This window comes from Pleurodeles waltl, chromosome 6 (genome assembly GCF_031143425.1).
Source record: "Pleurodeles waltl isolate 20211129_DDA chromosome 6, aPleWal1.hap1.20221129, whole genome shotgun sequence".
NCBI lineage: Eukaryota > Metazoa > Chordata > Amphibia > Caudata > Salamandridae > Pleurodeles > Pleurodeles waltl.
In genome coordinates this window covers 23,798,481-23,916,516 of record NC_090445.1, presented here as the reverse complement: position 1 = coordinate 23,916,516, position 118,036 = coordinate 23,798,481, and the positions used below count along the sequence as shown (strand labels likewise).

Genomic DNA, 118,036 nt, shown 5'->3' with positions numbered 1-118,036 from the left:
GCTCAGAGTGGTGTGTGCTATCTGGCTCAGAGGTGTGTGATATCCTCATCAGAGGTGTGGGGAGGTATGTGGTATCCTGCTCCTGCTCAGAAGTGTGTGCTATCCTGCTCAGAGATGTATGGTAGTGAGATACATGGGTACTCTTAACATATAACTCTGCTCAGAGGTGTGGGGTATCCTGCTCAGAGTTGTGTGCTCTCCTGCTCAGAGTAGTGTGTGGTAGCCTGCTCAGAAGTGTGTGGTATCCTGCTCAGAATGGTGTGTGGTATCCTACTCAGAGGAGTGTGGTGTCCTGCTCAGAGGTGTGTGCTATCCTGCTCAGAGTGCAATGTGGTATCCTGCTCAGAGGTGTGTGGTATCCTGCTCTGGGTGGTGCGTGCTATCCTGCTCAGAGGGGTGTGTGCTATCTGGCTCAGAGGTGTGTGATATCCTCATCAGAGGTGTGGGGAGGTATGTGGTATCCTGCTCCTGCTCAGAAGTGTGTGCTATCCTGCTCAGAGATGTATGGTAGTGAGATACATGGGTACTCTTAACATATAACCCTGCTCAGAGGTGTGGGGTATCCTGCTCAGAGGTGTGTGCTCTCCTGCTCAGAGTAGTGTGTGGTAGCCTGCTCAGAAGTGTGTGGTATCCTGCTCAGAATGGTGTGTGGTATCCTACTCAGAGGAGTGTGTTGTCCTGCTCAGAGGTGTGTGCTATCCTGCTCAGAGTGGAATGTGGTATCCTACTCAGAGGTGTGTGGTATCCTGCTCTGGGTGGTGCGTGCTATCCTGCTCAGAGTGGTGTGTGGTATCCTGCTGAGAGGTGTGTGGTAGTGAGATACAGGGTTACTCTTCACTAGAACCCTGCTTAGAGGTGTGTGGTATCCTGCTCAGAGGTATGAGGTATCCTGTTCAAAGGTGTGTGGTATCTTGATCTGAGGTGTGGGGTGGTGAGGTATAAGGGTACTCTTCACATAAAACCCTGTTCGGAAGTGTGTGGTAGTGAGGTATAGAGGTTCTGTTCTCATATGCCACTGCTCAGAGGTGTAGGGCAGTGACATATAGGAGTGGGGTGGTGTAGTATACAGTAAACTTCACGTCTAACCTTGCTGTGAGGTGTGGGGTAGTGAGGTATATGGGTACATTTCACATATAACCCTTCTCTGATGTCAGGTACTGAGGTATAAGGGTTCTGTTTACATATAATACTGCTCAGAGGTGTGTGGTACTGAGGTATAGGGGTTCTGTTCACATATATTACTGCTCAGTGGTGTGGGGTAGTGAGGTTTAGGGGTTCTTTTCACATATATTACTGCTCAGTGGTGTGGGGTAGTGAGGTTTAGGGGTTCTTTTCACATATATTACTGCTCAGAGGTGTGGGGTAGTGAGGTATAGAGGTTCTATTTACATTTAGCCCCGCTGAGAGGTGTGGGGTGGTGACGTATAGGTGTACACTTCACATATATCGCTTCTCTGATGAGTGATATTGGGGTACACAGGTTTGGTTCACATACAACCCTGCTCAGAGGTGTGTCGTTGTAGGAGGCTGGCCCTCTCTGTAGTGTGCAAAACTAGGCACACTGTGCAGGGGGTCCAGGCAACGCACGTTGGTTTCCAGAGGTAAAAACTAGATCATGTAATGCTCTAATCTTTTGAGGTAGGTTGGTCGAGCAGTTAGGCTAATCTTGAAGTGCAAAGCATTTGTTGTACTCACAGTATCGATCATGCAACTCACACATTCGAAGGAAAAAGACCAATTTATAAAAGTACTTCAGATTTTTATATACATTTTAAGACCAAGATTATCAGAATTGGTTCAGTACTTTTTAAGATAGAGAGTTTTGAAGTTTTAATAAATGCAGTCTTTCTGTGCGTAATTACGCACCATAGGAATCAATAGGCAGTCACTTTTGAAAATGCATATAAAATCACATAGTTGCTTTACCAAGTTCCGCTTTTGCAAGTTGGTTGAGGTGGTCGGTGGCCACGCTGTGCCAGTTGGAGAAGTTCGGGTGGCTCCCAGTCGCGACTCGCTTCGCTCAGATGGAGCGGGGCGGGTGAGGTGCACAGGGGTGAGGGTAGGAGGGGGTCTAAAATGTAATTAAAAAAATATAAGAAATAAAATAAAAACTTACCTCGCTCCTCGCCACGCCACTCCCAGCTCATTGCAGCATCAGGATTGGCTGGGAGTGCCTAGCCAGGGTGCTCCCAGGCACACTGGTAGCCTCTGCAGGCTCTCTCCAGCCTGGCAACACAGTGCCGAGCTGGAGAGGCTACTGCGCATGTGTGTTTAGCCGGCCCGAGATGGGCGTTTTAGGGGGAACCTGGTAGTGTCCAATGGGTTACTTACCTTTGGGTGGCTACACCCATTATAGTGACCACTTCCTGTGGGAAGAGTCACTACCCTAAACCTAATTGGCTATTTTCCTTCCATCTAAGATGGAGGAAAATGAAATGGAGGGTTCACCTCGCAGGCAATACGTTAATGGTGGTGCATGCCAGGTGAGGCCACTCCTCCTACCTTTTGTGTGATTTCCCGCCTTTGCTCCCGCCAAAAGTGGGGGTTTGCCAAGGGGGAGGCCATCTGCTGCTAGCATCAGACCTGGGGGTCAAGTTTCAAGGGCGGTAAGCCCTTTGAAGCCCACCGTCAGGACAGTGCACATTCCTGAGGGAGGGGGTGTTAGCTCCTCCACCCAGGAAGGGCATTGTTTTGCAAACCAGAGAGACAGGGCTCTACCCAAGGTTTGTATATTGGCTGTCTGGAGGTGGAAGCCTGGATAGAACTAGTCGGCAACCATGCCCGGTTAGTTAGCTTTTGCAGGGACCACCTCTAAAGTGACCTTGGGTGCTTTTAGGGATAAATCCAATTCTGGCACCAATTTGGATTTATCATTCTGAGTTGATCGATACCAAACAGCCCAGGGTTCAGAGTGGCCATCGTGTAGCTGGGAAACTCGTGTTTGACCAGTGCCCAGCACATGTATTAAAGTGGCTGCTCTGTTCACTCACTATGTCCCAAGTTTGGCAAGGACTCAGTGGGGGCATTTTGCTCATGCAGCTATGCCCTCACATGTAATATGGAGCACCCTGCCTTAAGGCTATAAGGCCTGCCAGAGGGGTGTCTTACCCATAGTATATGCAGAGTATGGTGGACAGGGCACACAGGCAGTGTGCCATGTTGAGTTTGTGTTTTAGGTTTGCACCAGGACACTCAGCCTGCAATGGCAGTGCTGGGTGCATCTGGATGCATGGGCCTAGAGGGTTTCACAATCAGTGCTGCTGCCTTCAGAAGCCTACCCGTAGTACCCCATGCCATGGGCACATAGGTACCCATTCACTAGGGACTTATAGTGGTAGTAAATGGTGTATCCAATTGTGCCAATGTGCCAAAACAAGAGTTTTAGGGAGAGAGCTCTGGCCCATGGAACCTGTTTAGCGGTAGCCCTGGGCACAACAACTTCCAGGCTACTGAATAGTGAGCACGTGGAGGTGGGCTGGGTCCCTTAAATAGACCTAAGCCCCGCCCACGTGCCACGCCCAGTCTGACTGCAGGAAGGGATTCTAGAAGGGCTCAGAATAAGGACCACACCCTGTGGACCTGCAGCAAAGCCTTGAAAATGAGCAATACGTTGCAAACAGTATTAATGACGTTTCAGGATCAATCCCTGAAATGCAAAAGGTCAACATACTGCATCAACGCACAATGCATGAATTATTGCATTACATAAGGATTGGCTTTTTGCATTACGTCGCCCGTAGAGAGCGCGCACTGTCCTGATGTTGACAGTATTGCTCCCAGACAGTGAGACAGAGGGGGAATAGTTATTGGCAGGATGTGCCATCTCTGACTTGATGAGGAGGAGCTGTCACCTACACCACTTGCACAGCACAAAGCTTCTGCCTGAGCACACTCTCAAAGGGCTTGACACTAGTTTTTTGTGTCCCTGGACAAGCTGGGACCAGGCCATGGAGCCAGGAAATTCCCAGCTCCTCTGGGGGTGGAAACCTCTAGAAGCTTCCTCTACTTCAAAGCTGGCACCAAGTATAAATATTGGACCTTCAGACCCAACTCTTCAATATACCTACGGAACTGTGGAAGATTCAGAAGGACTGCTGTGCTGTTCTGCAAGAAAGATGGCTACTCCGCTGCCCTGCGGCCCTGCTGTCATATTGCCCTGCTGCCTAAGTGAAAAGGACTGGACCCGCATCTTCCACCCAGGACCACAAGAGTGACTTCAAGGGCTAGTTGTTTGGCCTCCTAAACAGAGTCCCAGAGTTAGAAAAAATTCCAACCACCTTGAACCCTGCACTCTGTCTCCTGAGAGTCTTACCCCCCAAGTGGTTCTACCCCAGTCCTGGACCATCTGAAGCGGGCAGCGGAATGCATTCCCAACACCGGGCATCACAGCGTTGCCCGAAGTCTCCTCGGAACCGCCACTGCACAACGCATCCTTGACACAGGCCTTTGCATCGTAAGCCAGACTTTGACTGTCTCCTCTGCGTCAACACAGGACAAGGCTTCGCAGCCCCGCAGCTCCTCGGGGCCATCACTGTTTGATGCATCCTCGACGTCGGATCTTACAAAGCTCTGCAAACTAGGATTTTAGGTACTTTGTCGACTGGGCCTAACTTGGTCCTTGCCTCTGACTCGCACTCCACTGCGTCCGAACTTGTGACTTTGTCTCAGTCTGGTATTACCAGATAACCCCAGTTGGCGTTTTGTGCTTCTAGTCACTGTGTTCACTCATAAAATGGCATATCATCTGTTCTACTAATTGGATTTATGTTGTTTTGGTCTCAAATAATTTATTAACTTTTACTCAGTTTTTTTAAATTTAATTTTATTACTATTTGAAGTGCTGCATAAATACTTTGCACATTGCCTCTAAGTTAAGCCTGACTGTTTTGTGGCAAGCTACCGGAGTGTTAAGCACATGTTAATTTGGGGTTTGTTTATGTTTCACCCTAAGAAGAACTGTGATTGCTGTTTGAGCTGCGTTTCACCCCCTCATCCAGTAATCCAATTTCTAACAGTTAGGCAGACTCTCAGTCTGTGGGCATGAGACAGCGCTTTGCAGACTCTCAAGATGTGGACACGAGACAGCATCTTGCAGACTCTTGGCCTGTGGAAATGAGTCAGCACTTTACAGATACTCAGTCTGTGGACACAAGACAGCAGCTTGCAGACTCTCAGGGCCATATTTATACTTTTTGATGCAAACCAGCACCAGCGCTGGCTTGAGTCAAAATATTTACCGCCGGCTAACGCCATTCCAACGCGCCAGGCGGGCGCCTTATTTATGGATTGATGTTAGCCGGCGCTGCGGACTGGTTAGAGTAAAAGAAAATGACTCTTACCAGGCAGCGCAGGCGTAGGGAAGAATGGGGGTTGTGCATAAAAAAATGGTGCAAGTCAGGTTAGAGTCAAAATCATGGCTTGAACCGGACTTGCGCCATTTTTTGACGCACAACCCCCATTGAAATGATTCCTGTCTTAGCAAAGACAGGAGTCATGTCCAATGGCCATCCCAGGGGACTTCTGTCCCCTGGGCATGGCCATTGGGCACAGTGTCATGTAGGGGGCCCAAGTTAGGCCCCCCTATGCCACTTTAAATAAAATAAAAATATATACTTACCTCTACTTACCTGTACTCACCTGGGATGGGTCCCCCCATCCATGGGTGTCCTCCAGGGGTGGGCGAGGGTGGCAGGGGGTGTCCCCGGGGGCAGGGAAGGGCACCTGTGGACTGCTTCCATGGTCAGAGACAATGGAAAAGAGCCCACAGGTCCCTTAATGCCTGCCCTGACCCAGGCGTTAAAAAACAGTGCTAATCAGGCTGGGTGCCATTTTTTAAGGCCCGCCCCCTCCTGTGCATCAAAATGACGTAGGAATATAAATAAGGCGCACCGGCCTTAAAGTCATCTCGTTAACGCAAGGCGGTTTCACACATCCAGAAAATGACGCACACTGCTGAATTTTGACGTTCGCTGGGTTGGGCGTCAAAGTAGAAATATGGTGTTAGGTGACGCCGGATTTGCGTAAAAAAATTGGACGCAAATTCAGCGCAAACAGAGTATAAATATGCCCTTCAGTCTGTAGATGCGAGACAGTGCCTTTCTGGCTCTCAGTCTGTGGCCACAAGATGGGGCCTCACAGACTCAGTATGTGGCATGCAAAATGCAGCACACATAGAAAGAGGAATAAACGGTGAGAAATAAAGATATTTCTCCCCGTTGCGCCACTTCTATGCCACCCCTGGGGTGGTGTAGGGTTTTGATGCATTCCCAGGTTTACAAAACACAAGACAGCACCTTTCAGACTCAGTCTGTGGGCACGAGACAGCACCCTGCAGACTCACAGTCTGTGGACACAGCGCCTGGGGGAGTCTCAGGTGACTGACTATAGACTGTTGCTAAGAATGGACATGCTCATGAGTCGAAAGTGCTCCTCCTTTCATCATAGGAGGTACCTTAATAGGTGATTATTGCTTGGTTGGTGGCAGTATAAAAACTGGGGTGTGCAGCCTTTTAACTACAGCCCTGGGAGTGCACCCCCTTTACAATGGATGGACTCCACCCCCAGAAGACTCTCTTTCCCCTCAGGCTGTGTGCTGAGGCTGGTTAGGTGTGCGTCGGACCTCTCCATGAGCAATGGATACTTGGGATGGCACTTGTCTTGGGAGCTGCAATACACATTGGGAGTGGAGTGCCCACAGAGGTGTAAAAGGTCGCATGGAGGGCAAGCTGAGCTCACACATGACACACACCTTCAGCTATGTCCCATACCCTAATATCCCTTAAACAGTATCTAACAGTAAATATATCCCCTCCCCAACCCTCAACATTCCCCACCCCTTCTCTTTACTAACTGCGAACTCTAATGAAACTTCTTGTCTTTCATCCCAAGTACTCTTCCACCTGGCTCTTAACTCTTTTCTTCAAGTCCTTGGGAATATCATTTGTAAATATATTAAAGAGAAACGGTCCAAGGATTGATCCCCGAGGCACTCAAGCCAGAATAGAGCACACAGTGGGGCATTCCTCATGCATTGTCACATGGAAGGTGCGTTCTTCCAGGTAGCTAGTCAGCAGTTTTACCAGATACCTGGAAAACGTCAGCTTAAGAAGCTCGTAGATTAGCCCTCTGTGCCATACTCGATCAGAAGCTTTGGCTACATCCAGGAAGACAATTCCAGTTAATTTGTTGGTGTTAAATCCATGGCTAATAATTCCCAGAACTCTGAGAAGAGTTTTCTTTCCAGAACGCAAACTGCTCTTTGGCGAGAAGGATTTCTCTTGATGCAAAGTCACTGGGACGTGCAAGTATTACCTTTTCGAAAAGCTTTGATAGGACGGATAGCAGACCTATAGGGCGGTAGTTTGCAGGATCTCTTAGTGGCTTCCCAGCCTTAGGGAATACAATGAATCTTGCTTCTTTCCAAGCTTTAGGGAAACGCTGGTGCTGGAGACGTGTTGAAGATTTCAGCAAGGTGATCCACTGCTGCTTTTGGGAACATCTTGATGGCTTGGTTGGTTATTCAGTCTTTTCCCGTGGCCTTGCCATTTTTCAGCTTCTTTATCAGGCTTCATATTTCGTCACTTGAGCATTCCTCAGTGGTTGCAGCTTCTGTTTACGGAGGATGCTCCAGGTAATGCTTGGTGATTTCTTGCTCTGTTTCTACTGTCAATTTGCTGGCCTGGTTGGGCTTGAAGGATGTCTCCAGGCTGTCAGCCAGGACCTCTGCCTTGTCTCTGTTGCTGCATGCCAGGTGAGTCTTTCCCTGTATCGGTCGGTTCGGTTCCTTTCTTCCAGTCAAGCACCGTGTCATTCTCCAGAGAGAAATGTCCGAATCCTTCAGATGAGCTGTTGCTGCTTCCCATTTTTCACCTCTGTGCTGGCTTATTTGTGTCTTCAGCCATTTTGTCAACATGTTATACTTCTTCAGCAGGCCTGGGGTGTGATACTTCTGCCACTGTCTTCATGCTCTGTTCTTCTTGGCTATTGAATGCTTGATGCCGCTGGAGAGATCGTAGAGGGAGCAGCGTTGAGGTTTCTGTTGAGGAATGCTGCCGTTGATGGCAGTGTGGACTGCATCTGGGAAGCAGTCAACAGCTTGGTCAATAACTTTGATACAGTGCATTGGATCAAGAGTCAAGGTTTCATCAGGCATCTCTTGTAAAGGTACCAGTCTGCCTTTTTGTAATTGTACCTGGCCCCATGCTGTTGGCATTCAATTTCGTCTCCAACGAAGATCAAAATTGGATTGTGGTCAGACGTCAGTGCGGTTAAAGTCTCTAGTTCCATAGACTGAGAAAGGGTCTTCATGACGACAATATCCAGGATGTCCGGTTTCTGATGTGTGGCGCCTGGATAATGAGTTGGATGAGTTGTGCCAGCAACCATGAAGTCCTTCTTTCTTCAGTGGGCAAGAACAGCATGTCCTTTGCTGTTTGCGGTCTGAGAGTACCAGCATTGGTGCTTGGCAGCTTGGCATTAAGGTCTCCTCCAATTAATGTTGGGATGCTGGAGTCTAGTAGAGCATCTATGTTGCTTGGGCATAGCTGGCCTGGTGGTGAGTACATGGCAATCAGTCGGAGGGGGCCTGCAGACGTTTGAATCTGTATACCTGTTGCTTCAATGCTCCCCACTGGTGGTAGCGCAATTTCATGATGCTTCACTTTTGTGCTGACGATCACAGATGTTCCTCTGCCCTTGGCTCCAGTCGAGTGGTCTGTATACTCTAGAATTTGCTAGGTTAAGCTTCTGGTTTACCTGTAGATGGGTCTCAGAGATAAGCGCTACACTCACGTCCTTAGATTTCATCAGGTGCAGGAGTTAATCAGTGTTCTTTTGAATGCTGTTGGCATTCCACATCAAGAACGTAGAGTTTTTCTTAGTCTTGGCTGCAATGACGGTTGATTTCTCCACCATGGAAAAGTCCGGTCTATGAGGTTCGCCATCGTTGTCACCACAGGGTGGATATTCATATCTGCTAGTACTTTTGCAATCTTTACGATGAGTGCTTACCAGTTGATAGCAGTGCTTAATTTGCAGGACGAAACTGGGGTGGTTGTTGCTGGTGGGTTGCCTTCCTTCGGCCTTGTAACATCTGCATATGTCCTTCCATCCACATGTGTGTCACCATGGCTGTTTCTTGAGGTGTGGGCTGGTATCCTGTGTGGTGTTCCGGGTTTCTGGGCATATGTTTTCCGGTGGTCGTCATCTGGTGTCAGTATTGGTGAGGGGCGAGATACCTTTTGTGGTTGAGGAATTCGCTTTTGTGGTTCGTCCTTTTTTGCTTTCCGCAGGGAGGGGCAGCCGCAGTAGCTTGCTGGGAGGTTTCCTTTGCAGTTTGCACATATTGCAGGTTCTGTTTCTCTATTCCTGGTGCATTGGTTGGAGGTATGTTCCCCTCCGCAGCGTACACACCCTGGTTTCTGATGGCAGAAAGCAGAGGTGTGCCCCAAGTGTTGGCAGTTGTAGCACATGACTGGGCCCCATTTCCCCCTAGGTGCTTCTGTAGTAACACTGCCGCTGCAGAGTCTTGTGACTACTGAGAGATCAACAGGATTTCCATCTTTGCTTGCAGGCATGGTTACAATGAACAGGGGAAACTTTTTGTTCTTGTCCGTAGGCGAAGCAGTCTGCCTTATGATTTTTACTGGAAGTCCAAGTTCAGATAAATCGCGGGTGATGTGTCCAAGGGATGCATTTGCCGGTAGTCCCCGTATAATAAAGCTTTGTGCTTTTACTGTGGTCAAGGAGAAAGTATGGTATTCCAGCTTTTTCTCCGTAAGTACGCTGGTCAAACTCCTATAATCTTCTGGGGTTGTTAGCATTATTTTGGCGTGGTCCTGCCGGGGCTTTATCGTGAAAGTGGAGGTGCAGTGTTCCTCCAAGAGTTCCACAAGATCGTTGTGAGTGGGCAAGTTCTTCAAGATGATGGGTGGGATCTGCAGTTGCTTTGTAGGGCAAGGAGTTGTTTCAGTTCTGTTGTTGCGTTGCCTAGTTGGTCAGTGTTGCAATCTGTGATATGTTGCAGAGCTTGAAAGCGATTAGCAGTCTCAAAGCTTTTGGGTGGTGCAAGGGCAAGCTTGGGTGCTTTTTCTGGTGAGGTTGGGCACGAGTCGCGTCCTCTCTTTATTTTGGTGCGCCATTCCATGTCATCTGTAGCGTTGCTAGACTGTGCATTGTTTTCTGCAATTGCCGCCATTGTGTAGCAGCGGTGAGGTAATTTTTGCTGGAGAGCTTCGCAGGATAGCAAGTTGTAAGAATATATATGCGAGCAGCGAGCGCAGACCGGTCAGCAATGTGTGCCTCTAGTCTCTGTTCTCCAAGAATCGCGGGAGGGTGGTCCCCATGAGGGGGTACTCCCCTGAATGGAATGGTGACCCCCACTGGTCGCTTCTCTGCTCTCCGCAGCCAGCCGAGCCACGGACATCACTGATACAGAGTACACTGTAGGCCTATTTCACCGGGCCGGGGGGGGGGGGGGGGGGGGGGGCTTTTCGAGGGCCCTGGGGCTGGGCGGGCGAATCTAGGAGCTTTTGTCCCACCTCCTGATCACACCACCATACTGGCTCCTTACGCCGCCTGCGCGCTTTACTGAATCCAGAATAGAATCCATGAATAAGCCCTCTAACCTGGTTGGCCAAATGTTTAACACAATCTTCTGCATTGATTCGAGCTGGACCACTGTCCACCTACCTGACTGGCTGACAGCCAAATGATTGACACACCCTTCTGCACTGATTGGAGCTGGACCGCTGTCCACCTCCCTGGTTGGCTGACAGCCAAATGTTTTAACGCAAGCCCATGCACTGACTGGAGCTGGACCCCTGTCCACCTTCCTGGTTGGCTGACAGCCAAATGTTTAACACAAGCCCATGCACTGACTGGAGCTGGACCCCTGTCCACCTTCCTGGTTGGCTGACAGCCAAATGTTTAACACAAGCCCATGCACTGACTGGAGCTGGACCCCTGTCCACCTTCCTGGTTGGCTGACGGCCAAATGTTTTAACGCAAGCCCATGCACTGATTGGAGCTGGACCGCTGTCCACCTCCTCATGGAGCTGAATAAAGTAGTGGCCCTTTGGACAGTTTCTTGAGGACCTCAGCCTCGGTGGATTACCTGTACCCAGCTGGTGTGTTCTGGGTGTTGTGGCTGCACACTGCCCTACCCCATGCAGGTAGGACCAGGGTGGAAAGGTTCTGTCTGGAGCATGACTTGAGCAGAAGGGACTGTGTGCACACCCTCACCATGCAGAGGGCTTCATTCAGAACTTAAGCCCTAGGACCTCCCGCCTGCTCCAGGCCAGAGGTCATGACGTCACCTCGAGGGGAGCAGAAGTTCAGCAAAGGTCGGTGGAACTGATTCCACTTTTTTTTCCCTCTGACCACCCACAGGCCCCATTTCTCTTTGTGTTTTGGGCTGGTCACCAGGGGTGTTCCCTGTGTGGGTGGTGGTTCCCCCATCCCGTGTCACATGAGCACCAGTGGCACCAGACACCTACAACGCTGCAGGGGGATATGGGTGTTCTGGCCAGAACAGGCCAGGGACTGGCTCAGGGCAAACTCTGACCAACTCCAGATAGTGGTCACTGGGGCAGTGCCTATGACTTGAGTCCTGTCCTGGTTAGGATGTCTTAATCTCCCAAGTCAAAAAGGAAGATCATCCTGGAATCATTCTGAAGTCATCTGATGACTTGACCTGGGCTGAATGTGTATTAAGTGGACACTCCTCCATTTTCGATTCTTTGGACAAGTCTTAGCAGGAGTTGGTCACGTCTCTGCTGTTGCCGCTATAGTAAGCTCTGACCCACATCACGACCGGGTGTCCCCCGGGAGATGGTGGAAGGGGGGCCATTAGCCACGGGCAGGAGCCAGGGTGAGGAGTCCGTCATTCATGTTTTCGCTGCGAAGGTTGTGACATCATCAGGAGGCCCCCGGGATGGGGGCATGGGTGGTGAGGAATCTGTGCTCCAGCATACCGGACCAAACAAAATCCTGGAGAAAAGCAGAATTTTAACAGCAGAAAAAGGGGGCTACCCTAAAGTATGGACTTGTTGACTGTTGATTTGTGTGGGCACTGCGCTGGCAGGAAGGGGCTCTGACCTGCTGTTGGCCCTGTGCCGTTCTGCCCCACCCCATGAGGCCTGGAGTTGAACATTTTAAGGGGCTTCACCTGGTGACAGGTACCCTGGCACAGTGGCGTAACAAAACGTGAGGGGGCCCCTCTGCAAGATATGCTGAAGGGCCCCCCACAATCACATCAGTGGGGGCTGAGGTGGCCACCTCCATTATGGGTAAGGCTGGAGGCCCTGCACCGCAGAGGCTGCGGGGGCCTCTGTTAGGTCTGTGCCCCAGCAGGTGCCCTGGTATATGTGGTGGCATGGACCTACGGGTATTGCCCATCCCTCTGTGAGATGGAATGGTGGGGAAGTGGTCACTAATGTAGGCTTGCCAATAATCTCTTTAATGGCTTTGGTGGAGGGCATCAGTGATATATATGGAAAGGGACCTACTGGAATAATGCGTTCTGGAGATCTTGCTTGTGCAATCTGTGAGCTATTGTGAGAAAGTAGCCTCTTTCTAAGCATGGTTACCCCCATTTTCGGCCTGTTTGTCAGTGTGTCTTTACTGTCTCACTGGGATCCTGCTAGCCAGGACCTCAGTGCTCATAGTTTGTGGCCTAGGTGTGTTGTCAGCATGCTTGACTGTGTCACTGGAGTTCTGCTAACCAGAACTCCAGTGCTTAAGCTCTCTCTGTTTACCAAATTTGTCACTATAGTCTAGTGACTCCATATTCCAATTCTGATTGGCACACTGGACCCTCCTTATAAGTCCCTAGTATATGGTACCTAGGTACCCAGGGCATTGGGGTTCCAGGAGATTCTTATGGGCTGCAGCATTTCTTTTGCCACCCATAAGGAGCTCATACAAACACTCCTTCAGGACTGCCATTGCAGCCTGAGTGAAATAGTGCACACACTATTTCACAGCCATTTTTACTGCACCAGGTAACTTATAAGTCACCTATTTGTCCAACCGTCAGTTACTGAAGGCTAGGTGCAAAGTTGCTGTGTGTGAGGGCACCCTTGCACTAGCAAAGGTGCTCCCATGTTGTCCAGGACCAAATTCCTGGACTTCGTGAGTGCAGAGACACCATTATAAGCATGCACTACATATATGTCAATACATATATGTAGCTTCACAATAGTAACTCCAAATATAGCCATGTGAGGTGTCTAAGATTGTGAAATTGAACCCCCAATCCAAATCTGGTATTGGGTGGCCCATTCCATGCACCCTGGGGGCTCCACCATGGACCCCAGTACAGCCAAACCAGCTCTCCGAGGTTTCCACTGCAGCCCCAGCTGCTGCAACCTCACAGACAGGTTTCTGCCCTCCTGGGGATTGAGCAGCTCAATCCCAGGAAGACAGAACAATGCATTTCCTTTAGGAGAGGGGTGTTACACCCTCTCCCATTGGAAATAGGTGTTACAGGCATGGGTGGGGTATGCTCCCAGAGCCCCTGGAAATGCTTTAAAGGGCACAAACGGTGCCCTCCTTGCATAACCCAGTCTACACCGGTTCAGGGACCCCCAGTCCCTGCTCTGGTGCACAACTGGACAAAGGAAAGGGGAGAGACCACTCCCTTGTCCATCACCACCTCAGGGGTGGTGCCCAGAGCTCCTCCAGAGTGTCCCTGGCGTTAGCCATCTTGGGTTCCAAGGTGTGGGGACCCTCTTGGAGCATCTGAATGACCAGTGCCAGCAGGTGAGGTCAGAGACCCTTCCTGATAGGTGCATACTTGGGGAGGTAGCCAATCCCCCTCTCAGGGTTATTTGGGGTCTCTCCTCTGTGCGTTTTCTCAGATTCCGTTTGCAAGACTCCACCAGGACTCCTCTGCATCCTCTGCTTCAGCTTCTGACTGTCGGATCAACCGCAGACTGCTCCAGGAACTCTGTAACTACAACAAAGTATCCAGGAAGGCTCCTGTGACCTGCAACTTCAGCTCCAGCCAGCAACTGCAGCAGTTTCCAAGGTGTGCACGCTCTGAGGACTCCCTGTCTTCAACCTGCATCAGAGGAACTGAAGGAATCTCCCGTATAGGGATGGAGTCCCTTCCCTAATTCAGCAAGCACCTCTCTGTGACGACTGGTACTCTGGGACTCCTCTCCTGTCGACAAGCGTGATCCCTGGAACACAGGTGGTAGATCAAAGTGATCCTGACTGTCCAAAGGTCCAGCTGTCCAAATTTGGTGGAGGTAAGGCTTGCCTCCCCATGCTGCGACAGTACCACTGTGCATTGTGTCCTCTGCAGCTCCTTGGGCTTCTGTGCACTTCTTCGAAAAGTTCTTTGTGCACAGCGTAGCCCAGGTCCACAGCACTCTATCCTGCGACGCACAGCTCCCTGAGTTGTTCTCCAGCAGTGTGGGATCCTTCTGTGTGATGCTGCGATGACCCCACTTTACAACTCCTTTGTCCCCGTGTCCTGGGACTCCCGTGGATGCTGTCTGGTCTTCTGAGGGCTTTCTGAAGTGCTGAGAGGCCCCTCTGACTCCTCAATCTGAGTTGAGACCCCCAGGTCACTCCTGGGTCTGGGCAGGCCCTCTTTGAAGCAAAACGCATTCTTGCGTGAACCAAGGCTTGTTGGCGGAATCTAATGACACAAACAGCCTGCATCCAAAGACTCGACGTGGAACATCTCTTGCACCAAGCAGGAACCCACAGCTATCTTCTTTGGTGCATTTCTGTACTTTTCTTCCAACCGGAGAATCCACTTTTGCACCTTCATCCAGGTGGGCAGGGGCTCCTGTTCTTCCTGGACTCTTCATCGACTTCTGGACTTGGTCTCCTCTCTCCACAGGTCTTCAGGTCCAGGAATCCATTGTTGTTTGCTTGCAGTCTTGCTTGGTTCTTGCATAATCCTTCATCATGACTTGTAGTGTGTTCTGAGGGAACTTGCTGTACTTTACTCCTGCTTTCCTGGGCTCTGGGGTGGGGTACTTTACTTACCTTTGGTGTTTTCCTACACTCCCAGCGCACCTCTACACACTACACTTGCCTAGGAGGGAATTCCGACTTTTGCATTCTACTATGTTAATATATGGTTTGTGTTGCCCCTAGGCCCATTGCAATCTATTGTGTTTTTCACTATTCTATGACTGTTTACTGACCTGATTTTGGTTACTCATGTATATTTTGTGTATAATATTTACCTCCAGAAGGAGAATTGCCTGTAAGATATTTTTGGCCTTGCATCACTAAAATAAAGTACCTTTATTTTTGGTAACACTGAGTATTGTTTTTTATTGTGTGTAAGTACTGTGTGACTATAGTGGTATTGTAAGAGCTTTGCATGTCTCCTAGTTCAGCCTTGGTTGCTCTGCTACAGCTACCTCTAGACAGCCTAAGCTGCTAGACACTGCCTACATTTTACTAATAAGGAATACCTTGACCTGGTATAAGGTGTAAGTACCTTAGGTACCCACTACAAACAAGGCCAGCCTCCTACAGCTGATCTGTGGTCCTGTATTCCCATAACCAATGTCTACTTAAGGATGTCTTTCATTTCTCACTGATCAATCAAGTAATCAGTCATATGTAAGGCATGTCGAACTCACTCCTGGAGGTATCTGGGTTCTGGGGTGCAATGTCTCTGACGAAGAGCCTGGTCTTGAGTCTCTTTCTGAAGTCTGCCTGTGAGGGTGCAGGTCGGATGGGGAGTGGTAGGTCGTTCCAGGCCTTGCGGTGATGTAGGAGTTACAGTTTCATAAAAGATTACAGGCTTGATTTAGAGCTTAATGGAGAGGAATACTCCCTCTCAACACAACCGTGACAGATATCCCGTCCGCCGAAATATAAATCCCATTCTATCCTATAGACATCTAGTGTCTCTTTCCTTGGGAAGCTTGTCAGTGGGGAGGGCAGCAACGTGCACATTGTGAGCGCACTACAGAATCTCTCTGTTCCTAGGAGTCCCTCAGTATTTGAAGCTCAGACTCCAACTTATCTGAAAGTCCTGGCAGGCCTGGTCTGCAGTTCATGGCCCACGCTCCAGGCTTCTCTCCACTGACACCAGCAGTGAAGGGCCTATCATGGCGCCCTGCCCCTGTTCTACTTATGGTAAAGCTTCCCACTTTTCGACCACTGACCTCTTGTTGTACACACCCCGGAGAGTCAAGGGATCTCAGGGCGTCTAGGGCTAACCCTCGCCGGACCCTCAAACACCAAACAAAGTCCAGGCACTGGCACTGCCCACTGTCGCCCACCTGCCAAGGGCGCTGTAACATATTCCAAGAGGGACTCAAGTTCCCCTTCCCCTGGAGCCTCTACACCTCGCCTGAAAGACAACCCTGCTCTGTAGGGATCCACCCATGCAAGAATTGTCCAACCAATAACATTTGGTCCAGAGATGTTTCCATTTTGAATTCCACTGGTGAGAGTATTCTGAGACCCTCAGACAATAGAGGGAACTGAAAAATGTCTGTGACACCAGCCAGATCCTACATGCGGTGCCACTAGGCCTGCCCAGTACTGAGTGTCTGGCACCAGTACCTTGAGAAGCATCAGAAGTACTTCACTTGGACTGCCCAGTCCTGACTATCCGGCACCAGTACCTCGAGAAGCATCAGCATTACTTCGCTGGGACTGCCTAGTCCTGACTCTCCGACACCAGTACCTCGGAAGCATCAGCAGTACTTGGCTGGGACTGCCATGTCCTGACTATCCGGTGCCAGTACAACAAGAAGTATCAGCAGTACTTGGCTGGGACTGCCCAGTCCTGACTATCTGGCACCAGTACCTCGAGAAGCATCAGCAGTACTTGGCTGGGACTGCCCATCAGCAGTACTTGGCTGGGACTGCCCAGTCCTGACTATCTGGTGCCAGTACTGTGAGACACATCAGCATTACTTGGCTGAGACTGCCCAGTACCGTGAGAAGCATCAGCAGTACTTGGCTGAGACTGCCATGTCCTGACTATCTGGGACCAGTACCCCGAGAAACATCAGCAGTACTTCGCTGGGACTGCCTAGTCCTGACTCTCCAGTGCCAGTACCGTGAGAAGCATCAGCAGTACTTGGCTGAGACTGCCCTGTCCTGACTCTCCGACACCAGTACCTCGGAAGCATCAGCAGTACTTGGCTGGGACTGCCATGTCCTGACTATCCGGTGCCAGTACAACAAGAAGCACCAGCAGTACTTGGCTGGGACTGCCCAGTCCTGACTATCCGGCACCAGTACCTCGAGAAGCATCAGAAGTACTTGGCTGGGACTGCCCATCAGCAGTACTTGGCTGGGACTGCCCAGTCCTGACTATCTGGTGCCAGTATTGTGAGACACATCAGCATTATTTGGCTGAGACTGCCCAGTACCGTGAGAAGCATCAGCAGAACTTGGCTGAGACTGCCATGTCCTGACTATCTGGGACCAGTACCCCGAGAAACATCAGCAGTACTTCGCTGGGACTGCCTAGTCCTGACTCTCCGGTGCCAGTACCGTGAGAAGCATCAGCAGTACTTGGCTGAGACTGCCCTGTCCTGACTCTCCGACACCAGTACCTCGGAAGCATCAGCAGTACTTGGCTGGAAACTGCCATGTCCTGACTATCCGGTGCCAGTACAACAAGAAGCATCAGCGGTACTTGGCTGGGACTGCCCAGTCCTGACTATCCGGCACCAGTACCTCGAGAAGCATCAGCAGTACTTGGCTGGGACTGCCCATCAGCAGTACTTGGCTGGGACTGCCCAGTCCTGACTATCTGGTGCCAGTACTGTGAGACACATCAGCATTACTTGGCTGAGACTGCCCAGTACCGTGAGAAGCATCAGCAGTACTTGGCTGAGACTGCCATGTCCTGACTATCTGGGACCAGTACCCGAGAAACATCAGCAGTACTTTGCTGGGACTGCCTAGTCCTGACTCTCCAGTGCCAGTACCGTGAGAAGCATCAGCAGTACTTGGCTGAGACTGCCCTGTCCTGACTCTCCGGTGCCAGTACCGTGAGAAGCATCGGCAGTACTTATCCGAAATTGTCCTGTCCTGACTCTATGGTGCCAGTACCGTGAGAAGCATCAGCAGTACTTGGCTGAGACTGCCCTGTCCTGACTCTCTGGTGCCAGTACCGTGAGAAGCATCAGCAGTACTTGGCTGGGACTGCCATGTCCTGACTATCTGGTGCCAGTACAACAAGAAGCATCAGCAGTACTTGGCTGGGACTGCCCAGTCCTGACTATCCGGCACCAGTACCTCGAGAAGCATCAGCAGTACTTGGCTGGGACTGCCCATCAGCAGTACTTGGCTGGGACTGCCCAGTCCTAACTATCTGGTTCCATTACTGTCAGACACATCAGCATTACTTGGCTGAGACTGCCCAGTACAGTGAGAAGCATCAGCAGTACTTGGCTGAGACTGCCATTTCCTGACTATCCGGGACCAGTACCCCAAGAAGCATCAGCAGTACTTCGCTGGGACTGCCTAGTCCTGACTCTCCGGTGCCAGTACCGTGAGAAGCATCAGCAGTACTTGGCTGAGACTGCCCTGTCCTGACTCTCCGGTGCCAGTACCGTGAGAAGCATCGGCAGTACTTGGCTGAAACTGCCCTGTCCTGACTCTATGGTGCCAGTACCGTGAGAAGCATCAGCAGTACTTGGCCGGGACTGCCCTGTCCTGACTCTCCAGTGCCAGTACTGTGAGAAGCATCAGCAGTACTTGGCGGGGACTGCCCAGTGCTAAATGTTCGGTGCCAGTACCGTGAGAAGCATCAGCAGTACTTGGCTGAGACTGCCCAGTCCAGGCTATCCAGTACCAGTACCCGAGATGCATCAGCAGTACTTCACTTGGACTGCCCAGTCCTGACTCTCTAGGGCCAGTACCACGAGAAGCATCAGCAGTACTTGGCTGGGACTACCCAGTCCTGATTATGTGGTGCCAGTACCCGAGAAGCATCAGCAGTACTGCACTGGGACTTCCCAGTGCTGAGGGTCTGCTGCCAGTACCCTGAAAAGCATCAGCAATACTTGGCCAGGACTGCCCTGAATCTCCAGTGCCAGTACCGTGAGAAGCATCAGCAGTACTTGGCGGGGACTGCCCAGTGCTAAATGTTCGGTGCCAGTACCGTGAGAAGCATCAGCAGTACTTGGCTGGGACTGCTCAGTGCTAAATGTCCGGTGCCAGTACAGTGAGAAGCATCAGCAGTACTTGGCTGAGACTGCCCAGTCCTGGTTATCCGGTACCAGTACCCGAGATGCATCAGCAGTACTTCACTTGGACTGCCCAGTCCTGACTATCTGGTGCCAGTACAACAAGAAGCATCAGCAGTACTTGGCTGGGACTGCCCAGTCCTGACTATCTGATGCCAGTACCGTGAGACACATCAGCATTACTTGGCTGAGACTGCCCAGTACTGTGAGAAGCATCAGTATTACTTGGCTGGGACTGCCCAGCCTTGAGTATCCCATTCCAGTACTGTAAGAAGCATCAGCAGTACTTCACTTGGACTGCCCAGTCCTGACTCTCCAGGGCCAGTACCATGAGAAGCATCAGCTGTCGTGCCGCACCGCGTGGCGTGAGGCGAGCGTTCGGCACAAGCCGGGCATTCGGCTCGGGCCGCGCATCGCGTTCTAAAGACGCGGCGCACCCCGAGCCTTTCCTGCACCCTGCGAGGCCCCAGAACTTACATGGGGCCTCGCTCTGCTCTCTCCCTCCGTTTTGTTGGGGTCGCCTGACCCCTCTTACCTGTTGTGGCTCCTTTCTTCTTTCTTCTGTCTTCTTTCTTTTTTCTTGGGTTGTTTCTTGCACTTTCCTTTATGTCTTTTCCCCCTTCCCAGCATTCCTCCTTCCCTATTCTCTATGGTTTCTACTCCATTCTATTCTATCTACTTTTCCCTATCTAAGATGGTGTCCTTTTTCTTCCTGTGGGTCACTTCCTGTTCTATGGTATTTAAGGGAGGTGTTTTCTTCTTTTCTTTGCGCTGCAACACTCTCTGTTCAGATGGTGTCTTCGCTCCTGATTTCCTAGCCTTTTGGTTCTGGAATTCGCCAATTCTGTGTTATTTGACTACAGTTCTTTTTGATTCCTGTTCTTCTGTTCTTGCTTTCAGGAATCTTCAGTGAATCTTCTGTTGGAGGTTTTTTCCCCTTCTTTGGAAGGGTTTTTTTCCCTCTGGCGCTATTTTCTGAAGGTCACGGTCTGTTCTTGGCGTTTCCATTGCCTACAGCACCGTGGCTACCAGAAAGAGTCGCCCCTTTTTGGGCCAAAGCCGAACCCTCAAGATCCACGCCAATAGATCTGCAGATTCCAGGCGCAAGCAGCACGTGAGTCGTGACATCAGCAGTACTTGGCTGGGACTGCCCAGTCCTGATTATGTGGTGCCAGTACCCGAGAAGCATCAGCAGTACTTCACTGGGACTTCCCAGTGCTAAATGTCCGGTGCCAGTACCCTGAAAAGCATCCGCAATACTTGGCCGGGACTGCCCTGTCCTGACTCTCCGGTGCCAGTACCGTGAGAAGCATCAGCAGTACTTGGCTGGGACTGCCCTGTCCTGACTCTCCGGTGCAGTACTTGGCTGGGACTGACCAGTGCTAAATGTCTGGTGCCAGTACCGTGAGAAGCATCAGCAGTACTTGGTTGGGACTGCCCTGTCCTGACTCTCCAGGGCCAGTACCATGAGAAGCATCAGCAGTACTTCACTGGTACTTCCCAGTGCTGAGGGTCTGCTGCCAGTACCCTGAAAAGCATCAGCAATACTTGTCCGAGACTGCCGTGTCCTGACTCTCTGGTGCCAGTACCGTGAGAAGCATCAGCAGTACTTGGCAGGGACTGTCCTGACTCTATGGTGCCAGAACCGTGAGAAGCATCAGCAGTACTTGGCTGGGACTGCCCTGTTCTGACTCTCCAGGGCCAGTACCATGAGAAGCATCAGCAGTACTTGGCTGGGACTGCCCAGTCCTGATTATGTGGTGCCAGTACCCGAGAAGCATCAGCAGTACTTCACTGGGACGTCCCAGTGCTAAATGTCCGTAGCCAGTACCCTGAAAAGCATCAGCAATACTTGGCCGGAACTGCCCTGTCCTGACTCTCCGGTGCCAGTACCGTGAGAAGCATCAGCAGTACTTGGCTGGGACTGCCCTGTCCTGACTCTCCGGTGCAGTACTTGGCTGGGACTGCCCAGTGCTAAATGTCTGGTGCCAGTACCGTGAGAAGCATCAGCAGTACTTGGCCGGGAATGCCCTGTCCTGACTCTCCGGTGCCAGCAACATGAGAAGTATCAGTAGTACTTGGCTGACACTGCCCAGTGCTAAATGTCCGGTGCCAGTACCGTGAGAAGCATCAGCAGTACTTGTCTGAGACTGCCTTGTCCTGACTCTCCGGTGCCAGTACCGTGAGAAGCATCAGCAGTACTTGGCAGGGACTGTCCTGACTCTATGGTGCCAGTACCCTGAAAAGGATCAGCAGTACTTGGCTGGGACTGCCCTGTCCTGACTCTCCAGTGCCAGTACTGTGAGAAGCATCAGCAGTACTTGGCGGGGACTGCCCATTGCTAAATGTCCACTGCCAGTACCGTGAGAAGCATCAGCAGTACTCGGCTGGGACTGCCCAGTCCTGGCTATCCAGTACCAGTACCCGAGATGCATCAGCAGTACTTCACTTGGACTGCCCTGTCCTGACTCTCCAGGGCCAGTACCACGAGAAGCATCAGCAGTACTTGGCTGGGACTACCCAGTCCTGATTATGTGGTGCCAGTACCCGAGAAGCATCAGCAGTACTTCACTGGGACTTCCCAGTCCTGACTCTCCGCTGCCAGTAGCATGAAAAGCATCAGCAATACTTGGCCGGGACTGCCCTGTCTTGACTCTCCGGTGCCAGTACCTGAGAAGCATCAGCAGTACTTGGCCGGGACTGTCCTGACTCTATAGTGCCACTACTGTGAGAAGCATCATCAGTACTTGGCTGGGACTGCCCAGTGCTAAATGTCTGGTGCCAGTACCTCGAGAAGCATCAGCAGTACTTTGCTGGCAGTCTCCAGTCCTGACTATCTGGTGCCAGTACTGTGAGAAACATCAGCATTACTTGGCTGAGACTGCCCAGTACTGTGAGAAGCATCAGCATTACTTGGCTGGGACTGCCCAGTCTTGAGTTTCCAGTTCCAGTACCGCGAGAAGCATCAGCAGCACTTCACTTGGACTGCCCAGTCCTGACTCTCTGGTACCAGTACCACGAGAAGTATCAGCAGTACTTGGCTGGGACTGCCCAGTTCTGACTATCCTGTGCCAGTATTGTGAAAAGCATCAGCATTACTTGGCTGGGACTGCCAAGTCTTGAGTATCCTGTGCCAGTACCACGAGAAGCATCAGCAGTACTTCACTGGGACTTCCCAGTGCTAAATGTCCGGTGCCAGTACCCTGAAAAGCATCAGCAATACTTGGCCGGGACTGGCTTGTCCTGGCTCTCCTGTGCCAGTACCGTGAGAAGCATCAGCAGTACTTCACTTGGACTGCCCAGTCCTGACTATCCGGCACCAGTACCTCGAGAAGCATCAGCAGTAATTGGCTGGGACTGCCCTGGCCTGACTCTCCGGTGCCAGTACCGTGAGAAGCATCAGCAGTACTTGGCCAGGACTGCCCTGTCCTGACTCTCCAGTGCCAGTAGCGTGAGAAGCATCAGGAGTACTTGGCTGGGACTGCCCAGTGCTAAATGTCCGGTGCCAGTACTGTGAGAAGCATCAGCAGTACTTGGCTGAGACTGCCCAATCCTGGCTATCTGGTACCAGTACCCTAGAAGCATCAGCAGTACTTTGCTGGGACTGCCCAGTCCTTACTGTCTGGTGCCAGTACCATGAGAAGCATCAGCAGTACTTCACTGGGCCTGCCCAGCCCTGACTCTCCAGTGCCAGTACTGAGAAAAGCATCAGCAGTACTTGGCTGGAACTGTTCAAAACTGACTATCCGGTGCCAGTACCTGAGCAGCATCAGCAGTACTTGACTGGGACTGCCCAGTCCTGACTGTCCGGTGCCAGTACCACAAGAAGCATCAGCAGTACTTCACTTGAACTGCCCAGTCCTGACTACTGGCACCAGTACCTCGAGAAGCATCAGCAGTACTTGGCTGGAACTGTTCAGAACTGACTATCCAGTGCCAGTACCTCGAGAAGCATCAGCAGTACTTGGCTAGGACTGCCCAGTCCTGACTGTCCGGTGCCAGTACCACAAGAAGCATCAGCAGTACTTGGCTAGGACTGGTCAGTCCTTATTGTCTGCTGTCTGTACCACAGGAAGCATTAGTACTACTTGGCTCAGGCTGCCCAGTTCTGACTATCCAGTGCCAGTACCGTGATAAGAATCAGCAGTACTTCACTGGATTGCCCGGTCCTGACTATCTGATGCCAGTACCTGAGAAGCATCAGCAGTACTAGGATGGGACTGCACAGTACTGAGTGTCTGGTACCAGTACCCTAGAAGTATCAGCAGTACCTGGGAGTCTGAGAAAGTAGCCTTTTCATAGCATGGTTACCCCCATTTTTGGCCTGTTTGACTGTGTCACTGGGATCATGCTAGTCAGGACCCCAGTGCTTATGGTTTGTGCCCTACTCGTCAGTATGTTTCACTGTTTTTGTCAGCATGCTTGAATGTGTCACTGGGATCCTGCTAACCAGGACCCCAGTGCGTATGCTCTCTCTGTTCCCAAATTTGTCACTATATACTGGTAACCCAGTATTTCATCCCAAATTGGCATACTGGTGCCCCCTTATAAGTCCCTAGTATATGCTACCTAGGTACCCAGGGCATTGGGGGGTTCCAGGGGATCCCTAGGGGCTGCAGCATTACTTTTGCCACCCACAGGGAGCCCCTGCAAAGGCTTCTTCAGGACTACCATTGCAGCTTGTGTGAAATGGTGCATGCACTATTTCACAGCCATTTATACTGCACCAAGTCACTTATAAGTCACCCATATAGCAGACCTTCTAGCCCTGAAGGCTGGGTGCAGAGTATCTGTGTGTGAGGGCACCCCTGCACTAGCAGAAGTGCCCCCACGTTGTCCAGGACCATTTTCCTGGACTTCGTGAGGGCCGGGATGCTATTTTACTTGTGCACTGGACATAGGTCAATACCTATGTCCAGCTTCACAATGGTAACTTGGAATATGCCCATGTAAGGTGTCTAACAATTAGGAATTGTACCCCAATACTGATTCTGATATTGGCTGCACGATTCCATGCACTCTGGGGGCTCCACAGTGGACCTCCAGTACTGCCATACCAGCCTTCTGAGGTTTTCTAGGCAGCCCCATCTGCTGCCACCTCACAGACAGGTTTCTGCCCTCTGTTGCTTGAGCAGCTCAAGCTCAGGAAGGGAGAACACAGTATTTCCTTTGGGAGAGGGGTGTTACACCCTCTCCCTCTGGAAATAGGTGTTACAGGCATGGGAGGGGTAGCCTCCCAGTGCCTCTGAAAATGCTTTGAAGGGCACAGGTAGTGCCCTCTTTGAATAATCCATTCTACACCGGTTCAGGGACCCCCAAAGGAATAGGAAGTGACCACTCCCCTGTCCATCACCACCCCAGTGGTGGTGCCCAGAGCTCCTCCAGAGGGACCCTGGGTTCGGACATCTTAGTTTCAGGATGGGCAGGGAACTCTGGGAGCATCTGAGTGGCCAGTGCCAGCAAGTGACGTCAGAGCCCTCCCGTGATAGGTGCTTACCTGGTCAGGTGACCAATCCAGCTTTCAGGGCTAGTTAGGGTCTCTCATCTGGGTGTTTCCTCAGATTCGGATTGCAAAACTCCAGCAGGAATTCTCTGCATCCTTTACTTCATCTTCTACCGACAGATCAACCGCTGCCTGCTCCAGGAACTCTACAAAACCGCAACAAAGAAGCTAAGACGACTTCTGCAACCTTGTAACTTCAGCTCCTGGCAGAAACTGCAACAGTTTCCAGGTCATGCATCCTCCGAGGGCTGCCTGTCTTCAGCCTGCACCAGAAGAACCAAAGGAATCTCCTATGGAGTGACGGAGTCACTTCCCTGCTTAAGCACGCACCTCTCTGCAGCGACGACCAGTGGCGTGGAACCCCTCTCCTGATGACGAGCGAGGATCCAGCAACACGAGTGGTGGAGTAAAGTGACCCTGACAGTCCCAAGGTCCAGCTGTCCAACTTTGGTGGAGGTAAGAGCTTGCCTCCCACGCAAGACAGTACCCCCGTGACGGTGTGGCTTGCAGCTACCAAGGATTGTGTGCGTCCTTCCACAAAGTTCTTTGTGCACAGCACAGCTTAGGCCCCCAGCACTCCATCCTGCGACGCACAGCTTCCTGAGTGGTTCTCCAGCAGAGTGGGACCCCTTTGTGTCGTGCTGCATGGGCCTCCATTTGCACCTTCTTTGTCCCCGTGCTGTGGGACTCCTGTGCACGCTGCCTGGTCTTCTGAGGGCTCTCTGAGTTGCTGAGAGCCCCCTCTGTCTCCTCCTCCTGGGTAGAGGCCACCAGGTCCCTCCTGATCCCAGGCAGCACCATTTTCTGCTAACCGCGAGTTTTGCATGTGTCAAGGCTTCTTGGCAGAATCCAGCGACACAAACCAGACTGCAACCATCCATCCGACGTGGGACATCTTCTGCACCAACCAGGAATCCGCATCTGTCTTCTTGGGTGCATAACTGACTTTCACCGGTGGTTCCATTTTTGCACCTTCATCCGGGTTAGCAGGGGCTCCTGTTCTCCCAGGACTCCTCAGTGCTTCTTGGACTTGGTCCCCTTCCTCCACAGGTCTTCAGGTCCAGGGATCCATTGTTGGTGTCTTGTAGTCTCTTCTGGTTCTTGCAATATCTTCTTTCTTCTTTCTCATGTTCTTCTGTGTTCTAGGAAAGTTACTGTACTTTACTCCTGCTTTCCTGGGCTCTGGGGTGGGTTCTATTACTTACATCTGGTGTTTTCTTACACTCCCAGCGCCCCTCTACACACTACACTTGCCTAGGTGGGAAACTGACATTTGCATTCCACTATTTTAGTATATGCTTTGTGTTCCCACTAGGCCCATTGCAACCTATTGTGATTTTCACTATTTGCACTGTTTTCTAACTGTTTACTTACCTGTTTTTGGTTACTAGTGTAAATATTGTGTATATTACTTACCTCCTGAGGGAGTACAGGGCCAGATGTAGGAAACGTTTTGCATGGCGCAAACTGCGAAATTCACAGTTTGCACCATGCAAAACGCGCATCGCGATGCACATTCCCATTTTGCGAGTCGGTACCGACTCGCAAACTGGGAATGCGACTCGCAAATAGGAAGGGGTGTTCCCCTTCCTATTTACGATTCGCATTGCTATGCAGAATTGCTATTGTGGGACTGACCAGTCTCGGCTCTCCGGTGCCAGTCCCCTAGAAGCATCAGCAGTACTTGGCTGACACTGCTCAGCTGTCAGGTTTTGTCCGCTTTTGAGCCCTGCCCTGGGGCCTTGGCTCGGAGTTGCCTCTGTGCTAGTGGCAGCCATTGACAACCTGTAACCTCACAGTCTAAAAGTCACTGTTGGCAAACACACCTCATGTTCTGGTTCTGTTTAACTTTGACCTTTGTCCAAAAGCCCCCAAAACAGCTGCAAAATCCAGAGTTCACGCAGAAGCCGGGCCCTGGGATAGCAGGAGGGTCTTTACAGAAGCCATTTTTGGACATATATCAAAAAAATACAAAAGAGACCCCCACAGTTTCTTTTATGACCACACTTAGAAATGATTTAAATCAGGGCACAAGTCCCAAAAAAGAGAAGAGGGGGGACTAACCAAGCTAGGCAGTATGCATGTGACATCATGACGTGTGACATCACAAGTGGCATCACAGGACGTGACATCACAGATGAGGCATTACAACCCATAACTGCACAAGAAGTGACATCTGATCTAAAGACCTCACACATATGTTTTGCAGGTCTGTAAGGAGTACGTTTGAGCAAATTACCAGATTAAACAGATGAGATTGTGCTTCAGGGCTGTGCCCAAAAAGTGACACAACACGGATGCAAAATCTGGGCCTCAATTTCAACATTTAGTTTTTTAAATCTCGGCCACAAAGAAATTGACACAAGGAGAAACTTGGCAATAAACCTGTTCTGCTAAATTGGTTGCAAAGACTGCGTTTAAAAAAAAATCTTATGGGGTTAAGGCACCTACTGCAGAGAGCTTTGTATGCTGTAATCTGAGGGAATAATGATAATAATGGTAAAATAACTCTGGTGGTTAACACATTTGCTGGAGAGATGTGCGTCGTGTCTAGTCCCAGTTTTGAATCAAAGTAGCATAGAGGGTTAACGAATCTCCTGCAAAGCACATCATGACAGATTTTTATTTTATGTAGGTAGGCAAGTGGGTCACTGCTTTTAACAAGGAGATCCTTTTGTTACTTGCAGTTCATAAATTACAATCCTCCTCATATAGCACAGAGCGCTATGAAGCACACGTGACTCCTACACCTTGTAACCCTCACCATCCTATGTAACACACCCTGTACATAGATTTACACTTTTATGATTTATTGCCAATGTATAGTGTGCACATATGACGTAAAGCGCTCTGACACCCTGCACTGGGATATGTCGCACTATAAAAGAAACAAAACAAAATGGGGATATTTAAATTGCTACTTCTGTAAATACAGGAGCAAACCAGCATATCTGGCATTCTTACTGTGCATGCATATGTCCTATACCCAGAGAGTGACCAAAGTCAAAATCATTACTCTCTTAAGTACGTGTGACTTGACAACAAGCATGTGCCTTTGTTTCCCCTCCATTGCATTCCCAGATGGGTGGGAGGTTTCAGATAGCTGCAGCGAGAACAAAAGGAGGCCTGATGGCTGCTTAACCTCGGCCTTTGTTTTGGCCGCAGTGCGAATTTAACATTAAAAAAAGCCCCTCCTTGCGAAAAAGCGTCACAAAGGGAGAAAGCAGAAAGCTGCAAGAGTGAGCTGAAGGGGCAGGGAGTGGCTGTAAATGGATTAAAGAGGCCCGACATGGCTTCAGGATTAGCTGCCTCAGTAATCCGTGTTCGCACATTTAATTGAAGCAGCCGCATGTTTAAGAGGAGGGCTTTGCGCACCGGCACCTTTTTATTTACAAATTAGGCACTGAGTGGGGCACAACTACTTGGCAGGGTGGGCGGCGTCCACCTTGTGAAAATTGTGAGTGGACGCCGTGTACCCAAGACACTTTTTCTATTTTTGTATTTTTCACAGGATCATTGTACAAGCAATTTCTACACATTTTTATAATGAGAATAATCTTCAGAATTACTTCCATTACAGATTCAGGTAAACAGTGACCTCACAATTTCACACGGTGTTTTTTCACAAGTATTCATGCCTCTTGTGAGTGAGACACGTGCCCCTGCATTACGGGTGCAACAGTATAAAAACAGAGGAGAGGCAGGGAGTCATTCCAGGGTTAAATATTCTATGTATTTATACACACATATCTACACACATTTATCGTACAGGTGCATGACCCCCGTGTTCAAACAGTGAAGGCACTTCCGGTGTTGTGGCGGGGGTCGTCGGCCCCCTCACCACCAAATCTCCAGGCTTTGGCGGGTTTTTGGTGATGTTGTGCAGTTTTGCGTCGTTTGTAGATTGGTGAAGTTTGAAACTGCGCAACCTTTCAGCGAACGCTTGTGCATTACTTCGTGTTTGACTATGGTACAGCGCCAACGTGATGCGTTATAAAAATATATATTTAAAGTTGTTTCCCGCCCTCGGTCGGTCGTCAACGTCACACAAGAACACACATGGACACTTCGGACAAAAACAACCCTGTGCGTCATCTACTTCTAGTAACAGCTGGGGATGAATTTGTAAACGTGGCGCTGCCATATTGGTGTCAAGGCACTAGACATGGGGTGGGGGCCTCCGTTTCACATGGGTTGGCGCAGGAGGTCTTTTTCCTTCCAGATGGGGTAATGTCCCTGGTGGTTTTGATATTATGGACGGTTGTTCCCACCCAATAGAGATAAACTGAACAAAAATAAATTTAATTCCATCTTCCTCACACATGGTGTGATCCTGGGCACATCCCTTCTGTCTCCTTATACCTCCGGTTCCTCGTCTTCCGAAATTAGAACCGTTTAGCAACAGGGTCAATGCCCAAGGATTATACACTGTATTAAAAAAAACACTGAATAACATTTACAAATGCCTGCCAAGTTAAATGTTTTTCATCTCAAAAGGCACATTTTGTTAGGAGCATGCGATATTATGTGAAGTTGGCTTTAGTGCAGTTTTTTTTTTAAAGTTGTCAGCGTCCAAACTTTTGCAAAGTTCGAAATAATAAGATTGGGCTCGAGCAAATGTTTAATTGTGCTCCTGCAGGTGAGTGAATTCATGGAATTTCACACTTCATACTTTGCATAAAGGTGTCGAGTTCGCCATACACGGCAGAAGTAATGTTTGGCAAGCATGGAATTACTGTTTTTTTGCCTTAAACAGCATCCTTGGCACCAATTCACAGAAATGCAAAATTACAACTTTCCAACCCTTTTTTAAAGTACTTGAGGAATTTTTAACTTTTCCAAAAATAGTTTAGGCCTTGGGTTAGAATAGTAAGTTTGCCTTCTCAGCGTCCACAAAACCCTCTGCTGCACTGAGGACACAACTGCATGGTCTCCTGTCCAACATGTAATTTGTTTTGGCCCCACCAAGCACCCTCACTGGTCCCTGGTCCTGGCTGACTTCTGAAGTGCCCCTGGGGAACTCCCCCCAATTCCAGAAGTCCCCCCGGGGTAACTTTCCTGATCCAGGGAGCCACCCCACTCCCTTCCCTGAGGGAGGGAGTGAAGTCTCCCCGGGGCACTTTAAGGACTGGGGAATGGGGATTGGGCATGGCGTCGCCAAGTTGAGATATGTAGAGACCGCTCTTGCACCCTGGTTTCTGCTGTAACACAGGGCCCATCTGTAAGAAACATGCCTGCTTAATATTAAGCAACTCTGGTGACCAGGCTTCGTCACTTTGTTCAAGCCACAAAGAGGTAGTGGGTGGAAAATGTTCAATTTAGGGCTAGTGGAGTAAGAGCCTATTTCAGAGTTCGGCGGATGGATTATTCTGTCACAAACATGACAGATATCCCATCTGATGTATTACAATTCCTATAGGATATAATCTGACCATAATAGTATTCCCATAGGATATAATCTGACCATAATACGATTCCCATAGGATATGATCTGATCATAATACGGTGGATGGGATATCTGTCCCATTTGTGATGGAATAACCTCATCTGCCAAACCCTAAATCAGGCCGAAAAAAGACGGCAAACCCTCTCTTATTTGGGAGAATTTTTTGAAGGGACAATCTCATGAAACAAAGCTTTATTAGAGGGAAATTTCACCAGCAGGGACTAGTTTGCAAAACTGATGTGTTAAGCAGCTCCTTCAAGTTTGTCAATCAGACTTCTTTCCCCAAAGCATTTAAAATACAGTAGTCATCACCAGTTATATAATAAATGTTGAGAAAGACTGTCTTCGAAAGTTCCTAAGTGTCTCCTAGTGAAATGAGGGTGAGGTTAAAGGCGTGGAATAGATATGACGTATATAGTAAACTGCTGGTTGGTACACTTCAGGGAAGGGGTGTTGGACTGCTAGGAGGTGGCCTGCATGAATGTTAGTGAGCTGCTGGTTACTAGATTTCAAGGGGAGCAAGGGTTTGCCTTTAGAATTTGCTGTCAATATAAATCCAGAGGTGCTCAGACCTTGGCCACTACCTCACCAAAGCCCCTCATTGCCCTGGTGCCCTCGGGTCCCAACTCTTGGTGACTAGACAAAGCTTTCTTTAACTCATGGTTGGTTGGAGAACTGTTCTCTAATGTCAGGCGCGGAATGAACAAGGAATGTGTTTCAGTCTTTTTTTCGTGGATTGCAGCGTTCTCATTTTCATCACTGATGTTTTCAGGAAGATTAAGTGACCCGATATTCTACCCACTGTGAATGTAGTTCTGTCTCCCACCAGACTGATAAACAGTAAAGCGAAGATCTTGAAAACAAACCCAGACAAAACAGTTTGAGTGTCACTGGGTTACCTGAAGGTAACAAGGACAGGTGTTAGAACTAGGAGCTGCTTGACAGGGCGTGAACTATCTGGAATTACTCACTGGGTGGCACATATAACATAAATGCCATGCAAACTTCCTGTGTCACGAAACTATTGTCCTCGCTTAAACCAACATTTTTAGACAGTCATACACATAAATATAGATCGGAGGTCCACACCCTGCAATCCTGGTGAATTTTTAAAGTTGCCTAAAATATGTTTACGCTTTTTTGCTTTCATCTCCTTAATTAGTTCTCAAAGGGTTTTTCAACCCCATATTGATTTCATTTGACATTAGGAGGAGAGACATCATATTTCTGAAAGAGTGACAAATCATCGACTTCGCGAGGTAATGTCAAGCATAAGTCATTCGCAGGCGCTGAATGGCTGGATGGAGCATCGCGGAGGCTTGTGCAGGGCAGAAAGATTAACATTCAAGGTTGCAAACTTCAGAGCCAGCAGGGCACAGAGCCAGTGGTGCCAGCTACTTCCTGTTACGTATAGCGTGGGTGTTATTTGTGTGATATTACTATAGGTGATGGTGATTATGGATAGTATAGTCCAAGGAAGTCCTGCTACCTTTCATTGTCTGTTTACCTTCCACTTGCACCCCTTCTTTCCAAGCCTGGGTAAGGAGAATCATAGTTTTTGGCAAAGCAGCTGTATGGCCAGGGCACCTTGCAGTCATTAGAGGCTTCTACCTGGCGTGTGTAGGAGGCAGCCTCTCTATTCACATTCTAGCACGACTGGGGTATTGCACAATAAATAAAGGTACTCTCACAAGGGGCAGGTCTAGCACGAAGGATGGCAGCACGATGGAGGCTGCTTGGGACGGAGTCCTCCACCGACTGCCCAGGTCACACGCCTCCTAAGGCACCAGGTTGCAAAAATGAAGAGCCTGATAATGCAGAGTGTTCCGAGCAGCGGTGGGCATGGGGCACAGCGAGCGAGGGGTCCGTACCATGTTCATCGTCCGCAGGGCCGGTCCCATCATGGAAGGCTGTTGATGTCCCTCTTTGGCGGTGGGCCAACAGGCCTTTGGCCATTCTCCTTGGCTCTTCCTTCGAAGGCCATGATCCTGGAGTAAAAGGGGGAGGAAAAGGAAAGATCGTGAGGACCAGTATCACCAGACACTCCCATCTTAATCAAATGCAAAGACATGAGCCAAAACACTTTGAGAAATATTTTTTGTTAATTGTATTTGTTGTTTATATAAAGCAAACTTCACCCAACAGGGCTTCAGGGAACAAAAGGGAGCCTGTGAGAGCATCAGGCATGAGACAAGCAGGTGCTGGCTGGAAAAACAACATAGCAAAGAGTACTTGGAGTACAAAGTTAAGGATTTGCAGAGATTTCAGTATAAGGATATGTGTTGTGTTACCCTGTATGTTAAAAGACCTTGTAGAGCATTACCTGGGACCCAGCAGTGTTTGAGTATTACAGAGGGCTGCAGTCCAGAAGTATGTGACGGAGCTCATGGTGGACTGGCTGGTGGGCGTGACAGACTCAGTGTGAAGTGTCAGAGGTTAGCAGGGCAGGCAGAGTAATAGGGGGCACAGTAGAAGGGGCGCAGAACTGTCTTGATCCAGGATATATGTACAGAGGGAGATATAGTGACTGCCAACACCCAGAGTACAAAGCACCTCATGGTTGTGAAAGTGTAGATGGAATAAAGCAGTAGGTGGCAGGAGGCGCCACTGGTCAGGCAGTGAGTGTTTCTCACTCACAGACCACTGGACTGCAGGTGACCAGAGTAGAAGTCCAGAAGCCACAGGCCCAGCTCTGAGGGAGGACAGAGTGGAGCTGTGCCAGCAGGGGCTGCGGAGACATACGGGAACCAGGTGAGGGTGTAAAGGTGAGCGATGGCAGAAGTGCTATGGCAACTTTACACTTCTGCCTCTGCGCTGTGCCATCCCTGCTTGTATTAGTGGCACTGCTTGTACTAGAGCCATCGCTTGTACGAGTGCCACTGCCTGTTGTGCAAGGACTATTGTAACCTTACACTTGTGCCTCTGCGCTGTGCCATCTCTGCTTGTACTAGAGCCACCGCTTGTACTAGTGCCACTGCCTGTTGTGCAAGGACTATTGTAACCTTACACTTGTGCCTCTGCGCTGTGCCATCTCTGCTTGTTCTAGAGCCACCGCTTGTACTAGTGCCACTGCCTGTTGTGCAAGGACTATTGTAACCTTACACTTGTGCCTCTGCGCTGTGCCATCTCTGCTTGTACTAGAGCCACCGCTTGTACTAGTGCCACTGCCTGTTGTGCAAGGACTATTGTAACCTTACACTTGTGCCTCTGCGCTGTGCCATCTCTGCTTGTACTAGAGCCACCGCTTGTACTAGTGCCACTGCCTGTTGTGCAAGGACTATTGTAACCTTACACTTGTGCCTCTGCGCTGTGCCATCTCTGCTTGTACTAGTGCCACCACTTGTACTACTGCCACCAATTCCGGTGAGGGTACCATTGCAACCTTATACTTGTGTTTCTGCGCTGTGCCATCTCTGCTTGTACTAGTGCCAAGGCTTGTTGTGTAGGTACTATTGTAACCTTACACTTGTGCCTCTGCGCTGTGCCATCTCTGCTTGTACTAGTGCCACTGCCTGCTGTGCAAGGACTATTGTAACCTTACACTTGTGTCTCTGCGCTGTGCCATCTCTGCTTGTACTAGTGCCACCACTTGTACTAGTGCCACCAATTCCTGTTAGGGTACCATTACAACCTTACACTTCTGCCTCTGCGCTGTGACATCTCTGCTTTTACTAGTGCCATCTCTGCTTGTACTAGTGCCATCTCTGCTTGTACTAGTGCCAAGGCTTGTTGTGCAGGTACTATTGTAACCTTACACTTGTGCCTCTGCGCTGTGCCATCTCTGCTTGTGCTAGTGCCACCGCTCGTATGAGTGCCACCAATTCCTGTGAAGGTACTAATGCAACCTTACACTTGTGCCTCTGCGGTGTGCCATCTCTGCTTGTACAAATGTCATTGCCACAGTCTAGTGCCCACTACTTCTTCCTCAGCAATCTCTAGCGCCTCATATCTTTTTCACAGCACTCTAGCGCCACCTGTGCCTTCCTCACCGCACCTATCGCCTCGTATGTGCTCTTCACAGCACCTAGTGCCTCTCACGTGCTCTTCACAGCACCTAGCGCCTCTCATGTGCTCTTCACAGCACCTAGCGTCCTCACATGCTCTTCACAGCACCTAGCGCCTCCTCTGCCCTTCTCACAGCACCTAGCACCCTCACGTGCTCTTCACAGCACCTAGCGCCTCCTCTGTCCTCCTCACAGCACCTAGCACCCTCACGTGCTCTTCACAGCACCTAGCGCCTCCTCTGCCCTCCTCACAGCACCTAGCGCCCTCACGTGCTCTTCGCAGCACCTAGCGCCTCCTATGCCTTCCTCACAGCACCTAGCACCCTCACGTGCAGCACCTAGCGCCTCCTATGCCTTCCTCACAGCACCTAGCACCCTCACGTGCTCTTCACAGCAGCTAGCGCCACCTCTGCCCTCCTCACAGCACCGAGCGTCCTCACATGTGCTCTTCACAGCACCTAGCGCCTCCTCTGCCCTCCTCACAGCACCTAGCGTCCTCACATGTGCTCTTCACAGCACCTAGCACCCTCATGTGCTCTTTGCAACACCTAGCGCCTCCTATGCCCTCCTCACAGCATCTAGCACCCTCATGTGCTCTTCACAGCACCTAGCGCCTCCTCTGCCCTCCTCACAGCACCTAGCACCCTCATGTGCTCTTCACAGCACCTAGCGCCTCCTCTGCCCTCCTCACAGCACCTAGCACCCTCATGTGCTCTTCACAGCACCTAGCGCCTCCTATGCCTTTCTCACAGCATCAAGCACACTCACGTGCTCTTCACAGCACCTAGGGCCATATGTACGAACACTTTTTCCCATAGACACAAAATGGGTAAAAACGTTGCTACATCTGGCCCCTAGTGCCTCCTCTCCCCTCCTCACAGCACCTAGCACCCTCACGTGCTCTTCACAGCACCTAGCGCCCTCACGTGCTCTTCACAGCACCTAGCACCTCCTATGCCCTCCTCACAGCACCTAGCACCCTCACGTGCTCTTCACAGCACCCGGCGCCCTCACGTGTTCTTCACAGCACCTAGCGCCTCCTCTGCCCTCCTCACAGCACCTAGCACCCCCACGCGCTCTTCACAGCACACCTGTGCCTCCTGCTTCCATCGCCTCATTCCTTTCCTACCTCAGCCTCCTCCTCCACTCACACGCCTCCCTTTGAGCGCAGTCTTCAGTCCAGCGCCCCCACTGCCAAGTAGTGTCTTCACCCCTGTTGAGAGGGCTTGGGTGCAAGGGATGGGTGGGGGGGGGTTGTCCAGCCCTGCCAGATTTCCCAGGTCTGTGCGTGACGTGCTGCCCCGCTCCTGGTTTTCCGTTTGAATTTTGGAAATTGTAGTCCTGTTTTATAATTAAAAAAAGACTACAAGTCCCAGCATTCAAAGAAAAACAAATCTGGAATGGAGCAGCGCGTCACGCATGGACCTAGGAAACTTGGCAGGGCCGGAGGAGGATGGCTGCTTCCCACAAACCCTGTTCACGCGCCTCTCATCCCCCTCCATACATCACCCCCTGCAACCACTAGGAGTCTGCCTCGCCTTAGGGTGTGGGGCCCGCCCGCACCCCAAATAAGGCACTATATAGTGCCCAAGATAGCCCTGCCAGCTGGGCACCACGCGCCACAGCAGGCACGGGCAGCCTCCCTCCAGCTGCTGCGGCTCCCATGACTTCTGCACAGAAATAAAACTGCACCCACTCCCTTGAACCAGGCACAGAGGCACCATTGTGAGGGCTAAAGATATCCACACAAGGCGGCCTTCCAAGAGGGGGGCCAGCTGCCAGGAGGGGCTCTGGGGGCCTGCCATGAACACTCTGGGACTTATTTACAAGCCCCTTTACACTGCTGGAGCATCTTTTTTTTTTTACACTACGCTTGCGCAAACAGTCCCCCACATAGCGCTGCATTTACAAACTGGCGCAATGGGACCATTGCGCCACTTTCTAAACCCCTGCACCACATTATACCTGCCCCATTTATAATGTATGCAAGGGAGGCATTCCCCCGCTATGAGTTCCGCCCGGATTGCGCATTGAAATCTACAAGATTTCACTGCGTCATTCTAGCGTCATTTTTTAACTTCTGCTCAGGACGTTGCTGGAGTAGCGTCAGAATTTTTTATGCACGTCCAGCATAGGGCCACATCTATCAGAAATTCTGATGCAGCTCTGCTAACAAGTGCCATGGGGCGCTGTATTGTAAATGCAGAGCTACAATGGTGTCGTTAGGGGGGGCGTACGGCGGCGCAAACAAACTGACGCATCGTGATTGATGCTCCAGTTTGTTGTAAATGAGGCCCTCTGCGTCTTAGGATGAAAGTGAAGTACCTTTAATCCTTGAGATGTTTGTACTGTAATATGTGTATAGCGCTGGAAAACGTCCAGAGACTTCTCAACGCTGTAAATAAAACGTATGTGTGTGCAAAATCTAATGCGCACAGTCCCTGTCTATGCAGTATGGCTCAGTATCTCGTAGCGCTATATCTGCTGAGGAAACATCCTGGAGGCCTCATTTACAAAGTTTTGGCGCAGGGCGGTGCTGGACGTCACCTTGATGCGCTGACCTGCGTCAAAGGGAAAGGGCAGGGATGTGCCGTATCTATGAAATATGGCGCATTTCTGTCTTTCCCCCTGCGCTGGCGCACAGTGGGCTGCTATGTGCCAACGCAGACACCCTGGCACCATGGTGCAAGCGTGTTTGTGTTGTAGGGATCACTGGAAAAGACACCTTCCTCCAGAAAAACAATCAATGGAGGCTTTTTCCTATTTCTGTGTGTGCAGCACACATAGAAAGAGTTAAAAACGAGAGGTAATAAAGTCCTTATGTGGCCTTGTAGATATGGCTGAGCAGGGTGTGCCCCAACGCACGGTGCCTAAACAAGCCCCGTAGTTCACAAATCTGTGCGCTATTTGTGCATTGCGCGTTCGAGGTCAACACACTGTTCACAAGAGCCTGCGACCTGGGCGGAACTTCCTGGAGCCAGAACGCCCCCCAACTCACCCCCTCCCCTCCACCCCTCCCGCCTCCCCGGGTATCACCACCCGACCCCCCTTGACCAAACATCACCAGCACCCCCTCCCCCCAAACCATGCTAGCGCTATAAGGAAAATGTTACTGACTATCGCTTCCTTCGAAGTAGCGCTGCGACGCCAGGAGTTGTGATAGCGCCATACCCACATGAATAGGTAAAAATGGGGAGAGGAGAAGGACTCCCCGTGATGGACAGTCCTGGAAGTAACCAAACCCCGCCGGGCTGGAGACTGAGGGGCGAGGAGGGGGCGACAGGAGGCGACGGGGCCCAGTGACAATGGTGGCTCTGTGCGGCCTCCATGGCACGGAGAGGGCACCGTGAACAAGGCCCTGCTGTCTGGGCACCCCTGGGGCCGGTGGGCACCGCTTCCCCATCAGCTTCCCACGCAGGGGTGCAGGCAGGGGGCGCTGCCCCAGCCCCCCAGGGTAGAGTTACTTGTGTTACAGTAGCAGTGAGCAGGGGCGCAAGAGGAGTGCCAGGCACAAATTCTGTACCCTGTAGAGCGCGAGAGGCACTCTAGGCGCTACGGAAGAATCCTACCGCCGCTATAATCATGCTAAGGACGGCTGATAGGAGGAAGAGGTGCTAAAGGTCACAGAGGTCACGGGTTTCCACGAAAGGCATGTGCGACCATGGGTGGTGCCAGGAAGCAGGGGCCCCCGGGGGCGCAGGGATACCATAATCCTGAAATTGTGCCCCCCTGGAACCCGCACACGGCCAATGCGCGAAGGGCTCTATCGGGGCTTTAAGTGGGCCGGGTCCTGCCGGTGCTCAGTACTGACAGTTCTGAAGAGCAGGTGCTGAGTCGGGTCCCTACCGGGCCCCCCATTGTTACCTTCATCCTCAGGGTGAAAAAAACATCTCAACTGGCACTAGCACTTCAATGTCTTCCGTGTAACCTCAAAGCGACTCCTTACAGCTGTTCCACGGTCTCATCTTTTCAGAACTGAAGCATTTTCAGTATTTTACCCAAAGAAGCCATTGTGGCTTATTTATCCTAGGTAACAACCATTGACAAAGCCAATAATCCTGGCTTCTTGTAGGTGAAGCAAGTGCTTTAAATGGGCAGGTACTCTCCGGTTCTGAGTACCCGCACTGCTTTAATTTGAGAGGGAGAGTACCTGCACTTCTCAGCAATGATGCAGTACATTCAATGTGTAGAGTACCGGCACTTCTCAGCGCTTCTACCGTACATTCAATGTGTAGAGTACGGCACTTCAAAGGAGCAAGCAGGTGCTTCAAAGAGTGAGTACCTGCACTTCTCAGCAATGATGCAGTACATTCAATGTGTAGAGTACCGGCACTTCAAAGGACCAAGCAGGCGCTCCAAAGAGTGAGTACCTGCACTTCTCAGCGCTTCTACCGTACATTCAATGTGTAGAGTACCGGCACTTCAAAGGAGCAAGCAGGCGCTCCAAAGAGTGAGTACCGGCACTTCTCAGCGCTTCTACCGTACATTCAATGTGTAGAGTACCGGCACTTCAAAGGACCAAGCAGGCACTCTAAAGAGTGAGTACCTGCACTTCTCAGCAATGATGCAATACATTCAATGTGTAGAGTACCGGCACTTCAAAGGACCAAGCAGGCGCTCCAAAGAGTGAGTACCGGCACTTCTCAGCGCTTCTACCGTACATTCAATGTGTAGAGTACCGGCCCTTCAAAGGACCAAGCAGGCACTCTAAAGAGTGAGTACCGGCACTTCTCAGCGCTTCTACCGTACATTCAATGTGTAGAGTACCGGCACTTCAAAGGACCAAGCAGGCGCTCCAAAGAGTGAGTACCTGCACTTCTCAGCGCTTCTACCGTACATTCAATGTGTTGAGTACGGCACTTCAAAGGAGCAAGCAGGTGCTCCAAAGAGTGAGTACCCTCACTTCTCAGCACTGCTACCGTTCATTCAATGTGTAGAGTACCGGCCCTTCAAAGGACCAAGCAGGCGCTCCAAAGAGTGAGTACCTGCACTTCTCAGCACTGCTACCGTACATTCAATGTGTAGAGTACCAGTACTTCAAAGGAGCAAGCAGGCGCTCTAAAGAGTGAGTACCCGCACTTCAATATTTTCCCATGAAGCACTGGGTATACTGCCACCTGTGTCCTATATCTGGATGCAATGACAGAGAGAAGCGGAGACCGGCCAGGCTGCACACCATGCTAAGCGGAGATTGTAACTTACCTGTTTTAAGCCACACCCCTAATTACACCGGCCACGGCCCTCTGAGAGACCCGCCAGTTTTTTCATCCCACTTAAAGCCTTGGGCTCTATGCACAATACGCAGCGCCTTGAATTGCGCTCTCTGCGTGCAGCACCACAGTGAGATGCTCTCACTCAGCGCAGTCGAGCTTCTGTGTTTTTGCGTCTCAGGTGTCTAAACTTCAATTCAGAATTTCTCTGAGTCAATGCACAAACTTTAGACAGAGCACTTGGACTGCAGTAGCGCAGAGCTGAGCGCCAGTTTTTATTGGCGAGCGCAAAGTGCTCCGTCCCATTCTGTAATCTCTCTTTGGGCTTCCAAACACGCCCATGTCATGTCAGTGTCTTTCATTGGTTTGTGGGCTTGCCTTTTAAAATCTGCTTGCTATCATTTGTGAAAGGCATGCATACGTCATGCCTTTTCCTGTGTTTAGCCCACCTACACAGCACCGGTAAACAACTGAAAACATGTTTATTTTCCACGCAGCGCGATTGCGCTGCATTTTACATAGCGCGATCGCCCTGCGTTTTATTTTCTTTACAACACTAATAGCTCTAACTCGAGCCAATGCGAGACCCGTTGTATTGAAAATGCTTGTTATACTCCTGCAGACCCTGATTTACTAATGCTTTGTGCAAGGTTCGTGTTATTCTGTTAAAACAAACCTGATGCAAAGTGTTATGCTGGGATTTACTATCCAGCACAAACCAGGACTGGAAAGGGTCCCAAAGACGCCCTGTGTTACTTTGCATCAAGTGTGCATTCCATGAGTGAGACCAGGGCGTTCCCATGCAACCACCCATGGGTTTTGACACAAATTCCTATCTACAAGCGTTCTTAGACAAGGATTTGCAACAAAATGTAAGATATGTATTCACTTGTCTGCGTTTTTCCTACTTTGCGTGCGGCATTGCACAGCACAAAGTCAAAGCAGGCAAAGTTGAAAAGGATATTTTTGGACCTTAAATGCCTCTTTCTAGTACACGATCTATTCCTTACAGAATGCACACATCCTTGCACGATGGTGCACTGAAGCGCACTAGTGCATGGAGAGAGGAAAACAGCAGTATATGTTAGTAGCAACGGTGCTGTGACGCCCCAGCCCTGCAAGCCTCTTGCAAATGAGGCCCAGAATGGGTAAAGCGCTTCGATACATCTGGCCATTAACCTCCCTGTGCCTACCGCACAATATGAATGTGTGCTTGAGTAATGTAACTGGTGCTTATATAAAGTGCTACAATACCTTCAGATCGAGCTCGCGATATATAAAACTAAAAAAAACAAGAGGTCCCTGCCACCCTTCACTTGCAGAAGACCAGGCTCCACACTGCGCCTCCCAGGCATCCGGGCTCAAATAAAGCTGCCCTTATTTTATAGTAAAACGGGTCAGTGTGGATTTCAAAACAGCCGCTCTCTGCTCTGATAGGCCAACGTGTGAATCAGAAAGTACAATGTGACCAATGCCAGAGGGAAGCCCAGCTCTGGTCTGCTTTTCTTCAGGGAGCTATGAAAGCTTGAGGTAGCAGACAAGGGCCAATCGCCTGCAAGGAATCATCATGGAGCGTTGTGATTGGTGGACTGCGTCCATGAAGCAAGCAGTTTAAATCGGATTGGGAGTGAGAATTCTCACCTAGGTGTGGGGTTGGGGATCATTTTGGGGCGGGAGGGAGTCTGATGGAGGAAAAGAGAATTCCATACACTTTCACCCCTCCACCATTACACATATATCAGTGTGGCTGTTAATAATTGGGGTTCATGGGCCATACTCCAGGGGGTCTCCAAAAGGCCTGTATACTGCACAGAGTGGATTGTGGTTTGAGCTGTGGGGCCTATTGCAGGGCACAGGCCAGGCTTTTCCTTGTCACTGTGTGGCGAAGAGCATGACCCGCTGATGAAGCATGACACGTCAGTGAGTGAGGGTCAGTGCGCCCTATAAAGGACGCCCTCACTGACCATGTGGAATCCTCTCACGTCAGTGCAGTGTTGGCGGACCAGAGGAACAGCACACTACTTTGTTTCAGTTAGTAGGTTAGGGGAGGACGTGTGCTGGGCCATTTAATTCCCTCTCTGCCCCCCACCTTTTCTTTGATGACAATGTGGCACATCCAGGAGGTGCCATATAATGTCACAAGATTGTATGGCACAGGCAAGCTAATACCTAGGGCCATTGAGCACATCCAGGAGGTGCCATATAATACTAAGAGACTGTACGGCACAGACTAAGAGACTGGGGACGTTGCAGCACATCCAGGAGGTTCCATAAATACCTGGGGACGTTGCAGCACATCCAGGAGGCGCCATATAATACTAAGAGACTGGACGGCACAGACTAAGACTGGGGACGTTGCAGCACATCCAGGAGGTTCCATAAATATCTGGGGATGTTGCAGCACATCCAGGAGGCGCCATATAATACTAAGAGACTGTACAGCACAGACCCTAATACTAAGAAACTGTACGGCACAGACCCGTTAATACCTGGAGCCGTTGCAGCACACACAGGAGGTGCCATGCAATATTAAGAGACTGTACGGCAAAGATCCGTTAATACCTGGGGCCGTTGCAACACACCCAGGAGGTGCCATATAAAACTAAGAGACTGTACGGTACAGACCTGTTAATACCTGGGGCCATTGCAGCACATCCAGGAGGTGCCATATAATACTAAGAGACTGTACGGCACAGACCTGTTAATACCTGGGGCCATTGCAGCACACCCAGGAGGCGCCATATTATACTAAGAGACTGTACCGCATAGACTAAGAGACTGGGGACATTGCAGCACATCCAGGAGGTTCCATAAATACCTGGGGACGTTGCAGAACATCCAGGAGGCGTCATATAATACTAAGAGACTGTACGGCACAGACCCTAATACTAAGAAACTGTACGGCACAGACCCATTAATACCTGGAGCCGTTGCATCACACACAGGAGGTGCCATGCAATACTAAGAGACTGCAGGGCACAGACCCGTTAATACCTGGGGCCGTTGCAGCACATCCAGGAGGCGCCATATAATACTAAGAGACAGTACGGCACAGGCCCATTAATATCTGGGGCCGTTGCAGCACACCCAGGAGGCGCCATATAATACTAAGAGACAGTACGGCACAGACCGTTAATACCTGGGGCCCTTGCAGCACACCCAGGAGGTGCCATATAATACTAAGAGACTGCACGGCACAGACATGTTAATACCTGGGGCTGTTGCAGCACACCCAGGAGGCGCCATATAATATTAAGAGACTGCATGGCACAGACCCGTTAATACCTGGGGCCGTTGCAGCACACCCAGGAGGCGCCATATAATACTAAGAGACTGCACGGCACAGACCCGTTAATACCTGGGGCCGTTGCAGCACACCCAGGAGGCGCCATATAATACTAAGAGACTGTACGGCACAGACCCGTTAATACCTGGGCCGTTGCAGCACACCCAGGAGGCGCCATATAATACTAAGAAACTGCACGGCACAGACCTGTTAATACCTGGGGCCGTTGCAGCACACACAGGAGGTGCCATGCAATACTAAGAGACTGTACGGCACAGATCCGTTAATACCTGGGGCCATTGCAACACACCCAGGAGGCGCCATATAATACTAAGAGACTGTACGGTACAGACCTGTTAATACCTGGGACCGTTGCAGCACATCCAGGAGGCGCCATATAATAACAAGACACTGCACGGCACAGACCCGTTAATACCTGGGGCCGTTGCAGCACACCCAGGAGGTGCCATATAATACTAAGAGACTGCACGGCACAGACCCGTTAATACCTGGGGCCGTTGCAGCACATCCAGGAGGTGCCATATAATACTAAGAGACTGTACGGCACAGACCTGTTAATACCTGGGGCCATTGCAGCACACCCAGGAGGCGCCATATTATACTAAGAGACTGTACCGCATAGACTAAGAGACTGGGGACATTGCAGCACATCCAGGAGGTTCCATAAATACCTGGGGACGTTGCAGAACATCCAGGAGGCGTCATATAATACTAAGAGACTGTACGGCACAGACCCTAATACTAAGAAACTGTACGGCACAGACCCATTAATACCTGGAGCCGTTGCATCACACACAGGAGGTGCCATGCAATACTAAGAGACTGCAGGGCACAGACCCGTTAATACCTGGGGCCGTTGCAACACACCCAGGAGGCGCCATATAATACTAAGAGACTGTACGGTACAGACCTGTTAATACCTGGGGCCGTTGCAGCACATCCAGGAGGCGCCATATAATACTAAGAGACTGCACGGCACAGACCCGTTAATACCTGGGGCCGTTGCAGCACACCCAGGAGGCAACATATAATACTAAGAGACTGCACGGCACAGACCCGTTAATACCTGGGGCCGTTGCAGCACATCCAGGAGGCGCCATATAATACTAAGAGACAGAACGGCACAGACCCATTAATATCTGGGGCCGTTGCAGCACACCCAGGAGGCGCCATATAATACTAAGAGACAGTACGGCACAGACCGTTAATACCTGGGGCCCTTGCAGCACACCCAGGAGGCGCCATATAATACTAAGAGACTGCACGGCACAGACATGTTAATACCTGGGGCTGTTGCAGCACACCCAGGAGGCCCCATATACTACTAAGAGACTGCACGGCACAGACCCGTTAATACCTGGAGCCGTTGCAGCACACCCAGAAGGCGCCATATAATACTAAGAGACTGCACGGCACAGACCTGTTGATACCTGGGGCCGTTGCCGCACACCCAGGAGGCGCCATATAATACTAAGAGACTGTACGGCACAGACCCGTTAATACCTGGGCCGTTGCAGCACAACCAGGAGGCGCCATATAATACTAAGAAACTGCACGGCACAGACCCGTTAATACCTGGGGCCGTTGCAGCACATCCAGGAGGCGCTATATAATACTAAGAGACTGCACAGCACAGACCCATTAATACCTGGGGCCGTTGCAGCACACCCAGGAGGCGCCATATAATACTAAGAGACTGTACGGCACAGACCCGTTAATACATGGGGCCATTGCAGCACATCCAGGAGGTGCCATATAATATTGAAACTGTACGGTACAGACCCGTTAATACCTGGGGCCGTTGCAGCACACCCAGGAGGTGCCATATAATACTAAGAGACTGTACGGCACAGACCCGTTAATACCTAGGGCTGTTGCAGCACATCCAGGAGGTTCCATATAATACTAAGAGACTGTACCGTACAGACCTGTTAATACCTGGGGCCGTTGCAGCACACCCAGGAGGTGCCATATAATACTAGGAGACTGTACGGCACAGACCCGCTAATACCTGGGGCCGTTGCAGCACATCCAGGAGGCGCCATATAATACTAAGAGACTGTACGGCACAGACCCGTTAATACCTGGGGCCCTTGCAGCACACCCAGGAGGTGCCATATAATACTGACAGAGAAGCACACACCAGCTAATTTCTGGGGATATTATGGCTCATCCAGGAGATGCCATATAATGCCAGGAGATTGTGCGGCACATACTTGACATTTCCTGGCACCGTGGCACAGACTAGCCCATGTTTGACATGATCTGTGGACCACCTACGCGACGCCGGATGCTTACAAGAGGAGTTACTGTTGTAACAAGGATGATGGCTACTTTAAGAAATGAGCTACAGACCTGCAGCTACCTCTGGGTGCAAAGTGGACACGAAAAGTGTTGTCTTCACAATTCAGCTAACTATGGGAGGGTGGGATGAAACCCACGAAAGGCCGGGATATTTAATGAACTGTTTGATCTTGTGCATGATGGGTGGAATAAAAAAAGAAGGTTGAAATGACGGTTTTGTTTCTATCTGTCCTGGGAGTGGAAAACTGACTCCACGTAAGGAGTTAAAAGATGATTTTAAACACTGCTAAACGTGCTCGTCCGATAGTGATCCAAGGATTATTGTGGCGAGAAAAAAACATGTTTGGACAACTATCCACGAAGGTAATAATATGTGTTTCTTTGGTGAGATCACAATGCAGCAGGCAGTCACCAGGTGACATCACAAAAAGGCACTTCTGCACACGACGTCACAACAAGGAGCTAGGCAATGCCGTGACGTCACAATCTGGCAGCAGGGACGCCCAGAACTCCACGAGGCACCTGAACGCTGTGACATCACAGCTCGTCACACGATGACATCACAACATGGCACCGGGACACGCAGTGACGTGGCAAGGGACCTGGGATTGACTGGCCAAAGGGCTCTCTGATTGGCTTGTGCTTCGCTCCCTGTCGCCCCGCGGCTGAAGTAAGCCCCGCCCCTCGCCCCAGGACCAAGGGAGCTTTAATTGCTTTGTCATGTCAGCTGCTCAGGCGCATAATGAGATCCTTTAAGTGTTCTCAGGCACCTGTGCCAGAGACCTCCTCCGACTGAGGTCACTGCTCAGCTGTTCCCTCCTCCCACCAGCCACCACCACCTGTCCTGCTCCCTCTCCTCTTCCTCCCTTCCCACTAACTCTCCTGAGCTCCCTCCTCCTCACTCCATCACGTGCCCCCCCACCTCATCTGCTCTCCGGTAGTGTTTCTAGGATGCCATGGGCCCTGCTGCAAGCAAGGAAAACAGCCCCTTTAACTGCTGTTTGGATGTTAAAATAATACCGAAATGTACAGTTTTCAGTGGGCCCGCAGGCCCCGGTGCACTGCACCTGCTGCACCAATGGTAGCCAGGCCCCTGCTGCCCCCCCCCCCCAACGCTACTGCCCCCTTCTCCATCACATCGCCTGGTCACCATAGACTTGAGCGCCGTTACCCACAGTGCATTGCGGCAGATTAGGCAGACGGTTTTTATATGGGTCCACCCACAATGCACTGCAGGAGGTCACGCAGACGGTATCTATATGGGCTCTTGTAGCCCCTGCTCAGCCTCAACAGTGCAGCTGCCACCGCGTGGATGTGTTCTAAGATGTGTGAGTATGTGACACACCCCCTCCCCGCCCCACTGAGGCTGCCAATCACATAGGGCACTTCACATCTGTGCCCTGATTACACAGAGCCCCCAGGGCTCTTGAAAATCAGACTCCTGCCGTAGAGCCTGGCAACAGGGACAGCTTAAGGATTTGGGGGCTCTTGGGCCAATCTTATTTAGGGGGCCCCTGTTTAGGGAGAGGCCTTGAATCCATGATCCAGTTTCAGCTCTTTCGTGCCCTTTTTGTCTAGGTCACTGACAGTGCACAGACACACTGGTCCAAATTGTACATATGTTTCCATCTAATATTCAGGGATAGTGACGTGTGTTTCGATATTGTAACACAGCAGCAGCTCAACAATATCACTGCAAATAATCTCCGTGATGTCACCATTTCTCACACATGAGGTCCTGTTTTGATCTAAAGGAAACTTTTTGCATGGATGATGCAGAAAAAAACACATTTCTCTGCAAAATGTAATAAACCTTCACACATCACCCACATTAAAAACAAGCATTTGCAATGCAATAGGTCTTGCATTTATTTGAGCTGGAGCTATTAGCATTGTAAATACATAACTAGACTTTTTTTGCTGTATTAATTAATCAGCCCTGCTGCATATCTTGTTCTTTTTGTCATATAATTCCAATGGCCCTGCATATAACTAAAGGGCTCGTGGGCCTACTTGAATATTTTTTCAAACAAAGCTCTTAAAACACAAACTACTCTCAGCAGTAAAACAAAAGGTCCAGCTAAAAGAGACGTTAAAAAGGCACTAAATGGTGGGAGGTGTTATTATTTGGGGGTCCCCACTAACCTAGTGTGGGGACCCAGCGGTGACCTAGACAGAATGAGCGTGTTGTGCTGAACATTTTGGGGGTGGACCCATTGTCCTAGGACCACCACAGGCAGAGTTATGTGCAAAAAAAAATCTAAAAGTAATGGCCTGCAAAGCATTATGGGGCGAGTTGCCCAAGTGCAGTGAATATTGTAAGCAGCTTTTAGGATGTCTGTGTTTTTTACATAAAGCATTTATCAATTACAAGTGCTTCTATGAAAACTATGGAGCGTGAAGGCGTGAGCCAAAAGAAATGTATTTGATTAGGTGACAGTGTGAACAATATGACCAGTGCTTCAATACCACAGATGGAGTTCGCTCTTTTCTGCACTGTGAATGCCATGGCCGCCATTGAGCACGAAGGAGAGAGACAAAAAAAAAAAAACGAGTTTGCCCACGCTGAAGTATATCGGCAATCGTGCAATAATCCATGTACCAGGGGCAGTCTGCAAGGCGGTGACAAAACCGCCCCAAGGCAGGATAAACATAAAGCAGTTACCCATGATATCAAGTGATTTTTGAAAGGCAAGCCCATGAACCAGTGAAAGTGATGGATGTGAGATGGGCGTGGTAAAAAGCCCACAGAATACTTACAACAGGTCAAAAAGCACTTGCGCGCACGGCCTAATAAATGAAAGGAAAATGCTATTGAAAACAATCTGTTTAAGAATTATTGAAGGTCATCAGGGTCAGACGCTGCAGAACAGAGCTGGCTGTATGGACCCTGAAAGACGGGGCGGGGCCAGAGCCCACTTTGGTGCCTTGAAACCTCTCTGCCAAGGAGAGGCCTCCACTTGGAAGCAATCACACACTTGCCCTGCCAAGCTTTTGAAAACAAGCTTGGGCAAGGCCATCAGGTCTGGGGTTTTGTTAGGGGAGTGGTTGGTAACAGACAGAAGACAATGAATGTTTGTCTCCAGTTTTCTTGGAAAGAAAATCCCACAAGGAAGCAGCATTCCAGGCCACAAGAAAGTGGAAGCTGGGAGTAGGGCCTGTGTGTTAAAGAGACTGGCTCAGCAGAGTTCAGTCGCACCCTCAGAAGAGGGAGCTCTGGGCGGCCTTTAGCCTGGGCCAGTTGGCCCCAGGGCCCCAGTATTCTGAGGGGCCCATGGAGCTTCTGTCTGATTTCCCAGTTTAGAGTGGTTTTAATCCTTCATTATCATAACTTGGGCTTGTTTAACCCCTTTAGCCCCCATCCTTGCCCTCACCTTACCCTCTGACCCCTGCTGACACACATCATCAACAAAACCATCATCAGTGTGAGACAGCAGAGATATCGGTGATTTAGGTGAGCTCGGGGATTCGGGGATGTTTGTGTGCAGGGGCCTTCCAGGTACCGACCAGTGAACACAGAAGGGACCCCCCGCAGCCTTACTTAATTCACTACCAACAGCAAGGGTGCCAAATGTATCTCCGCCCAGGGCGCTAAGCCGGCTCTGCTGACACTCACGAGCGCGCACTTCACATCGGTGCCCTCGGTGCACAGATCCACCGCCATCAGGGCCCAGAGCCCTTGAACATCAGACTTCTGCTGCAGAGCCAGGCAGAAGCCTCCTCTTGGAAGGAACCACACACCTGCCAAGCTTTCGCAAACAAGCGTGGGCAAAGCCAACAGGTCTGGAGTTTGGTTATGGGAGTGTTTGGTAACAGACGGAGGACAATGAATGTTTGTCTCCAGTTGTCTTGGAAAGACAAACCCAAAAGAAAACAGCATCCCAGGCGACGAGGAGGAGAGAGCTGGGAGCAGGGCCTGTCTGTTAGAGACTGACCCAGCGGAGTTCAGTCGCACTCTCAGAAGAGTGAGATAACACGAGAGGGCGGCTGAACTGTATATGTAGTGGCGCCACTGGGCCCTTTTGTTACCTGCAAGACGAGTATTTTAACGGCCTGGCCCGCGCAAAAACTGGGAAAAGCGCACTAAGTCGATAGTTTGCCCTTATCGGTGCATACTTTAAACAGTACCCCTAAAAAGATAACACTGCGTCACGCCGAGGCGCCTCGACATCAAAGCACTGCTCATGCTAGGCACATTACATACACACTCTTCCCCTACAGTACTCCCCCACACGTCTGCATCCGTGCTTCGACTCCTTGCCAGGGGTGTGAAGCACTATACAAATGTATGCGCCATACGGTGTATGTAATTCCACTCAGTGATACCCCCTTTAATTGAGTTTGGCATGATAAAAGTCTGTGACAGCCCTGCCCGACTTCTCGCCTATCACCTACATGTTGCCTCCAGCTCCTGTTAGGATAAAAGGCTGTGTTTGCCCTGCCTGCATTCTAGCATGTAGCCTCGGGCTGCAGTGAACTCTGCAGGAGCGCTGCACCGACTGAGCTATCCTGGCAGCTACTTCCTTGGAGCTCCACAGTCTGAGGTCACAGAGTGAGCAGTCCTTGCAGCTCAGGATCCCTCTCCCTGGCTCCTTGGGGGGGGAGGGGGGGGGGCTCGGAGCTCCACCCGCTCTCCCAGCAGGGTCTCTCAAAGAAGCTTACCTCGTGGGGGGAGGGGAGCGCAGCAGCCACCTGTCCATGCCCTGTGGGTGAGCACAGGGCGCCCAGAGGCGGCGTGACCCAGTTCGAAGCACAGCACGGATGCTGCGTGGCACACACTGCACGCAGCTGCTCCAGAGGTACGAGGCGCTATAAGATAATACCACGACTGCACTACAGATCATTGAATGCAAAAATATTGTGCAGTGGCCCCTCATTTTCTCACGTTCAGCCCCGCACCGCCATCCACATCTACCTGCGCAAAGCTATCCAGGAGCGTGGGGAAGGATTCCCATTCACTCCTTGGCCTCTCTGCTGAGACCGCCAAGCGAGGAGCCACTTGTGATTCTGAGGGAGGCAGAGAACTGTTGCCCTCAGCATGGCCGTGAACCCATAGCGGCGAGAAGCCCCTGGCCCTGTGAAGCACCAAGCCCACGGAAGCCATGACACATTTCCCTAACACCACAAAGTGTGCAAACACCGGGGGCGGGTGCAGCCTTTATTGTCTGATGCAAAACACCAGCGGCTCTCACAGCCCCCCACGACCAGGAAGCATCTGGCCAGTGGGGCACAGCGCCTCTGCTGGGGCAGTGGGGGTCTGACAGGTGCCCTGCCCTGGCACCGAGAGCACAGGGAGTCGGGGAGCACAGCAGGTGAGGGCCTCTGGGGCATATCATGTGACCTACTCTGCCCCAACCCCCCTGAGCTTTGTGAGACACGGTCTGAAATCACTGACACTGTCCCGACCCTCCTGATCTTTCTGAGGCACAGTCTGAAATGACTGACACTGCCCCAACCCCCCTGAGCTTTGTGAGGCACAGTCTGAAATGACTGACTCTGACCCAACCCTGCTGATCTTTGTGGGACACGGTCTGAAATGACTGACACTTCACCAACCCTCCTGATCTTCGTAAGGCAGGGTCAGAATGACTGACACTGCACCAACCCTCCTGGTCTTCGTAAGGCAGGGTCAGAATGACTGTTCCAGCCTTCCTGGTCCTTCCGAGGCCAGGCTTGACATGACTGATCTCCCAGAGGGACATCTCCTCACTTCGGCATAGGAGGAGTGAGTAAACGTCGTTGTGCCACAATATCGTTCTCAGAGTATGGTAAATCACCATTTAAAAGGACACTGCGGGAGGGCACGGGCCGGTCCCCCCTGTCCGTGGGCACGGGCCGGGCCTGGTGTGAGGAAGGACACACCGAGAGGCGTCCCCTGCGATTGCAGCCTTTCTTTCATCGCACACTACTGGCATTGACCAATGCTTAGTGGCGCACTGGAAGGTGCATCCGGTGTACTGCCACGAGGGCCACCGATGCTGGGAGCACGAGGCACTTGTGCGTGGTTTACACCTGCACTGATAGTGACTCTGACCCCACATCCAGCGCCCTGGTGAGGTCTGTGCAACGTGCGGGATAGCACTGCTGTCTGCGACCCGAGCCCGTTTCACTTGTGAAACACGAGGAGGGATAGCTCTGTTGTCTGCGGCCCGAGCCCGTTTCACATGTGTAACACGAGAGATAGCTCTGCTGTCTACGACCCGAGCCCGTTTCACTTGTGTAACACGAGGAGGGATAGCTCTGCTGTCTGCGGCCCGAGCCCGCTTCACATGTGTAACACGAGAGATAGCTCTGCTGTCTACGACCCGAGCCCGTTTCACTTGTGAAACACGAGGAGGGATAGCTCTGCTGTCTGCGGGCCGATCCCGCTTCACATGTGTAACATGAGTGATAGCTCTGCTTTCTACGACCCGAGCCCGTTTCACTTTTGTAACACAAAGGATAGTTCTGCTGCCTGCGGCCCGAGCCCGTTTCACTTGTGTACCACGAGGGTTAGCTCTGCTGTCTACGGCCCGCTGAGTGCTGCCTGTGCCCTGAGCCTGTGAGACAGGTGTGGTTTCTGGGTGTACTTCACTGCCTCAGGTGTGATACCACAAAAATACTGTGCAGAATAGAAAGTCGTCTGTGTAAGGAACGAGTAACCTATGTTCACCAGTCTCTGCCCAGGGCTCAGCACAAGAGATGTTTGCCATCCATTTACTGGGCTGTAACTATGATATATTGAGTAGCCTGGCAGGGCCCTGGTGCTCACTTTATATGTGATAATCAGGTCTGCTAGAGGGCATCTGATTTAATCTTCACCCCTCAAGCCGGCTTCGGACACATGCTCAGGGGTCACTCTAATATGGCGGCAGGATGGGGTGAGGACAAGACATAACGTGTGGCCTGATTTAGATATTGGCGGAGGAGTTACTCTGTCACAGCGATATATAAATCCTATTATATCCTATGGGATTTATATTTTGGTGCATGGGATATCCGTCTCCGTTGTCAAAGAGTTACCCATCTGCTCAAATCTAAGTTCCGGCCTGATCTGTCTCTCAGTCTTAATGGTGGCAAAAAGTTGGTTTTAGTTGTTAGAAGTCGGGCTGTCAACTCAAGACAGCAAGATGGATCTTAGACCAGTTAATTGGGCCCAAATTGAAAAAGTGAAGCATAGTCTGGACAACCAAGTATGCATCTTAAATGTAATGTGGAAAGACTTTTGGGATCTCTGTGGTTCTTAAATTAATGGTCAGCTGAAGTTCCATCATTATGAAATGTTGCTAAGGTAGGGACAGATTCAGAGTTTACTCCGTGGTAAACCCTGTCTGCCAAACCCTTGTCCCTCCTCCTTCTTCAGAGATGGGTGGAACTGAAGAATTCTGTGTAGGGGGTCCTCGTAAACTCTGTCCATGGAATACGTCCTCTGATAGCCCGAGTAGGGACCATTGGAAGAACACCGCCTGCCCTATTTACAATAGTTTAATTCATTTTGTTTCCTGTCTGTCACCACCAAAATAAGCCTGAAATTCCTCAATTTACATCATTATGCCTATTGGCATAATCATTTGCCATTCCTGGTAAAACCTTACTGCAAATGAACCATTTGTGGTAAACCTTTACAGCGCATGCACAGGTACAACTGATTGTGAAAGCCTGTTGCTCACTGTGATGTTTTTATTTTTTGTTAGTGCAAAATGATGGATTTGCATTCTGCATCATTACATGCAATTTTGCCAAAAGTTCGCATAATTACATACAATTTTGCACACCTTTATTTTTAAGCTGTTATGCTCAGCGTGATGGATATCAGTTCCCCTCTATTGCACCCCGTCCTCAGGATAGATTGCCTCAGCGTCTGCCGCTAACACCCTGGGCCTGATTTACAAAGGTAAAGGCAGGGCCTGATTTAGAGTTCCCATCTGCTGTATCATGATTCCATTATATCCTATAGAAATCGTAATATGGCGTATGAGATATCTGTCACATTTGTGACGAGTAACCCGTCCGTCAGGCCCTTAGACTTTTGTACTAAACTTAGACCAAAACTCTACGTTTATGACTTTGGGAATCCACAAAGGACATTTAAAAGTACTATCTTTAGGTCCGCACTCGGGGCGGGGATCTAAGTTTACCTGTGTGAATCGAGCCCTTACCTGCATACCCTCCGTATAAGCCCCGAGGTCCTGCTCCGTGGGGTGAATACTCACACCATCCCCGCAGTATTAACCCCTCACCCACTGGTTCTGCTCCCTCAGTGAGTACTCACAGTTTGAGGACAGGGGATCGCTTCCCCAACATCATCTTCACAAAGTCCCGGTAACAGATGGTGTCGCAGGTCCCCCCGGTCACCTCCGAGATCATCTTCTTCACCTCCAGGTGGGTCTTGGGGACCCCCAGCTTCTCCATCATCATCTTCAGAGCCATCATGTCTGCGGCGGGGGTGAGAAGGAGGGTGACAGTGAGTGACAGTGCACATTTCCCTTGACCCCAGGAGCAGGACACCACCCCAAGGGGGTGGGAGTGAGTGATTGTGCAACCCCCCCACCACTGCTGAGAACAGGTGGGAGTATGCAACAGTGCACCCCGAGGTGATTGATGAAGACAGTGCACCCCAAGGAGGCAGATGGGAGTGTGCAAGAGTTTATTGTCCCACCTAGTGGCAGGTGAGAGTAAGCAGCGGTGCACCTCTATGCTGCAGGTGGGAATGAATGACAGTGCAATCAGCAGGGGGCGGAGTGAGTGACAGTACGCCCCACAGGGAGTTGGGGGAGTGACAGTGCCCCCCCACAGGGAGTTGGACGAGTGACACTGCCCCCCACTGGGATTGGGTGAGTGTCAGTGCACCCCACAGGGAGTCAGGCGAGTGATGGTGTGGGGTCAGGTGAGTGACAGTGCACCTCATAGGTAGTCTGGTGAGTGACAGTGCCCCCCACAAGGAGTTGGGTGAGCGACAGTGCACTCCAGAGGGTGTTGGGCGAGTGACAGTGCACCCCAGAGGGAGCCAGGTGAGTGACAGTGCACCCCAGAGGGTGTCAGGTAAGTAAAAATGCACCCCACAGGGAGTCAGGTGAGTGACAGTTCCCCTTAGCGGGTGTCAGGTGAGTGACAGTGCACCCCACAGGGAGTCAGGTGAGTGAGAGTGCACCCCACAGGGAGTCAGGTGAGTGACAGTGCACCCCGTAAGGAGTCAGGTGAGTGAGAGTGCCCCCCACAGGGAGTGTGGTGAGTGACAGTGCACTCCAGAGGGTGTCAGGTGAGTGACAATGCACCCCACAGAGAGTCAGGTGAGTGACAGTGCACCCCGTAGGGAGTCAGGTGAGTGACAGTGCCCCCCACAGGGAGTTGGGTGAGTGACAGTGCACTCCAGAGGGTGTCAGGTGAGTGACAATGCACCCCACAGGGAGTCAGGTGAGTGACAGTTCCCCTTAGCGGGTGTCAGGTGAGTGACAGTGCACCCCACAGGGAGTCAGGTGACCGTGCACCCCACAGGGAGTGTGGTGAGTGACAGTGCACCCCACAGGGAGTCAGGTGAGTGACAGTGCACCCCACAGGGAGTCAGGTGAGTGACAGTGCACCCCGTAAGGAGTCAGGTGAGTGAGAGTGCCCCCCACAGGGAGTGTGGTGAGTGACAGTGCACTCCAGAGGGTGTCAGGTGAGTGACAATGCACCCCACAGAGAGTGAGGCGAGTGACAGTGCACCCCGTAGGGAGTCAGGTGAGTGACAGTGCCCTCCACAGGGAGTTGGGTGAGTGACAGTGCACTCCAGAGGGAGTCAGGTGAGTGACAGTGTACCCCACAGGGAGTCAGGTAGGTGACAGTACACCCCATAGGGGGCTGGTGAGACTGAGAAACAGTACAGAGCTCTGGGGAAAGAGAGAGGGACCGTCACCCTTACCGGTGAGGTGAGAGGGGTTTGGTGAGAGTAATGAGTGACAGTACATGCTCCAGGAGAGGAGGTAGAGGTCCTGGTTAGAGACAGTGTGCCCCCATGGGTCAGGTGAAAGAAGGGAGGGTATAACCTGAATGGAGGGTGTGCGGAAGGGGGGTTGAGATGGAGGAGCAGTGCAGCCCTCACGGGAGACAGAGGCGGTCATGGCACGAGGGCTGACAGTGCACCTCGACAAGTGAGAGAGTGAGATTAGTTGACAGCACACCCCCTGCTCAGGGGGTGAGAGTGAGTGACAACGCAGCCCCAGGGGAGTGAGATAGGTCCTGGTCAGAGAGACCCAGAGTGACCCCTGCAGGAGACGTGAGTGGTGGCTGGAGAGAGTGATGACAGCATACCTCTTCTGTGGGAATACGAGTGAGTGACAGTCCTCCCCCAGGGAAAGAAGGTGAGAGGGAGCGGCCGTGTCCAACTCTGGTAAGGTGTGAAATGGAGGAGGAGTGATGGTGCACCCTCCTAGTGGAGAGAAGGCAGGGGCTGGTGAAAGTGAGTGACAGTCCGCCCCAATGAGTGAGTGAAATTGCGGTCGGTGAGCCATTGCCAGTGTCCCCCTTCTTGGGGGGGGGGGGTTAAAAGTGAGCGACAATGCAATAGCTCATCCTTAGGGAGGAGTGACTTGTAAAGGAGTGATAACCCTCTGGTAGATGAGAGTGTGGTCCTAGTGACACTGAGTGACGCTGTGAGTGCCTTGCATCCCCTGAAAGAAGAGACCCTAGTCAGAAGGAGCACCCCTGCACCCACCCATTACACTATCATGCTCTCTTCATGGGTAAAGTGGTATTTTGGGAGTAAGGATGATTCAACCCATCCGCTTCCCGGAGTCCAAACCTATCTGTGCATTTACTGGTTGGCACAGACGCCCAGCAGGAGTAGAAGATGGGTCCTCTGAGACTGGCACACCCCACACCAGAGGGAAGCAGAGGACGGCCAAAAAGGGGCAAGGGGATTCTGAAGTTAGAAGCCACGTCCCTTTGGTGTAAATGAGGACGGCGAGTTGTCCCCCCTCGCCCCAAATCCTGGTATCCGAGGAGTTTTTAACTCCAGATAAAGGGAAGCAGATTTGCCTCATGTCCACTTTCACAATGTGCAAATACCCCCCGCCCCCTCCCAGGTGACCCGGGGTCAATGCCCCTAGAGGCAAACAGACTCACCTATCTCGCCCTGATCGTTCAGGTCAAAGTCGATGTATTTTTCTGGAAAGCAAAAAGAAAAAACTGTTAGGTTGTCTGGGGAGGTCTGGAGGGTGGCACTTGACTCACATTTGTCATACATTAGAAATACCTGCGATTTACACCCTGGCCACCCCTGCCCACTTCTCCCCGAGAAGCGTGTTGCCTCATTGTGAGAACTAGAGCTCAGAGCTGCAATTACCAGAATCATATGGATTTTTTTATTTAGAGGGGAGAAGGCATACAACGGGTATTGTAATGGCCTTTTGTTGTACTAAAGTGGGCTATTTGCAGCTGACACTGGTGAGGAGCATGAGAGGATGGCACAAGCAGCAATGTGAGGAGCTGGCACGGGTAGCAATGTGAGAACCTGGCATGGGTAGCAATGTGAGAAGCTGGCATGGGTAGCAATGTGAGAAGCTGGCATGGGTGGCAATGTGAGAAGCTGGCACACTGGTAGCAATGTGAGAAGCTGGCATGGGTAGCAATGTGAGAAGCTGGCACGGGTAACAAGGTGAGAAGCTGGCATGGGTAGCAATGTGAGAAGCTGGCAATGGCAGGGAGTGTAAGGAGCTGGAACTGGTGGGAAGTAGGAGGAGCTAGCACTGGTGGGCAGTATGAGGAGCTGGCATTGGTAGCAATGTGAGGAGCAGGCACTGGTGGGCAGTGTGAGGAGCTGGCCCTGGTAGCAATGTGAGGAGCTAGCACTGGTGGGCAGTATGAGGAGCTAGCACTGGTGGGCAGTATGAGGAGCTAGCACTGGTGGGCAGTGTGAGGAGCTGGCACTGGTAGAAATGTGAGCAGGCACTGGTGGGCAGTTTGAGGAGCTGGCACTGGTAGAAATGTGAGCAGGCACTGGTGGGCAGTGTGAGGAGCTATCACTGGTGGGCAGGGTGAGGAAATGGAACTAGTGTGCAGTGCTCTGCTTTTGGGCAGTGTGAGGAGCGGGTACTAGTGGGCAGTGTGAGGAGCTGACATCGATTCTTAGTGTCGGGGCTGGCGTTGTTGGGCAGGGTAGGGGCTGGCGTTGTTGGGCAGGGTAGGGACTGGCGTTGTTGGGCAGGGTAGGGGCTGTTGTGGTTGGGCAGGGTAGGGGCTGGCGTTGTTACGCAGGGTAGGGGCTGGTGTTGTTGGGCAGAGTCGGGGCTGCTGTTGTTGGGCAGGGTAGGGGCTGGTGTTGGGTTGGGTTGCTGTGGTTGGGCAGGGCAGGGGCTGGCGTTGTTGGGCAGGGTAGGGGATGGTGTTGTTGGGCAGGGTAGGGACTGCTGTTGTTCGGCAGGGTAGGGGCTGGTGTTGTTGGGCAGGGTAGGGCTGCTGTTGTTGTGCAGGGTAGGGGCTGGTGTTGTTGGGCAGGGTAGGGTTGCTGTGGTTGGGCAGGGTAGGGGCTGGCATTGTTGGGCAGGGTAGGGGCTGGCGTTGTTAGGCTGGTTAGGGGTGGAGTTGTTGGGCAGGGTAGGGGATGCCGTTGTTGGGCAGGGTAGGGGCTGCCGTTGTTGGGCAGGGTAGGGGCTGCTGTTGTTACGCAGGGTAGGGGCTGGCGTTGTTGGCCAGGGTAGGGGATGGTGTTGTTAGGCTGGTTAGGGGGTGGAGTTGTTGGGCAGGGTATGAGCTGATGTTGGGCAGGGTAGGACTGGCGTTGTTGGGCAGGGTAGGGCTGGCGTTGTTGGGCAGGGTAGGGGCTGCCGTTGTTGGCCAGGGTAGGGCTGCTGTTGTTGGGTAGGGTAGGGGCTGCCGTTGTTGGGCAGGGTAGGGGCTGGCGTTGTTGGGCAGGGTAGGGCTGCTGTTGTTGGGCAGGGTAGGGCTGGCGTTGTTACGCAGGGTAGATGCTGGTGTTGTTAGGCTGGTTAGGGGGTGGAGTTGTTGGGCAGGGTAGGAGCTGACGTTGTTGGCCAGGGTAGGGCTGGCGTTGATGGGCAGGGTAGGGCTGGCGTTGATGGGCAGGGTAGGGGCTGGCGTTGTTGGTCAGGGTAGGGGCTGGTGTTGTTGGGCAGGGTAGGGCTGGCGTTGTTGGGCAGGGAAAGGAGCTGTCCTTGTTGGGCAGAGTAGGGGCTGCTGTGGTTGGACAGGGTAGGGGCTGTTGTTGCTGGGCAGGGTAGGGGCTGCTGTCGTTGTTGAGCAGGGTAGGGGCTGCTGTGGTTGGACAGGGTAGGCGCTGGCGTTGCTGGGCAGGGTAGGGTCTGGCGTTGTTGGGCAGGATAGGGGTTGGCGTTGTTGGGCAGGGTAGGGGCTGCTGTCGTTGTTGAGCAGGATAGGGGCTGCAGTGGTTGGACAGGGTAGGGGCTGCTGTGGTTGGACAGGGTAGGGGCTGGCGTTGATGGGCAGGGTAGGGTCTGGCGTTGTTGGGCAGGATAGGGGTTGGCGTTGTTGGGCAGGGTAGGGGCTGCTGTCGTTGTTGAGCAGGATAGGGGCTGCTGTTGTTGGGCAGGGTAGGGGCTGGTGTTGTTGGGCAGGGTAGGGTTGCTGTGGTTGGGCAGGGTAGGGGCTGGTGTTGGGCAGGGTAGGGTTGCTGTGGTTGGGCAGGGCAGGGGCTGGCGTTGTTGGGCAGGGTAGGGGATGGTGTTGTTGGGCAGGGTAGGGACTGCTGTTGTTGGGCAGGGTAGGGGCTGGTGTTGTTGGGCAGGGTAGGGCTGCTGTTGTTGGGCATGGTAGGGGCTGGTGTTGTTGGGCAGGGTAGGGTTGCTGTGGTTGGGCAGGGTAGGGGCTGGCATTGTTGGGCAGGGTAGGGGCTGGCGTTGTTAGGCTGGTTAGGGGGTGGAGTTGTTGGGCAGGGTAGGGGATGCCGTTGTTGGGCAGGGTAGGGGCTGCTGTTGTTACGCAGGGTAGGGTCTGGCGTTGTTGGCCAGGGTAGGGGCTGGTGTTGTTAGGCTGGTTAGGGGGTGGAGTTGTTGGGCAGGGTAGGAGCTGACGTTGGGCAGGGTAGGACTGGCGTTGTTGGGCAGGGTAGGGGCTGGCGTTGCTGGGCAGTGTGAGTGGCGTATTGTAAGCAGCACGAGGAGCTTGCATGGTGAGCGTGAGAAGCTGGCAGAGGTGGGCAGTTTGAGACTCTTATAAAGGAGGCCAGCACTGGTAGCTGGCACCGGTGGGCAGTGCTGTTGAGAACCTCCGTCTCCAGTGCTCTGGGTTCGGACCATTTTGCCTGCAATCCAAGCAGAAATCCTTCCAAGCGCCTAAGGGTAGTTCACTGGTCTGTGGCGCTATGTTAGGTCATTGGCTCTACACCCAGCTGACGCCGTGACTTTCCGCCCACCCTCTCCTGCCCTGAAAGGAATGATGCGACCTCCGAGTCCACGTGGCATCGGAATTAGTGATTTCACTCATGCCCTGGCCCAAGACAAACTTCGAGTGACCCCCGATGCCCCCTCACAGATGCCCACTTCAGCAGCCGGGGGAGGCTGCCACAAGCTGTCAGCGCTTTTCCTTGCGTCGAGTGGGAGGGGGGGGCCTCTGGGGCCGGAGCTGGCATACAATGCCCGCACTGTGTTCAGCTGGGGGCACAGCAAGGGGGTGGGGGGACACTCAGTGGGTCTCCTGGGACCCTGCTTAACTTCCCACCACCACTGAAGTTTGCAGAGGGCCCAGTGTTCAACGAAAGCACTTCCAGTGGGCACCGCGCCCGGAGGGCAGGAGAGGACCCCGGACTCCGTACAAAAAGTTGTTGCCTGCCAAGAACGACTGGCTCGGGCACCTGGTCCCACCAATGCCAAAGGCACAAAGAAGACGAGCAGGGAAAGCTGCCCATGTCCGCCTGCCTGCCAAGGAAGGCGGGTGTAGGGACAAGGCCTTGCCAGTGTCTGGGGCGCATAGAAAGGGGCAGAGGATACCCTGGATCCCCGTCTGTCTGTCGTGGCTGGCTCGAGAAGCTGGCCTCGCCAACGTCTGAAGCTGAAGGGTCAGCTGGCAAGGGAAGCAACCCTGATTTAGCAACAAACTATAACCCCCCAACAGGGAAATAGTACAGGGGCATCGCCAGCACCCGCTGGGCACAGGAGGGTACCAGCCCAGGGGAGGGGAGGCAGACTCTCTTCTGCCACTAGTGTCCTGGCATGGCCACGACTTGGCCAAGGACAAACAAGGCCATGTGGAGATATCTTCACCCATTACAGGCTTTTCAGAACTTTCTGGCACCAGGGGTGTGTTTGAGGGCAAAACCTGCCTGTCTGGGCAGCGGGGGTCACACACAGCCTCGAGTGCCAGCCGACCAGCTTTACAGAGGAGGTGCCACGTGGGTACCATAGAACCGCGCACGAAGAGGCGTGGTCAGGTATATATCAGCAGGGGTGTAGGTTCGGGGGAGGGAGGAGTCTTACTAACCAAACTAGGCCCCTGTGAATTAAAGAAAGGTCTGTGTGCTGCCCAGGCACGGAGGGCAGGCTGGTGCCCACAGAGGATGCTCTGGGCCTCTAATCCTAACCTCCACCGTAATCTTAAACCTGAGACTACAGCTAACTAACCACTGCTGGGCGTCAAACCCTAACCCGAAACCGACCCCTACTTCTAACCTACACCGTAATCTTAAACCTGAGACTAAAGCTATCTCTAACCACTGCTGTGCGTCAACCCCTAACCCGAAACCGACCCCTAATCCTAACCTCTAACCTAATCTTAAACCTCAGACTACAGCTATCTCTAACCACTGCTGTGCGTCAAACCCTAACCCGAAACCGACCCCTAATCCTAACCTCTACCCTAATCTTAAACCTCAGACTACAGCTATCTCTAACCACTGCTGTGCGTCAAACCCTAACCCGAAACCGACCCCTAATCCTAACCTCTATCCTAATCTTAAACCTGAGACTACAGCTATCTCTAACCACTGCTGTGCGTCAAACCCTAACCCGAAACCGACCCCTAATCCTAACCTCTACCCTAATCTTAAACCTCAGACTACAGCTATCTCTAACCACTGCTGTGCGTCAAACCCTAACCCGAAACCGACCCCTAATCCTAACCTCTACCCTAATCTTAAACCTCAGACTACAGCTATCTCTAACCACTGCTGTGCGTCAAACCCTAACCCGAAACCGACCCCTAATCCTAACCTCTAACCTAATCTTAAACCTCAGACTACAGCTATCTCTAACCACTGCTGTGTGTCAAACCCTAACCCGAAACCAACCCCTACTTCTAACCTACACCGTAATCTTAAACCTGAGACTAAAGCTAACTAACCACTGCTGTGTGTCAAACCCTAACCCGAAACCGACCCCTAATCCTAATCTCTACCCTAATCTTAAACCTCAGACTACAGCTATCTCTAACCACTGCTGTGCGTCAAACCCTAACCCGAAACCAACCCCTACTTCTAACCTACACCGTAATCTTAAACCTGAGACTAAAGCTAACTAACCACTGCTGTGTGTCAACCCCTAACCCGAAACCGACCCCTAATCCTAACCTCTTCCGTAATTTTAAAGCTGAGACTAAAGCTATCTCTAACCACTGCTGTGCGTCAAACCCTAACCCGAAACCGACCCCTAATCCTAACCTCCACCCTAATCTTAAACCTAAAACTAAAACAAACACGTCCCAGTCCCTAACCACTAATCCACCCACAAACCAAGCCCTAATCTACAGCCAACTCAACCCTAATCCTTAACCTAAAACTAGAAGTATCCTAAACACTACTCCATCCCCAAACCTAGCCCTAATCTTAAACCAACTCAACTCTAATCTTTAACCTAACACTAGAAGTATCCTAAACACTACTCCATCCCCAACCCTAGCCCTAATCTAAAACCAACTCAACTCTAATCTTTAACCTAAGACTAGAAGTATCCTAAACACTACTCCACGCCCAACCCTAGCCCTAATCTTAAATCAACTCAACTCTAATCTTTAACCTAAAACTAGAAGTATCCTAAACACTACTCCACGCCCAACCCTAGCCCTAATCTTAAATCAACTCAACTCTAATCTTTAACCTAAGACTAGAAGTATCCTAAACACAGCCCCATTCCCAATCCTAGCCCTAAACTCAAATCAACCCTATCCCTAATCTAAAACCAACTCAACTCTAATCTTTAACCTAACACTAGAAGTATCCTAAACACTACTCCATCCCCAACCCTAGCCCTAATCTTAAACCAACTCAACTCTAATCTTTAACCTAAGACTAGAAGTATCCTAAACACTGCCCCATTCCCAATCCTAGCCCTAAACTCAAATCAACCCTATCCCTAATCTTAAACTCTGAGTATTCACAATATTACTAGGCTTACTTCGGAAGGACACCAGCTTCTCCTCCAGGTCCTCTTCGTCGTTGTATTTCTCATCATTAAGAAACTCCTAGATGCAAACAAATAAAATATGGTTTCAACAATGTGGTCATGTCACAACAACACACTGCCCAGCAGACACTAGGAGTAAGATCACAGCCCTATTTCCCAGGGTCGGTCTGGCCTATACTCGGGGCCACTGGAATTACGCGATTGTGTGGCTGCGGCGATTTCTGCATAATTGTGGATTTGGCGCATTTGCCACATAATTAATATTTTCGCACATAATCTGCAGATTTTAACAAAAAAAATAGTTTCTAGCTCAACCGGTTCAAAAGTTACTAAAAATGCAGCAGCAGGGGTTGCGGCGCAGTGGAAGGCCCTTTGCAAAGGTTCATTAGTTACATTTCTGTTGCTTATTGCTATGTTTGTGTGTTAAACTGAAACTAAGGAGAAGCAAACAATGCCCACACAGTGTCAAAAAGTTTATCAAGCATTAGCGTTGTAAATTCCTAACTGGACTTCTCTTGCCACATAAATTGAAAATAAAAAGTAAAACAGTTGACATAAGCGAGCCGATTCAAAGCGCCACGGCCGCCTTGAGTGTGAACTCGAAGGAGAGACACAAAAGGAAAAAGAAGTTCCCTGGCAGTCAAAAGTATTGGCGAAAGTGCAATTATCCATGTACCAAGGTCACTAGATCACAACAGGCCAGAGCGCTTGCGCGCGTGGCATAAGATGACAAAATAATGGAAGAATACCATAACAGAATGTGCGGCATTATGCTGCATAATTTGGCTTTTTGCCACACAATTTACTCAACCTGCCGCATGATTTGGCCCTCTCCTGCCGCATAATTCCAGTGGACCTACCTATGGGCAGCCAGGCAGTGCCCCGTGGGCTGGTCTGACAGGTCAGTGTGCGGTTGGGTTGTTAACCCTTTGGGGCCTGTTTCATGGCCAGGTGGACCAGTTTTTACTGTTTATTTCCCTGATATAACCCCAAACATTGCTCCCGGCAAGCTCAGATCACTGCAATATTCCACAGTTTACAAAACACTAACAGGGAATGTTTTTACAAGTTCAAAAGTGGCCAGATATGCAAATGAGGGCCACTTTTTTAGCCGTAAGATTGGCTAACGTGGGCCACTTTTATTTTGATGCCCGGGCCTATTTTTTGTCCAGCCCGATCCTGCTGTTTATATAATTTATTCACCCAGAATGCACCTGTGCAACACTAATTCCCGTTCAAAAACCGAACCCTTTCTCAGCATTTGCAAACCACTGCTGGAGGTGGGGGATCCATATCTGGAAGACAGAAGACCGTGTGGGTTCAGGGAGACTCCCTCCTCCCAGCCCTCCCCCACCAGGTGCCAGTATAGCGGGGAGATCCCACCCTTCATGCTTGCAGCGCTCTCTGAAGCCCCAACTGTTCAATAAATGCAGGTTTAGAGCGATAGTGCAGCACGAACGTCACGAGCCCCAGTGCAAGCAAATAAAATGCCCCCAGTTGTTAGGAAGTAAAATAAAGCACCAATCAGAAGTAAAGGCCCCCCTCGAGCCACTGGGTGCTGGTGCCAATGCACCTGCTGCACCACAGATCTCGAGGCCCTCGATCTGCGGCCTCTTTGCAGGGCACCTGGGAAGCGTTAGACCCTCCATCGGTGGGGAAGGGCAGCAGGTTGGTGCCTGCGTTTCCTTCTGCAGGAAAAGGTGTTGTGAGGGCCCCGGTGCCGCTGCGCCTGCTGCACCGCAGATATCGAGGACCCTGGTTCTGAGGCCTCTGTGCAGGGCCTCTGCCTGGGAAGCGTTAGACCCTCACTCGGTGGGGATGAGCAGCGGGTTGGTCCCTGCGTTTCTTTTGCAGGTAAAGGTGTGTGTGTGGAGTTGGAGGCGGCTGGCACAGGACGCGGTGTACACCACAGTCTGCCATCGGGCCAGGACAGCTTGGCACCCCACCTCCTATAACAACAAACGCCCAGGCATGGGTGAGCCAGGTGCCTTCGACGAGCCACGCCCGGGGCGCCCAGGGTCTCCCGGGAGAGCCCCCTGCGCCCCTCCCCGGCCCCCTCCGCCTGGGAGACGGCCACACTTTGCCATATATGGCCCCTGGCAGCTGCCCAGGCCCTGTGGTATCCCAGGCACGCGGGGAATGGGTCCTTCCAAAGCCCCAGTGCAAGATGCTAGATACCAGGGTCACGTGCAGGGTGAGAGCAGCAGGGGCACTGGGGCAAGCAAGGAGGGGGGCTGGGGCAAGCCAGGGGCGTAACACAGGGCCCTGCAGCTCAAGGGGGGGGGGGAGTCTTCCAGTGGGCTCCCAACCCTTCAAGAGGTTCCCCATTCAGTCCAAGGCCAAAGAATATCTGTGTTATGTGGGAGACTCGTCACATTCTGGGGGTGGTGGGGAAGCTGGGGTGCGCGGGGGGTCGGCGGGGGGAGTTGGGGATTTGGGGGGTGGGCGGGGAAGAGGGGGGGGGAGCAGGTGGATCGAGGGGAGCTTGCGGGGTAGGGAGACGGGCACCGGCTGTGCCAGGAGAACCAGCAGGACAGATATCTGGGGGTGAGGAGAGGCTCCTGGGTGTGTGTGTTGGCGGGGGTGGGGGCAGGGTCAGAGGTTATTGGGGGAAGTAGGGGATGGTAGAGACAAGGGATGAGTGGGGGAAGGAAGGATGCTTGGGGTGTTAAGGGGGAACCCGCTTCTAGCAGCATCAGCAGCATCTGGGGCAAAACAAGGCGTGCTGAGGGAGCAGGGATGGGGGCACATGAGAGATGGACGGGGAAGCAAAGGGCACTGGGGGGCAGAGGGTGGCACCGGCTGCTGGCAGCATCAGGGGCGAGACAAAGGGTGCTAGGAGACCAGGGGTGCTGGAGGAAGCAGGGAGCGCTGGGGAAGTAAGGATTGCTAGGGGGAAGAAGGCCTGCTGGGGAAGTAAGGAATGCTAGGGGGACCAAGGCCTGGTGGGGAGCTAAGGGGTGCAGGATTGCTAGGGAGACCAAGGACTGCTGGGGAAGTAAAGATTGCAGGATTGCTAGGGGGACCATGACCTGCTTGGGAAGTAAGGAGTACTGGGGGAACCAAGGCCTGCTGGGGAAGTAAGGGATGCTAGGGAACCAGGGCCTGCTGTGGAAGTAAAGAATGCTAGGGTGTAGGAAGGTAGCCTCTTTCTAGCCTTGTTACCCCCACTTTTGACCTGTTTGTGAGTATATGTCAGGGTGTTTTCACTGTCTCACTGGTATCCTGCTAGCCAGGGCCCAGTGCTCATAGTGAAAACCCTATGTTGTCAGTGTGTTTGATATGTGTCACTGGGATCCTGCTAGCCAGGACCCCAGTGCTCATAGGTTTGTGGCCTGTATGTGTTCCCTGTGTGATGCCTAACTGTATCCCTGAGGCTCTGCTAACCAGAACCTCAGTGTTTATGCTCTCTCTGCTTTCTAAAATTGTCACTGCAGGCTAGTGACGAATTTTACCAATTCTCATTGGCACACTGGTACACCCATATAATTCCCTTGTATATGGTACCTAGGTACCCAGGGTATTGGGGTTCCAGGAGATCCCTATGGGCTACAGCATTTCTTTTGCCACCCATAGGGAGCTCAGACAATTCTTACACAGGACTGCCACTGCAGCCTGAGTGAAATAACGTCCGCGTTATTTCACAGCCATTTTTCACTGCACATAAGTAACTGATAAGTCACATATATGTCTAACCCTCACTTGGTGAAGGTTAGGTGCCAAGTTACTTAGTGTGTGGGCACCCTGGCACTAGCCAAGGTGCCCCCAAATCGTTCAGGGCAAATTCCCCGAAATTTGTGAGTGTGGGGACACCATTACACGTGTGCACTACACATAGGTCTCTATCTATGTGTAGCGTCACCATGGTAACTCCGAACATGGCCATGTAACATGTCTAAGATCATGGAATTGTCACCCCAATACCATTCTGCTATTGGGGGGACAATTCCATGATCCCCCGGGTCTCTAGCACAGAACCCGGGTACTGCCAAACTGCCTTTCCGGGGTTTCCACTGCAGCTGCTGTTGCTGCCAACCCCTCAGACAGGATTCTGCCCTCCTGGGGTCTGGGCAGCCCCGGCCCAGGAAGGCAGTACAAAGGATTTCCTCTGAGAGAGGGTGTTACACTCACCTTTGGAAATAGGTGTGAAGGGCTGGGGAGGAGTAGCCTCCCCCAGCCTCTGGAAATGCTTTGATGGGCACAGATGGTGCCCATCTCTGCATAAGCCAGTCTACACCGGTTCCGGGATCCCCCAGCCCTGCTCTGGCACGAAACTGGACAAAGGAAAGGAGAGAGACCACTCCCCTGACCAGTACCTCCCAGGGGAGGTGCTCAGAGCTCGTCCAGTGTGTCCCAGACCTCTGCCATCTTGGATTCAGAGGTGTTGGGGGCACACTGGACTGCTCTGAGTGGCCAGTGCCAGCAGGTGACGTCAGAGACCCCCTCTGATAGGCTCTTACCTCTCTTGGTAGCCAAACCTCCTTTCTTGGTAGCCAAACCTCCTTTTCTGGCTATTTAGGGTCTCTCCTTCTGGGGTATTCTTCAGATAACGAATGCAAGAGCTCACCAGAGTTCCTCTGCACTTCCCTCTTCGACTTCTGCCAAGGATCGAACGCTGACTGCTCCAGGACGCCTGCAAAACCGCAACAAAGTAGCAAGACGACTACCAGCAACATTGTAGCGCCTCATTCTGCCGGCTTTCTCGACTGTTTCCTGGTGGTGCATGCTCTGAGGGCTGTCTGCCTTCACCCTGCACTGGAAGCCAAGAAGAAATCTCCTGTGGGTCGACGGAATCTTCCCCCTGCTAACGCAGGCACTAAAAGACTGCATCACCGGTCCTCTGGGTCCCCTCTCATCCTGACGAGCGTGGTCCCTGGAACACAGGAGCTAGATCCAAGTGACCCCCACAGTCCAGTGATCCTTCAGTCCAAGTTTGGTGGAGGTAAGTCCTTGCCTCCCCACACCAGACAGCAAACCTGTGTACTGTGTCATTTGCAGCTGCTCCGGCTTCTGTGCACTTCTCCAAGGATTCCTTTGTGCACAGCCTAGCCTGGGTCCTCAGCACTCCGTCCTGCAGTGCTCAACCCTCTGAGTTGGACTCCGATGTCATGGGACCCTCCTTTTGTGACTCCGGTTCACAAATCTTTTAAGTGCCTGCTCCGGTACTTCTGCGGGTGCTGCCTGCTTCTGCAAGGGCTCTCTGAGTGGCTGAGCGCCCCCCCTGTTTCCTCCTCCAAGGGGCGACATCCTGGTCCTTCCTGGTCCCCAGCAGCACCCAAAAACCTCTACTGCGACCCTTGCAGCTAGCAAGGCTTGTTTGCGTTATTTCTGCGTGGAAACACTTCTGCAACACCCAGCACGCCGTGGGACGTCTTCCATCCAAAGGAGAAGTTCCTAGCCCTTTTCGTTGTTGCAGAATCTTCGGCTTCTTCCACCCGGAGGCAGCCCTTTTGCACCTTCATCCGGGGTTTCCTGGGCTCCTGCCCCCCTGGACACTATTGCGACTCTTGGACTTAGTCCCCTTGCATTGCAGGTCCTCACGTCCAGGAATCCGTCTTCAGTGTTTTGCTGGTGCTTGTGGTTCTTGCAGAATCCCCCTATCATGACTATTGTGTCTTTCTGGGGTAGTAGGGTAACTTTACTCCTAAGTTCTAGGGTCTTGGGCAGGGGTATTTTGGACACCCTTACTGTTTTCTCACAGTCCCAGTGACCCTCTACAATCTCCCATAGGCCTGGGGTCCATTCGTGATTCGCATTCCACTTTTGGAGTATATGGTTTGTGTTGCCCCTAGGCCTATGTCTACCAATTGCATCCTTTTGTGATTCTACATTGTTTGCGCTACGTTTCTTACTGTTACTTACCTGTTTTGGGTTTGTGTACATATAACTTGTGTATATTACTTACCTTCTAACTGAGGGTACTCACTTAGATACTTTTGGCACATTGTCATAAAAATAAAGTACCTTTATTTTTAGTAACTCTGAGTATTGTGTTTTCTTATGATATTGTGCTATATGATATAAGTGGTATAGTAGGAGCTTTGCATGTCTCCTAGTTCAGCCTAAGCTGCTAGAAACACCTCTATTCTACTAATACGGGATAACTGGACCTGGCACAGGGTTTAAGTACCACAAGGTACCCACTATAAGCCAGGCCAGCCTCCTACATAAGGGACCAAGGCCTGCTGGGGAAGTAAGGAATGCCGGGGGAACCAAGCCCTGCTGGGGAATTAAGGAATGCTAGGGGACCAAGGCCTGCTGGGGAAGTAAGGAATGCTAGGGGACCAAGGCCTGCTGGGGAAGTAAGGATTGCTGGGGGACCAAGGCCTGATGGGGCAGTAAGGAATGCGAGGGGAACCAAGGCCTGCTGGGGAAGTAAGGAATGCTAGGGGACCAAGGCCTGCTGGGGAAGTAAGGATTGCTAAGGAACCAAGGCCTGCTGGGGAAGTAAGGGATGCAAGGGGAACCAAGGCCTGCTGGGGAAGTAAGGATTTCTGGGGGAACCAAGGCCTGCTGGGCAAGTAAGGATTGCTGGGCAAGTAAGGATTGCTAGGGGGACCAAGGCCTGCAGGGGAAGTAAGGCATGCTAGGGAACCAAGGCCTGCTGGGGAAGTAAGGATTGCTGAGGGAACCAAGGCCTGCTGGGGAAGTAAGGGATGCTAGGGAACCAGGGCCTGCTGGGGAAGTAAGGAATGCAGGGGTGTTAAGAGAAACAGGGACTGCTGGGGGAAGCAGAGAATGCTAAGAGAGGCAACAAGTGCTAATGGATGTAGGAGAGTTAGGGAATGCAGAGAGTGCAAGGGGAATCAGGAATTAGTAGAAGCAGGGAGTGCGAGGGGATGCAGGGAGTGCTAGTGGAAGCAGGGAGTGTTAGTGGAAGCAGGAAGTGTTAGTTGAACCAGGGAGTGTTAGGGGAGGCAGTGGAGTTAGGGGAAGCAGGGAGTGCAAGGGGAAGCAGGGAGTGTTAGGGAAGCAGGGAGCGCTAGTGGAACCAGGGAGAGCTTGGGAAAGCAGGGAGTGCTAGGGGAAGCAGGGAGTGTTAGTGGAAGCAGGGAGTGTTAGTAGAAGCAGGGAGTGCTTTAGGAAGCAGGGAGTGTTAGTAGAAGCAGGGAGCGTTAGTAGAACCAGGGAGTGTTAGGGGAAGCAGGGAGTGTTAGTGGAAGCAGGGAACGTTAAGGGGAAGCAGGGATTGTTAGGGGGCGCAGAGCCTGGCCACCCCTGCATCACAAGCGAGTGTCTACATATGATGCTGTGGTCTGCACACGTGTTATACAGACGTGCCCACTGCGGTCAGGTGGATCTGGAGGTCCTGTTGGCTGAAAGGATGACCTGTCCCATGGGCAGTGCCACAGGATATCCTGCCGTGCCGGGCGGTGCCACATGTTCCCTCTCAATGACAGAGTGTCCTATCCTAAGAGACACTGTCATATGGTCCCTGCTCCATACAAGATGCCAGCTACCTCGGGCGCATTGCATTACTGTACCTCAGAAAAATCTTCTAATGGCTCCCAGTCGTCACCTGCAGAACCATCACCCAGGCCCTCATCACCAGCCACCTGGACTATGGCAATGCGCTCTATGTCGGTATCATCGCCCACCCGACCAGAACACTTCAGACAATCCAAATACTGCAGCTAGACTCACACGCAGGCTCCCACCCCTCACACGCATCACTTCATATCTCGGAGACCGCCTCTGGCTCCAGGCCCTCATCACCAGCCACCTGGACCACGGCAATGCGCTCTATGTCGGCAGCATCGCCCACCCGACCAGAACACTTCAGACAATCCAAATACAGCAGCTAGACTCACACGCAGGCTCCCACCTCTCACAAGCATCACTTCATATCTCAAAGACCGCCTCTGGCTACAGGCCCTCATCACCAGTAGCCTCGATTACGGCAATGCGCTCAATGTCAATGCGCTCTGTGTTGGCAGCATCGCCCACCCGACCAGAACACTTCAGACAATCCAAATACAGCAGCTAGACTCACACGCAGGCTCCCACCTCTCACACACATCACCTCATATCTCAGAGACCACCTCTGGCTCCAGGCCTTCCTCACCAGCCGCCTGGACTATGGCAATGCGCTCTATGTGAGCATCATCGCCCACCTGACCAGAACACTTCAGACTATCCAAATACAGCAGCTAGACTCACACGCAGGCTCCCACCTCTCACACGCATCACTTCATATCTCAGAGACCTCCACTGACTCCCTGTTCATGAACTTAGGCGGTCATTCTGACCGCGGCGGGCGGCAGTCGCCGCCCGCCATGCGGTCACCGCCAAATGGCCGCTCCGCGGTCAGGAGCCCGCGAATGCCATTCTGGCTTTCCCGCTGGGCCGGCGGGCGACCGCCAAAAGGCCGCCCGCCGGCCCAGTGGGAAAGCCCCTGCAACATAGAAGCCGGCTCCGAATGGAGCCGGCGGTGTTGCAGGGGTGCGACGGGTGCAGTAGCACCCGTCGCGATTTTCACTGTCTGCAAAGCAGACAGTGAAAATCTTCATGGGGCCCTGTTAGGGGGCCCCTGCACTGCCCATGCCAGTGGCATGGGCAGTGCAGGGGCCCCCAGGGGCCCCACAACACCCATTCCCGCCATCCTGGTTCTGGCAGTGTAAACCGCCAGAAACAGGCTGGCGGGAAGGGGGTCGGAATCCCCATGCGGTGCTTCCTTTGCCCTCCACCCTGGCGGTCATAGACCGCCAGGGTTGGAATGAGGGCCTTAGTCTCTTCAAACTCCTCAAATGCACATGCAAAGCCGTGCAAAAGCTGGGGTCCCTCCTAAGTCAATAGCAGCATCCATTTTTGAAAGAAGCCATTGCTGGCTGGCCTGCTGCTGGCACACATCCCCCGCATAAGCATAACCAGATCCATCCTCGCTCTTAAAGCCTGGAAGGACCAGCCCCCTACACATCAGAGCTTCTTCCTAAGTTCTTGAATTGGCAAGGAACTGAAGACCTGTCTCTTTACCCAGCACCCAGGCATGGCAGCACAGCCCCATCTTATTAGCACCAAGGTGTGTTCCCGGATGGATTGTGTGCTCTGCAAGTAAACATAACACAAGATAACAGAACATAACACGAGGCCTGTCTGTTGTGATCAGAGTCATACCTCTCAGTGGATTTCTAGACAGGTAGCGCAATCAATAGATAGATAGATATATAGATAGATAGATAGATAGATAGATAGATAGATAGATAGATAGATAGATAGATAGATAGATTGATTGATTGATTTCTGGGTAGTTGTCAGTGGCCTTGAAGAGCCACACCATGGGCGTAGTGGTCACATGGGCTTGTTCATTGGCCTGTGGCACGATCTGTACTTGCTTTTGGGCTGAAGCCTCTCTATCGCCTGATGGAGTCTATCTTTCTTGCAATTGGGGTGCAGGAGGGAGGGTAGTTCTATGAGGTGCTTTAATTGGGCAGGTACTCACAGTTACTGAGTAGCTACAGTTTAATTTAAAATGGAGAATACCTGCACTTCTTAGTACAAGTGCCATACTTATAGTGGGAGAGCACCGTCACTTCTCAGCACTGCTGCAGTACATTTAATGGGAGAGTACCTTCACTGCCCATGCCATAATGTGTGAGGAAAGAGGTCTGTGCTGTTATAATGTGTGAGGAAAGAGGTCTGTGCTGTTATAATGTGTGAGGAAAGAGGCCTGTGCTGTTATAAAGTGCGAGGAGGGAGGTCTGTGCTGTTATAATGTGCGAGGAGGGAGGTCTGTGCTGTTATAATGTGTGAGGAGGGGGGTCTGTGCTGTTATAATGTGTGAGGAGGGAGGCCTGTGCTGATATAATGTGTGAGGAGAGAGGTCTGTGCTGTTACAATGTGTGAGGAGGGAGGTCTGTGCTGTTATAATGTGTGAGGAGGGAGGTCTGTGCTGTTATAATGTGTAAGGAGAGAGGTCTGTGCTGTTATAATGTGTGAGGAGGGAGGTCTGTGCTGTTACAATGTGTGAGGAGAGAGGTCTGTGCTGTTATAATGTGTGAGGAGGGAGGCCTGTGCTGTTATAATGTGTGAGGAGGGAGGTCTGTGCTGTTATAATGTGTGAGGAAGGAGGTATGTGCTGTTATAATGTGTGAGGAAGGAGGTCTGTGCTGTTATAATGTGTGAGGAGGGAGGTCTGTGCTGTTATAATGTATGAGGAAGGAGGTCTGTGCTGTTATAATGTGTGAGGAGGGAAGTCTGCGCTGTTACAATGTGTGAGGAGAGAGGTCTGTGGTGTTATAATGTGTGAGGAGAGAGTCTGTGCTGTTATAATGTGTGAGGAGAGAGGTCTGTGGTGTTATAATGTGTGAGGAGAGAGGTCTGTGCTGTTATAATGTGTGAGGAATGAGGTCTGTGCTTTTACAATGTGTGAGGAGGGAGGCCTGTGCTGTTATAATGTGTGAAGAGGGAGGTCTGTGCTGTTACAATGTGTGAGGAGGGAGGTCTGTGCTGTTATAATGTGTAGGGAGAGAGGTCTGTGCTGTTATAATGTGTGAGGGAAGAGGCCTGTGCTGTTATAATGTGTGAGGAAAGAGGCCTGTGCTGTTATAATGTGTGAGGAGGGAGGTCTGTGCTGTTATAATGTGTGAGGAGGGAGGTCTGTGCTGTTATAATGTCTGAGGAGAGAGGTCTGTGCTGTTATAATATGCGAGGAGGGAGGTCTGTGCTGTTATAATGTGTGAGGAGAGAGGTCTGTGCTGTTACAATGTGTGAGGAGGGAGGTCTGTGCTGTTATAATGTGTGAGGAGGGAGGTCTGTGCTGTTATAATGTGTAGGGAGAGAGGTCTGTGCTGTTATAATATGCGAGGAGGGAGGTCTGTGCTGTTATAATGTGTGAGGAGGGAGGCCTGTGCTGTTATAATGTGTGAGGAGAGAGGTCTGTGCTGTTACAATGTGTGAGGAGGGAGGTCTGTGCTGTTATAATGTGTGAGGAGGGAGGTCTGTGCTGTTATAATGTGTAGGGAGAGAGGTCTGTGCTGTTATAATGTGTGAGGGAAGAGGCCTGTGCTGTTATAATGTGTGAGGAAAGAGGCCTGTGCTGTTATAATGTGTGAGGAGGGAGGTCTGTGCTGTTATAATGTGTGAGGAGGGAGGTCTGTGCTGTTATAATGTGTGAGGAAAGAGGCCTGTGCTGTTATAATGTGCGAGGAGGGAGGTCTGTGCTGTTATAATGTGTGAGGAGGGAGGTCTGTGCTGTTATAATGTGTGAGGGAAGAGGCCTGTGCTGTTATAATGTGTGAGGAAAGAGGCCTGTGCTGTTATAATGTGTGAGGAGGGAGGTCTGTGCTGTTATAATGTGTGAGGAGGGAGGTCTGTGCTGTTATAATGTGTGAGGAAAGAGGCCTGTGCTGTTATAATGTGCGAGGAGGGAGGTCTGTGCTGTTATAATGTGCGAGGAAAGAGGTCTGTGCTGTTATAATGTGCGAGGAGGGAGGTCTGTGCTGTTATAAAGTGCGAGGAGGGAGGTCTGTGCTGTTATAATGTGCGAGGAGGGAGGTCTGTGCTGTTATAATGTGTGAGGAGGGAGGTCTGTGCTGTTATAATGTGTGAGGAGAGAGGTCTGTGCTGTTATAATGTGTGAGGAGGGAGGTCTGTGCTGTTATAATATGTGAGGAGAGAGGTCTGTGCTGTTGTAATCTGTGAGGAGAGAGGTCACACTCACACAAACACACACACAGGACAGGTATGTTACCTTTCTATCCCTGAAAAGAAACACACACACACACACACAGATACACACACACACACGCACACACACAGGACAGGTATGTTACCTTTCTGTCTTTGAAAAGAAACACAGATACACACACACACACACACACACAGAGACACACACAGATACACACACACACACAGCCACACACACACACACACAGATACACACACACACACTGACACACACACACACAAACATACACCACACAGGACAGGTACGTTACCTTTCTGTCTCTGAAAAGAAACACACACACACACACAGGATAGGTATCTTACCTTTCTATCTCTGAAAACAAACACACACACACACACACACACAGATACACACAGGACAGGTATGTTACCTTTCTATCTCTGAAAACAAACACACACACACACACACACACAGATACACACACACACACAGGACAGGTATGTTACCTTTCTGTCTCTGAAAACAAAAACACACACACACAGATACACACACACAGGACAGGTATGTTACCTTTCTGTCTCTGAAAACACGCACACACATAGACACACACACACACAGGACAGGTATGTTACCTTTCTGTCTCTGAAAACAAAAACACATACACACATAGATACACACACACACACACACACACACACACACACAGGACTCGTATGTTACCTTTCTGTCACTGAAAAGAAACACACACACACAGATACACACACACACAGGACTGGTATGTTACCTTTCTGTCTCTGAAAAGAAGCACACACAAACAGACGGATACACACAACCACAGGACTAGTATGTTACCTTTCTGTCTCTGAAAAGAAACACACACACACACACAGATACACACACACACATACACACACACACAGGACAGGTATGCTACCTTTCTGTCTCTGAAAACAAACACACTCACATAGATACACACACACAGGACAGTTGTGTTACCTTTCTGTCTCTGAAAACAAACACACACACACATACACACACACACAGATACACACACACAGGACAGGTATGTTACTTTTCTGTCTCTGAAAACAAAAACACACACACACACAGATACACACACACACACACACACACACAGGACTCGTATGTTACCTTTTGTCTCTGAAAAGAAAAACACACACACACACAGATACACACACCCACAGGACTAGTATGTTACCTTTCTGTCTCTGAAAAGAAACACACTCACACAGATACACACACACAGATACACACACACACAGGACAGGTATGCTACCTTTCTGTCTCTGAAAACAAACACACTCAGATAGATACACACACACACAGGACAGTTGTGTTACCTTTCTGTCTCTGAAAACAAACACGCACACACACACACACACACAGATACACTCACACAGGACAGGTATGTTACCTTTCTGTTTCTGAAAACAAAAACACACACACAGATACACACACACACACAGGACTCGTATGTTACCTTTCTGTCTCTGAAAAGAAACACACACACACACACACAGGACTGGTATGTTACCTTTCTGTCTCTGAAAAGAAGCACACACACACACACAGATACACACACCCACAGGACTAGTATGTTACCTTTCTGTCTCTGAAAAGAAACACACTCACACAGATACACACACACAGATACACACACACACAGGACAGGTATGCTACCTTTCTGTCTCTGAAAACAAACACACTCACATAGATACACACACACACAGGACAGTTGTGTTACCTTTCTGTCTCTGAAACAAACACACACACACAGATACACACACACAGATACACACACACAGGACAGGTGTTTTACCTTTCTGTCTCTGAAAAGAAACACACACACACAGATACTCTCACACACACACACAGGACATGTATGTTACCTTTTTGTCTCTGAAAAAAACACACACACAGGTACACACACAGGACAGGTATGTTACCTTTCTGTCTCTGAAAACAAACACACACACAGATACACAGACACACACAAACAAAGACACACACAAAGGACAGGTATGTTACCTTTCAGTCTCTGAAAACAAACACACACACATAGACACATACACACACAGACACACAAGCACACACATAGACACATGCACATCATACACAGACACACACACACACAAACACACACACACAGACACACAAACACACACACACATACAGACACACATGCACATCACACACACACATCACACATCACACACACACTGACACACACACACACAGATACACACCACACAGAGACAGACACACACACACACACAGACACACATGCACAACACACACACAGACACCACATACACACGCACACCATACATGCACACAGACACACACCACACAGACACACCCACACACCTGTTCATGCACAGCTGCAGTGAAACATTCCCTTACAAACAAGCAGATCTACTGTTTTCAGTCGGTTCCACCTAGCTGTAAGAAGACCCTAGTATTATCCTTACACAAACACCTAGAGCTGGCCCAGCCCAGCTGTCTAACTTTAGACCTACTGCTCTCTTGCCGGCATCTTCCCCGGTGCTGGAGAAACTGATCAGTTCCTTGGACTATCCAGGTCCAGTCAGGCTGCTTCATCCCACCCAGGTGGGTTTCTGCCCCCCCCCCCCCATATATGGCACTGCTGGGGGTACTCGATTACATCAAGTGGACATCAGATCAAGTGACGAATGCCCCCTTGGTTTCATGGGCTCTCTTGACAGCGCTTGGTGCTGTTTCTTGTCACGTCCTCCTTCAGCGCTTCGAGGACATGAGAATCTGATACCAGGCACTTGGATGGATTAAGGGCCTGATTTGGAGTTTGGCCCATGGGGTTACCTCCCCCCCCACTACGATCCCGTTATATCCTATGGGAACCGTAAAACGGCGGACAGGATACCGTCACATTTGTGATAGAGTAACCCATCCGCCAACCTCTGAATCAGGCCATACGTCTTTTTTAGCAAATGGAGGCCAAGCTGTGTGGCTGGCTCCATCCTCCTCTGGGCGCTTCACCTGGGGATGCCTCTGGGTTAATTCTTCAGCCCCACCCTTTATAATATCTATAAGGCCCGCTGACCCCCTTGATGGAGTCCTTTGGTTTTAAGGTAGCCTCCTTTGCAGATGACACACAGCTGCTCCTCTGGTTGGAGAAAGAGTCATCTTTAGTTCAAGATTCCTTCGAGAGCTGCCTGGCATCGGTGCCCAACTGGATGTGTACCAGCAGTTTACAAAGCAACTCAGATAAGACCGAAACCCTGCTGTCTGGAACTTTTGTTTCCAGGTGTTGGGAGAACTTCTGATGAGATACCCTGGTGCTTCCCACCACCACCAGCCACAGTGGTACAGAATTTGGGGGTGAAATTTGACCATCATCTTTCGTTTCTGCCCCAGGTGGGGGCAGTGCCAGGGTCTGGTTCTGTGATGGTACCAGTGCTGAAAACATTTGTATTCTTGTTACCACTTCCCTGCCTGAAAACAGTTGTCCGTGCCCCCTCTATGTCTAGACTGGACTATGGCAGTGTCCTGCATCTCGCTCTCCCCAATGATCTGGGTGAGTGGCTGCAGGTTGTCCAGAATGCAACTGCACACTTCCTTCTAAAATCTTCCCCCACATGCTTCAATCCATCATCATCTTAGCGTCTTACACTGGTTGCTGGTGAAGAAATAGTTTCTCTTCAGAGCCCTGGAGCGATCACACCCAACTTTTTATGGAATGGGTCCTCAGTCCATTTTGGACAGGTTCAATCACTACAGACTGTCTAGAGCTCCAGTGACGTTGCTCCTGCAGTAACTCCAAAGGACTGACGCGTAAGAAAGGGTGGCTCCTCTTTTTCGTTCCTGGCTGCTCAGTCTTGGAATCAGTGTGTTTTTTTTTGCTTCAGTATAACTGCTCAATGTCTTAAATTGGCTGCAGTCTTTTAGCTCCAGGAAACTCCTAGGAGTAGCTGAATGCTATATAACTATTTTGCATTAATGAATGGATTAATTAATACATTCATTCATCCATTCATCCATTCATACATTCATTCATTCCAGGCGGCAGCAATGCAAGCTTCTCCTATCGATGGCCCTCTCCCTAGTGCCATAAAAGCCTTCATGTGCCAATGCTTGTGCTTTCGTGCAATATGTGGAATGGAGGAGATAAAACAAAAGCAACCCTTAAAGTCTGCTCTTCAGCCATGCCCCAGTGAAAATATCTCTGTTATTGTGCTTTGATATAGACAAGCTGGGAGGGATGAGAAGGAATAACGTGTTTATTTGAGGGGAGATGCAGCGCACAAGGAAGAGAGACAGAAAACACATGCACTCTCATGGAACGTTGTATGAAAAGGAAAAAGTAGTTCCTTAAATGTGACCGGTGGAAGGATATAAGTCAACCAGTCAAAAGGATGGCAAAGGGAGAGGGACAAAAAGAAGAGAAAGAAACGCCATCCAATAAGAAGCAAGCAAGTGAGAGTGACAGTAAAGCCAATGAATGGTAAGCAATGGGTGGGCTGTAGCTCACTGTAAGCTCACAATAGTTCTTTGGCAACCAGAAAGATTGAGCTATTGGATAGGGTAAACCGAACCGGCCTCATTTGTTGCATGAGTTGGGGTCTAGGGCAGGGATGTGCATTTCTGTGTGTGTCTGTATTTGTGTGTCTATGTTTGTACAAATGTGACAGTGAGAGTAAGTGTTCCTGATGTGGTGTCTTTCTAGTCTGGCCAACTGAACCCCAAAGTCTTGGTCCCCATAAGACCATCAATAGCATCTATTCTCCCAATTCTTTGCACAATATCACCCATTTGTTACACATTCTGGTAATTCTTGACAAAAATGGGCAAGATAGCCTTAAAACATGATGGAGATGCACAGGTATGAGTGGTGGACCATGGCTGGATGTGTAAAAATGTAGCATTGAAAAGCCAGTATGTTGGGGCAAGAAAATAATGTTTTTTGGGAAAGTTACAAACTGGTGTTGCCGTAATGCAAAGTTTAAAGCACTTCATCACTGATATTAATGAATCTTTAAATAAATCTTGATTCAGCAGCCAGAATTACTCTCAACCTCTCATGTAGTGCACACATCACACCACACTTCAATGAGTTCGACTGGGTCCCGATAATCAAGCACAGTTCACACTCCTCAACCATACCTTCAAAGCACTATACACAGTGCTTAATTTGTGCTTGTTGTTTCCGGTGCGGAGCATCAGCATTTATTTTCGAGAGCCCGCACTTATTTTTCTGTCTGAAGCATTTACTGGGAGCAAAAGACACTCATGGGAAAGACGGAGAAAGAGAAAAACGAAAAAACTTCACAATGGGAGAAAGCAGAAAGCTGCAAGAGTGAGCTGAAAGGGCAGGGAGTGGCTGTAAATGGATTAAGGAGGCCGAAAATGGCTTCAGGATTATGCTGTCTCAGTATTCCGTGTTCGCACAAGTAATTGCACAAGCCGCGTGTTTCAGAGGGGAGCTTTGGGCACCAGCACCTTTTTAATTACAAACTAAACACTGACTACACAATATTGTCCCTGCCTGCCTCTCGTTTTACAAACTATCCAGATTTTGTCTGCACTCCTTCTTGTACACACCCCAAGCATAAACAGACCCAGAGCCTTCCTGAGGATGGTACCACCTGCAGGTACACATCAGAGCCGCTTCCTCCTCTCTTCTGGAGTTCTGCAAGTAGCTGAAGGCCTGGCTAGCCCCTCCCCTCCTACACAAGGCTAGACTCACACCTGCTCAGTGCCAGGATACCCTCCTGGGTGATGGTGAGCTCTAAAAATACTCCTAACAATGTCATTATAGCTGCTAGTGTCTGAGGGCTGAGCAGGAATGTCTGCTGTCTGGACACAAAGAGTCCCTGTTTCCTGAAGGTTGCACTTATGTACAGGCCTGACTCTGTCAAGCATTGCTGTCCATGGCAGGAGAGTATAGGCCTGAGTGTCACTTATGTCCCTGGCACCTTGTGACCCCTGACACTGCTGAAATCCAGAAGCAAAGAAAGACCAGTACACATTTTGAAAAATTATAGGCGCTGTGATTTTTTTTTTCAACTGCCTGTAATACTTATGACTTTTAAGCTAACCTTTAGAAAAATTGCAGTGAAAATGCTGAATTTTACCACCATCCTACGGGCGTTTCAAGCGGGTGAGCCCTTTTGGAGGGTCAGGCTTTCTTGACACACCACGAAAGTACTGGAATATTTCGAGAGAGTCCTTTCTAGCCAATTAATGTGAAAACTGGTGAATAAAATGCATCATTTTAATTTATTTTTGTACTTTTTGTGGGGCTAGTGGGGAGGCCAGTCGGGTTTCTTTCATTGGTGAAGCAGGTGCAGTGGCACCGGTTCTCAGAGGCCTGAAGGGCCCACTGAACTCTGATTATTGCTGTATTTTAGAATTCAGACAGCGGCAGGGGCTGGGGGTCCTTGTGCTAGGGGCCTTGACTTAAAGCTGCTGTGTGTACCTCTGTGAACGACAAACCGGTGACCCTGGCTACAATGAGCTGTGCCATCTCCATTAACCAATGCTCTTGGCTAGGATTTACTCATCCTCTCCAGTGGCACGTGCTGCGCGCTCTCTCACTATTCTCTATAAACAGGGCACTGGAATTATGCAATTGTGCAGATCCATAACCTGCAGATTTTAACAAAAAAAGGTGTTTCTACCTCAAAAGGTTCAAAAGTTATTAAAAATGGAGCGACACCTGTTGGCCGCGCCCCGAAAGGCCCTTTGCACAGCTGGACTGGTCACCTTTTTGTTTCTTATTGCTATTTTTGGGTACTAAAATGGTATCAATGGGGTGCAACCGATGCCCAGACAGCGTTACCAAGTTTAACAAGCATTTGCAATGCAACGGGTCTCGCGTTTGCTCATGTTAGAGCTGATAGCGTTGTAAACTCCTAACCTGACTTTTCACCTATCGGCAAAAGTGTATTTATGTACCTAACCTGAAAAAGTGCAATTAACTGTGTAAAGCGCTCGACTTCTGCTAAGCGAAATCAAGCTAGTAAAATAGAGAAAAAGAAGTCCACGAGCCGCACAGAAAACAGCGAGCCTCGCATGTTTACTGTACTTGGTCGCTGCGCTCGAGGAGGGCTAGCCACCGGAAAAGGCATGACGTGTGCGTGCCTTCGACTAATGAAAGCAAGCGGATTTTAATAGTCAAGCCCACGAACCAATGAAAAACACTGACGTGATGTCCACAGGGCTCCGAGCCCTTTTCTAATAACTAAAGCGTCTCGCTGCGATACGCATGCGCGAGCGCATGCAACACAGGCTCGACCCTAAAAATGAGGAAATAATGAAGAAATACTATTACAAAATGTGCCAATTAATGCCACGTAATTGGCCCTCTCGTGCCGCATAATTCCAGTGGCTCTGTCAAGAAAGCGCGCCTCTGGTCTCAAATGTTCATTCACTAACGATACTATGGTGCGAGGGTTTGAAGCAAAAACGCCCACACACTTTTCCAGTGAGAAAGCGCTATATAAAATTGCTAAATACATGCATCTAGAGTTTGCCAGAGCTGGTGTTGACTCTCGGATCTAGTCTCCTCCCTCTCTTTAGAGAACTCTGTGCACACAGATAACACAAACACGAGGCACTGTCCCCCTCATGTGATGTGAGAGGTGAAGGGGGGGGGGGGAGGTGTCAAACAAACAGCCCCGGTGAAGACAAACTCAAGAAAAGCGCCTAAAGGCGAGGAATGCAAAGCATTTTATCAGATACAGGCTCGAAACCTGAGGCACCAGGTCTTTGTGAAGGGCCCCCAGCACAGAACTGTGCCAACGCCCCCACCCTGGCCCCCATCCAAGGACAGGCTTCAGTCTGCCCTCCCCCACTCCAAAACAGAACACCTGCCCTCTGTCCCTTCTGGAGCCCTCCTCGCTCTGCCCCCACCCCGGCTAGCCTCCTCCCCCCTCCCCCCAATTAGGGTGGGCAGGCGCCCCGGATTTGCCGGGACAGTCCCTGTTTTCTACCCATCTGTCCCGGCAGAAATGTGGCTTATGTCCTGGTTTTCAGACGGGATCAGCTCAGAACAGTGAAAGGCACTTTTTTTGGTCTTCTAAAGCTGTGTTACTTAGAAGCTCTTACAAGAAAGCAATTTAATTAACAGATATGATGCTGGTTTAAGAAATTGCATTTCTGTGTTCCTGCGTGATAGGGGCTGTCATTCCGCGCCCCTACGTTGATGTAACATTTAGTCCTTCTTCTATTTTTGGTTGTCGAGATCTCAAGATCTGGTCACCCTACTCCCACTCCTAGCCCCTGGCACAAAGTACCCAATGGGCACCTGCCCACCCCAACAGCACAAACCAGAACACCCCACTGTACCCCACTATGTCCCTTCCAGAGCCCTTATTCTGCCCCCACATCCCTGAAATCATCCACACAGTACACGCCCCCACCCCTTCTCCTCCACTCCCAGCCCCGGCACAAAATCCCCACTGGGCGCCTGCCCACCCTGAGGCCATTCTCATCCTCAGCCCCCCACCTCTCAGTCCAGGGGTTCATTTCTGTGACATCACTCGCCCCACTCCATCCCATCACCCTCTTCCTGCAGGGCCCCCCCTCTGGACTCACGCAGGAGATCTCTGGCCATAGTACTATGCTGAGATCCCCCCCCACCTCTCCACGGTGGGGGCCTTTGTTAAGCCACTGCTTCCTGGCCCAAACACCCACAGGCCCCACTCTTCCTGTCTTCCCAACAACCCCCTTACTACGTGAGCCACCCGACCCCCAAATTGACCACCCACTTCAGTCTTTTACTGCAGCACAAATTCTCTGTCCCCTCTGTGTGTTTTTCAGCCCCCCACTACCGCAACATTACACATCCCCCAGCTCCCCAAAGATCCTCTGCCCCCCCATATTCAGCTCCAGCCCCTCTAACCTCCACCTCTCTCTGCTACTCACCCAACCTCAGCCTCTCCTCCAAGACCCCCTGTCAGCCATCTTGTGTCCAGAGGCCCTCCTGGTACCTCCCCACCCCCCCTCTGCCCCACTCTCCATCCATTCAGCCCCTCCTCAACCACTCTATACCCCACTCCTCAGCTACTGTCTGACCCCAAACACTGACAGCCTGCAGGCCTCCCCTTTAGTACCATCTACCAAAAAAGAGAGCTCAGGGAGAAACTGTTTAACAACCGCCGTGCTAACAAAGGTAACAGAACTGATAAAGCAGCCAGGGGGTGTCCTCACTTCAGTGTCCGGGTCTCCACCTTCCAGGCACGGGGATGCCTGTGGTACACTTCCACTGCCCTGGGACGCTGTCCTCACCCCCATCCTGGGCCACGTCCACCACCAGGGGCATCCATAATGGATCCCTCCTTGCATCTGTCATTAATACTTGGACCAAAACATTAGGGGGCATATTTAGGACCCCCGTGCGCTGCCAGAGCACCATTTTTTTTTACGCAGGACCATATCTATGGTACATATAAGTTGTTGTGTTGCCTTACTCTGCCTCAAGGGGGCATCCCATGGGTGTTGTGGTGGGTTTTCCCACGCATTACCCATTGGCTTTGACACATTCCCAAATTTACAAGGACGTGTAAACCTGGGAATACCTCGAAATAGCTTTATTTCCCCTCGTGTTGTCCTCTTTCCATGTGTGCTGCATTCTGAGCACACATAGAAAGATGCAAACGCCTCCATGGACTGTTTTTGCACCGGAAGTTGCCACTTTCTGCAGAAAAACAATCCTGCTTGCAACACAGGCACCCTTGCCCCATGGCGCAAATGCGCCTGCATCGGCGCTAGGCTGTCAAAATGGCACCAGCAGAGGGGGAACGGACAGACATGCACCGTATTTCGTAAAAACTGTGGATTCCTGCCCTGCACCACCATTTTAGTAAATATGCCCCTAAGGGTGAACTTCAGCAGACATCCACTTGAACATTTGCGGAATATCCTTCTCGATGGTTGCATTATTTACCCGATATACTGTCTCAGGTTGCATTATTTACCCGATATACTCTCTCACGTTTCTGTGGTGATGAGGTCACTGCTGCCTCTGAGCGCGGCCTAAACCACTGATATTTCCCGATATATGCGGGCAGTCATTACCTTATGCCTCCAGCCCTTGAGCGATCAGCTGTTCCTGCTAAAGCAGTGGTCTAGCAGTCCCCTTTGGGGGATGGACTGTTTGCCTCAATCTAGTGCTTATCAAATGTTCCTAAAATAGCGCTATCTCACATGCAAATAATGTGGTTTCCTTTTACAATTTTACATCTCAGATTGCATTCAGTCTCTAAAAAACTCCTCTGCGTTCTTAGAACAACTGACATAGCTTTAAAACTTCGAATTGTTTCCCGTCCTTTCGGTTCAAAGGACCCTCTCCTCCCTTTCCATCGTCCGCAGGTCTCTCTCCGCAGTCCGAGCACGGCCCACTCTAAGGGCCAGATGTAGCAAAGGTTTTTACCCATTCTGTGTCTATGGGAAAATGTGTTTGTACATATGGCCCCAAGTCACAAGCGTGTTCGCCTTAATAATTATTATTGTGTTTCTGCAAACAGCCCACACCTCATTTCAAGTTTATCAACTTACCCTTTAAAAAGTCATACCCCTGCAACCTAACAATAACTATTCTCTTGTTACTGGTATATTATAGCGCCAACCATTGCATGAATTGACAGACCCTTCTCCCACTAAAGATCACCCCTGACTCCCATTAATTTAACCCACGGAATAAAAACTGGAGTACATATCTGGAATTGTTTCCTTAAGAGCACACAACTAAACCTAATAACCAATGGGGAAAAAAACAAAAAAAATCATGGGTTCTGGAGTAGCGGCTGCCCGGAAGGAAGAACTTTAATGGCTTTTCAATGGCACTAGGTGCTATATAAATTAAATTAGAATGTGGTATATAGCTCTCCAGTATACACTAATACCATAACACGCAGCCACTGGGCTGCATAGTGTTTTTCTTACGCTGCTTAACACTCACATAAGACAAAACTTGTATGAGCCATGTCCATCACCCAGTACTGCACAGTCCACAGCAATAAACCACTCACCAACGGATCACGCGTGGAGCCACTGCAGAGATCTGTCACATGCTGCTGCTTTAATGTGGTCCATCACTCAGGCCCCAACAAGCCACAGACCATGAGCAGCCTTGACATCTCACAAAGACAATCAGATATGGGGTGATACTAACAAGTGCACCCCAGGAGATGTCTCCATCATGTCTTCCTCCAACCTAGTCCTGCTCAGGATGATAAACTGTGAATAAAACATCTCAGAATGGACATCCCAGTGCATCCTCTAGCTGAGTGCACTGTGAACTTAAGAAATGCCACAGGGGGAGCTGTTGAGCTGGTCAAAGCTGCCAGCGTACTGAAAATCATAAACTGCGGGACTGTCTCTCACACTTCTCCATCCACCACACTGCTGCTAAGCGCTGGTCCCATAACACGATAACTGAACCGCGGTGGTCCCGTAACACCATAACTGCACCCTGGTGGTCCCATCACACCATAACCTCACCTCGGTGGTCCCATAACACAATAACCACACCTTGGTGGTCCCATAACACCATAACAGCACCCCAGTGGTCACACAACACGATAACCACACCTCGGTGGTCCCATAACACCATAACCGCACCTCAGTGGTCCCACAACATGATAACCCCACCTCAGTGGTCCCATAACACCATAACAGCACCCCGGTGGTCCCACAACACGACAACCACACCTCGGTTGTCCCACAACACGATAAGCGCACTTCGGTGGTCCCATAACACCATAACCGCACCTCGGTGGTTCCACAACACGGTGACCGCACCTTTGTGGTCCCATAACACCATGACCGCTCCTCAGTGGTCCCACAACACGATAACCACACCTCGGTGGTCCCATAACACCATAACCGCACCTCGGTGGTCCCACAACACGATAACCGCACCTCGGTGGTCCCATAACACCATAACCGCACCTCGGTGGTTCCACAACACGGTGACCGCACCTTTGTGGTCCCATAACACCATGACCGCACCTCAGTGGTCCCACAACACGATAACCACACCTCGGTGGTCCCATAACACCATAACCGCACGCACCCCAGTGGTCCCATAACACGATAACCTCACCTCGGTGGTCCCATAACACAATAACCGCACCCCGGTGGTCCCATAACAAGAATACCACACCTCACGCAGCACAAGGCAACACCTTCCACATAGGAGCAAAAAAAGACAACAAACTTCCAACCACACACACTACACAGTGTAGCGTGCTACCCATGTGGGCAAACGCTTCAGCACCCCACATATAAGGGGTAAGCGCTACTGCATTACCCACCCAAAGCCACCTTCAAAATCCCACGGTCCCTCCCCTGAGCCCACACCAGCCCCTCCCATGAGCCCACACCAGCCCCTCCCCTGAGCCTGCGCTAGCCCCTCCCCTGAGCCCACCCTTACCTGGTTCACTTCCTCCAGTCTGGCTTCCTGCTGAGCTCTGAGCTGGCCGAAGGCTTTGCCTCCTGGGGACAGGGAAGAAACAGAGGTGTGAGACAATGACTCTGTGTGAGACAATGATACAGTGTGAGACAGTTATACAGCGTGAGACAATGACTCTGTGTGAGACAATGATACAGTGTAAGACAGTTATACAGCGTGAGACAATGACTCTGTGTGAGACAATGATACAGTGTGAGACAATGACACAGAGTGAGACAATGACACTGTGTGAGACAGTTATGCAGTGTGAGACAATGACACTGTGTGAGACAATGACACAGAGTGAGGGAATGACACTGTGTGAGACAATGATAAAGTGTGAGACAGTTATACAGTGTGAGACAGTTATACAGTGTGAGACAATGACACTGTGTGAGACAGTTATACAGTGTGAGACAATGACACAGTGTGAGACAATGATAAAGAGTGAGACAATGACACAGAGTGAGACAGTTATACAGTGTGAGACAATGACACGGTGTGAGACAATGATACAGTGTAAGACAATGATACAGTGTGACAGTTATACGGTGTGAGGCAATGACACAGTGTCAGACAATGACACTGTGTGAGACAGTTATGCAGTGTGAGACAATGACACTGTGTGAGACAATGACACAGAGTGAGGGAATGACACTGTGTGAGACAATGATAAAGTGTGAGACAGTTATACAGTGTGAGACAGTTATACAGTGTGAGACAATGACACTGTGTGAGACAGTTATACAGTGTGAGACAATGACACAGTGTGAGACAATGATAAAGAGTGAGACAATGACACAGAGTGAGACAGTTATACAGTGTGAGACAATGACACTGTGTGAGACAATGATACAGTGTAAGACAATGATACAGTGTGACAGTTATACGGTGTGAGACAATGACACAGTGTCAGACAATGACACTGTGTGAGACAGTTACACAGTGTGAGACAATGACACTTTGGTGGCGATGATACAGTGTGAGTCAGTGATACTGTGTGAGACAATGATACAGTGTGAGACAATCACATTTTGTGGGCTATGATACTGTGTGAGACAATGATGCAGTGAGAGACAATGACACTGTGTGAGACAATGCCACATACAGAGGCATTTTGTGATACAATAATACTTTGTGACACAATGGCACTCTGTGAGACAGTAACACAGACAGTGGCATTTTGTGATACAATACTACTTTGTGACACAATGGCACTCTGTGAGACAATGACACCGTGTGAGACAGTGGCACAGAGAGACAATGACACTTTTTGAGACAATGACACTTTGTGAGACGGGGTAGTGTGAGAAACATTGGTACTGTCAAACAAGATAATTTGTGAGGCAGTGACACTGCGTGAGACAAGATATTGTGAGGCGACGCAGCTGTGTAAGACAATATCACAAGGAGGACATGACATGCTCCTGAGGGAGACACTCACACTGTTAGACAACGCAACCGTGCCAGGGAATGAAAGTGCGACAATGAGGCGTGGGCAATGACACACGAAAGTGTAACACAAGGAAACTGTGCAAAGGTGCGGAGTGCTAAACTCTTCATCCCACGACCTGTTATGGAACCCCAGGAACAAGCAGCCACCTCCCTGGCCCTGATGGCCAACCAGCTCTTCTAACAAAGGTCTTGTGCCAACAGGAAGTGCCCTTGGCCCAGTAAGACGCCTGGTTCCACCGTCCCAGGGCTCTTAATGAGATGGCAATTAGCATATAAATGTGATCTAGGACGACCCTTGGGGCAGACGTTTGTGAACCCCGAGGATCTGTGCCGGATATAGGAAGTGTTGGGGTGGCTCCTAGCAGGGGGCTGGAACGGGGGTGCCTGCAGAGGCTTGAAATGGGGACTCTTACGCTTTGGGGCGCAGAAGAAACCCTGGGTGGTTCTGTGCGTCGTCGTGAGCAGTCCAAGCCTGCAGACAGTTATTCATTGATTGCATTTATGTGGATGTTTCATAAAGCACTCCTCTTGCTCCGAGAAGCAGGAGTGCTCTGTGCAATCGGGTTGAACAGTCTTGAATACATGAATAGCAAGCATTGGCCAAACCAATAAGCCTGCCTTTGGCTGCAAGCCTTTTGGCTTGTGTAAGGAAACAGGCTTTTTGCAGACTCCCCCCCACACACACGCACTGTTTTGCCCCCATTTGGACAACTAGATGCTGGTTTTTCACTCTGGGAGTGCGTTGAGGCCTGATAACCAGACCTCAGTGCCAGTGTTGTAACCCCTTACAACGTGATGTCGAATTGGCTATCCCAATTGGCAAGTATTGACTTACTTATAAGTCCCTAGTATATGGTACCCAGGGTACCAACGGCACACAAAACGGAGTGTCCACCCAGGGCTTGTGCCACCCTGTGTGTAGGTTTCCTAGCCTGGCACTGCAGCCTGGAAGAGCAGTGGTTACACAAACAGGGAGGGGACCTGGCAGCCCAATGGGTAGTGACCGCATCATCCCCCAGGGCACTTTCTGGGAATAAATACAGTACCCCTGGCACCCTGAAACTCAGATCACATTGGAACTTGGACAAGGACCAAAGAAGGACTGCCTTGCTGAACCCTGGGCCACACAAACAGAGGCTGCACTTTCTGTTCGACCTCACCTTGGGCTAGCAAAGAGAGGACTGTGCCTGTGGCTCCTGGCTTGGGGAAAAGTCATGCCCCAGCCGCAAACCAAAGCAATGACTCCAAGGGTCAGTTGACTGACCCCCCTGGAACTAGCTCCAGGGACAAAAGTAGATGAGGTAGTCCAAACTGGCAAGTCAGTAGCCACTTTGGAATAATTCACACTGACTGCTGCTGGGCACCTCCAAGAGGCCAAAAGTTGCACCCGCGTCAGCTGAACCTGGTGTTGTCGTCTGTGTCCAGACTGATCACCCTAGAGAGACACCAGACTCCATGAAAGGATACCTCTGGACCGGCTATGTATGGAGACCAGTAGCTCAGCTGCTGCTGGCCTCCTACTGGCTCAAACAGGACTTTGAGGGACTCCATTCTCTGTGGCCAAAGTCACCCCCCCTGACCCGGGAAATGAGGAAGAACTGCAAAGGCACCTTCATCGACTGCACAGCACCTGAAGCATCCCTGAGCATCTTCAACTCCTGTATCCACAGCATCAGCACACTCCATTAAAGTCGATGGCACTCGTGCTGTAAAGTCTGGACTGGAAAATGCTCTGGTGGCCAGGTAACTGTCCTAATCTACCTCATTGCTCCCCAGACCTTCTCCCTGTTGGGTTTGCTGGGCTGGAGTAGCCAAACTCACTTTTACAAACTTTTCAAAAGTTTTCAAACTGTAAATTGACCAATGCTTGTTTGCGGTTGAATTAAGAAGTGATAATTCTTTAACAATATGTATCTCCGGAACTCTCAGGTAGATTTTGCTCATTGTGGACTCTTAAAAATTCATAAAAATATAATCTATTTTTATAAATTGGTCTTGTGTCTCTCTCTTGTTGTCTGGCTTTCTTATTTTGTTTGAAAGTGTTAAATGCTTTCCAATAAGTTCCTTTGTGCAGGCCTTGTTGCTCGAAGCAATTACTACTCAGGGTTAAGCCTAAAGTTCTTCAAACAAGCCTGACTAGACCCAAGACAGTTTTTGTAAGTGTATTACACAGTAAGGCTGCACAGCCATACCATATAATATACCCAAATCCTCACAGCATGCTTTTTGTATATCTGTATTGTTGTGGTGGGTGCTGACCTCTTGCCAATATACAAACAAATGACTAAAACCAAAACAATGTTTTTGTCTACAAAACACACACTGCATAGAATTCCCTTGAACTGAAGGGAAATACCGCGTGTGTGGATGTATTTGTTGTGAAAAACTGACTGCTGTCATTCACACTGAAGCTAGCCAATGGCTGAAGTGGGCTGGCCCACTGCCCGATACTGCATGCTGTATGGGCAGAACAAAAATGTGACTGACACAATAGGAGACCCAATGATGGCAAGGGCTGATGGAAAGTCCCTTTGAGTACATTATATAAATATAATTTTAGTTAAAACAAAACTTCTAGGCTAACACCAAACCTAAAAAGGGAAGTCCACTCATCCAGTGTAACACACAATGACATGCATTGATAACACCACAACTCACTGGGAAACACAGCCCACAACAATGCACTTCACTGCAGCACACATTCCTGGACTGCAGCCAGGCATCTTGTGGGAAAGAACCACAAGCGAGGCGTGCAGTCGTGAACCATTACACAAATGTTTGCAAGCTGATACCCATATCACCAACAATGGAAAGAACCCAATCTCCTTTCAATTCAACGTATGCACAGACAATATCACTCAAAGACACTTTCAAATATCTCCTATTACTCAAAAGGCACCTACTTACATTGAGCAATCCAGTTCAATCTTTACTTTAGCGATTAAAACATTAGTTACACCTAAAGATTCATATTCAGCAATGACAGAAAACATCTCGCGTGGAGCTGACACACAGATGTCAACCCCGCTCTGTGAGGGACCTTGTGCTGCTCACTTGAGATTCTGTTCCCTTAAGCTTCCCTTTTCAGAGCCAAAATCTTACTGCAAAAAAAAGCAAAAAAAAGTAAAAATAGTGTTTGGAGAATGCGCCTGAAATAGATGGAAGGAAACCGCCTTCTCGTGAAAGGAAAACACTGAAAGGACTTGAAGCGTCTCCATCTTTGGCGTTGGCCGTGAACATGTTGGGAGATGGCTGCTCATGTTCAACAATCTTCTGAAAGCACTAGACGCATCCTGGCGGCTTGGTGGGGTTCACCACACTCGGGGTGGTGTTGGAACAAAACATGGTTATAAGCAGGCAGAACAACACACCTTGAAAAGGTACAGTTCAGATCCTCTGTCGATCCAGAATGACTGAAACATGTGTTGGGAGATTAACCCATTGTACGAAATTGGGTTTTTGATTGAGGGGGTGAAACCCCTTCTCAAGCAACAGCCACAATCCTTGTCAGGATAAACCACAAAAGTTACTAAATTAACCTGTGCTTAACCCGCTTGGCACAAGAGCAGTCAGGCTTAACTTAGAGGCACTATGTTAAGTATTTATACAACTCACAAATAGTAGGAAAGTGAAAACACAACACAAGAAAAATCTCAAACCAATAAAAAAAAACAGAGAAAAAAAGAATTAATACAATGAGCCCAAAATGACAGAAATCCAATCAGGAGAACCAGACGTATACAATTTAAAGGTTTCAATAAAAATAGCACCAAGAAGCAGAAAGTGCTAACTGTGGGTATCTGGTCGCCCTAGACCAAAGATCAGGCTGATGGCGATGGATTGCGGGCAGATACAGGGACCAGGTTAGTCCTACTGAAAAAGTTACCTTTTCAAAGTCTGGTGCGCAGGGTTGAAAACTTCACAATTTCAGAGGAGGATCAACTGATGCCAGTCAAGGGTCCGGGGCCTGGGGAGGCACCTTTTGGAGATCAGGAACTCACTCCAGCAGAGGTCAACAGGGCTCATGCAGGTCTAATTGCAGGTCCAGGCAGGGTCAGTTGCAGCAGGTCAGCTGGACAGCTAGAGGGAGGCCTCTGAAGCTTGTTGTATCCTTTTAGCTCAGAACAGAAGGTCTGCCAACTGACCTTTTGAGTTACTCTGGTACTCCCATGTTTACGGGGATGGTCCTCTCTCCTTCAAGCAGCAAGGCAGTCCTTTAGACTACATGGCAGTCCTTCCACAGGTCGAGGAGTGTACTGAAGAGTTGGTCTGACGGTCCACTATTCATACCTGGTGCCAGCTTTGAACTGGGGGAACTTAAAGAGCCCAACCACCACCCCCCACACACAATTGGTGCTGGAATTTCCTTCCACACTGCCCAGGCTCCTTGGTGCCTGGAGTGACAATAAGCTAGTGTGAAGTCCTTCATGAGTGTGTTGAGGCAGCTCCTTTGAAATGTGAGTGGGGCAGAACACAGCTCTGCCCCTCCCATGATGGCAGGGTGGCCCATGCTGGCAACACCTAGTCCTCCTTTGTGTCACTGTCTGGGAGGTATACACAAAGGCCAACTGCCATGTGCTAATCAAAGTTAAGTTGGGATAAGAAAATGCCAACTTTCTAAAAGTGCCATTTTCAGAATTATGACTTAAAATCTGACTTTACCTCTAAAGAGGACTAAAAATTACAATCCTTTACAGTACAAACATGACATTTCAACCTATTCCCCAAAAACGTTTGCACTTTTTAAAAATAATAAGGTAACTCAATGTTATCCTATGGGAGAGGTAGGCCTTGCAGTAGTTAAAAAATGAATTTAGGAGTTTTTCACTACCAGGACATATAAAACTTAAAAACACATGTACTACTTTTCAAATACAATGCACCTTGCCCCATGGGCTGTTTAGAGCCTAATTTAGGAGTGGCTTAAATGTATTAAAAAGAAGAGGTTTAGGCCTGGCAAAAGGTTTATTTTGTAAAGTCGCCTAGGCAGTTTAAAACTGCATACAGGCTGCAACGTCAGGCCTGAGTCATGTTTTAAAAGGTACTTTTCGTGGGTGGCACAATGAGTTCTCCTGCGCACTTGTAGCATTTAATTGAGAGATCCTGGTATAGGGAATGGTACCTGTGGTGCCATATATAAGGCACTTACAGGTAAATTAAATGTACCTATCAGGTGTAAGCCAGTTCTACCATGCTTTAGGGGGGGAGCACAAGCACCTTAGCAGTGGTTAACAATGGTAAACTGCACAGAGTCCTATAAGTGAAGAAAAACAGGTTTAGAAAACAGGAGGGTTGAAGGCATAAAGTTTGGGGGTGACCCTGCGGAGAGGGCAAGGTCCAACACCTATAAATATAGTTGATGGCGATTATGATGAAAAGGTGGAAATGCCAGTTTGAGGAGCCCGTTTAAAGAGCCAGCCACGTTGACCCTCTAGAGGGAAGTCCTGTGAGCACCACTGATGATATCATCATACAGTTGCCAGAACCTCGTTTCTTGAACCCAGCCTGGGGGGTTATTGTCTCTAGGGCTGACCTCAGACATGCACTGACCATGAGGGTAAAGATTATGGGCCAGATTTAGGGTTTGGCGGATGGGGTTACTCCATCAAAAACATGACGGATAACCCATCCTCTGTATTACGATCCCATTACATACTATGGGAATCGTAACACGGTGGACGGGATATCCGCCATGTTTGAGACGGAGCATCCAGTCCACAAACTCTTAAATCAGGCCTTATGGAACGAACAGGACAACACAACAAAGGCGGTCCCCCCGGAGCCTGTCCTCGACCTGTCTTCCACCCATGAAAAGGTGGCCCCCCGTTGCCTTTCCTTGCCGCCTGGCTCCAGTCAATGACGTCAGCTTGAGATGGGTCAAATCTGTCTCCTAAAAGGAGGCAAAGCTTAAGCACAGTCACAAATTAGAAGAAAAGAACAGGTATTGAGAGCGTCTGAAGGACATCAATGAGTCCCAAAGGAAGACGAGCATTAGCAAAGCCAATAGGTCTGAGTTTAATGTGCTAACGTAGACTGAATTATAACGTTCGAGGGAGACACACTGGAGGATGCTAGCAAAAGCAAAGAGGGGACTATAGTGGTACAGGAGCCCCTCATGCTGTTCAATGTAAACACTTGAGTGGAGGCGGAAGGATACACTCAAACAGCCTATTGCTTTGTATGAGAATCGAATAGCTCACTGGGTGGGGCCAAATACATGACTGACATAGTATCCAGCCAATGGCTAAAAGAGGGTGGCTGAAGAAGCCAATGGCTTAAAGCGGTGGACCCAAAGCCCACTCTATAGTATAATTAGTAGAAACAACAGCTGTGCTGTGAAAACCCAGGCTTAAAACGTACATGGCGTCTATGTTTCCAAGCACAACACCGGAAGAGAAGAAACTTGTCTGCAGTCAGGATAACTACCTGGTCACTCAGATAGGCCAAGAAGATGGGGGGATGTACATGAGAGGAGAGCTCCGGTATCCAGCACAAGCCAAAGAAACTCCACTTCCTTGAACACAAATGTGCCTAGCCAATGGCAGGCCTCGAATGAGAAGGCTCATGCCAGACCTGATGGACCCGGGCACCGGGCACCGGGAGGGCTGGTGCTGTGTGTTCTTTCGGAGGGGCTCAGGTTCCCAGCTCCTCTCAAAGAAGCCTGGATGCTGAGGTCAGAGGAAGAGTGGGTAGCTGAGGATGGGTGGGTGGATGGGTGGATGGATGGATGGGTGGACTGACTTACTGTACAGAGCAGGAGACCACAGAGAAAATGAAGAAGAAGAAAATGAGGAGACCTGGCCAGGACCCCTCAGGACAAAGGAGAACCCACCTACTGACCACCCCCTCTAGCCCACGGACAATAAATGGACTTTTCCAGAGCAAGAAACTTTCAGAGGAGCCCCAGACTGAGCCCAAACAAGAGCACCTGTTTCATAGGTAAGATTTATGCCCGTAACCAGCCCGCACAGGGTAGTGACCAGAGGGCTGGTGGCCAGTCTGGTGGCTCCCAAGGGGCCTGATGGTCCAGAGGGTCGGTGGGTCGTGCACGTTACGTAGAAACGAATCATCCTTTCGATAGAGATGGGTGGAGCTACTGCAGTGCGGGTGTGATGTGGTCATGACGTCAGGCGTTCAGAGGTAGGTGGTATCCCACAGGTGGCACCTTATGTACCTTATATTTTATACTTTACTTTACTTTACTTTTACTTTAATTATATTTATTATAATGGTGGGGTAAGAAATTCCGACAATTTTTCCTGTGAAATTCCATAGAAAATTTTGGGAAATTGCGCTATTAAAGCGACATGTTAGTTGCCTGTATCTTGCGGGTTTTTTTTTCATGTGAGCGCACACTTTGGGCAAGAAAGTCTCACGTGACAACGGCACGAAACGTGTTTGAGCAAAAATGTATCTTGCCGAGATATTTTGTGTACAAACAAGTCCCTCACATACATAAATTGTGTGAAATCGCGCAATGCAAAGTTTCAAGTAATTTCGGGAATATCACAAAATTCAAGGCTTGCGTAAATTTCTCAAGCGTAGTTAAAAGTTCTGCCAGGTTTACGTTCAAGAGCCTAATCCTGATTACCCAAAGGATCAACACCCCTCACCAGGGGCCAAAGACAAGTAAGGATTAGTGCCCCAAGGATTCATAGCGGGTAGAGGCCAGCTTCCCTCCCATCTCAGAGTCAACAAGGGCTCCTGGGTGTCTTACCTGTAGCACAGGAACAGATCAAGGCCTGAGTCCCGCCCACCTGCGCTCTGACCAGTTCTCCAAAGACTGATTCAAGAAGAGGACTTTAGAATTTGTCAAATTAAATTACAATAATCTGTGGTTAATCCAAGGCCTAAATTCAATGTCAGGCAATTTAGCTGGCCTGGTGTGTGGTGGACTATCCGGGCACCAGCTCCATCCGTGTGAAACTGAACCCCAAATTTTCTCATCAGGTGATATGATGTATATCAGCGGTTCCCAACCCTTTGACTTGTGTGAACCCCCAGTTTATCATTACTGGAACCCAGGGACCTCCACTGAAACATTATTAGAATCCGGGCACCCCCTCCCCCCACTGAGTCATTACTGGAATCTGGGGACCCTCACTGAGTCATTACTGGAAGCCGGGGACCCCCACTTTATCATTACTGGAACCAGGGGACCTCCACTGATTCATTACTGGAAGCCAGGGACACCCCACTGAATCATTATGGAAATCCGGGGACCCCTCCTCTGAGTCATTACCGGAAGCCCGGGTCCCCGGCCTAAACACTGTTGATGATTTAAGACACAAAAAATACACAAACAAGCATTCATCAAACACATACACAAATGAAAACATGTCTTATTTAATTTTCAAACAAATATAAATTAAAATATTAATGTTCATTTTAGTAGGAAGATTTGAGCTTTCCAAAATTCAATTGCTCCCACACGTCGTCCATACTATATTCTGTTTGATGCACCTTCACGGCTCCCACAATCAATCTGGGGACACTAATTTAATGTTTAGCCTCCAAGTTCAAATTCCTTGATATTACAGGACGTTTTAAAATGTTCAATTGTACATTTAGCCAGTTTATTTATATGCACTTTAATAATCTGTCAATATTATTTAATTTTGTAAGCCCTAAACCTCAACCACCGACCCACCCCCGAAGGAGGCTTCGCGACCCCCAGGGGTCCCGGGACCACAGGTCTGGAACCTCTAAAGTACATCACCCTGCAAGGTGCCACTGAGGACACAATGCCACACAGATAGAGTCCACATTGTCGTGCTTCCTGTGCTGTGCCAATCAAACATCACCAGCCATGTTAGTGCCCCCTTCACACGCCCACACACAACTCACCAAATCTTTAAAGGGAACAGCTGTGAATATGAAACTGTGTGAGGCACTGAAACCGTGACACAGTGCTGCTGCCTTACACAACACCTGAGAGGCGGTGCAACTGTGACACTGTGTAATAGTGTGCGATTGTGTAACACCAGATAAAACCTAGGCCATGAAACTCTGAGATAGTGAAACTGTGAGGAAACACAACTGTGAGGGAGTTACATTGTGTGAGGTGAAACTGTGAGGCTGTGAAACAGCAAAGGAATGGAAGTGTGAGACAGTGAAACCGTGTGAGATACAACAGTGAGACAACCACATGTGTAATGTGAAACTGTGAGGCTGTGAAACAGCAAAGGAGTGGAAGTGTGAGACAGTGAAACCGTGTGAGATACAACTGAGACAACCACATGTGTAACGTGAAACTGTGAGGCTGTGAAACAGCAAAGGAATGGAAGTGTGAGACAGTGAAACAGCGAGCCAGTGAATGTGTGAGGCTGTTCCATTGTGACATACAGCGAGACTGTCTGAGACAATGAAACAGTGAGACAATTCTATTTAGTGATACTTGAAGCAATATGAGACAAGGCACTAAATGCATGAGACAAATATATACTCTGAGACAGTGAGGAGATTGTGTGAAACAATTCCATTGCTTACGTCCTGATAAGAGTGAGCTCATGAAACTTAGTGAGACAATGTGACCCTGGAGCAATGAGAGTGTCCCCGGGCGAAGCGCTGGAGCGGGTGTCACTCTCAGAGACGGTCACACTCACCTGGTACCGCTGTACGCCTCTAGGAGTCTGACAGTGAACTCTGAGAGGTGACCCTCTACCTGTCTGCGGTGCACTGCCTATAAGAAAGGTTTCAAGTAAACTACCAGTCCAAGAACCCGGGTGTCTGTCCACAGACGTCACACGGGGAGCTTCTGGGTGTCTGTCCACAGACATCATACAGGACACTCTTGCATGTGTGCCCGCAGACATCTTACGAGGAACCTTTCGGGTGTCTGTCACCAGATTCCCCATAGGAAGTTCCGCCATGTGAGCCTACAGACATCTCACTGGGGAGTTCCTGGGTGTCTGTCCACAGACATCATACAGGACACTCTTGAAGTTCCCGGGACTCCCTTCATAGACACCCTACAGCAAGTTTCTGCACGTGCGCCATCCCCAGAAACACCTCCCTGGATGGTTCTTAGTGTCTGAAGGGAGCGCTGCGGCATCGGCTTAAGGACACAACTCATGAAAGACTGGGGGTGTCTGCGCACGGACACGGGGAGAGGGCTGCACGGAGTCTGCCGTGAACAGACTCATGGGCTTCCGGCTCTCTGCTTGTGGATCCTCCAGATGGACATCTGCCAACAGACACCACCGGAGGCTGGAAGGCGTCTGCCCCGGGACACTTCCCTGGGAATGTTTGCGGGTCGGTCCGTGGACACTCACCAGGGCATCGCGCACCCCTTTGCCAGGGACCCCCCGGTACAGCCTGGCGCACAGACCTACCCGTCGTACCAACTCAAAAAGACGTAAGTTTTGAAACTTTCAGGGGAGGAGGGGGCACCGCCCTGTCTCTTCTGGGAGTCGGAGGTGGGTGGTATATGGGGTATCTCACCTTGCAGTCGCTGGCTGGAGGACATCCTGGGCGCTGAGGCTTCTCTCTGGTGCGCAGAGGGGGCGCAGGAGTCCGGCGTGGGTGTTGAGGGACGCTCTGCCCCCCACTTCTTCACACGGAGTGGAGCGTCGGTTCCTGCGCCGAGGAGCTCAGAGGTAAATCCTGCGCAGAGCGGTGCCCGGGACCTGCTGCCCTGGAGGTCTGTTCAGGCTACTCTGCGCCTCTCCGGATGGTCCGCTCTGTTGCGCACAGTCCATGCACACTGGGGCAAATGAGGTCCAAGCAGTCACTGTGAGGTGCTGGGCTCTTGTGAGGAGATGTGCCCGGGATATGTTGGCACCTCTTGTGCAGAGATGCGCTCGAAAATGCGCTGGACTCCTGCGCAAGGATGCGCACGGGGATGAGTTGGGCTCCTGCGCAAAGATGCGCTCTGGGAGGACCTGGGCTCCTTCGCAGAGATGCGCTCGTGGATGATCTGGGCTCCTGTGATGCGCTCGTGGATGACTTGAGCTCCTGCGCAAAGATGCGCTCGTGGATGATCTGGGCTCCTTTGATGCGCTCGTGGATGATCTGGGCTCCTGTGATGCGCACGGGGATGAGTTGGGCTCCTGCGCAAAGATGCGCTCTGGGATGACCTGGGCTCCTGCGCAGAGATGAGCTCGTGGATGATCTGGGCTCCTTTGATGCGCTCGTGGATGACTTGAGCTCCTGCGCAAAGATGCGCTCGTGGATGACCTGGGCTCCTGCGCAAAGATGCGCTCGTGGATGACCTGGGCTCCTGAGCAGAGACGAGGCGAGGGATGCGCTCCTCAGTCCGTACTCGTGTGTACATGGCCTCAGACTCTCTTCTTATTGGCTCCTGCGGCCCTGCCCATCCTTGGCCAGCCCAGCCCCGGTGGCTCAGCCTCTACTCACCCCTCTGCTGCCCTCTGCTGGCGGAATGTGGGAAGACAGGAGTAGCAGACCACATGGACACCCTGCAAAGGGCTGCACTGGGGAAGATGACGTACCCACAGGTACAAGGGAGGCACCCAGGTGCCTCAGGGAGAGACAGGGGGGCAGCCAGGTGCCTCATTGGACAGACAGGAAAATAGGGGGACTGTGGCCAGGGCCACTGGAGTTATGCAGCAGGGGAGTACCAAATTATGAGGCAAGAAAATGCAAATTATATCACAATGCAGCATAATTTGTGACAGTATTACTTAAATATTTTGTGATTCTTAAACTTGCTGACACTGCTTGGGCACTGGTACCAGTTTAACACCCAAATATAGAAATAAGTAACAGAAGGGTGACCAGCCCCCCCTTAATAAAGGGCCTTCAGCTGCCCTGCAGCATGTGGCGGTGCCTTTTTAGTAACTGTTGAACATTTGAGCTAAGAACGCATTTTTTAGCTATAATCTGCAGATTTTGAGACAGATGATGGATTATGCGGCAAAGGTATAATTATGTGAAAATTTGCCGTAGCCGCACAATCGCATAACTTTAGTGGCCCTGACCAGGGTGGCCTCCACTTGATTCCACCTCACACCGCTTTATTCCATCAAAAAACGGAAACCTCTCATAATTTACACCTACAATACAAACTCATTCGCTTCATAAAAATGAGGTAACAGTTATACAAAGTTACAACACACTTGCAGACCTAACTGTATCCTGGGCAGCGCACCCCATGGGTGTCCTTCTAGAGGGGCGTGGACAGTTTGTTACCTGGCAAGGGGCAGCTAAGAGGCAACAACATGACACAAAACTGTCTCATTGTCATGACTACAACAGCCCTGCTGCACGACCGGATGTGTAGATAATGTTCACGTGTGCACTTAACATGACACACCGAGCAGCACCGGCTCTGGGCCTCTTAACAACCCTTAATCTTGGACAAGGTTTTACATTCCAGGCGCAACCAGATATTCCGGTTTATTTCTCTCTCTCTGGCTTTCTTTGTTCCTTTAAATAGGATTGAAATTTTAATTATGTACCTACATGAAAACAATCCGTTCACCTTCACACTTTCTGGAGAAGTACGAATTTTGTTTCACTTTGTCCATTCTCACAGCTGAATGTCCCACCCAGGGTGGCCAGGGCCTGAGGCAGCAGGCATTGCTTTAAGTGGGATGAAAATGGTGCTGGGGGAGGTCTCTCTAAAATGGGCGTGGCCAGAGAAGCTAACCCTGAATCCTCCAGGAGAGGCGTGGCCTGTGTGGTTACGCACGTGAACTAGAATCCCGTGCGTCACACAGCGTGCCACCACCTGGCCACTATGTGGCTGCCTCTCTCCGAGCTGCCTGTTTTAGCGTCCAGATATCCACACAACAGCAAACATACGCCTAGAACGAGCCAGGCCTATTGGCTTTGGCAATGCTTGTTGGTAGTATTAGATAAATGAGTGACGACAAAGCTATTGTGGTGAATGATTGGGATTTAAAAACGGTTCAATTCTGAAAATATGAGACTGGGAATTAAGCATTACTAAAATCTGTGGCTCCATATTTTCTGCCCTCCTCACTTTCCTCTGCAATATCTCAATCACAAATTATTCTATTTTTCACCATCTTTCTGAAATCCACCCTCTGCACGTCCGACATGTCATCTATTTCTTCATCACTGTTTTTTTTTAACTCTTTCATTCATGAACTCCCTTGCTTCCTCTCCGCATCCCCACTCCCTCGCTCTCACATACGCACACCTGTTCTGCTGTCCTCACCTGTCAGGACAACATGGCCTTTCCCTTTGGGGCTGTCAAGATTCCAGCAGCTGTGTGTGCCCCCTTCCTGGACTTTTCATGTCAAATTGGAATTGGAATAAGCAGCGGGTCATCTTCAGCCCCAGCGCCATCTTTAAAGACAACCTTCGTACAACCTGTGTGTGGGGGGTAGCACAAGCCTTACGCAGGGGGCCCTGGAACTAGGTTCTTTGCCATCATAGATTAAATCACGCCTCAAGAAGGAGAACCTCGACCCACCCGACCCAGCCAAGGACAGACCAATATTTAGTGTCCCATGTCAGGGTAAAATATCTGACGGAGTAGTTTTAACCATAGCATTATAGCTCGGCTATACTGGCTGTTAAAGTCCCGCTCCAGCGTTAAAGGCCCGAGCCGAAGGCATTACTTGTGTCTTTTCACTGCCTGTTTTTCGAGTGCTTTCTTTTAGGTTACGCACTCCATGATAAAGCATGTGCACCTCTCTCCCCCGCCACACTCTGAGTTTCTGTCTTGCACCCATGTGCTTCTTCCCCGCCCCTCCCTGTTGCACTCACCTGCAAGCACTTTTCCCCCTGCATTGCTTTGTAACCTGTGTGCTTCTCCCCGACCTGGTCCATGTTGCTCTCTCCCGCACGTTGCTTCTCCACTCACCCATGCATTGCTTCTGTCCCCCATGCTTTTTATGGTGCTTCCCCCACATGCTCCTGCCACCCGTGTCTTGCATATTGTTTCCCCCACCTGCACCTTCCGTGTTGTTCCCCCACCCGCACCTTCCGTGTTGTTTCCCCCACCCACAACTTTTGTGTTGTTTCCCCCACCCGCACCTTCCGTGTTGTTTCCCCCACTCACAACTTCTGTGTTGTTTCCCCCACCCGCACCTTCCGTGTTCTTTCCCCCACCCACAACTTCTGTGTTGTTTCCCCCACCCGCACCTTCCGTGTTGTTTCCCCACCGCACCTTCCATGTTGTTTCCCCCACTGCATCTTCCGTGTTGTTTCCCGCACCCGCACCTTCCGTGTTGTTTCCCCCACCCGCACCTTCTGTGTTGTTTCCCCCACCCGCACCTTCCGTGTTGTTTCCCCCACCCACAACTTCTGTGTTGTTTCCCCCACCCGCACCTTCCGTGTTCTTTCCCCCACCCACAACTTCTGTGTTGTTTCCCCCACCCGCACCTTCCGTGTTGTTTCCCCACCGCACCTTCCATGTTGTTTCCCCCACCGCATCTTCCGTGTTGTTTCCCGCACCCGCACCTTCCGTGTTGTTTTCCAACCAGCACCTTCTGTGTTGTTTCCCCCACCCGCACCTTCTGTGTTGTTTCCCCCACCCGCACCTTCTGTGTTGTTTCCCCCACCGCACCTTCCGTGTTGTTTCCCCCACCCGCACCTTCTGTGTTGTTTTCCCCCCACCTGTACCTTCCGTGTTGTTTTCCGACCCGCACCTTCCGTGTTGTTTCCCCCACTCGCACCTTCCGTGTTGTTTCCCCCACCTGCACCTTCCGGGTTGTTTTCCCCAATCCGCACCTTCCGTGTTGTTTTCCCCCACCTGTACCTCCTGTGTTGTTTTCCGACCCGCACTTTCTGTGTTGTTTTCCCACCCGCACCTTCCGTGTTGTTACCCTCCACCTGCACCTTCTCTGTTGTTTTTGCCCACCTGCACCTTCCGTGTTGTTTTCCCATACACACCTTTTGTGTTGTTTTCCTACCCACAACTTCTGTGTTGTTTCCCCCTCCCGCTCCATCTGTGTTGTTTCCCCCACCCGCACCTTCCATGTTGTTTCCCTCACCCGCACCTTCCGTGTTGTTTCCCCCACCCGCGCCTTCCATGTTGTTTTCCAAAACCACACCTTCCGTGTTGTTTCCCGCACCTTCTGTGCTGTTTTCCCCACCCGCACCTTCTGCGTTGTTTCTCCCACACGCACCTTCCGTGTTGTTTCACCCACCCACACCTTCTGTGTTGTTTTCCCCCACCTGCACCTTGCATGTTGTTTTCCCCCACCTGTGCATTCCGTGTTGTTTTCCCACCCGCACCTTCCGTGTTGTTTTCCCACCAGCACCTTCCGTGTTCTTTCCCCCACTCGCACCTTCTGTGTTGTTTTCCCACCTGCACCTTCCGTGTTGTTTCCCCACCGCACCTTCCGTGTTGTTTCCCCCACCCACACCTTCTGTGTTGTTTCCGCCACCCGCACCCTCCGTGTTGTTTCCCTCACGCACACCTTCAGTGTTGTTTCCCCCCTCGCACCTTCCGTGTTGTTTTCTCCCACCTGTACATTCCTTGTTGTTTTCCCACCCGCACCTTTCCTGTTGTTTCCCCACAGCACCTTCCGTGTTGTTTCCCCCTCCCGCCCCTTCTGTATTGTTTTCCCCACCCGCACCTTCCATATTGTTTCCCCCACCCGCGCCTTCCGTGTTGTTTCCCTCACCCGCACCTTCCGTGTAGTTTTCCCTCATCTACACCTTCTATGTTGTTTTCCCACCCGCACCTTCCGTGTTGTTTCCCCCACCCGCGCCTTCCATGTTGTTTTCCAAACCCACACCTTCCGTGTTGTTTCCCCACCCACGCCCTTTGTCTGCGTCCTCACTCACATCCTCTATGATGCTCCCCCACCCACGTCCTTTGTGATGCTTCCCCCAACCTACCCCTCCGTGTAGCTCCCCATCACCCACACGTAAAAAAAAACAGGTTTGCACTACTTAAAAATAAAATACTGATCCGATTCGGTAAATAGCAACAAGTCCCTCATTTTGCAGGCACCTACATGTGTGATGAGCACAATTACAAAACGACACAGCTGCCGCAGCATCGGCTCCTTTTTTTGGTTTGATTTCTTTAGCCATGCTGCTGTGGCCAGAATGAGGAACCACCAGACCTGGCAAAAACGTTCCATCCGGCCCCACTCCCCTTGTCTCCTTGTACAATCTCTTTAGTTCCATTCATCCATTCATCCTCTCCTCCCTCTCTGATCACTTTCTCTCTCCCTCCCTCCCCTTGTCTCTGTAAGCCTCCCCTTCCCTGCTGCAATTAACTTTGGGGAGCTGCGGAAAAGTGACAGCCAGAGCCGGGAGTGCCCCGGAAATGCCCGGTGGAATAAAAGTTCTGCCTGGTCCATGGCCCGGGTACAGGATGGCTAAAAAACATTGTGAAAGCCAATGGAGAGGGCGAGGTGTAACGGCCAGCGCAGGTGGCTTTGGAGCTCGGGAACCAGGTTCGAGTCTCCGCCTTGGCTCAACATCCTGTGGCTCTGTGCAAAAAATGTGGGGGTGGATTTATGAACAGTGGCGCTTCACCTAGTGCCGCACCCCTTAGCGCCCCCTAACGCCACCACCTAGTGTCATAATTTTTTACGCTAGTCTGGCGTTTTGCAGGATTAGCGTAAAAAATGATGATGCTAATCCTGCAAAGCACCCAGAGGCCCATTGTAATCAATGGGAGCCTCTTTTTAACGCCTGCACTTAGCAGGGGTTAAAAAATGCCGGTAAAAATGGCGCAAATGAATCTCATAGATTCCTTTGCACCATTTTTAGAGCCCCTGTACCACCAGAACGCCGCCCTTGCATACATTATGCCTGGTGCAGGCATAATGTGGTGCAAGGGGTTACAAAGCATTGCGCCGCTTTGTAAATATAGCTTGGCGCTTTTCCCCTTCCAACGCCACATTAGCGTAAAAAAAATCATGCTAATGTGGCGTTGGAACAGCGCAAGGCCAGCATAAATCTAGCCCTTAATCTCTGCTTGTGCCAACCAAAAATGAATGTGTCCTTGTGTAATGTAACTGGTGCTCGTGTAAAGCGCTCCAATACCTTCGGGTCGAGGTCAGACTGTATTAAAGTACAAAAAAAAAAGAAGCCAAAGGGTCCCAGTGGTGAAATACCTATTGCCGTTGCCAGTGCTTATTTGTTTTACATTTGTTTTCTAGAAGTTGGCGCCCCACTTCTTGGGCGTGGGTCGGCCCTCTTCCAGGCCGTGAATAACGTCCTGGCTGCCGGGTCTGTACCACAGGGACTGACCTCACTTCCGAAGAAAAACAAACACGCCCTCCAAAGCCCCAAAGAGTGTTTGATGCAATTGTGCAAAGGACCCCGGTTCCTTCGTCTGCCTCGAGGGAGGGGCGGTTGGAGTGGTCCCCACCCCTGGCCCTCTATAGATGCTGGCGCCTCTCTGCCAGGGCGGGGGGTAGTTATCATTAGCGCAGCAGGTGCAGTGACACAGGGATGTGAAGGGTCCACAGCATCCCTGCTATGAGTACCTTTTAATACCCAGGCGTGGGGGTCCTCCTAGCGTCCACCAGCCCCCCGGGCAGCGCCTCTGCTCTCTGCCTTGGACACCCCGTCCAATGCTCGCAGACCCGAGCCAGGCCCGGGAAGGGCGGGTGTCCCACACAGCACATGCCGAGGATCACACATGCGTGATGCGCCGACGCTCAGAAGCCGCTAACAGCCGGACCTGATCGCTCTGGAGCTCGGCGCTAATTCCTTGAGAGATGTTTCCTTCCAAAAATGTTCTGTGCAGCAGAAAAACACATGACTTCACAGGCCGAGGATGAAGAGGGGGAGGGCGGAGGCAGGGAGAGGAGAGATGGGCAGGAGCCGGCGGTGGAGGGGAGGGCCTAGGAGTGGACAAGGAGGCAGGGGTTAGCGGAGGTCTTCATACGGGGGGTGGGGTGTTGGGGGGGGGGGGGGGGGGCTAGGGGGCCTCAAGTGATGGGGGGGGGGTGGTAGGGTGACCACCTGGCATTGAGGCAAATTCTGGACAGGACTATAAAAAATTCAGGACAAAGGGTCAAAATTCAGGACAAAAATTCAGGACAAAGGGTCAAAATTCAGGACAAAAATTCAAGAACAAACGTCAGTTTTACAGACACACGCAAGAGAGGCCATGCCTCACTATGTTGTCAGTGCATTTATTTACTCTTTTTTAACATAGCACTATTTATTCACTGTGGTCTTTTTGTGATTGCCTCCTGGTGTGCTACATTCAGGTGTCACATTACGTCCTTGTTCAGTAGTAAATTAATGCCCTTCAGTACTGCGGCAAGGCCATCACCCCTACCCAAATCTACCCGATCTTTCCTGAAGAGAAAGTAACAGGAACATTTTGATTATGTTTCTGAACATTTTAAAACCCCTGGCAAACAGTTTGGGAAACATTAAGGTAATTAACCTTATGCTAGTTTAAACAAATTGAACAAAAACATCTGGCTTACCCCAACCGCCCATGGACTTTCAACTTAAAGAGGCAGGGCAGATGGTGTGGGCGACAGTCTCACACCTAATGTCAGGATGTGATGTACCCATAACTTGTCTGTGGTCTCACAACACTAGAGTGTATGTCTGGGACTCTACACTTATCTCAGAAATGGGAGCCCGGACTACCAATCAACGATAATAAAAGAGGAGGATGAGCCAGTCTACTCTGCAATCTATGCCACTGCACCACTCTACACTACTGCTCTCTCTGCTACTCCATTGTATGCCACTCAACTCCACTGCACTCTATGCCACTCTACTCTGTCCCACGCCACTCCATGCCACTCCATGCCACTGCACTCTACGCTAACGCACTCTAAACAACTGCACTGTACCCCACTGCACTATACTTTGCACCACTGGGCTCTACGCCACTGCTCCTATGCTACTCTACTCCACTCCACACCACTATGCCACTAACTTTAAGCCATGCTGAACTGCAGCTACTCTGGTGTATAACATGGCTAATGGCTAAAACACATTAGCAAGGCCAATAACTCTTTCGTAGATGAGATCTATTGGCTTTGCCAATGTTTGTTAGTACTATGTGGTACCGAAGTACCTGAAAGAACTGTGAAAAATACAATTACATCATAATAAAGGCTGCTACAAAATGCGCAAACACATTTCGGTTAAATAAAAAAAAAGTGCTTTTCAAATACAGATTTGAATAATATACAGTTTATACCTAGTACTAAAAAATGTTATAACACTCCATTAAAACCACCCCACAGCTCACTTTGGAACACCATTACAATACCTCTCTAAAAGAAATATCTTTGCCACCAGAAAACTTCAAGTGACTCCTTTTAGTAAAGTCAATGGAGGTTTTCAAGCCCCTTTGTATTTGCAGATTTACCAGTTGCCCACATTTGCATGTCTTTAGGGAAGGAGACCCCCTGGCAAGAAGGTCTGATTCTTATCTGTCTGCCCCTCCCTCAGAGCACAGGAGACTCCCAGCCTTTCAGCCCAGCTGGGGAGACTGATCTGCCCGTAATTTCGCCCTGCCGTCCCTTGTCCTTTAGGTGAAAGGCTAAAATTACGGACAAATGCCATCGTCCGTGAAGCAGGGCGAAATTACGGACAGTCCGTGAAATTTACGGACGGGTGGTCACCCTAGGGGGGGGGGCGTCAGACTCTGGCCAAAAGCAGCTTTATACAGATAACAGGACTTTACTTTAAACAGAAGCATGTTATTGCATTTTTAAAAGTGTAACATTACTTAACTGCAATGTTTAAAATAGGTCTAGACATATTTAAACATTGCCATCTTTATAAATTAATTGTGAAAAATTCTGAAGGGGGGCCCAATGATTTTTATTTTTCAACAGGGGGGGCGGCTTTAAAAAGTTTGGAGACCACTGGGCTAGAGAGACACCTCTGTAGCCCTCACATAGCGCCCTAAAACCACAGCTGGGAAGAGGGGAAAGGAAGGGGGTGAAGGGGACAGGGAGTGGAGGCAGAGGGGGGAGAGGAGGCAGGGGTTAGAGAGACACACCTCTGTACCCCTCACAGAGCGCCCCGAAACTACAACTGGGAAGAGGGGAAAGAAAGGGGGTGAAGGAGACAGGGAGAGGAGGGAGGGAGTGGGATCGGGGGGAGAGGAGGCAGAAAAGAGACTGCCCGGGAGTCACCTGTCACTAGACACCTCGCTGTCCCCACCTGAGAGCGCTGGGCCTCTCGCTGACGCTTCTCATTACAACTAATAATTACTATATCTCCGAGAAGCTGCCATGTCTCACTGCAGCGCTGAGATCATCCTTTATAACACCCCACCTCTCTGCTGCTCTCAGGTCCCATTGCTATCTGTAGATCTCAGTTCTCATTGCTCTCTGCTGCTCTCAGGTCCCATTGCTCTCGCTAGATCTCAGTTCTTATTGATCGCTGCTGCTCTCAGGTCCCATTGCCCTCTGTAGATCTCAGTTCTCATTGCTCTCTGCTGCTCTCAGGTCCCACTGCCCTCTGTAGATCTCAGTTTTCATTGCTCTCTGCTGCTCTCAGGTCTCATTGCTCTCTGTATATGTCAGTTCTCATTGCTCTCTGCTGCTCTCAGGTCCTATTGCTCTCTGTAGATCTCAGTCTTCATTGCTCGCTGCTGCTCTCAGGTCCCACTGCTCTCTGTAGATCTCAGTTCTCATTGCTCTCTGCTGCTCTCAGGTCCCATTGCTCTCTGCTGCTCTCAGTTCTCATTGCTCTCTGCACCTCTCAGTTCCCATTGTTCTCTGCTGCTCTCAGTTCTCATTGCTCTCTGTTGCTCTCAGTTCTAATTTCTCTCTGCTGCTGGGTGCAGTTCTCTTTGCTCTCTGTAGCTCTCAGTTCTCATTGCTCTCTGAAGCTCTCAGTTCTCATTGCTCTCCGCTGCTCTCAGTTCTCAAAGCTCTCCGTCGCTCTCAGTTCTTATTGCTCTCTGCAGCTCTCAGTTCTCATTGCTCTCTGCTGCTCTCAGTTCTCTTTTCTCTTCTCCTCTCAGCTCTCATTGCTCTCTGCGGCTCTCAGTTCTCAATGCTCTCTGTGACTCTCAGTTCTCATTGCTCTCTGCAGCTCTCAGTTCTCATTGCTCTCTGCAGCTCTCAGTTCTCATTGCTCCCTGCAGCTCTCAGTTCTCATTGCTCTCTGCTGTTCTCAGTTCTCAATGCTCTCTGCGACTCTCAGTTCTTATTGCTCCCTGCTCCTGTCAGTTCTCATATCTCTCTGCAGCTCTCAGTTCTCATTTCTCTCCTCCTCTCAGTTCTCATTGCTCTCTGCAGCTTTCAGTTCTCATTGCTCTCTGCGACTCTCAGTTCTCATTGCTCTCTGCTGCTCACAGTTCTCAATGCTCTCTGAACCTCTCAGTTATCATTGCTCTTTGTAGCTCTCATTTTTCATTGCTCTCATTGCTCTCAGTTCTCATTGCTCTCCGCGGCTCTCAGTTCTCATTGCTCTCTGCAGGCCTGAGTTCTCAATGCTCTCTGCGACGCTCAGTTCTCATTGCTTTCTGCGGCTCTCAGTATCTCAGTTCTCATTGCTCTCTGCACCTCTCAGTTCTCATTGCTCTCTGGAGCTCTCAATTCTCATGGCTCTCTGCGGCTTTCAGTTCTCATTGCCCTTTTCACCTCTCAGTTCTCATTGCTCTTTGTAACTCTCAGTTCTCATTGCTCTCTGCGGCTCTCAGTTCTCATTTCTCTCTGCGGCTCTCAGTTCTCATTGCTCTTTGTTGCTCTCATTTCTCATTGCTCTCTGTAGCTCTCAGTTCTCATTACTTTCTGCATCTCTCAGTTCTCATTTTTCTCTGTAGATCTCAGTTTTCATTGCTCTCTGCTGCTGTCCATTCTTATTGCTCACTGCAGTTCTCAGTTCTCATTGCTCTTTTTAGCTCTCAGTTCTCATTGCTCTCTGCTGCTCTCAGTTCTCATTTCCCTCTGCAGCTCTCAGTTCTCATTGCTTTCCGCGTATCTTAGCTCTCATTGCTCTCTGCGGCTCTCAGTTCTCATTACTCTCTGCGGCTCTCAGTTCTCATTGCTCACTGCAGGCCTCAGTTCTCATTTCTCTCTGCAGCTTTTAGTTCTCATTGCTTTCCGGGGTCTTAGTTTTCATTGCTCTTTGAGGCTCTCAGTTCTCATTGCTCTCTGCGGCTCTCAGATCTCAATGCTCTCTGCGACTCTCAGTTCTCATTGCTCTCTGCGGCTCTCAGTTCTCAGTGCTCTTTGCGACTCTCAGTTCTCATTGCTCTCTGCACCTCTCAGTTCTCATTGCTCTCTGCTTCTCTCAGTTCTCATTGCTCTTTGTAGCTCTCAGTTCTCATTGCTATCTGCGGCTCTCAGTACTCATTTCTCTCTGCTGTTCTCAGTTCTCAATGCTCTCTGCGACTCTCAGTTCTTATTGCTCCCTGCTCCTGTCAGTTCTCATATCTCTCTGCAGCTCTCAGTTCTCATTTCTCTCCTCCTCCTCTCAGTTCTCATTGCTCTCTGCAGCTTTCAGTTCTCATTGCTCTCTGCAGCTTTCAGTTCTCATTGCTCTCTGCGACTCTCAGTTCTCATTGCTCTCTGCTGCTCACAGTTCTCAATGCTCTCCGCGACTCTCAGTTCTCATTGCTCTCTGCGGCTCTCAGTTCTCAATGCTTTCTGTGACTCTCAGTTCTCATTGCTCTTTGTAGGTCTCAGTTCTCATTGCTCTCATTGCTCTCAGTTCTCATTGCTCTCCGCGGCTCCCAGTTCTCCTTGCTCTCTGCAGGCCTGAGTTCTCAATGCTCTCTGCAACGCTCAGTTCTCATTGCTCTTTGCTGCTCTCAGTATCTCAGTTCTCATTGCTCTCTGCACCTCTCAGTTCTCATTGCTCTCTGGAGCTCTCAATTCTCATGGCTCTCTGCGGCTTTCAGTTCTCATTGCCCTTTTCACCTCTCAGTTCTCATTGCTCTTTGTAACTCCCAGTTCTCATTGCTCTCTGCGGCTCTCAGTTCTCATTGCTCTCATTGCTCTCAGTTCTCATTGCTCTCCGCGGCTCTCAGTTCTCCTTGCTCTCTGCAGGCCTGAGTTCTCAATGCTCTCTGCGACGCTCAGTTCTCATTGCTCTCTGCTGCTCTCAGTATCTCAGTTCTCATTGCTCTCTGCACCTCTCAGTTCTCATTGCTCTCTGGAGCTCTCAATTCTCATGGCTCTCTGCGGCTTTCAGTTCTCATTGCCCTTTTCACCTCTCAGTTCTCATTGCTCTTTGTAACTCCCAGTTCTCATTGCTCTCTGCGCTCTCAGTTCTCATTGCCCTTTTCACCTCTCAGTTCTCATTGCTCTTTGTAGCTCTGAGTTCTCATTGCTCTCATTGCTCTCAGTTCTCATTGCTCTCCGCGGCTCCCAGTTCTCCTTGCTCTCTGCAGGCCTGAGTTCTCAATGCTCTCTGCAACGCTCAGTTCTCATTGCTCTCTGCTGCTCTCAGTATCTCAGTTCTCATTGCTCTCTGCACCTCTCAGTTCTCATTGCTCTCTGGAGCTCTCAATTCTCATGGCTCTCTGCGGCTTTCAGTTCTCATTGCCCTTTTCACCTCTCAGTTCTCATTGCTTTTTGTAACTCCCAGTTCTCATTGCTCTCTGCGGCTCTCAGTTCTCATTGCTCTCATTGCTCACAGTTCTCATTGCTCTCCGCGGCTCTCAGTTCTCCTTGCTCTCTGCAGGCCTGAGTTCTCAATGCTCTCTGCGGCTCTCAGTTCTCATTGCTCTCTGCGGCTCTCTGTTCTCATTGCTCTTTGTTGCTCTCATTTCTCATTGCTCTCTGAGGCTTTCAGTTCTCATTGCTCTCTGCTGCTGTCGGTTCTCATTGCTCTCTGTAGCTCTCAGTTCTCATTGCTTTCTGCATCTCTCAGTTCTCATTTTTCTCTGTAGATCTCAGTTTTCATTGCTCTCTGCTGCTGTCCATTCTTATTGCTCACTGCAGTTCTCAGTTCTCATTGCTCTCTGCAGCTCTCAGTTCTCATTGCTCTCTGCTGCTCTCAGTTCTCATTTCCCTCTGCAGCTCTCAGTTCTCATTGCTTTCCGCGTCTCTTAGCTCTCATTGCTCTCTGCGGCTCTCAGTTCTCATTACTCTCTGCGGCTCTCAGTTCTCATTGCTCACTGTAGGCCTCAGTTCTCATTTCTCTCTGTAGCTCTCAGTTCTCATTGCTTTCCGCGGCTCTTAGTTTTCATTGCTCTTTGAGGCTCTCAGTTCTCATTGCTCTCTGCAGGCCTCAGTTCTCGTTGCTCTCTGCAGGCCTCTGTCCTCAATCCTCTCCGCGACTCTCAGTTCTCATTGCTCTCTGCGGCTCTCAGATCTCAATGCTCTCTGCGACTCTCAGTTCTCATTGCTCTCTGCGGCTCTCAGTTCTCAGTGCTCTCTGCAACTCTCAGTTCTTATTGCTCTCTGCACCTCTCAGTTCTCATTGCTCTTTGTAGCTCTCAGTTCTCATTGCTATCTGCGGCTCTCAGTTCTCATTTCTCTCCTCCTCCTCTCAGTTCTCATTTCTCTCTGCAGCTCTCAGTTCTTATTTCTCTCCTCCTCCTGTCAGTTCTCATTTCTCTCTGTAGCTCTCAGTTCTCATTGCTCTCTGCGACTCTCAGTTCTCAATGCTGTTTGTAGGTCTCAGTTCTCATTGCTAACTGCGGCTCTCAGTTCTCATTTCTCTCCTCCTCTCAGTTCTCATTGCTCTCTGCGGCTCTCAGTTCTCAATGCTCTCTGTGAATCTCAGTTCTCATTGCTCTCTGCACCTCTCAGTTCTCATTGCTCTCTGCGGCTCTCAGTTCTCAATGCTCTCTGTGACTCTCAGTTCTCATTGCTCTCTGCACCTCTCAGTTCTCATTGCTCTCTGCAGCTCTCAGTTCTCATAGATCTCTGGAGCTCTCAATTCTCATGGCTCTCTGCGGCTTTCAGTTCTCATTGCCCTTTTCGCCTCTCAGTTCTCATTGCTCTTTGTAGCTATCAGTTCTCATTGCTTTCTGCGGCTCTCAGTTCTCATTGCTCTTTGTTGCTTTCAGTTCTCTATGCTCTCTATAGCTTTCAGTTCTCAATGCCTTCTGAAGCTCTCAGTTCTCATTGCTCTCTGCAGCTTTCAGTTCTCATTGTCTCTGTACCTCTTAGTTCTCATTGCTCTTTGTAGCTCTCATTTCTCATTGCTCTCTGCGGCTTTCAGTTCTCTTTGCTCTCTGATGCTATCGGTTCTCATTGCTCTATGTAGCTCTCAGTTCTCATTACTTTCTGCACCTCTCAGTTCTCATTTTTCTCTGCACCTCTCAGTTCTCAATTCTCTCTGCTGCTGTCGGTTCTCATTGCTCACTGCAGTTCTCAGCTCTTATTGCTTTTTTTAGCTCTCAGTTCTCATTGCTCTCTGCTGCTCTCAGTTCTCATTTCTTTCTGCAGCTCTCAGTTCTCATTGCTTTCCGCGTCTCTTAGCTCTCATTGCTCTCTGCGGCTCTCAGTTCTCATTACTCTCTGCGGCTCTCAGTTCTCATTGCTCTCTGCAGGCCTCAGTTCTCATTGCTCTCTGCTGCTCTCAGGTCCCATTGCTCTCTGCGACTCTCAGTTCTCATTGCTCTCTGCACCTCTCAGTTCTCATTGCTCCCTGCGGCTCTCAGTTCTCGATGCTCTCTGCTTCTCTCAGTTCTCATTGCTCTCTGCAGCTCTCAGTTCTCATTGCTCTTTGTAGCTCTCAGTTCTCATTGCTCTCCGAGGCTCCCAGTTCTCGTTGCTCTCTGCAGGCCTCAGTTCTCATTGCTCTCTGCAGCTCTCAGTTCTCATTGCTCTCTGCGGCTCTCAGTTCTCATTTCTCTCTGCTGCTCTGAGCTCTGTTCATAGTTTTTAGCTCATGATTTTATGCAGCTCACGGTGCACATTGCTTTGTGCAGCTCATGGTTTTTTGCAGCTCATGGTTCTGTGCAGCTCTTGGTTTGTGCAGCTCACGGTGTTCTTTGTTCGGTGCAGCTCACGGTGCACATGGTTTGTGCAGCTCACGGTGTTCATTGTTCGGTGCAGCTCACGGTGCACATTGTTCTGTGCAGCTCATGGTGTTCATTGTTCTGTGCAGCTCATGGTTCTGTGCAGCTCTTGGTTCTGTGCAGCTCACGGTGCACATTGTTCAGTGCAGCTCCTGGTTTGTGCAGCTCACGGTGCACATTGTCCTGTACAGCTCACGGTGCACATTGTCTGTACAGCTCACGGTGCACATTGTCCTGTACAGCTCACGGTTTGTGCAGCTCACGGTGCACATTGTCCTGTACAGCTCACAGGTTGTGCAGCTCACGGTGCACATTGTCCTGTGCAGCTCATGGTGCACAGCTCACGGTGCACATTGTTCGGTGCAGCTCCTGGTTTGTACAGCTCACGGAGCACATTGTCCTGTACAGCTCACAGTGCACATTGTCCTGTGCAGCTCCTGGTTTGTGCAGCTCACGGTGCACATTGTCCTGTAGAGCTTACGGTTTGTGCAGCTCACGGTGCACATTGTCCTGTGCAGCTCACGGTTTGTGCAGCTCACGGTGCACATTGTCCTGTATAGCTCACGGTGCACATTGTCCTGTACAGCTCACGGTTTGTGCAGCTCACGGTGCACATTGTCCTGTGCAGCTCACGGTTTGTGCAGCTCACGGTGCACATTGTCCTGTACAGCTCACGGTTTGTATAGCTCACGGTGCACATTGTCTTGTACAGCTCACGGTGCACAGCTCACGGTGCACATTGTTCGGTGCAGCTCCTGGTTTGTACAGCTCACGGTGTACATTGTCCTGTACAGCTCACGGTGCACATTGTCCTGTGCAGCTCACGGTTTGTGCAGCTCACTGTGCACATTGTTTGGTGCAGCTCCTGGTTTGTACAGCTCACGGTGCACATTGTCCTGTACAGCTCACGTTGCACATTGTCCTGTGCAGGTCACGGTTTGTGCAGCTCACAGTGCACATTGTCCTGTACAGCTCACGGTGCACATTGTCCTGTGCAGCTCACGGTGCACATTGTCCTGTACAGCTCACGTTGCACATTGTTCGGTGCAGCTCCTGGTTTGTGCAGCTCACGGTGCACATTGTCCTGTACAGCTCACGGTGCACATTGTCCTGTGCAGCTCACGGTTTGTGCAGCTCACGTTGCACATTGTTCGGTGCAGCTCCTGGTTTGTGCAGCTCACGGTGCACATTGTCCTGTGCAGCTCACGGTTTGTGCAGCTCACGGTGTACATTGTCCTGTACAGCTCACGGTGCACATTGTCCTGTGCAGCTCACGGTGCACATTGTTCGGTGCAGCTCCTGGTTTGTGCAGCTCACGGTGCACATTGTCCTGTACAGCTCACGGTGCACATTGTCCTGTGCAGCTCACGGTGCACATTGTTCGGTGCAGCTCCTGGTTTGTGCAGCTCACGGTGCACATTGTTCGGTGCAGCTCTGTCGATCCCCAGGTGTGGTGGTCGGCTTCAGATCCTGGAGACCACGGCATTGAAGAAAGGGGGATCCCTTTTCTAAGCCACCCTGCCGACAGGGAGGTACCCCAAGCTAGCGGATGACCAAGAAAAGGGACCACTTCTGGGGGAGGAGAAGTCAAAGGCGCAAAACCCTTCAAGAAGAATCTAGAAGGTCTGGATACCTGAGAAGACCCACCTGTAGCAAGGACACAAGCAACAAACTGGTCAGAGCTCAAGGAACCAACTAGGAATGAACACAGCACAAGGAGGTTTACGCAAGGGCGACTCCTCCATTAGGTCTGAGGTGCATCACCCCTCCCCGACAGCAGCGGCAGCTGCAAAACCTGCGGGGCCACGGGGTGACGAGCAGTGCGCATGTATGTTTAGCCAGCTGTCTCAGGCCCGCCAAACACACATGCACACTGTGCCCTCTCTAGCCCAGCCGTCTCAGACCCACCAAACACACATGCGCACTGTGCTCTCTCTAGCACAGCCGTCTCAGGCCCGCCAAACACACATGCGCACTGTGCTCTCTCTAGCACAGCCGTCTCGGGCCCGCCAAACACACATGCGCACTGTGCCCTCTCTAGCCCGGCCGTCTCGGGCCCGCCAAACACACATGCGCACTGTGCCCTCTCTAGCACAGCCGTCTCGGGCCCGCCAAACACACATGCGCACTGTGCCCTCTCTAGCACAGCCGTCTCGGGTCCGCCAAACACACATGCGCACTGTGCTCTCTCTAGCACAGCCGTCTCGGGTCCGCCAAACACACATGCGCACTGTGCTCTCTCTAGCACAGCCGTCTCGGGTCCGCCAAACACACATGCGCACTGTGCTCTCTCTAGCACAGCCGTCTCGGGTCCGCCAAACACACATGCGCACTGTGCTCTCTCTAGCCCAGCCGTCTCGGGCCCGCCAAACACACATGCGCACTGTGCCCTCTCTAGCCCAGCCGTCTCGGGCCCGCCAAACACACATGCGCACTGTGCCCTCTCTAGCCCAGCTGTCTCGGGCCCGCCAAGCACACATGCGCACTGTGCTCTCTCTAGCCCAGCCGTCTCGGGCCCGCCAAGCACACATGCGCACTGTGCTCTCTCTAGCCCGGCCGTCTCGGGCCCGCCAAACACACATGCGCACTGTGCTCTCTCTAGCCCGGCCGTCTCGGGCCCGCCAAACACACATGCGCACTGTACTCTCTCTAGCCCGGCCGTCTCAGGCCCGCCAAACACACATGCGCACTGTGCTCTCTCTAGCCCAGCCGTCTCAGGTCCGCCAAACACACATGCGCACTGTGCTCTCTCTAGCCCAGCCGTCTCGGGCCCGCCAAACACACATGCGCACTGTGCTCTCTCCAGCCCGGCATGTGTTGCCAGCCCGGCATGTGTTGCCGGGCTGGAGAGAGCAGGCACAGGCTCCAAGTCTGCCTGGGAGCACCCTGGCTGGGCCCTCCCAGTCAATCCTGATGCTGCTCTGAGCAGCATCAGGATTGGCCGCAGGGCAGACTGGGAGCCTGTGCCTGCCTGCAGCAGAGGAGCGTCGCGGGTGCGGAGAAGGTAAGTACCACCCTGCCCCTTCCGCGCCCTGCGAGCCGCTCCTGCATTTGCAATGCACTCCTGACCAGGTCTTACTGCCTTATGTATTGTAAAAAAAAACAAGCATTTGCAATGCGCTAGGGCATGGGTACTCTCAAAGATTTTCCCAGGGGCCAAAAAGTTTGGTCTGTGACGTGCCTGGGGGCCGCATTGATGCCAGGGAGGTGGCAGTCGGGTGGGGTGACTAGGGGGATTGGTGGCAAGGTAGGTGTAGGGGAAGCAAAGGATATACATCTAGTGGCTGAAATAAACAATGGGAAACCAGAAAACCTGGAATGAATCCCGGCTTACCCACTTTTCCAAATTGTGTGATCCTAGGCAATTGTTTATTGTCACTTTCCCTCCTTTTTCTGCATTATCACATTTAAGATGACCTCGAAATATATGATTCATGGTTTGCGCTGCACAAAACCTGCTTCTATGTTTGATTTAATAAACTATAATGTTGTTTATGGGTGGCTTGGGTTCCTATCATACATAAAGTGCACATACCAAGTGACTTGCTTCTTTAATTAACTGTTGGTGGTGTTCTCAGGGTAAGGGAAATAATTAATGTTTCCAAATTTATGTTTGAAAACTATCACTTTAAAAGGAATACATCTCAATGCACTGATAAAATAAATTGTACTAAGGCGAAAAGGTTCTGCATGTTAACTAAATATACTTAATTAATATTGAAGAGACTGTCTTAGTTTTACACTTATGCTGCAAAATGTCTTCAAACATGAAGGTGTTTCTAAAGTGCAGGAGTCCCTAGTTACTTCCTTTAGCACCAATTAAGTTTGAAATAAATGATTGTGTGTGTATTTAATATTTGTTAGCGGAGTCGAGCAAACAGCTGGCCAGTGCTCCTGTTGCCCCAGGGGCCGCATGTAAAGGTCAGAGGGGCCGCATGAAGCCCGCGGCCATACGTTGAGTACCCTTGTGCTAGGGTCTCGCATTTCTCAGAGTTACAGATATTAGCAGTTGTAAACTCCCAACCTGATTTTTCTTTCCACATTGAAAGAAAAAAAACAGCACGATCGCGCTGCTACAGTTCACTCATAATGAAACCTGTCGGCAAAAGTGCAATTATGCAAAAGTGCAATTATCTATGTAACCGGCAAAAGTGCAATTAACTATGTAACAGGGTCGATGTTATGCAAAGCGCTCGACTTCTGCCAAGCGAGATCATGCTGCGAACAAAAGATAAAAAGTAGTCCACAAACCTGACGGGAAACAGCGAGTCTTGCATGTTTTCAGTACTTGGTCGCTGCGCTTGAGGAGGGCTAACCACCGGAAAAGGCATGACGAATGCGTGCCTTCCACTAATGAAAGCAAGCAGATTTTAACAGGCAAGCCCACG

General features: G+C 50.6%; 1 protein-coding gene across 1 annotated transcript; it reads right to left on the bottom strand.

Annotated features, from left to right (window-relative positions):
- Positions 1-28,175: 28,175 nt before the first annotated feature.
- On the bottom strand, positions 28,176-99,096 carry AIF1L (allograft inflammatory factor 1 like). The gene is made up of 6 exons (XM_069237074.1): positions 98,273-99,096; positions 86,357-86,418; positions 62,283-62,349; positions 56,047-56,088; positions 53,216-53,378; positions 28,176-32,127 (listed from the first exon to the last, which is right to left on the bottom strand). Exons 1-6 carry the CDS (start codon positions 98,295-98,297, stop codon positions 32,040-32,042), a joined length of 447 nt encoding a protein of 148 aa, XP_069093175.1. The 5' UTR covers positions 98,298-99,096; the 3' UTR covers positions 28,176-32,039.
- Positions 99,097-118,036: the final 18,940 nt, after the last annotated feature.

Coding starts and splice junctions, on each gene's coding strand:
- AIF1L (XM_069237074.1), bottom strand. CDS start 98,297: ATGTCCTCCAGCCAGCGACTGCAAG. Junction 62,350..86,356: donor GACTGGAGGAAGTGAACCAG/GTAAGGGTGGGC, acceptor GTTTGCATCTAG/GAGTTTCTTAATGATGAGAA. Junction 56,089..62,282: donor GAAGCTGGTGTCCTTCCGAA/GTAAGCCTAGTA, acceptor TTTGCTTTCCAG/AAAAATACATCGACTTTGAC.